This window comes from Eptesicus fuscus, chromosome 11 (genome assembly GCF_027574615.1).
Source record: "Eptesicus fuscus isolate TK198812 chromosome 11, DD_ASM_mEF_20220401, whole genome shotgun sequence".
NCBI lineage: Eukaryota > Metazoa > Chordata > Mammalia > Chiroptera > Vespertilionidae > Eptesicus > Eptesicus fuscus.
Genome location: NC_072483.1, coordinates 43,250,636 through 43,394,814, shown reverse-complemented (window position 1 = coordinate 43,394,814; position 144,179 = coordinate 43,250,636). Strand labels below are relative to the sequence as shown.

At 38.8% G+C, this 144,179-nt stretch overlaps 1 protein-coding gene and 1 pseudogene across 4 annotated transcripts; both read left to right on the top strand.

Annotated features, from left to right (window-relative positions):
* Positions 1 to 34,709: 34,709 nt before the first annotated feature.
* LOC103283358 (sodium channel protein type 3 subunit alpha) lies at positions 34,710 to 115,220 on the top strand. Of its 4 annotated transcripts, none has more exons than XM_028141081.2 (26): positions 34,710 to 34,973; positions 39,477 to 39,595; positions 42,124 to 42,213; positions 46,890 to 47,018; positions 47,510 to 47,601; positions 48,600 to 48,872; positions 49,067 to 49,130; positions 51,198 to 51,339; positions 52,023 to 52,229; positions 59,157 to 59,447; positions 67,735 to 67,935; positions 69,099 to 69,231; positions 70,605 to 70,843; positions 78,049 to 78,222; positions 79,182 to 79,538; positions 81,533 to 82,000; positions 92,590 to 92,710; positions 94,085 to 94,239; positions 95,229 to 95,402; positions 104,645 to 104,767; positions 107,706 to 107,978; positions 108,832 to 108,885; positions 109,722 to 109,859; positions 110,856 to 110,960; positions 113,239 to 113,509; positions 114,025 to 115,220. In XM_028141081.2, exons 1-26 carry the CDS (start codon positions 34,710 to 34,712, stop codon positions 115,218 to 115,220), a joined length of 5,853 nt encoding a protein of 1,950 aa, XP_027996882.2. The 4 variants fall into 4 exon arrangements, with proteins under 4 accessions (XP_027996882.2, XP_027996881.2, XP_008136840.2 ...); XM_028141080.2 differs by having other exon boundaries at positions 67,735 to 68,031; XM_008138618.3 differs by having other exon boundaries at positions 67,735 to 68,079.
* Positions 61,744 to 62,670, top strand: LOC103283357 (60S ribosomal protein L6-like; annotated as a pseudogene).
* Positions 115,221 to 144,179: the final 28,959 nt, after the last annotated feature.

Here is a 144,179-nt window from a genome sequence, read left to right as displayed (position 1 = left end):
GCATGACAATGCCTCTGATGCAGGAATGTGTAAATAAAATAATGTCTGTTCAGTGCTTATTTTATATGCTGAGACATGATTAAGTACCCACTCTCTTGACATCCAACCCCCACCAAACAGAACAGGTTTTCTTGTTATTATTGGTGATGATGGTATAATATCTTCCACCACAACAGGAAGGCTAGAGTGAAACTGCCAAGGAATTTTGCCGTTGAAAAGTGAATAATTCTCATCTTGGAAGAGTGCCCTTGCTAAAACAACAGCAAAATATGTTCCCTGTAATAATGTCAATTAGTGCTAACAATGTGGACATTTCCTGGAGAGTTTATAGAACTCTCATGATACCTTCTAGAAGAATGTTCTTGCCCAATGGTATACATAGATTCCACTTAAAAGGTTTTTTTTTTTTTCCTTTTTAACAAAATGGGGGCAAGGGACTTAATTTCACTTGTGCTTTAATAGTCCAGTGGTCGGCAAACTCATTAGTCAACAGAGCCAAATATCAACAGTACAATGATTGAAATTTCTTTTGAGAGCCAAAGTTTTTAAACTTAAACTTCTTCTAACGCCACTTCTTCAAAATAAACTCACCCAGGCCATGGTATTTTGTGGAAGAGCCATACTCAAGGGGCCAAAGAGCCGCATGTGGCTCGCGAGCCGCAGTTTGCTGACCACGGGTATAGACCAATTAGTCAAAAGTCTTCTGTGAGGATTCACAAAGAAAATCTAGGTTTCACCAAGAATCACATTTATATGCCAAATAATTTCTACTATGATCATCAAATTACAGAGCCTAAATCCCCCAAATAACTGCATGTGTTGGCTGTGTGATCAACTCACAAGCTCTCTACTGCTTAAATCCTAATAACGGTAAAATAAAAGGTGGAAGGGCCCACTGTGCCTGATGAAATTGTTGACATACTGCAAATCCCTATTTCCCTCCCAAGGTTTTCTCTGTGTGCAGCTTTGTGCTCTTGACAGCTGTGTGCTCCTGGGATCTTCGGGAGCTAGAGCTGGGATGTTCTCTTAGCACCCCAGGCCTCCCAATTCTTCCCTTCAACCACCCTGGGCCTCTTTAAACTGACTCAAGTAACGGCGCTGTCAGTTTCATCTTCATGGCAGCCACGATGACTTAATGGGCTCATGATTAGACAGATCTGAGATGGCGGAGAATGAGGGTAAGGTTTCCCAATTAGACAATGCTTTGCTTGGAATTTGTTGCTAGTTCATTTTCCTGATACTAGGTCACTCCTAGCCCTTGTGATTCCTTATTTTTAGGGTTGAAGTTAACTGAAAGCACTCATAACTATAAGCATATTAAGACAAATGTGTTTTCTCCCCACCAAAGAATGAACATGTGACTAGATGGTGAAATTTCTTTCATGGGTAACTGGGCAGGTTACTTTTTTCTCACTACCATTCGTGTATAGAAACACTGTGAACTAACTCAAGGTTGGAAATTAATGTTTCATTTGTCATCTAAAAATATATTATTCAATCTACCTAATATTGATGGATGTTTCACCAGTTTTTCCAAATGATGAGAATAAATTACCCACCTACTCCTGAAATATAATTCAGGATATTAACAGTATATTTCTGTACTTTAAGGACCTAGTTTTAAAATTTAGATTAATTTTAATTGTAAATCATCTTTATTTCCACTTGAACTTTGCCCATTAACCATTTTAATGGCAATCCTTATAGAACCTTGTATCTGAACTACTACTTTGTGAGTTAGATTGTTCTTTGGAATAGTTATAAAATTTGGGAAGGATAAAAGCCAATTCTATTGGTGCTTTGGGTTGCAAGTTCACACATTTATCTTCGATTGGGAAACTGCTTTTTAGTTCAGCTTTACCTAACATTTTTCACTCTGGGATAAAGCTAACCCATTTTTTGGATACATTTTAATTGAATATATCAAGTGTAGATACATATTTCAGAGCAGAATATTGCTAATTGTAGTTTACTTGATAAAACAGTAATAAAAGCTTGCTCTCTTGCTGAGCAAAGACATGCATTGTCCTCTGAACTGCCTGAGAGGCACCAGCTCTTTAGGATCTGAAATCTGAATCTACACCTAGACACATAATTCTTTACAATTTATATAAATACCTACTCAACTGGCTACCACAAGTTTTAATATGCCAAGTGATTGATTTTTTTTATAGTCTAACCTCTTTTCTTCAAAATGTCAAGTGATAAAAGATCGATGGAAAGTATTTTAAAGAAGTTTCTGCCCAAGATAATATGAATAGAGAACAACTGCAAAGTCACTTATAAGAAGTGCACATAAACATATGCTAGGAGGTGGTTGTATAAAGGAATTCTCAGGGGTTGTTTTAGTTCAGAGGAATCTTTTGAAAGTCTGGAGTTATTTCTGTAATAAGTGAATTAGGTTTTCATCCTTTGGAGACTGCATGTAGGGAGCCCTGCATGTGATTAAGCTCTGTGCTGGAGCAAAGTGAAGGAAGTGACGGGCCTTGAATTATTAAGCAGCGGTTTAATATTGTTTTATTCAATGGGTGAATTTAAAGATGGGAAGTCACTCTTTAAATAACTCTGGCCATTTTCTGCCAAGAAGCTCACTTTTGGGAATTTTAATATCCTGATATTCAGAATATACTTTATTCTTACTTGAGTTGTACAGAACACTTTGTCCTTTTCCTTTCCCAAGAGTTCAGATGGGAATAATTCACTGACTCTCAGTTCTCATTGCTAAATGACATTGTGCTTCTGCACCAGAACCCCAAATATTCTTGCATAGGGCTAATGAGACACATTATGGGTTTAAGCCTGTATTTGAGAACCTGTCACCTGTTTGTTAGTTTCTCTGTCTCTTTGGTGTTTTTGCTTGTGACATTTATTTTTGTTCTCTTTGTAAGTTGTTTTTGTTCTACCTAAACAAAGTATTCTAGGTATTTTCTTTTCAAGGAACTTACATTGTGATTGGAAATGACCCTAAGAATAAATTCTCCAGGAAAAAAAACTCAAATTTCTACATGAGCAAAGCAGATAGGAAAAATAAGTGAAGCCAGTCTAGGTGGGACTAAGGAACTCAATAGCCCTTGCTAAAGAGGAGGAGCTCTTTAAGGCCAGAGAGATGTTAAATCAAACCCTTTCTCCGAAGAAGCTAAAACTTCAGATTTTCATTTAGGAATCTCCCTCTTGTTAAATGTTGTCATCTATTTCAAATTACTTACAACACTGGATAAGTCCAACAAAACATACCTACAGGCAGGATGTGGCCAAGGGATTTGGGGCCCGTTTTTGGTTTTGTTTTGTTTTTGTTTTTCCCTTTTCCAATCCAACCAGTACTTTTACCAATGAGGGAAAATAAACCTCATGAAGAGGAAATGGCTTAACTGTTTTTAGAGGCATAGCCACTGGGACTCAAGATTTTTTTTCTACTACTCCGAGCTCACCCAGCTGCCCACCATTTGTCCATCTCTTTCATGTCAAATCCTTGAATATTCTATGTACTTCTTTTCCCCCCTCACTGATATTTACATCTCCAAACTTTAGGGGATGTGCCCTAAAGGAATAGTTCCCCATGCCTTTGGTTGCTTTTAATGCTTCCCTTCTGTGGGTATCTTGCTACTGATATGTTAGTTGGTGCAGTATATAATATTCTCACTTCTGCCCTATTCTGAAACCATTGAAATTTGTCTTTCAAGCTTAAAATTTAGAGCAAACATATGTCATTTAGCTGTGAAATGGTATAACTTTTACTAATAGGGTATTTACATGTCCTTGAGTCCCACAGGGTCTCAAAGTCCTAAAATATCTTTAATCATAGCCAATAATGATTACAACTCAAGTAAATCCATTATTAATATTAGTTTTCAACAGCTGTATTAGGCTTTACTATCAATCTTTATATATTTATGGCAGTAATTGAATTATATTATTACATTAGCATTGGAAGAACAGACAAAAGTATAATTCACAATCATATTGCATTCTGTTTCTTTTTTAAATTTTTATCTTTAATATTGAAAGTATTACAGATGTCCCCTTTTACCCCCTATTAACCCCCCCCCCGACCCGTCCCCGCCTCGCAGCCCCCGCGTGCCTGGTCCCGCGGGCCGCGCGCCCCGCACACCGGACGGAGGCCCGGGCGCCCTCTCCGTGCACCTCCCGGCGGCGCTAGACTTCAGTAGAGTTGACTGAATTCAAGGGATTAAAAAGTATAAATTGGGGGGACGCCGCGGCGGCGACGTCCGGAACACGGTGATGGCGGTGCCTGGAGCTCGGCGGCCGCCCAGCGCCCGTCCCAGCCGCGCAGCCCTCGCGCGCCTGGCTCCGCGGGACGCACGCACCGCGCACTGGACGGAGGCCCGGGCGCCCTCTCCGTGCACCTCCCGGCGGCGCTAGACTTCAGTAGAGTTGACTGAATTCAAGGGATTAAAAAGTATAAATTGGGGGGACGCCGCGGCGGCGACGTCCGGAACACGGTGATGGCGGTGCCTGGAGCTCGGCGGCCGCCCAGCGCCCGTCCCAGCCGCGCAGCCCTCGCGCGCCTGGTTCCGCGGGACGCGCGCACCGCGCACCGGACGGAGGCCCGGGCGCCCTTTCCCTGCACCTCCCGGCGGCGCTAGACTTCAGTAGAGTTGACTGAAATGAAGGGATTAAGAAGTACAAATTGAGAAGTTTGAAAAAGATGGCGGCGGAGGTTAAAGGCTGTTCTGTTGCCTCGCACCCAGCGAAATCAGAGGGGATGAGGTGTGGAGGTGCGTGGGTCTGGCTGGTGGCGGGGGAAAGGGGCTTTTGTTCCAAACCTAAGGGAGATTAGCTCTCCATCACCCTGAAACCCATCTTCTGGCGAACCCCGGGAGACCCAGATGCCTGCGGGGAGAGGCGGGACTCTTGCAGAGGTGCGCCCAGCAATCAGTGTTTGCTGCGCTGGAGTTGGGAACGAGGGGACTTAGATACATGGAAGGCAGAAGGACCAGACTCACAGCCATCGAGGCTCGCCGCACCATGGCCTGTTGGCGCCCTGAGACCCCGCCCCGCCCTGGGACCCGCCCCGCATGTTTTGAAGACCTGCCCCGCAAGTCTTGCAGGCACACCTGCGCCCCAAGCAATGGCTTATGCATGTGGGTGGCCTGCCCTCTGGCAGCGGACCAGATGATCTGCTGTTCTAGTCGGACTGCTCCAGGGCCACTCAGACAGGAGGAAGAAACTACAGTTTTTGCTGTAATCCTTGCTGAGTGCCTAAGGCAGTAGCTGATCTACACCCCATTGGAGACCCAGAAACGAGGGCATCTAGTGGTCTGTGGGAGATGACACCAGATTTCAACCACGTGCATAAGGGACACATTCAACGGGAATATTCAGTGAGCGCCAAAGCTTTGCTGCACCAAGACCCGGCCCATAAACGTGTCTCCTGCACAGCAACTCTTCCTTTATAGACAAAGAGAGCCCCCCCAGTGACACCAACAACAATCAAGACTTAACTATACAAAGGAGGACCAAGATGGAGGCATAGGGCGGAAGCCTGATTGTTGCCTACCACAACAACTTTGAGACTACGACAAGAGAGCAGAGCAGACACCATCCAAGACCACCATAGGGCTGGCTGAGTAGATGCTCTACAACTAGAATAAAAGAGGGGTATGTGGGATGATGCTGATGCCGGTGACCCAAAGACCACACTTTAAGAACTACAGCTCAGGCGACACAAAAGAACTATGGCTCAGGCGATACAACAGCGGCCTGGAACGTGCTCGGCGCAGTTCCCCCGGCGGTCTCCGGCTGAGGGGACGGCTCCACTGGCAGCCAAGCACGGACAGACGAGCCCCTATGAGACATGGGGTGGGAGACTCCGCGCTTGCTGACCTCTGAGTTCGTCAAGAATCTCAACGCCCCGGAAGCGGCCAGGTGCGCATGCTTGGCGACCGGCCACCTATGCAGACCCAAGGGCCGACGCAGCGACGCCAGACTGGCCCACCGCCATGCACCGGGTGCACCGGAACTTCGCCGAGCCGCCGCCCAACGAGTTCTGCAGCAGCCATACTGGAGCTCTGGAAGGATGGCCAGGGGAATTGCTGAGGGGGGATTGACCGGCAGGAATTGGGATCGGGAAGACGGGACCCCGCTGAGACCCGGGTGCGGGCGGGGTTGCGCGCCTCTGGACTCGGGTGTGGTCACACGCCTCTGGGTATAAGTGAGGCCTCACGTCCCTGGGTCTAGGTGAGGCCACATGCCCCTGGGTCCAGGTGAGGCCGGACTCCGGGTCCGGGTAACGCCAAGTGCCCCTGGACCCGGATGACGCTGGACCCCATGCCCGGGCGAGGCCAAGCGCCCCTGGGTCTGGGAGAGCCCACACACCCCTGGGTCCAGGCGAGACCATGTGTCCCTGGATCCGGGTGAGGCTGCGTGCACCTAGGCCCGGGTGAGCCCAAGTGGCCCTGGGTCTGGGAGAGGCCAAGCGTCCCTGGGTCCGGGTGAGACCATGTGTCCCTGGATCCGGGTGAGGCCTCGTGCACCTAGGCCCGGGTGAGCCCAAGTGGCCCTGGGTCTGGGAGAGGCCAAGCGTCCCTGGGTCCGGGTGAGACCATGTGTCCCTGGATCCGGATGAGGCCTCGTGCACCTAGGCCCGGGTGAGCCCAAGTGGCCCTGGGTCTGGGAGAGGCCAAGCGTCCCTGGGTCCGGGTGAGACCATGTGTCCCTGGATCCGGGTGAGGCCTCGTGCACCTAGGCCCGGGTGAGCCCAAGTGGCCCTGGGTCTGGGAGAGGCCAAGCGTCCCTGGGTCCGGGTGAGACCATGTGTCCCTGGATCCGGGTGAGGCCTCGTGCACCTAGGCCCGGGTGAGCCCAAGTGGCCCTGGGTCTGGGAGAGGCCAAGCGTCCATGGGTCCGGGTGAGACCATGTGTCCCTGGATCCGGGTGAGGCCTCGTGCACCTAGGCCCGGGTGAGCCCAAGTGGCCCTGGGTCTGGGAGAGGCCAAGCGTCCCTGGGTCCGGGTGAGACCATGTGTCCCTGGATCCGGGTGAGGCCTCGTGCACCTAGGCCCGGGTGAGCCCAAGTGGCCCTGGGTCTGGGAGAGGCCAAGCGTCCCTGGGTCCGGGTGAGACCATGTGTCCCTGGATCCGGGTGAGGCCTCGTGCACCTAGGCCCGGGTGAGCCCAAGTGGCCCTGGGTCTGGGAGAGGCCAAGCGTCCCTGGGTCCGGGTGAGACCATGTGTCCCTGGATCCGGGTGAGGCCTCGTGCACCTAGGCCCGGGTGAGCCCAAGTGGCCCTGGGTCTGGGAGAGGCCAAGCGTCCCTGGGTCCGGGTGAGACCATGTGTCCCTGGATCCGGGTGAGGCCTCGTGCACCTAGGCCCGGGTGAGCCCAAGTGGCCCTGGGTCTGGGAGAGGCCAAGCGTCCCTGGGTCCGGGTGAGACCATGTGTCCCTGGATCCGGATGAGGCCTCGTGCACCTAGGCCCGGGTGAGCCCAAGTGGCCCTGGGTCTGGGAGAGGCCAAGCGTCCCTGGGTCCGGGTGAGACCATGTGTCCCCGGATCCGGGAGAGGCCTCGTGCACCTAGGCCCGGGTGAGCCCAAGTGGCCCTGGGTCTGGGAGAGGCCAAGCGTCCCTGGGTCCGGGTGAGACCATGTGTCCCCGGATCCGGGTGAGGCCTCGTGCACCTAGGCCCGGGTGAGCCCAAGTGGCCCTGGGTCTGGGAGAGGCCAAGCGTCCCTGGGTCCGGGTGAGACCATGTGTCCCTGGATCCGGATGAGGCCTCGTGCACCTAGGCCCGGGTGAGCCCAAGTGGCCCTGGGTCTGGGAGAGGCCAAGCGTCCCTGGGTCCGGGTGAGACCATGTGTCCCTGGATCCGGGTGAGGCCTCGTGCACCTAGGCCCGGGTGAGCCCAAGTGGCCCTGGGTCTGGGAGAGGCCAAGCGTCCCTGGGTCCGGGTGAGACCATGTGTCCCTGGATCCGGGTGAGGCCTCGTGCACCTAGGCCCGGGTGAGCCCAAGTGGCCCTGGGTCTGGGAGAGGCCAAGCGTCCCTGGGTCTGGGTGAGACCATGTGTCCCTGGATCCGGGTGAGGCCTCGTGCACCTAGGCCCGGGTGAGCCCAAGTGGCCCTGGGTCTGGGAGAGGCCAAGCGTCCCTGGGTCCGGGTGAGACCATGTGTCCCTGGATCCGGGTGAGGCCTCGTGCACCTAGGCCCGGGTGAGCCCAAGTGGCCCTGGGTCTGGGAGAGGCCAAGCGTCCGTGGGTCCGGGTGAGACCATGTGTCCCCGGATCCGGGTGAGGCCTCGTGCACCTAGGCCCGGGTGAGCCCAAGTGGCCCTGGGTCTGGGAGAGGCCAAGCGTCCCTGGGTCTGGGTGAGACCATGTGTCCCTGGATCCGGGTGAGGCCTCGTGCACCTAGGCCCGGGTGAGCCCAAGTGGCCCTGGGTCTGGGAGAGGCCAAGCGTCCCTGGGTCCGGGTGAGACCATGTGTCCCTGGATCCGGGTGAGGCTGCGTGCACCTAGGCCCGGGTGAGCCCAAGTGGCCCTGGGTCTGGGAGAGGCCAAGCGTCCCTGGGTCCGGGTGAGACCATGTGTCCCTGGATCCGGGTGAGGCCTCGTGCACCTAGGCCCGGGTGAGCCCAAGTGGCCCTGGGTCTGGGAGAGGCCAAGCGTCCCTGGGTCCGGGTGAGACCATGTGTCCCTGGATCCGGGTGAGGCCTCGTGCACCTAGGCCCGGGTGAGCCCAAGTGGCCCTGGGTCTGGGAGAGGCCAAGCGTCCCTGGGTCCGGGTGAGACCATGTGTCCCTGGATCCGGGTGAGGCCTCGTGCACCTAGGCCCGGGTGAGCCCAAGTGGCCCTGGGTCTGGGAGAGGCCAAGCGTCCCTGGGTCCGGGTGAGACCATGTGTCCCTGGATCCGGGTGAGGCCTCGTGCACCTAGGCCCGGGTGAGCCCAAGTGGCCCTGGGTCTGGGAGAGGCCAAGCGTCCCTGGGTCCGGGTGAGACCATGTGTCCCTGGATCCGGGTGAGGCCTCGTGCACCTAGGCCCGGGTGAGCCCAAGTGGCCCTGGGTCTGGGAGAGGCCAAGCGTCCCTGGGTCCGGGTGAGACCATGTGTCCCTGGATCCGGGTGAGGCCTCGTGCACCTAGGCCCGGGTGAGCCCAAGTGGCCCTGGGTCTGGGAGAGGCCAAGCGTCCCTTGTCCGGGTGAGACCATGTGTCCCTGGATCCGGGTGAGGCCTCGTGCACCTAGGCCCGGGTGAGCCCAAGAGGCCCTGGGTCTGGGAGAGGCCAAGCGTCCCTGGGTCCGGGTAAGACCATGTGTCCCTGGATCCGGATGAGGCCTCATGCACCTAGGCCCGGGTGAGCCCAAGTGGCCCTGGGTCTGGGAATGGCCAAACGTTCCTGGGTCTGGGTGTGACCATGTGTCCCTGGATCCGAGTGAGGCCTCGTGAACCTAGGCCCCGGTGAGGCCACGTGCCCCTGGGTCTGGGAGAGGCCAAGCGTCCCTGGGTCCGGGTGAGACCATGCGTCCCTGGATCCGGATGAGGCCTCGTGCACCTAGGCCCGGGTGAGCCCAAGTGGCCCTGGGTCTGGGAGAGGCCAAGCGTCCCTGGGTCCGGGAGAGACCATGTGTCCCTGGATCCAGGTGAGGCCTTGTGCAACTAAGCCCGGGTGAGGCCACGTGCCCCTGGGTCTGGGAGAGGCCAAGTGTCCTTGGGTACGGGTGAAGCCAGATCCTGGGTCCGGGTGAGGCCGTGCGCCCCTGGATCCATCCGGGTGAGGCTGGGTCCCAGGCCCGGGTGAGACCACGCGCCCCTTGGATATGGGTGAGGCCACGTGCCCCTTAGTCCAGGTGACGCCGTGCCCCTGGGATCGGCCGAGACCAAACCAGAGGGAGTCAGACCTCCATTACCACCATTTGTCCACCATCCAGAGCTGAGGGGTCAGTGCTGACATGTACACATAAGGAACTACTGGACATCGAAATTGGGTCTCAAAAGAACTGTTGGTCCAGGGGGAAGCTCGCTACAGATTGATTCATTTGCCTGTCAGCATAAATATTATTGCTCGTCTCACATTCAGTTCTTATTAGTATATATCTAGTGACATTTGATCTCGTTCATCTAGAGGAAATGATGAACAACATAGACTGAGGAACAAGAACAGAACCAGAAGCAAGGAGGCATCGATCGGACTATCGGGCCTCAGAGGGAGGATACGGGAGGGTAGGGGGAGGGTTGGGGGAGGGGGAGAGTTCAACCAAAGGACCTGTATGCATGCATATAAGCCTATCCAACGGTTAAGTTCAACAGGGGATTGGGGCATGCGTGGGGAGAGGGGTGGGATGGGAATGGGGGGATGAGGACAAATATGTGACACCTTAATCAATAAAGAAATTAAAAAAAAAAAAAAAAAAAAAAAAAAACCCCACTTCGCCCATGTCCCCCGCCCCAGGCCTTCATTGCACTATTGTCTGTGCCCATGGGTTATGTGTATATGCATATAAGTTATTTGGTTAATCTGTCCCCCTCCACCTTTTTTCTGAGATTCCTCAATCTGTTCCACGCTTTTATGCCTCTGCATTTTCTTTCATTGTATACAAAATTGGTAGTATTAGATAAAAATATATATCCAATACATATGTCTGGAATGAGAAATTCTTGGACAGTAAATGGAAAAACAATAAAAAGCAAAATGAGAATTGAAAAAAATTCTATTTTTAAAACCTCACTAATAAAAATGACAGGAGGAACAAACAGACATGCAAACATTCTGAGAGAAGACAGAAAGAGGCAAAACATGGTAAGTTTATTCAGTGAGCGGCCCACAGCTCTGGCTGCACGTTGCTATTGCCTGCAAAGCTAAAAAAGAGCAATGCTTGGCTCCACCTTTCACCAATTGAATTAGATCCTCTGGGCTGGCCTGTGTATCAGTGTTTGTTTAAAAGCTCTGCAAGTATAGTTCAAATATGCAGCCAGGTTTGAGAACCAATTGACTAGAGGAGGGCAGAGAAAAATAAGAGAACCTAATGGGAGTTTATCTAGAGAAGTGAAAATTAGCTGAGAAATTACTTCCAAAGTAATTTCTTTAAATTACTAATGAGTGAGCCCATGTTAACTAAAGAGACTATGCAAATACTTAAGAAAATAAAAAATACATTCATGCCCATTTCTTTCTTGTTTAAACAAGCTGGTATTTATTCTATATGTGTGAGCAGTTTTATATTTCAAATTGTTAATTTCCTACCCTTAACTGTATTTGAAAGTTGGTTCAGCTGCTTATGATATATTTTGTAAACTAACAATACAAACCATTGTGCACACTTGGAAATAAGCATCCACAAACTTCAATTTGTAAAATCAGAAATACGCCCTTTTTTCATTCTGTGCCTTATGAATTGCTTCTTTGAAACTTGTTTTCAATAATTAAATAAGAGTGTCTATTGAAAAATAATATTTGACTGTCCAGGTCAGCCAGCTGGAAACAAAACATTGATTTCTAATTTTTGAAACTGCAATTGTGGAATATTCAGAGAAAAGGCAGATCTGTAAACCAACACATTTTAAAAAGCCAAAATGTATTTAAAATGTATTTTCAGAAAGTGGTATTTCTCAAAAAAAAAAAAAAAAAGAGAGAGAAATGAATTAATCTAATAGGTAAGTGTAATTAATAATGAATTTCATTTCTTAAAAGGAATTTCTTTACTAAGGTGACTCAGCTTTTTCAACTCTTTAAGGAGACATTCACTGGGTTAACACCCCGGTTGTTTCCATCTTGGTTTCCCCACAGTCCTTCCCACAGCTGGGGATGACACAGTGGTAGCCTTTAATAAAATAATCTTCTTTGTCCTTCAGGGCAGATTATATCCTAAAGTCTTTCCTCTAGAGGGTGGTCGGCAAACTGCGGCTCGGGAGCCACATGCTGCTCTTTGGCCCCTTGAGTGGGGCTCTTCCACAAAATACCACGGCCTGGGCAAGTCTATTTTGAAGAAGTGGTGTTAGAAGAAGTTTAAGTTTAAAAAATTTGGCTCTCAAAAGAAATTTCAATCGTTGTACTGTTGATATTTGGCTCTGTTGACTAATGAATTTGCCGAACACTGCTCTAGAGAAACATCCTTTCATATTTCTACTTAACTATGCTTTCTTCACGACCTCTACCATTCTGTCCACCCGGTCAGGAAAACGATCACTGTGTAAAAAGATCTATTAAATCTCAGGAGGAGAAAATCCACATTCGGAAGCTGAAGGGTCAGTACATGTGTGGTAAACACTAGGAATGCAATGGTATGTTTGAGGCTAGATTCATGATGGATGTCTGTGAAGCAGTGATTGGGTTCTCAAAGTGGGATTGCATTATTTACTTACATCTTACCATTTTAAGCAAAGCACTTAGGTAGTCTGCAATGAAAATATAAATAAGAAACCAGTAAAATATTAATAAGAACGCTTTTTGACATTCTTTTGACAGAGAAGGTATGCTTTTTTGAAGAAGGGTCACCTTAAATTATTCAGTCAATGTAGAGAGCAAAAAATGTATTGCTGATATAACCATTCCCTCCACCAACATGGTGACAACTGTGAGAACTGACTTGATTCTTTGGGAAAAAGCATTCCAACTTGTTATTTAAAGCATTTAGTCCATTTTGAAAAGGAAAAGAGTGATGCTTAGGAGTAAATAAAAAGTGGCAGAGCACATCTGAATCATGATGCAGATCTCTATGCAAATTAAGATAAGAGTTAAGATGCACCACCAAAGCCACAATAATGACCTCTCTCTCAGACATTTGTTAGACATGTTGTTTACTTGGTGCCTTAAAATTACCCTGAGTCACTGTAAGACACATTTCTTTAAAATACCCATTAAATACAGTCTAGTGGTGCCATGTGCCAGACAACAGTCTGTGAGATCAAACTAATCACAAAATAATACATATTTTTTCCCACCAATCCATATCCCTCAGAAAAGCTACATTTGAGGAATTTTATGCATGACAAAATGCTTATTTACTTAATTTCTTCCTGAGTAAAAAATTTGAAGACTAAGTATTAAAGACAAAAAAGGGAACTTGATGTGGGAACTATTTGTACTTTCCAATTTATTTCTATTTTTTGTAAACCTACAACTGCTCTAAAAATAAAGTCTATTAATTGTATTTAAAGGTGGAACACTTAGTCATAAAAACTTAAGACACTTGTCAAATGGTACCAGGAATGTGAACAGAGCCGGCTTGTCCCGAGGAGACCCAACAGGGACAAGTCCAATACCTCTTCATCAGTCCAGGCCTCGGCTTGAAGACCACCATTTGCAGGGCTCAACTCTGCATGAGGGTACGCTCCCTAATGCCAAATGAATGCAAGGCAGCCACTCCTGAGGGATCAGAGATTATTTTCAATTTTGGGATCTGCCCCAAAGCCTCACACCCATTTTTTTTTTTTTTTTAGAGCACACCTAAAAAAGAGATCTCGTTGAGTGCATAAAATTGCATGCCAGAACCCTATCCATATGGATAAGAACATTTCTAGTAGAAAAAGGATAAACCAAAGCAACCAAAAGAAATACATAAATAAATAAATGTGGGACACTTAAAGAATGAGTGGATCGAATGCCCTATTGTTTGACAGGCAATTTTACCAAGATCCTGAATTATCCATGTCCCTGAGGAGGTAGTTTAGGTGGCACACCTGGAACATTGCAGGAACGTCAGAAGTTCCAGTTCCGTCTTTTCTAGCATCTCCTCCCTTCAGCTCTTCTTATGCTTCTCCTCATGACTGCGTCCACTCCAGCAGGGTCTTGCTTGCTAGTCCTCAGTCCTCAAAGCACAGGAAAGACAAGCGCCGGTCTTGGCTCTCATTAGCTGTTTGGTTGCTGCAATCCCTGTCTGGGGGGGAAATTACATCATTAATTTCCTTTTACCCGTAGCATCCGGCCCTCCTTTAGCCTTAAAAGAATTGATCTCTGAACAGGGTCCCTCCCACCTTTACATGCGGAGACCTCCCACCTTGCCTTCCTGCTGCAGTGAGTGGCATGATGGGCGCCTAGATCAGGGCAATGCACACAGGCCCTTGCTCCGATTTTGGTGCTAATGATGCGCTCAGCTGCTGAAGGAAAACACAGACCCTCTGGGTACTAAATTCCAATCCTAGAAATATATATTTTCATCTAGTCTTTCCTTCAAAAGGCTCTATTTTGGGGGGAATTAACCAAGTGACTTGTCATATTTCACTAAAAACTAGACAAAGTTTTGTCAGTGTTTTGTGTTTTTTTTAAACTGCTATTTGGATAGAATTTCCCAGGTGAGAAGATTTCTGATACTATAATTTCATGCAGAAATCATGTATCAGAATTGAATACCTAGAGTTAGAAAGAATTCGAGGAATAGTTCTTTTCAGTAACCAACCTTCCAGCTATGCTCTATTCGAGGCATTCCTATTGACTCATCATAAACACCATTTACATTTAAAACTAGCAAGTCCCTAGTGCACTAGAGGATTCTGCATAGGAAGACAGCCTCTGGTAGGTATAGCACAGCCTAGCTCAGTCACATCATTAGTCAGTATTCAAGTACCCTTGTTCAGAGCATAAGGTTATTGCCCTGCCTCAGGTAATTCCCATAAGGGATAAATGTTGGAGTCTACCTCATTCAGAGAGCTAGAGCCTGGGCACTGGACTAGAGTTTTAGAGATAGAGGACACACTACAAAAGAACTAGTCAGTTTCCCTCCTCACTGTCTCTTTTACAAATGTGGACACTGAACATCAGAGGTGCTGAGTGTTTAATATGTCACAGCAAGTGTTGGCAAAGACAAGTCTAACATTCATTTTACCTGAAGTGCAAGTTTCATTCCTTTTCTTCTGTTTTCCTTCCCTTCTTCCTTATATTTTCATTAAAACTTGTTTCTAAAATGCTGGGGCTGGGGACATTACACTGTCACCGCCTCACAGTGATCCGATTCCCCAGCACTATAACCATGTATTGTGGGGCGTGCTTGGTAGAGAAGGCCCCTCAGGTGCTGGGTTCTGGCTGGTGAAGAAGCATGTGCGGGCTGAACATCTGCCCCACCTGAAACCACCTGTGTTCTAGTTGCCTTTACCACTAGCACTGATGTGAAGGCAGTGATTACAGCCACTCAGCTCCGGGCTGGATAATACTTCATCCTTTGTATTTTAAACCCCAAAGGAGTGCAGGAAACTTGTCAAGTAAGCACCACCATCTTGAAGTAGCAAGTTGTACCTCAAGATCCCTGTTCTCAAGTTCCCTCAGGTTGCCAAGTGAAAAAGGCCATCAACTCCACACTCGGTTGTGAAAACAGTGCGCTGTCATTTTGATTACAGTCAGTAAACAGTCTGTGGTTGCCTGGAAAGAAATTGCCTAAAGCACTAGCACCAGCAAGCAGTAGGAGAAACACGGTCCAGGGCAACTCATAAGGCTACTATGGCTGAAGCAAAACTGATGTGAGGGTAGGAATTCGGATCAAGGATTGATTATTGGGCTGAGAATGCTGTTTGCTTTCTATTTGTCATGATGCCAACTTATTTCAAAATAGAAAGCTTCCTATAAGTCTGTTGTATTCTGATTTAAATGTCCTTTCTGCTCCACATGCTCATGCATGCATGCACACAGATGTTTGCTTATGGACAAAGGAGCATTTTCACTGTAGTGTTTCTTCGTCCAAAATCCTATTACTTAAGGACAAGAACAACAATCTGACCAAATAATAGTGAGAATTAATCAATCTAGAGAGAGCTGCAGTGCTTTCTAGAGCATCTCAGACTAGGTGATCACCTCCTTCCTTAATTCATGAATTTGTTTATGGGTTTGATCCCTTAGAGAAGGGTGAAGGAGTAAGAGAAAGGTATATAGTAGACCCGCACTCTTCAATAGAAATATGAGGCCAACATAGGTACTTAAAATTTCTAGATGCTAACTTGAAAAAAATCCAAAAGAAATGACATGCCCAAAACATTATAATTGCAAAATTTGGCACTAGCAACATTTCAAGCCTTCAGCTACTGCACATGGCCAATGGCTGCCAGGTTGTGCTGGGCTGTTGTAGAATTCATTTTAAGTAGTTGTATTCAACAGATATTTAATAATGCCTGCTTACTTCAAGGCTTATAGTCTACCCAGGAGAGATAGAAAATGAATAATCAGCATAAATAAACAAATTATCCTATATAATAAAGAGCTAATATGCAAATAGTCATCACACCCTCATGCCATCATGCCATAATGGCTCAGACACTCAACACTGGGTAGAGAGGAATGGGGACCAGCCAGGCTGTGGCCTGGGAGAGGGACAAGCTGCCTGCCCCACGGTCCCTTGTGCTTGCGGCTGCGGCCAGCCCAGGTGAAGCTGGCCTGGGTCCTGGGTGCCTGCAGCTGGCCAGAGAAGGGAGTCCTGGGTCCTGGGTGCGGGGCGAGGCAGAGGTGGTTAGGGGTAATCAGGCCAATAGGGGAGCAGTTAGGGGCAATCAGGCAGGCAGGCAGAGGTGGTTAGGGGCGATCAGGCAGGCAGGCAGAGGGGTTAGGGGTGATCAGGCAGGCAGGCAGGCAGTGAGCAGTTAGGAGCCAGCAGTCCCGGATTGAGAGAGGCAGTTGGACATCCCCCGAGGGGTTCCAGATTGGAGATCGTGCAGGCCAGGCTGAGAGACCCCCCCCCCTCCATCACCCCCCGTGCACGAATTTCATGCATTGGGCCTCCAGTATACTACATAATAAGGTGATAAGTGCTTTGGAAACAATAGAGTGGGATAAGAAGCTGAAAGAAAAGCACAGCAGGTGTCTTTGAGAAGGTAAACTTTGCCAAGACTTGAAGGAGGTCAGGGAGTTAGGCATTCAGCTGTCTAGAGGAAGAGTGTTCCTGAGAGCTGGAACAGTGTATGTGTGCTTGGCTGGTGCAGAGGACAGCCAGAAGCCAATTGGATTAGAGAGGAGTGAGAGGGGTGGGGAGCAGGAAGAGATGAATTTAGCTAGGGAACTGGAAGGCTGTATCATAAAGCCTTATAGGCAACTGGAAGGAGTTTAGCCTTTTCACTGGGTAGCCTCTGGGCTTCTGAGCAGCACAAGAACATGATTTGATTTCTGTTTTCCCCAAATCACTCTGACTGCTGGGTGAAATGAGGCTGTAGGGGAGTCAGCTGGAAGGGAGACAGTGAAGAAGCTATCACACGCTTCTGTGAAATACTGCCATAAATCATTCCAAAGTTCCAGGTTTGGAGGAATTATACCACAGGACATTAAATGAATGAACAAATGAGGCAGGAGAAGCTGTGATTGTCACCTTTGAGAAATCATAAAAATGAGAGCAATATACCCAGCTGGTGTGGCTGGGTGGTTGAGCATCAATCTCTGACCAAGAAACTGAGGTTCAATTCCCAGTTGGGGCACATGACAAGGTTGAGGGCTTGATCCTGAGTGGGGGTCATGCAGGAGGCAACTGATCGATGATTCTCTCTCACTGATGTTTCTATCTCCCTCTCCCTCCTCTCTGAAATCAATAAAATTTTATATATATATATATAATCTAATAATAGACAAATATGCAAATTGACCGCACATTCGCTACACCTAAGCCACGCCCACCAACCAATCAGGACGAGTATGCAAATTACCCCAACAAAGATGACAGCTAATTTGCATATCAAGACAGCATCCAAAGAAGCCAAGAGCTGCAAAAGGGAGTAAAGCTTCCAAGAAGCAAGCAAGCCGGGGTGGGGGGGGGGGAGAAGGGTGGGGCGGAGGTGGAGCTGGGGGAGAAGGGAAACTCGGGCGGGCTGGAGGAGAAGGTGAGCCTGGTGACAAGGGTGGGGCGGAGGCGGGGCCGGGGGCGAAGGGAAACGTGGATGGGCTGGAGGAGAAGGTGAGCCTGGTGACAAGGGCGGGGAGGAGGCGGGGTAGAGTGCAGCAGGAAATCCTATTGCAGGATTTTTCCTGCAACGGGAAAGCTAGTATATATATATATACATATTGAGAGCAATATGACTAGCACATATGTTTCTAACTTCAGAAAACCTTTAATTCTGAATTCTATAAGCCAGTCATTGTCAAAGTGTGGTCCTGGGCCAGTGGCAACAGCAGCATCTGTGTGCTTGTAGAAATGCAGAATTTGGGACCTCTCCCATATCTGCAGAATCAGCAACTCTGGGGTGAGACCTGACAAGCAGTGTCTCAACAAAAAGTCCTCCAGGTGATTCTGATGTTCAGTTTTAGGGACCACTGCTTACAAACACGAATGGTGAGACCAGATGACCTCCTGGGTGTAACATTTTTAGAGTGAAGGCAGAATGAATTTTATACAATGCAAAGGAAGGAAGCCCAGATTTTCGGTTAGCATGACCACCATGAAGCCTTTGGATGGTCAAAGTGATTCAGGAGAATGTCTGGAGCACCCGGAGCAGTGGACGGACGGTTTGCTTCCTAGACAAACTTCCAGTATTTCACTGCATAACATCTTGGTGGTTTAGCCATTTGAAGTTATCTCCTTGATAAGGGCCTCAACCCAGATGAGCAGCTGGTAAGGTAAGACTATTTCAGACCCTGAAGCACCAACCGGCGTTCCCACCCAGATGGAAGGCTGCCCCTTCCCCAGGGGAGACGCTGCGGGGACCTGCTGGGGAAGTCTGGGAGTTCCTGGGCCACAGCTGTGGATCTGCTGCAGCCCTTGCACAGAGCCAAGTCCCCGGGGTTTCACAGCCGAGTGCATGACAGAAATGGTTTTGAACTGGAAAATTCTGAAGCAGGTACATCATGCTGTCAGCATAAAAGAAGATAAAATGGAGTGAAAGGAAAAGGAAATAGCGTAAATGGCCCCAAATAGTTAAAGGATAAACTAGAAAGACAAAAGGATGGTTAAAAACAATGGAGCTGGAGTAAGACAAAAATTTAAAACGCTTTAGGGGCTAGAACATTTGAAAGGATAAATAAACTGTCAGGATAAAATAAAGTAACACAAACTATAAACAGTTAAATTCATCTCTTAAAATGCAATTGTTGATATCAGTATTACAGTTAGCAGCATCAATAGTAAAAATAAAAATGGGTGAAGAAAAATAAAGTTAAACAATTTTGTCCAAGGTTCTCTAGTGACACCCACTCTTTTCAGAGCAGCCTCTGTCATGCTCTTTGAGCTGTCACTTCCTCGCTTGTGGCGTGAACTTCCCCTGAATTTCCAAATGCTGAATTCTATGAAAGAAATTTCAGAGGCACACTCTCCATTTGGGGGGAATTCTCTAGTTCCAACACTTGTATTAGGTAATCTAAAAGTAAAATTTCTGAACCATTTTATCCCACCACTTTTTAAATAGGGTTGATTGAGTTTGATTTTAGCCATCAGGAGAAGGTTTATTAGATTAAACCTTGTATTTTTTTTTTTTTTGTAAAATTAAATTTAAGACATCTGTTAAGCAATGTTATGTAGTGTCCCTAATGCTATGGCCTTAAGCAACATTTCTTTCTTCAGTTTAGTTCTCAGAGGAAGTTTTTCTTTTTATATACAGTCTTTAGGAATTGTTTGTTTTAATTGTGATGTGTTTTTTTTTTAATATTTTTTTATTGATTTTTAGAGAGAGGAAGGAACAGGAATAGAAAGATAGAAACATCAATGAGAGAATATGATCATTGAATGGCTGCCTCCTCCACGCCCCCTACTGGGGATTGAGCCCCCAACCTAGGCATGTGCCCTGACCAGGAATGGAACCTGTTACTTCTTGGTTCCTGGGTCGCTGCTCAACCACTGAGCCACATAGGCAAGGCAGGAATTGTTTTTGTTTTGTTTTTCTAAAATAGAAAGGAAAATATAATAAAAATAAAAGCCTTGTGATCTGGCGCGCTTCCACTTGTTCTTACTTACTGGGAACATTAGAGCTGAATCCCAGCCTTGATTGTATAAAGCACCCATCTCCTATTTCCAGGAACCTCTACTCTTCTCCTTCAGAGCAGTCTTCTCAAATTGTAACCCACGTGCCACCTGCACCAGATTCATTTAGGAAGTTTGTTTAAAATGTAAATTCTTGGGTCTTGCCCCACTCTAACTTTTTCGGAGTCTCCAGAGATTGAACCCAGAAATCTGATTCTTTAACAGATAGCCCAAGTGAAGTTCAGAACTGCTTTTAAGAATCCCGATTGTCTGTTAACTCAAGACATGCAATTTTATATTATGGTTAATCTGTAAGCTATGGTCTGCTTTTAAAGAGCTACAAATCTTACTGAGACATATGCAACTTGAAATGTGAGGCCTAAATGTTAGTTCTCTCTTCTTGACAGCCACAGGTTAATAAATGTTACTTCCCTTCTCCTCATAGCACACAAGTAACTGGGTTTTAAATAGCTTGGTCTCCAGCCTGACATATGTAATGAGCATAATGTTAAAGAACCAAAATATGGGGACATGAAGGGGGATAAGGTAAGGAAGGCTGAACATCAAAGAGGGACTAAGAAGAAAAGGAGGAACAGGAGAGTGGAGTTGGAGAAAGCATCCCCGAAGGTTCTCATCTGCCTGTGTTCTCACTCTTATTCCGATGATTGAAAACACTTGGAAGTCCAGGGTTTTAACATTGAAATGAGTCTTTCAGGTCATCTAGCTTCACCATCCGCATTTTAAAGCAGTGGTCCCTAAAACTGAGCATCAGTGAGCTCATTGAAAATCACCGATTCGCAGATCAGAAAAATGTAACTTATGGCCTGGGCTCCAAATGGGAGAGATTTTATTTTTTTCCAATTCCAAGAATCCATGGGAAATAGCTGTGAGTTCTGTGTCTTCAGAAAGAGTGCCTGAATCAGTGCCAGGGGAGGAAGGAGAGCCCACCCGACCCAGGACCCTGGCGCTGGTTCCTGGCCCCATCCTTCCTGGAGCACACCAGGGTGCACTGCTGACAAGGGTCAAACAACCTGCTTGGCATCAGGCCTATGTTCTCGATCTAGGGCTGTGAGTAAACAAAGTATGAAAACCCAGAGCCAGAGCCAGAGCCAGAGCCCCCAATTCAGTCCAAATGCCCAAGACGCTGGACTAACTTCATCTGTGCTCCCTTTCTACACAGACCCTGGAACAAGAACGCTGACAACAAGCCTCATCAGAGTTCCTCGGAGACGAGATATCTGTCAAGGAGTATTGGCTTACTGGGGCAAAAACACAGAATCTCTTCTAGGGATAGTATACGACAAATGAGATAATTCCCAGAAGTGGCCTGGAGCTCTTCCGGAAAAAGGTACTGTGAAGGTGCTTAAACTACTAGTGGGTATAAATTTGTGTTTGTGGAAAGTAAACTAAAATCTCTATTAGCTAACAGGACAGTTAGAGCAGAACAAAAAGGCAAGCGTAGATAGGGACATGGCAGAGATGATCTCAGGGAATGGAACGATGCCAAGGGCTCCTGATGGGAGAAAAAGATGAACCCAACTTTTTATTTTGTTTCCTTTTTAAGAAATATATCATCCTGTATATTTAGTAAATAACCCAGGATTGTACTTACTTGCATTTTATTATATTTATTTGGCAACTGGATCCATAGCTCACCATTTTGCGTGGAGTGAAAGACATCCAAATATGTGGTTAGTATTTGGTTGTATGCTGGCTTCTGGACTGGCCAAGTTTTTGAACCAACAAGGAGTATTTATTTGTTTGGTGTATCAGCTGCTGCTCACTAGTAAAGCTGTCTAAAATGGTCTTAGTCAAGAAGAATGTTTATTGAATGTAACAAGCAGTGCAGAGGTGGTGTGGGTCCAAGAGCTGAGTGATCCATCCAGAGCCCATGGGGTAGAGCTGTCTCTGTGATCCGTCGCCCCCAGTGTGTCAGCTTTGCCCTCGGGATGTCATCCCTTCTGATTGTAAGTTGGAGTAATGCCACGTATCATATCCCAGTGCAATGAGGTCCAGAGGACAGAGAATTCCGTCTCCGTGGTCTCCTTCTTAGCCGTGAAGAAGCCTTTCACAGACACCCACATGGTGGACTGCTCACCTTTTGTTGGCCAGATTTGGACCACATGCCTATTCCTTAACCAATGATTAGCACAGAGCTCTGAAGTGGAATGAATATTGGGAAGTTGAACAGACAATTTCATTTTGCAAACATACAAGAGAAAAAATCAGGAGCTAATAAAACCAGTAGTTCTGACTTGTTTATAATTATGTTGGCTTAATTGTTGTTATTAGTTAGCAGTTGTTTCTCTGAGCTTATAGCTGTCTGGTAAGAACAGTCACAGGGAACTTCATCTCCTGGAAGCTAATTATTTCTGAGGTAAAAATTGTTCTGAAGATGTGGATGAGCTCATGCTTTCATATAACTATTTCTTTCCAGGGGCATGACACTGAGTCCAGGTAGAGAAAAGCAGATGTAGATTCTTTTATTAAGCACTGCTGCCACAGCTGCTCCCACGCACTGCCGGCGCCAGCCCCGCTAGCACCCGCTGCCGACCCGGAGCGATTGGGGGCAGCGTAGTGAGAGGGTGCAAGCAGCGGCTGCTGCCCCAATCGCCCCTCAGGAGCAGGGGGAGGTGGAGAAGCCCTCAGGGGCAATCGGAGGCAGCAGCTGCTGCTCGCAACTGCTGATGGCGACCAGTGACTGGGGCAGCACCTGGTGCCGGCAGCGGGTGTGAGCGGCAGCTCGGGCTCCCTCGGGCTCCGGCAGCAGGTGCAAGTGGGGCTGGAGCCAGCAGTAGGTGCGACTGCCGGGTGGGATCGTAGTCTGTGGGAGCAAAGAATTTTCAGTAACTACCAGAGGCTTGCCCTGATGACAGCGCCTGGTGCCCCGCCTTGGTCTGGCCCACCTGCTCACCTGCTCCACTATCCCATCGGAGCCAATGCCTGCCATGTTCCGCGCATGCCCCCGGTGGTCAGCGCACATCATAGTGACTGGTTGTTCTGTTGTTCTGCTGTTCAGTCTATTTGCATATTAGAGTTTTATATATATAGATTAGCAAGTCAATAAATAATATTTATGTCTGTACAGTCATATGTTTAATAGGAAAGAACAATGGTAGTGAAAGTCTAGATTTAATTTGTATTTGGCCATGGAATAGTGCTTTCTTTGCTATACTTACTTTCTCAATAGGTTTATTCCGACTAGAAGGAATGCTGAATTCTTTGACACCACACTGACAACAAGAGGTACATGATATAGGAGAAAGTGGCCTTGGCTTTTAATTTACCTCTAGATAACTCCAAAGTGCTGAAGATACATATGAACATGAATATATTAGAAGTGGATTTTATTTTTGTTATTCATTCATTCATGTTTGTTTTATCTTCTATATGAAAACAAAGGTGAGGACTATATTGCTATATTTCTTAGGTTGCACCACCCCATTCATAACATGGGGCTCTATACATAGCAACCACCCAATAAAGTAGCTAACTTATCCTAATTCAATTTCAGAAAAGATAAACTAAACATAGCATTTTGTAGGCTATTTCCTGAACTAACTGAGTTTAAATCCTGGCTCCTTGACTTATTACTTTTGTAACATTGATAAGTTATCTAACCTACCTGCATCTCGATTTTTTGATCTGTAAAATGAGAATAATAATAATACCAACCTCATAAGTTTATAAGGGTGATTAAGTAAGTTAATATTCATAAATTACATAACAGAATGTCTAAGACATAGTAATCATTCAATGGTTTTATCTATTATTATTTAATCTTCAAAGCCACCTAGTTAGCTAGGTACACCAACCAGGCATTATTTCAAAACTTTTGAAATATTGAAAATAATATTTAATTCTGCTTTGGAAGTGTGTTCAATGGTCATCATAATGTGCTGAGTGCTCTCTGTTTGCCCACAGTAATATATGATGCTCTTGGTCACATGCTGCCTGAGAACATATGCTAAATACTAATACCTGGCAATCATGAACCCAAAATGAAAATTCCTTTTGAAAAAATTAATAACTTTTTTCTATAAGAGGATGATTAATTGGTTCATCCTGTCTTTTAGATTATGTCCTCCCTATAATAGTCACTTTTGTAGATACCAAGAAAACACAGCATCCTTGCCCCAGTAATTGACCCAGACTTTTCCTGACAACTCACCCTCTCTCCATCAAGAACACTGTAAATATTTTCCCCTAATCTTTCAAGTTGTATGACACAGGGCAACTTTCCATCCTTGAAGATGGCAAATTTACAGCCTCTGACATAAATCTGTTTCCATGGTAATAGACCATAACTAATTGATTTTGTCTGTAACATAATCATCAAAACCTACAAAGAGAGAGAGAGAGAGAGAGAGACAGAGAGAGAGAGAGAGAGAGAGACTGACTGTTGATACTATCAGGTTATAGGCCAATACAACTCGCCAAACTGACATGGAAAATTCAACAAGATGAGAACTCATGGTCTATATAACCAATAATAATAAAATAAAAAACAAAAAATAAACTTTCATTTTTGCCCCAGTAATGCCACAGCATATCCCAAATGTTTACTGTGCCATTTTTTTTTTCAGATTCTGATTCATTAACAAATATGGCTTCATATAGTTTCAGAAGTGTATGTTAGCATCATAGCATACAGATATGTGAGCCTAGAAAACAGAATTTAACTATATATAACTATTTTTCTGTAGTTATTTATATACAGCTTAGATCTTTCCAATCAAATCACACAATTGTAAGATTCAAGATAAAAATGTCAAGTATAATAGGAAGTCAGTCAAGAATAGAATGTGTGGAAAATGCTTTGCCTCAGAGAAATAATTTTTATTTGTCAGTAGACATTTGAGTGAAGATTACTTAGCTTCTCTGTGCCTGCACCTCATTTACTTTAAAGTCAGGGAGTTGGACTAGCTGTCAAATCCAATGTATGCCTCTTAATTAGCATCTTGGAAATTCCTCCTTTGGCAACCATATAACTGCTCTGACTTCTCTGTCTAATATCCTCTGTGTTCCCTCTCCTTAAAAATTGGTAGTCACAGGAGTCCTGACTCTTCATCTTTCTAGTTTTTATCCTAGACAATGTAATGCATATTCTTAGCTTCAATTTCAACCATTGATTTCTAAATATTTCCCAGCCCAGATGGGTTTCCTGAGTCTCAGACCCCTATTCTAATTAGACACCCAGTTGTCTCACAGGCATCTCAAATTAAATAAATCCCAAACAGAATTTATTATCATGCCCTACAAACCTCCACTTCTCTGTTGGGTTAATGACAATATGGGAATGAGCTTATAGTTCTTCCTTTTCCCTCCCTCAGATCAAGTCATCACAAAATCTCAATGATTTTCTCTCTCCTTCTAGTGTCTTGAAGACAGTTCCCTGGCCATGATTTGTTTTCTCTCTGACTGATTGACCTACTATCTTCTAGGCACTGTGCTCACCCTCTAGGTGCATTTTGTCATTTACTAGTATATGCATTAACTCTAAAGTATGAGCTATTAATATCTCCAGATAATGCAGATAGTGTGCAGATAGGTAACCTAAAGAGTATAAAGGATAAAAACAATTGTCCAAGATCACACTGCTAAAGCATAGCAGAACCGGGGCTTGAATACCGTTCTGATCGCCGAGGCACTGTCCTTAGAGATTTGGTCAAAATGTCTTGCCCTATTCTTTAGACTACTGGTGTCCATCGGCTTCCTGGGCAGCTGTTCTCAAAAGGTGGTTTGCAGGCAACTGGGGTGGGGGTGAGAGATGGTTCCTGAATCCTTTTTGGGGGGACTATGAGGTCCAGATTATTTTCTTAATAATACCAAGATGGCATGTGCCTTTCCCACTGTTTTGGTATTTGCACTGATACTGCCAAAGTCCTGGGGGAGGGTGGGGGGGTTTAAAACTGCTAAAGGCTTAGCAAGAATCAAGGCAGCAGCATTGAACTGAAGCAGTCCATGTGCCAGTTCACGTAAGAACATCAGTGATGAAGCAGCAACTATTACTAATTTTATTAACAATATCGAGTCTAAAGAACACATAGTTTTAATATTCTGTATGATGAAATGGGAAGAATACAGAAAGCATTTCTGCTGCATACAGAAGCACATGATTGCCTCAAGGAAAAGCACTTGTCTGATTGTGAGTCAGGAGCTGAATGAGCCACTCCTATCTTCATGGAACACCATTTTCACTGAAAGCAGAACTGACAAACTATGGTTATTCAGACTCAGGTATGAGGCAGATATTTTCTCAGAAAAAGAACAAAAGATAAGCCTTTCACTTCAGGAAAAGCAAATGACAGCATTTGTTGACAGTGAAAACTGGAGCTTTCAAGTGGAAATTGGAATTTTGGAAAACTTTTACCTGCCCCTGGGAGCTTGACAGCCTCCCGAGGCATTATCACTTTTCTCATGAGTTCAGTGATGATATTAACAAATGTGAGTTTTTGAATGTTATATAATGAAATTTGTCAAAATTTGGAGAATATGCATAATAATGTGCCAATATTTTCTAAATTATTCATGCATGATGGAATAAAATCCATGCAAAGGGCAAGATCAATTAAAGTTCATTAATATAGTTTCAGGTTCCATTTTCTATTAATTTTATTTTTTGTATTTTTTTCTTTATTAAAGTACTAGAGGCCTGGTGCACGAAATTTGTGCACAGAGTGGGGGGGTTCCTCAGCCTGGCCTGCACCCTCTCCAGTCTGGGACCCCTCGGGAGATGTACGACTGCTGGTTTAGGCCCAATCCCTGTACTGACAGTCAGAAATCCCTCTCGCAATCCAGGATGACTGGCTCCTAACCACTCACCTGCCTGCCTGCCTGATCACCCCTAACCCCTCTGCCTGCCGGCCTGATTGTCCCTACCTTGCCCCCCTGCCTTCCTGATTTCCTCTAACCTCTCTGCCTTCCTGCCTGATCGCCCCTAACTGCCTCTGCCTGCCTGCCTGATTGCACCTAATTGCCCTCCCCTGCTGGCCTAATATTGCCCCTAACTGCTCTCCCCTGCCAGCATGATCACCCCTAACTGCCTCTGCCTGCCTGATTACCCCTAACTACCCACCCCTGCCTGCCTGATTGCACCTAACTGCCCTCCCCTGTCAGCCTAATCTCGCCCCTAACTGCTCTCCCCTGCCAGCATGATTGCCTTTAACTGCCTCTGCCTGCCTGATCACCCCCAACTGCCCTCCTATGCCAGCCTGATCTCACCCCCAACTGCCCTCCTATGCCGGCCTGATCTCACCCCCAACTGCCCTCACCTGCTGGCCTGATCGCCCCTAACTGCCTCTACCTTGGCTCTCCCACCACCGTGGCTTTGTTTGGAAGAAGTCGGATGTCTGAAGGATGGCTGGTCGACCCAGTCTAATTAGCATATTTCCCTTATATTAGTATAGATAGATTATATAAAATAGGATTGCTTAAATGGGGGGGGGGGGCGCTTTTTCATCAGGATGAGATGGTCTTGGCAGAAAAAAACACATAATCCCTATATCTGGACTGATAGCCAGCCATATGCACTACACTACCAAACTGGTCATTAAAAAATTGAATCACTTTCTTACACCTTACACCAAACAGCTATTGCCCTTAAAACACCTCCTCAGCCCCCACCTTAGGTTCTGCCTTCACAGTTCACCCAGAGTAGGTTCTAATTGGTTGATTTCTATGCCAATCAGCATCAAAAGCTCCACCTCTTAGGCAGCTATTGGCTCCTCACAGTTCATCCAGGTTTGGTTCGACTGGTCAGTTTCTATGCCAGTCAGTGTCAAAAGCTCCATCTCCTAGGCAGCCATTGGCTCCTCGCAATTCACCCAGATTTGGTTCTAATTGGTCAGTTTTTATGCCAGTCAGCGTCAAAAGCTCCGCCTCCTAGGCAGCCATTGGCTCCTCTCAATTCACCCAGATTTGGTTCTGATTTGTTGGTTTCTATGCCAGTCAGCATCTCCAGGCCTATCTCCGGCCTGATCATAGAGGCGGGGCTGATCAGCAGCCCACCAGCAGTACACGAGGGTTCCTTTTTCTTCGCATCCTCGCCAGCACTTATCATTTGTTGATTTGTTGATGATAGCTATTCTGATAGGTGTGAGATGGTACCTCATTGTCATTTGAATTTGCATCTTTCGGATGATTAGTGACTTTGAGCATGTTTTCATATGTCTCTCGGCCTTCTGTATGACCCCTTTCGAGAAGTATCTATTTAGGTCCATTGCCCATTTTTTGATTGGGTTGTTTATCTTCCTTTTGTTAAGTTGTATGAGTTCCCTGTAAATGTTGGAGATTAAACCCTTATCAGAGATAACATTGGCAAATATGCTCTCCCATGCAGTAGGCTTTCTTGTGGTTTTATTGATGGTTTCTTTTGCTGTGCAGAAGTTTTTTATTTTGATGTAGTCTCATTTGTTTATCTTCTCTTTAGTTTCCATTGCCCTAACAGCTGTATTGGTGAAGAAATTGCTTTGGCATATGTCTGAGATTTTGCTGCCTGTGGAATCCTCTAAGATTTTTATGGTTTCCTATCTTACGTTTAAGTCCTTTATCCATTTTGAGTTTATTTTTGTGTATGGTATAAATTGGTGGTCTAGTTTCATTTTTTTGCATGTATCTGTCCAGGTTCCATTTTGAAACTAATTAAAAACAACAACTGCCATTTGTAGTTTTAGTGTTTATCCAAGAAGAATATCACAATTGCCTGAAAAGGCAACTTAAAATTCTCCTCTTCCAGCTATATATATATATATATATATATATGATAATTTATATGTGAGAATTTTCTTAATTTGCTTTGATAAAAACAGCATATCTCAACAGATTGAACTCAGAAACAGATATAAGAACCTAGCTGGTTTGGCTCAGTGGATAGAGCGTTGGCCTGTGGACTGAAGGGTCCCAGGTTCGATTCCGGTAAAGGGCACATGCCTGGGTTGTAGGCTCAATCCCTAGTGCAGGGCCTGCAGGACGCAGTCGATCAATTATTCTGTCTCATCACTGATTTTTCCATCTCTCTCTCTCCTTTCCTCTCTGAAATAAATAAGAATATATATTCTTTAAAAGAATCTAGCTATATTTCATTAAGCCAGACAATGAGGAGATCTACCTAAATGTAAATTAAATTCATTCTCACTCAATTGTTTTCATTTGGGTTAATATAGTTATTGTCACTAAACATTTGTTTTACTAGTATATGTAAACATACAATAGTTTACTATTAAGTTAATAAAAGTTTTTAATTTTTTCTTTTAATTTTGAATATGGTAAACATGGGTAGATAAGTCCCCCCATAAACAAAAGCTCTTTGAGGTAACCAATGATTTTAAGAATATAAAGGGATCCTGAAATCAAACTTTTGAAAACCGATGTTCTAAGGTTAGTTCCTACTTGTCTACACTTCAAACTGCCACCATCTTTCTAATCTTCAAATTGATCATGTCACTCCCCATCCCTGGCTTACCTTAGTGTTCTGTACAAGACCTTTAGTAATCTATATCCTGCCTAACTTTTTAGTCCTTCCTCTTTCCACTCCCATTTGGGCAGGTTAGTCTCCATGCATAATAAACTCCTTATAATACCTCCCAAACTCTCTGTGTTCTTTGTTATTTCTAGATCCATGAACATGCTGTCTTCCGCTTAGATGTCTCTACAGATAGGTCTTTCTACTAACCCTCCCCCAACTACCACCACCACATCTAATTGGTCAAATCCCAAATAGTCTACAAAACCTACCTCACTATCCCTTCCTCAGGGAAACTTGCATGAACCACACCCCTCCTTCCTTTCCTTCCCTTGGCAGAAGAGATTGTTCCCTTTTATGGAGCGCAGACAATAGCCAGCTACATATAATTGCATTATAATCATTTGCATAAATACCTGTCTCTCCCAAGAGATGGCCAGCTCCCTAAAGGCAGGGACCACAGGTGTGTACTCCAAGCACAGTACTGATGCATAATAGTCTCTCAATAAATATTTCCTGAATTATCCTAATTCCCTTCCAGGTTTGAAATTCTGTGGTCCATCCCCATAATAGGATAATTTGAACCACAATCCTTTTATTGATTAACAGAGGGATGCTTTTGCTTGACTCACACACATTCACACATAGAGACACTAGAGTTAATCTAAGAGATCATCTCAGATCTTTTTTGTCCTTGCAAGGACAGTTCTGGAGAAAATTTGGCATATTAAATTTGATGTATTTTAATAAATTATAATGCACATATATTCATTAATAATATATATTCCACACCAAGACATCGGCAGGAATTAATTTTTAAAAGTCTGCTCTATTAGGAATATAAAATTATGTAAGAGTTTTGTATAATAAGATCACAAGGAACAAAAGAGAAGAAAAATTTTAAACTAGAATTAAAATTAAAATAGAACTTCCAAAGAACTAAGAGAGGTTTCTAAACAGCAAAGCTGCAGGTGGGGCCACCGGAAACTCTGCTCCCTGTAATCTTTAGTGTCTCCGCCTATCCAAATAGTTCCCCTTACAGAGGAAAAGCTGAGTTGGGGACTGGCCTGGCTTCTTAGGATGTAAGAGAAAGAGTATAGGAATTTCAAAGAGACTTCTTTACTTCCTTTTGACCAAGACTCAGATTCTTTGTTCTAGCCTTGATAAGTGAACATGAAGGAACAGAACTATTTATTTTTTAAATAAATATTCATGATTTTGTGATGGTCCTTGTTCTATGACATTTCAGAGAAATCAGAGTCATCTCCAAAGATTATTGAAAGATTTCCACATTAAATGCTTTTAGCCTAATTTCATTTTAAAACTTAGCAACCAGGAGAGTCCAATTAAATGAGTATAATTAGTTATTTCTTTGTGGCAAAGTGCTACCACATATATGATAAAGCACTTCAATAGCACTGAGGTTGAGGAAGGTTAAATGACACAGGCAAACTATTAGTGACAGACTCAGTGCTAACCCAGATCTCTCATTCTGATTACTACATGTTTTTCATTCCATTGTCGATAAAGAAACCACAATCATTGCAAGCTCAAATACAAAAGCAACCTTTCTTTTCCCCTAAGAAAACAACCATGTTTCATAGAAACTTCTTAAGACAGGTTTGCCATGCTGTTCCATTTTCATTGAGCACTTGAGAGGAACTTATCCATTCAGTTCATGACAGGCGATGAGAGAATCATGCATCTCTGGGTATCTAAGACTTGCAGTTAAGGGCAAACTCCTTCCATACTCGAAAGTATAAAAGCTGTGATTATTTCACACAGCCTCGAGCTGGATCAATTATGTGCCCATCAAAACTGACATGATATAGAAGAAAACATCAATTCTGCTGTATATTAATAGTTGACTGTTTTTAAGTAAAACAGAATAACTGTTCTCAAACCTTCTGATTTGCATTCACATACCACTTAATGAAGTACCAAAAAAAAAAAAAAAAAAAAAAGCCTTACCCCCCCCTCAAATCAGAAGGTCTTTTTCAGAACTAGAGGGGAAAATGACACAATTTTTGACAAACCTAATATTTTATAACTTATTTAGTATGCCTTCATAGTAGCAGGGAATATAATAATGTCATACTATAAATACAAATTCCATGAAAATAAAACAGCTATTAAAATCATTTTTTTTTTTTGTCATTAGAACAGACTAGGGAACCAGTAATCCAGATTTAAACTCAAAAAATGATATAAACCTATACAATTTTACTTATGTTACTATAAGATCCAGAGTTTCTCACTGTCTATAAGTTCAGTATATGCAACAAACTGCTAAGAATTAGAAAGCCACTGAGGGATAAACGACTATGGAGACTAGACTAGTGCAGACTAGGCAAGGGCTGGGTGGGCGGATGGGGACGGGGAAAATGTGACAGACGACTTTGATGACTACTTTGATGCCGTGGTTTTAGATCATTCTACAAGACGACTGATGAACTCATATTTTGTTGTTATTGTTTCTCTTTTCTATCTTGACTTTTAAAATGTGATTTTTTGGCACAATGCAAAGTAACTATTAACTTATGTTTCAAAATTTATGTAGCTGATTTCCTGTATTTTGGACAGTACTGTCACATTTCCAGCAGATACAATTTTTCCTCCTTCCCCGGGAAACTGAGCAAGGCGACTCCACATGTCTGCCTTCTCTCCTTTCCTCTCCCAGCCAGGTGGTAGGCATGTGTGAATGCCCCCCTTCGACCCCGTGCTCTTCACTTTCCAGCCCATTCCTGGAGCTCTGTGGTCAGCTGTGGTTCCAGCAAATCAAGACCTTACTTAAACGAGTGACTCGAATTGTAAAAATGCTTGAAGCCACAACAGGAGTAATGGGAGGACTGAGGATAATTAGATTATGATCACTGACACTAAAATAGTGTTTACTAATTCCAGAAACTATTCTAAACACTTACTGTAAATTCATTCATTTATTCCTTACAATAACCTGGGAGGTCAGTTCTCTTATCCCTTTTTATGGATGAAGGCTGAAGCACTGAGGGGTTACATTTTACAAAGTCACGTAGCTCACAAGTGACAGAGCCTGGGTTTAGAACAAAGGGTTCTAGCTCCATATTCCATGCTTTTTAATTTTTTAAATTGATTTCAGAGAGGAAGATGGAGAGAGAGATGGAAACATCAATTATGAGAGAGAATCATTGATCGACTGCCTCCTGCATACCCCACACTGGGGATCAAGCCTGCAACCAGGCATGTGCCCTGACAGGGAATCAAACCATGACCTCCTGTTTCATAGGTTGATGCTCAACCACTGAGCCATGCCAGCCAGGCCATATTCCATACTTTTCACCACTACACCAAATGAAAGATTCAGGAAGCATCTGAAAATTGTCTTAGAATAGTTAAAGAGCGGCAGATTAGAAAATGAAATAAATATACAAGGTTGGATAAAAGTAGGATCACAGTTCTGAGTATGCAAAACGCAGTGTTATTATTTATTAACTAGAGGCCCGTGCACAAAAATTCGTGCACTCAGGGTGGGGGAGGGGGCTGTCCCTCTGCCCAGCCTGTGCCCTCTTGCAGCCTTGGAGCCCTCAGGGGATGTCCACCTGCCAGCTTAGTGCTGCCGAGGAGGCAGGAGAGGCTCCCACCACACCACTGTGCTTGCAGCCCTTAGCCCGGCTTGTGGCTGAGCAGAGCTCCCGCTGTGGGAGCACACTGACCACAGGGGGCAGCTCCTGCATTGAGCAAGTGCCCCCTGGTGGTCGTTCCCAGTCATTCTGCCATTAGGGTCAATTTGCATATTACCCTTTTATTATATAGGACTAGAGGCCCAGTGCATGATTAAATCATGCACGTGTAGGCTGTCTGTCTGCTGGTCGGGACCCGGTGTGGCCGGCAGCTCCAAAGTCCCTGGGCCCCTAGGGTGAGGCGGGGCGGGGGCATGGTCCTCCGGTGGCCGGAGCCCAGGCGGAGGTCTTGCCTTTGCCTCCCGCCCAGGAAGGCTGGGGCCGCCGCTGCCTCCTCTGCCTTCCGGCTCCCTCATGAGCCCTTCCTCGGCCGGCTAGGGCTGCGCGGAAACCCGCGTCCTCTGTGGACACCGCCGCGCACTCCTGTGGCCCAACTGCCGCCAGACTCCTCCCCTGGGAGCCTTGCCACCTGCCTGCCCGCGCTGCCTCATCAGCCGGGGCCTCCAAACGCCCGGCTTGCTGCCCCAGAGGCCTCTTCTGTGCTGCAGCACAGACATGGTGCAGACGCTGAGCTTGCGCCACCGCTGGCGACGTGAGCTCAGCGTCCTGCCAGCCCAATCACCACCCCGGCCACCCCAAGTCCCGCCCCCCTGCACCTCCCGCTGGCCCAATTGTGGGTGTAGCGGAGTGATGGTAATTTACATATTACCTTTTTATTATGTAGGATTACTAGAGCCCTGATGCATGAAATTCATGCACTCAGGGGGGTCCCTCAGCCTGGCCTGCACCCTCTCTCAGTCTGCGACTCCTCGGGGGATGTCTGCCTGCCTGCTTAGGCCCAATTCCCCTAAGCCGGCAGTCAGACATCCCTCTCGCAGTCTGGTGCTCTCGCAGCCCAGGACCCCTCACTCCTTACTGCCCACCTGCAGCGGAGGCAAGAGAGGCTCCAGCCACCACCACTGTGCTTGCCAGCCGTGAGCCTGGCTTCTGGCTGAGCGGCACTCCCCCGGTGGGAGCTCACTGACCAGCAAGGGGCAGCTCCTGTGTTGAGCATCTGCTCCCTGGTGGTCAGTGTGTGTCATAGTGACCGGTCATTCCGCCGTTTGGTCTATTTGCATATTAGGGTTTTATTATGTAGGATTGTATTATTTTCCATATGAACAACTGTAAACCTACCCCCCCCCCCCATTCTCCTGCTGTATTCTGCATTGCCTCAGAAGATGCCCCAGAAGGATCCAAAAGGCAAAGCTAAAAGGAAACAAAGTCTTGACTTCCCTGTACCTGCTGCTGGTCAGACCTTCCCTGGAGAACCATGATCAATGATGCTGATGACTAGCACAAGGGCTGGGTTATGCAAAACTTCTTCCCTATCCTGAGATTCTATGAGTCAGTCTATAATACTGTCTTTTCTTCAATATGTCTTTATCTGGAGAGTAAGATGTGATAAAAGGAGAGGTGAGAGAAATATGAGTCCTTAAGTATTTTATTGACAAGCATTACTCTTTTTACCAAAAGTATAGTATATTTTGGCTCAGAATAGAGTTTCGATAGACTTCTAAAGTTGGCTTATTGAAAATTTTAGATTAATTATGATGTTCCCAAGTTAAAATTTGTAGTGTGGTACTTTTAAAAAATTACTATAAGGAACATTAAATAACATCTTGGATGAATTTCTTAATCCCTCTCATTCATTTGCTTTCCTAACTCTCATTCATTTTTGTTTGTTTACAGGCAATTCTTATGCAAGAAGCTAAACGTGATTAAATGTGCAGGATGAAAAGATGGCACAGGCACTGCTGGTACCCCCGGGACCTGAGAGCTTCCGCCTCTTCACTAGAGAATCCCTTGCTGCTATCGAAAAACGTGCTGCAGAAGAGAAAGCCAAGAACCCCAAGAGAGAACAAGACAACGATGATGAGAACAAACCAAAGCCAAATGGTGACTTGGAAGCTGGAAAAAACCTTCCGTTTATTTATGGAGACATCCCTCCTGAGATGGTGTCAGAGCCCCTGGAGGACCTGGACCCATACTACATCAGTAAGAAAGTGAGTGTTGATTTTATACTTCTGAACGTTCAGTTATGCTTCCCAAGTTAAGTCTTTTACTAAACACTTAGCATTAATAGACTTTTCTCAAGCTCATATACATCCCGCACCACATACTGTTCAAATTTGATTCTATAAGAAGCAGAAATGCTTATAAGAAATGAAGTCAAGATCGGGCTCCAGTGGAGAGAAGTGAAGAGATGGACCATTTCTACGATGTCACAGCCATTGAGATAGAATTAAACTGGCATTAGCAAAGCAAAGTATCTGTTATTATCGACATACTTAAGCAGATGGTATACTAGTACTTATCACCCGAGGATCTTGTTAAATACAGATTCTGATGTCATAGACCTGGGGTGGGGCCGGAGATCCCGCATTTCTAAGGTGCCACCGAGTGAGGCTCATGCTGCTCGTACATGGGACACATTTTGAACAGCAAGTTTTAGAATGCTTTATTTAAAGCCACCACACAAAATTAAATACTTAAACTTTCTTCTTCCTTTTAAACTAGTTTCATAGAAGGTGGCATGGAGAACATAGTCATATATTCCTAAAAGTAATTTAGTCCAGCACGTTTCTATAGAAATTTTGAAATTTAGTTGCTGGATTATTACACACGATGATGAGAGTGAGACATCCCCCAAGGAACAAGAAGACAGTTCTCCTATGAAAAGGATATATTTGCAAAGATACCTTCAAGAGATGGGGTATGACTTACTTTGACATGATTCAATGCATTTGCAACTTAAAGACAGGAAGTATCTTTAAGCAAGGGAAATGGTAAGATAAATGGGGGAGGGGGGAGAGAATACTAGGGATTAACATTAGCATTTTCTAAGGGAGACAGATATTTAGTAGTATCCTGAAAGCATTTTTCTCCTCAAATAAAGGCCACGTCATTGTAGGGGAGGTACAGTGGGCTACCTAACAGAGATGTTAAGCATTCAGAATCCTTTGATTAAGTAGGTTTTTTAAGGCTCCAACCTCAGCAAAAAACCTTCCTATAATTTGTCTTCCCATAGATCTGCTTAAAAGGAAAGATTGTGCTAGTTATGTTATTGCAATTATTTCAGTCCATGTGAAAGTAATATATCTCATCGTAAATAAATGGGTTGGCATTATGATTTCGTATGCTAGACTTTAAAACTTGGTTAATGTGAGTCTGCCGCTTGGAAACTGAATTGTTCTCTGTGTGCTAACAAAGTCAGCTTTTATTGCCTCCTGTCTGAGAACCAGATTTGGACCTTGATTTGTCCAAAGTGGCCATGACCCATCTTGAGAGACATCGAGACTGTTTTCTCATTACTGTTGGCTGCACTGCTTTCCTTTCGAAATATCTATAAAGATGAAGTTTGAGGTGCTATTGAAGAAAACGTAGTTTATGATCTCTTAAGGTGCAAGTAATGTAAGAAATTAATGGAGAAGTTCTGGAATTTTAAGATATGGCATGAAACTTATGTTAATTATGAAATAATGCAGGTGAAAGGCTTTTTAAAGTTGTAAAGCATTATGTAACTTTTTGCTGCCATTAAAGATACATTTACACAGCTAATCTAAACAGATGAGCAACATCATAATGTCTTTTAATGGCATTTAAGTTGACCAGGGAATAGCTTAAGAACAGTGACAGTGATAATAATAACAGCTAACATTTGCTGTGCACATACTTTGTCAGGCACTGTGAGTAGAACTCAGACGTACCTCATTTGATATGAAAAGAGCCAGGGGGGTAGGTCCCACGTTAGTGTCATTTTACAGATGAGAAGAGAAGTGCAGAGCGGTTAAGTAACTTATCCACAATCTCACATTATAAGTGGTGAATTCAGGATTTGAACCCAGGCAATGAGGCTCCAGGCCTGGAGCTCTTAACCATGAAGCAAAACTCCACATTGTATTTATTAATGTAATACAAGAAAATGTTTAAAAATTGGTTGTATAATTTTTTTTTTAATTCTCTGATTGATGTGGACCTTCCTACTCATAGATGTAAAGCTTATTCTTGCACCAAGTAGTCAAAATGTTAGTAAAACTACTTAACGTGTATTTACTTGGAAAAAAAGAAGCAAGCAGCACTCCAGAGTGGACAAGGACCAGTTTAACATACTTCTACTTATAACGATCATCACCTGAGTAGGAATATACTGTTATTATATTTTTAAAGTCACCTCATTACTTATCATTACTTGAAGACCAGCTTTTGGAATTGACACTATTTACTCCTCCTCCACTTATCTGTCATCTTCTCAAGTCTTTTCAGTTTTTACATCTCTCAATAACATCAGAGCCCACATTTCAAATGTCTTTCTTGTCTCCTGTTCAGGATATTAGTATCTCATTCCTCACTTCTCAGAAATCAAGGTTTGTTTTGTGTTAGATGTTGTTTTGCATAAATAAACTGGCCTTTTTTACACTTACTTTTTGTCCTAAAGGCCTTCTCTGTTCTAGAACCTGCAAATTCAATGAAGATGCCCTTGGCATGTCTGTTTTAATCCCATTAGTGCCACACAAATTAATCTCGCAGGAGGAGTGTAGGAGTCCATGTGTAAATGAACAGTTTGCTTTCATTCGCTTTGCTTTTGGATATCTTTTTTCAAAATAAAATCTCCTAATGTTACAAGTGGCAATTGCTTTTCAGGGAAATAGTTTCAAAAAAGCATAATCAAATGCATCTTGAATTATGGTGAACTTTACATGTTATTGCTGTCATCGACTGCCTAAATGGATCCAGATTGTTTGACTATAATATTAGATGATCTAATCCTGTGAATTCAAGAAAATCTTTTAATGCATTTGTGCTTCAAGGGCAGTCTTCCCATGTCCACTGTCCCTTCTGGATAATCTCAATGTTAATAAAGAACAACTTACTTGCTCTCTTCATAGAATTGTTCACATTTATAGAATGCCATTCAGGAAAAAAAAAATGTTGGTTAGGTAACGGTTGGCTCCATGGTCTTAAATACAAAAGGGCAATGTATAGAGAAATGGTGTTCTCTGACTTTTACACTCACAATATGTTTCTGACTATCTATTCAAACAGGGCATGTTGTCAGTGAACATGACTATATAAGATATAGACATTGGTTAAAGGGTAAAAACATATTATTAAGTAAATGAATATATAGAATAGATGTCTTACGGGTAAATGGCATCTTAAAGGTAAACCCACATTTAATTAAACAAGTATTTATTTACAAATAGCACTATTAAATACTGTGAAAAGTGTGGAGGAAAAGAAGATTGCATACTCTTTATGCTCAGCAGTTTATAACTTCTAACCTAGCCCTCAGTGGAATGAACCCTACATGTAAATTGCTACTTAACTATAATTACAAGCAACATGCCAAAGTGTGCAAATTAACATACCAAAACTTAACTGGTGAGGAAAACAATTAGGGAGTGATCAGAAGACATCTCAATTTATTTGGAAAGACATGATGGAAGAGGTGACTTTGATAACTGAGGACATTCCCAGAGAGTAGGGATTTTCAACCCTGGCTGAAGATTAGAATCATCTGAGGAAATTTTTAAACATACCATGTCTGTGCCCATCCTTCTGAATATTGGCAATTTTAAAGTCACCCCAGGAGATTCTAATATGAGACAAGACTAAGAACCTTGGATATAGTAGTGGGGCATTGTAGGTGGGATCTTACTGTCAAGTCTGTTATGGACCTGAAATGGGAGGGAGTTTGCAGAGATGGCGACTCAGGGTCCTCTTTCCTCTAAGATCCTGTGACACCCTTTTTCAGAGTCAAAGGGAGAAGCTGACAGGTTGTGAGTGGGATTGACAAGTGGGTTGAATTGGCTGAAGCAGAGTTGCCTTGAAGGAAAAAAAATAAAAGATGATTCTAGAGAGACATGGTAGGTAATCACTGGTAGCGTAGCTTCAATGCTAAATTGATAATGAGAGGTTTCAGATTATAGGCTTTTAGCTATAGAGTTCCCTTCAAAATGATGTACTTCACCCTAATTTTCAATGTAGTTGTCCCTTCTGTTACCAGCAGATCTATAGAATCATCAAAACCAGGTTTTGATATTTTAAAGTAGGACAACTACCATAGGGAAAATAAAGAGTCATCATAAACATTGGAGGTAAGAGACTTGATGTAATTAAAATATTTATAAAAGATTATTTTAATAGCAACATGTACAGAATAAACTGAAAAGTTCTCAAAGCTGTGACAGATGGTAAGCTTTAAATAGAATTGGAGTCTGCTAAGTTACATTATAACTTGGTAAACATTTTGTGTTGGATATTAATTTGTATCATAAAGTTGGAACCTTAGAGACAGATTAGATAATGTTAAGTCATATTTTTATTTGTAGCTGTAAGTTTTTTTAGGGGACAGACATTTACCATGTTTTTTTGTTATGCTATACCAACTGGTTTAAACAAACAAGTTTGAACAAAAAAATCAGGTAAAAAGTTCTCATGTGTGTAAGCTCTTCAAATAAGCTGCATGTCTAATCTATTAATTTTTCTCATATTTTCTTTTTCAGACTTTTATAGTATTGAATAAAGGGAAGGCAATTTTCCGATTCAGTGCCACCTCTGCCTTGTATATTTTAACTCCACTAAACCCTGTTAGAAAAATTGCTATAAAGATTTTGGTACATTCATATCCTTTTTATGTGAATTGTCTAAATGATACTTCTAGTGGTTGCTTTTTTACATTGTTCTTTAATCTGTTGTTCTCATTAATTTTCTGCTACTTAAAAAAGTATAAAATGACTATTCTATTTATAGAATATTATATTATAAAATGACTACTGTATTATATAATGATTACTGTATTATAGAATGACTATTCTATTTATAGATTTTATAGAATGACTAATGGATTATAGAATGTTGATAGAAGTAAAATTGCAACTATGATAGCGACTATGTAAATGAATTACATTGTGCAGTAGAAACAACAGCAAATCTTCACTTTTATTAACCTCAATTAGACCATATATAAGCATTGCTAAAGAAACATAGTCTATCCTATATAATAAAGAGGTAATATGCAAATTGACTATCACGCCCTTGCACAAGATGGCTGCCCCCATGTGTTCACATGATGGCCACCACAAGATGGCCAGCAGGGGAGGGAAGTTGTGGGCGATCAGGCCAGCAGGAGAGGGCAGTTGGGGGTGACCAGGCCAGCAGGGGAGGGCAGTTAGGGATGACCAGGCCAGCAGGGGAGGGCAGTTGGGGGGGACCAAGCCCACAGGGGATGGCAGTTGGGGGCAACCAGGCCTGCAGGGGAGGGCAGTTGGGGGTGACCAGGTCAGCAGGGGGGACAGTTAGGGACAACCGGGCCGGCAAGGGAGGGCAGTTGGGGGCAATCGGGCCGGCAGGGGAGCAGTTAGGTGTTGATCAGGCCGACAGGGGAGTGGTTAGGGGGTGATCAGGCTGGCAGTCAGAAGCGGTTAGGGGCAATCAAGCAGGCAGGCAGGCGAGCAGTTGGGAGTCAGCAGTCCCGGATTGTGAGAGGGATCGGGCCTAAACTGGCAGTCGGACATCTCCCGAGGGGTCCCAGATTGAAGACGGTGCAGGCTGGGCTGAGGAACACCCCCCCCCCCCCACCACCACCACCACCAGTGCACGAATTTCGTGCACTGGGCCTTTAGTTGTATTATAACCTATATTACTACATGGTCAAACTTCTTTTGCCTTAATTGGCTCTGTATCTTTACCATCTGGGTCTGGCTGTCCCTTCCTCCTTCCTTTTTTTTTTTTTAAATATGTTTTTTTGGATTTTAGAGAGAGAGGAAGGAAGAGGGACAAAGAGAGAGGAAACATCAATGAGAGAGAAACATCTATCAGCTACCTCCTGCAAGCCCCCTACTAGGGATTGAACCTGAAACCTGTCATGTGCCCTGACCAGGAATTGAACCAGGGGACAACGCTGGTGGAGCCATACCGACCAGACCCTCCCTTCTTTCTTTTCCTCCCTCCCTTCCTCCCTCTCTCCCTCCCTCCCTTCCTTCCTCTTTCCTTCCGTAAATATTTCTTAAACTTCTATGTGTCTGTGTATTTAATTGATATATATATTTAAATCACTGAACTTCGTTACAATGATAGTCAAAAAGTATGTGTAGCCCTAGCTGGCTTGGCTCAGGGGATAGAGCATCGGCCTGTGGACTAAAGGGTCGCAGGTTTGATTCCAGTCAAGGGCACATGCTAGGTTGTGGGCTCGATCCCCAGTAGGGGGCGTACAGGAGGCAGCCAATCAATGATTCTCTCTCATCATTGATGTTTTTTATCTCCCTCTCCCTTCTTCTCTGAAAATAATTAAAATATATTTTTTAAAAAGTATGTGTAAAATAACAGAAAAGTGTGGATTTCAATAAGATTTTCAAACAAGTAATAATAAAATAGAAATATGCTCTTCTGAGGAAGTTTCAAGAATAGGCATTTTATACAGGCAGATTCAAAGTAGATTTATATAAAATCAAAGAGACAAAACACTGGTTACCCTAGAAATAGGGCAAATAGAACTGATAACCTTTTGAGGTACATTTAAATTCTCTTATTCCATGATATAATATTGGAAAGTATTTATATTAAAAAATAAAAGATTCACTTAAAAATAATCATAAGCTTCCTTAGAGTGAAATCTAAACTGAGGTCTTAAGAGAAATTATCACACTAATTGCCAGGAAGCTCTCAAAATAGTGTTTATCTGTTTAGTCACTATACTACTAGAGTACCTCATTACAGTAGAATTCTTGGTCAGTGTAATCCTTGACTGTACTGGCCTATCCATTCTTGGGTGTTTATATTGTGTTTATTAACATTTTGTCTATTGGATATTTTGAATTATATCTGAACTACAACTTTTACAGCTGTGTTATACTGTAAACTCACTAAATAACAGTCATTTCCTCTTACAGTGCAATTTCATATAACTAATTGGAATGCAGAATTCCCACTTATTTCAAATGGAGATTTCTTTCTATTAAATTCAGTTTTATGAGGAAATGATATAAAATTTACAAAAGAGTGGACCAAGAATATATGACAGGTTTTGAAGTTTCTTATTTTTTTTCATTGTTTTAAAACTATTAAGTTTAATTTCACAGGTAATTTGTGTGATTTGGATCATGTATAAAGGATCATGATAATATACTAGCATTTATTCCTTAACTAATCTACTTTATTCAGCATGCTTATCATGTGCACTATTTTGACCAACTGTGTATTTATGACCTTGAGTAACCCTCCAGACTGGACAAAGAATGTAGAGTAAGTAGGAATGACTTCTTGCAATTAGAAATGCACACTCAAATTCTCTAGCAATCTCCTTATGGTTATGGTCTGATTTATGGTTTCTACTTTTTGAAGTCAGGCTAAACACTCTAAGAAAAAAAAATTATTTCTGTAATATAAAAGAAGATAAGGGAAGTTTTGGGGGGAGTTTTTTCCCCAACAAACTAAAGGTAGTATCTAAGAAAGATTATAAATAGCATATAATAGCTAGTAAACATAACCAATCATTTCTTATAAGTTAATAATCATATTTATGTATTTTAGATAAAATACAATGACCATTTGAAAGATTTGAGGGATAAAATAATTACATTCTAGTCTATCACTATAGGTGTTTAGCTCTACATTATTATATTGGGCATTTTGATTATATGTTATACTTAGGAAAATACATTTAGATAACTAAGTTACTTAGATATTCAGATATATAGTTTACTTTAGCATGTGTGCTAAAACATCAGAAATGTGTTTCATAAAAGAAATAAAATGCCTCCACAAAAGTATGCTCCAAAAATAAAAGGGCTTAAGGGGAAAAGATGATAAAGGAACGGTCACTCGAAACTTATGAAACTGTAATTATTACACTAATGAAAACAATAACAATCGCATTGAAAAGAACTTTCCATGGACATCTGTACCTAAAATCACAGCCAGCAACTACTTTGCAGACTCAGACCCTGGGTCCTGTCCTTTCTCCCTTGAGATGGGGGCCCTGGGGACATTTGAAAGATATTATCAAAATAAAACATTTGATTCAATAATGTCAGAGGCACAGTAGCTCTTGGGCATGTTAAATGAGACCCTGCTTGCACTAAATAAGGCACTTCTGACAATTTTCCACTTTAGTATTAAGTTTTCTTTTATTGCTCAGGATGTTCTATTAAGTGTGGGGAAAAGATGCCCCTGATTGTTTCAAAACATCAATAGGCTAGGGAACATTTTGCATTAAATAACACAATTTCTGCACTAGATCAACATTATTCTCACATATGAGGTTATAAATCACATATGAAGTTATTCATGATAAAGAAACATGTTTTGTTTTGTTTTTCAGTGAAGCATAAGGTATTTAGGTTATGTAAGCTACTTATGTATGTTATAAACCTAAAATTAGTATAATATTTTATTGTTATTATTTTTAAAATAATTTCTAATAGGATATGGATTATTATAAAAACTGTAGTTTTATTTCCAACTATTTTTATAGATTTACATGAAGATTTATTGTACCATTCTAAGCCATAATTTACCAGTGGTTTAACACATTAAAGATTTTTATAGTAGCTTGGGAAAGCTCCCCAGAAATTATTTTAGTAAGTAGAAAATCCAGTTTTTATATTTTAAACAAGCCATTTAACAACATTCTCAGTTACCACTTAGGATCTGGAGATTAACAAATGAACATATATCTATACAACTATTTTATATGTACTTTTCCCACCAGAAGTTATTGAAGCATTCAAACATGTTTACATGACACCTGAATATTATCACCTGAATATGCAGGCTCTCTTTTAAAGTCATTTTTAGAGTTGACTATATCCATTATGAAAATAAACTTAGTCTTACAATTGTTTTTTAATTATATCTTTCATTTGGAAAAGTTTACACAGGTTTCCTGATCAATTATCTATAGCAAAAAATAAAGCAAGCAAAATATTAGAGGTTACAGAAAAAAACCACCTCCAAATCCCAGAATCCAATGAAAAGAGAAGACAACTCAGTTCTGACATGAAAACAGAAGTCATCAGAGCAGAAACAGTCCCTGTACAAAGAGGACAAAGAGGTAGCATGCACAGCTATGGCCTGAGGACCACACTGCATAGTGAGGGTCATATTATGTTAGACAAGGCACTTTTATTAGACATAGTAGAGGCCCGGGGCATGAATTCATGCACCAGTGGGGTCCCTTGGCCTGGCCTGCAGGATCGGGCCGAAACCAGCTCTCCAACATCCCCTGAGGAGTCCTGGATTGCGAGAGGGTGAAGGCCAAGCCAAGGGACCCCACTGGTGCATGACTGGGGCCAGGAAGGGACACAGGAGGTTGGCCAGCTGGGGAGGGACCGCAGATGGGCTCCAGGGCATGTCCGGCCCATCTCATTCAGTCCTGATCAGCTGGACGCCAGCAGCAAGCTAACGTACCGGTTGGAGCATTTGCCCCCTGGTGGTCAGTGCACGTCATAGCGAGCTGTTGAGTGTCCTTAGCATATCATTAGCATAGTAGGCTTTGGTTGGTTGAATGGAGGACTGGTCGACCAGACACTTAGCATATGAGGCTTTTATTATATAGGATAGACATAGTTACGGGGGGTGGAGGGGGGGTAGCGGGGAGCGACCTGGACAGAATCAACAGGATGAGTAGGAGCCTTGTGGGCACAGAGCTAAGAAAGATCAAGGTTTCCGTGATTCTTACTTACCTGTTCAATCTAGTTTGGTAATAGGTACTTCTCAACACCTGTTCTGTGCAATTTTGTCTCCTATGGTAAGCTCTAGGACTCTTCCTTCCATAGCTATCAACACTCACCATATACTACAAGTATCCCAACAAAATTTTTACTTAATTTTTCTTTTTTTAAAATATATTTTTATTGATTTCAGAGAGGAGAGGAGAGGGAGAGAAATATCAATGATGAGAGAGAATCATTGATTGGCTGCCTCCTGAATGCCCCACACTGGGGATGTGCCCTGACTGGGAATTAAACTGTGACCTCCTGGTTCATAGGTCGATACTCAACCACTAAGCCATGCCAGTTGGGCAAAATTTTTACTTTAAAAAAAAAAAAAAGGAATAGAAGTAGGGAATTTCATCTTACTCCTAGTAACTGTAGATTACTCAGAATTGTGTAAGTATAGACCATATGGCACTAACCATTAGTATGATAAATAGAACATACACGTGAATGGTCTCTTATGGCCTTTTATAAGGCCAGCTTTCTCTCCAAACAGTAATATCTTGATGATTATGTGTAATACACAAATAATCAAACTAAAACACAAGTGAACATAATCTTGACATTGCAAATTATATCTTTTCCTAATGAAGTCATCTACTTCATAATAAGTAAAGATAGCAATTAAATATATTCCTTTTCAAATCAACTGAATTGATTAAAAAAGGAGGAAAAATTTTAGATGTGGAGATTTCTGCACACATTTTCTTCTAATTTATTTGTTCCTCATATAAGAAAATTTCAACAGGAAACAGTGCAAAATAACACTCTCTTTTTCAAATATGAAATTCTAGTAGGCTTGAAAATATAACAATTTTTAATAAGAGTAAATCAAATATTTGTGGCTTGGGTGAAATAATCTGAGGAATAAACTTAAATTGCACTTTGAAAAAGAACACAATGTTGACAAGCAAGCATTTCAATTATTTTTTGAAGAAACAGAAATAAGTCATATTGTCAACACTCAAAGAAGGAAGGGCTAGAAATGAATTATGTAAACAGGAAATGGAAAAGTCTTTCACCATTTTAGGAGCTGAAATTTGAATCTGAGCATGTTTATGTTATTTGGCCCAATTGCATAGAGATAGTAGCTGGTGCAAGGAATTTTATCTCTGAAATTTGGTAATTGTATACAAACACTTAAATACTAATGCATTAAAAAGTTTCTTATGATAATATTTCTATAAAATATATATGTGAAGAGAGAAGCAGTTATATAACTCTATGCCTGACTCTTAAGTCTATTTTCTAGATTCAAGATATAAAATAATCCTAAAAATAATTCTAATCATTATGAAATTTGAATGAAATATCTATATACATAAAAGCCTAAGTGACCATTACGACTGGTCGACTGAACGACTGGTCCACCATTCACTATGATGCGCACTGACCATCACGGGGCAAATGCTCAATGCAGAAGCTGCCCACTGGTAGTCAGTGTGCTCCCACAGCCAACCTCCCGCGGCTGGCCAACCTCCTGCGGTCCCTTCTTCTGGCTGGCCGGCCAACCTCCTGTAGTCCCTCCCCCTGGGGATTGGCCCCAATCGGGACTGGGCAAGAAGGCCCCGATTGGCCCCAATCACTGGCCAGGCTGAGGGACCCCACCCATGCACGATTTCGTGCACCAGGCCTCTAGTTTTATTATAAATATAACAACCCAAGAAATATTACCTCTAGAGCTGTCCAATGAGGGAGACACCAGCACCTGAGGCCATTGAAATTTGAAATTTGGCTAGTTTTAATTATTAAAATGATAATTAGGTATATTGGTTTAAATAAAATATAATATAAAAATTAGGCTCACTGGTTCCTTCTTTTTTATTTGGCTACAAGAAAATTGAAAACTACATATATAGCTTGTATTATATTTTAATCAGATAATGTTGCTCGAGTCAAGTTTGATTATTCAGAAGATATAGGAAACTTATTCTAAAACTTAAGTAGTAAATAAGATCATATTCTTTGGGGGAAATATTATCTCTTCAGTTTAACCCTTTACTCAAAGATTAATTAAGCTTGATTTTAATTAATTTTGTAAGATTAATTAAACTAGATTTTTTTTTTTTTTGGTAAGTGAAAATAGGAACAAAATTTTAGTCAATTGAAAATCCACAGAAGGAAAAGATTTGCTATATTGGAAAACATCTATTTTAACAGTTCAAACAAAATCATTAATTTTTATTTGGATGATTTTCCTAGGTACACATTCACTGGGATCTATACCTTTGAGTCTCTAATAAAAATCTTGGCAAGAGGATTTTGCTTAGAAAATTTTACATTCCTTCGTGATCCATGGAACTGGTTGGATTTCAGTGTCATTGTGATGGCGTGAGTATTTCTTAAAAATTGATAAACTCAAAGGAATGAAAATAGTTGCAGCATAAATCATGTTTTTGTGGTATATTTTAAATATAGAGTATGCTTATTAATCAAATTAACTATATGCTCCATATATTTTGAGAATACATATTAGAATACATATTACAAGATATAATCTGGTAAATGAGCTAAAAATTATATTACTTTCATGTCATATAGTCTTCCACTTCATCAAAATGAAGTTATTCATTGACTATAATTTAATATCACCAACTGTACTTTGATTCATTTTGCAAACGCATTTGTTTACATTAGTGAAAAATTATATTGAAATAAAGCAACACAATTTTATTAATTAGAAGCAGCTTTTACCACATGGCACCTTGAACTCTATAGCAATTCCACTTGTTTAACTCAAGGGACTTAATATGTCAAACCTAGCTTTCATTCTTTATTTAATATAAACTTTGCCAAACAATAACTCGGATTTTATTCTACAGGTATATAACAGAATTTGTAAACCTAGGCAATGTTTCAGCTCTTCGAACTTTCAGAGTCTTGAGAGCTTTGAAAACAATTTCTGTAATTCCAGGTAAGAAGAAACTGGTGTATGATGGTAGGACCCTTATATTTTCAACTGTTCTTGTGTGTTGCTGTGTTGTGTGTGAACTCCCTATTGCAGATATGTGACAGAGTTTGTGGACCTGGGTAATGTCTCAGCATTGAGAGCATTCAGAGTTCTCCAAGCATTAAAAACAATTTCAGTCATTCCAGGTGAGAGCTGGGTTAAACACTGAGGCTGTCTGAATATACGGTAATAATAGTGAGGTTGAAATCACACTTACAGCATTAGCCATGTTGCTTATTATTCTTGTTACCTCTGAGAATGCTAACTGGTTTTTCAATGCATCCCAGTTCCTAAAATTTTAGAAATCACATGCTTATTTATGAAGTTGGTCTTTGAGTTTCATAGAGAATTGTATGAGATGTCTATAAAAATACTAGTTTCGCTCTCTTCCTCTATTTTTTTCTTTGCATTTATAATGTAAAGTTTTCTCTTTTACAGTCTTAAAATAGCTTTACTACCATGGCTTTACTAACTGATTTGGATTTTACCATTCACTGCAGATCTATTTCAATAGGGTTCTTTTTTTTTTAAGAGAAAATATTATTATTAAACAGCATGCACGTGGCTGTTTATATCATTTTAAAATTATTTTCTTCTCTAAATCATTGCTACTTGGAAGCTAGTATAAAGAATGGCTTGGAGGGAAATAGCCTCATGAAACACAAAATGAGAAATGAAAAATAATTGGACCTGTGTTTTTTCATGTTTGTGGCAGCATGTAAAGCCACACACACACACACACACACACACACACACACACACACACAACTTCCTGCCTAGATATTTACACTTTCATTTTTAACCTCCAGAAAGCATGTTGTTCACAAGTGAAATCTGCTCATCATCCATTTCTCAAACCATCTGGCTGTCCACAAAGCTGGGATTGAGAATGTATGTGACTATTAAGGGGACTTGGGGGTATGGCCCTCCTCCTCAGTTGACCTAGCCTTCTCTCTTCTTAGGTTTAAAGACCATCGTGGGGGCCCTGATCCAGTCTGTAAAGAAGCTCTCTGACGTCATGATCCTGACTGTCTTCTGTCTGAGCGTGTTTGCTCTAATTGGTCTGCAGCTGTTCATGGGCAACCTGCGGAATAAATGCTTGCAATGGCCCCCAAGCGATTCTGCTTTTGAAAGCAACACCACTTCCTTCTTTAATGGCACAATGGACTCAAATGGGACATTTGTTAATGCAACAATGAGCACATTTGACTGGAAGGATTACATTGAAGATGACAGTAAGAAATTGCTAACTTTAACTCTTGCTGAACGAATTTTCAATAAATAGTTGAGGCTGTGGGTGTGAAGCTATCTTTGTAAATATACTTTATTGATGTCCATTTTGGAAATAACTGAGGTAGTCACACTCTCATTTTTCTTAATGTCAATAGGACTGATATGAAATAAACTAGTTTATTTTTTATATTAACAGGTCACTTTTATGTTTTGGATGGACAAAAAGACCCTTTACTCTGTGGGAATGGCTCAGATGCAGGGTAAGGAACACTTTTTTAAAAAGATATAGAGCACTTTGGAAAAAAGCAGGTAAGAAAAAACATATAAGGATAGCATCACATGTATACAATAAAGAGTGGTGCTGCCTACCTAGGAAGTACCTTCTCTGTCTTACTGGATTGCTATCAGTTCTAAACTCATAGGCATTAACACCATCCCTTTGGGTGAAGATCTCTGCAAAGTTTCACAATTAAGATGCACTTGTATTATTGCTCCGAAGTGCGAATGTCCATAGCCTGTCCTTTCTGTAAATGCTTCAGAGCCACTTAGGAAATACAGGGAAGGAAGCACAAGATGGGAGGCTTGTGTGAATATGTGTAGTTGGGATAAGTTTTGATGTGGCTGCAAAGGATCCAGAATATAGCATGGTCTTCAGGGTGCAAGCCCAGTTAGGGAACAGGTTTGAGAGACTTCATAATCTTGAAATAACATGAAACCCTGTGTGTAATGAAGCCAAGAGGCAGATGAATGTCAAGGGCATATTCAAGTCTGAGTTTGTATATTAACAGTTCTTTCTGGTCACATTCTACAGTAACGGATGTTGCAATATCTTAGCCAACCTGCTAGTCTCTCATACTCAACATATTTTTGAAAGAATATTATAAATTAATTTTAAATCAGGATCGAGAGTAAATTTTTTAGAATCCAAGGGATAGCAATAGTAAGTGACTCTTAGATCACAGAACTTACAGAATATATTTTGAGTCATCCTAGAAAATGGAAAACTGGTTTAGCCATAAAAGTCTAAGTGGGCTATTGAAAACATATACCAATCTTAGACATGGAGTTTAGGGGAGATTTTTTTTTCCTGATAGTTTTCCCAACCTTTGTTGTTAGAGTGTAACAAATAAGAGCATAACTTCTACAGTTCATATATACTAACTCCACCATTTATAAACTCTTTCGTTCAAATTCTAACTCCACCATTTATAAACTCTTTGACCTTGGAAAAGTGTCCTAAGTTCTTTGTAGCTGAGTTTACTTATTTCTAAAATGAGGAGAGTAGTATCACCTCTCTCTTATGGTTGTTATGGTGATTAATTACTAGCACCTGGTCCATCATAAGCATGTATTGCATGTTACTTATTATTTTATTATTATTATTGTTAATGTAAAAGACTAGATAAGATTTTGGATAAGGTTGGTTAATGCCTATTTTATTCTTATTAAATAATAACAATCACTTCCTTTTATTGAGTACATACTATGGGTTAGTTCATTTATTTGCTAAAATTGATAACTGCTCTATTGTTAAATGTCAAATAAAATTCTTAATGAAGTATGGACTTTGGTTAATAATAATGTATCAATATTTATTGAAATGTACCATAAGATGTTAATAATATGGAAAAACTGGGCATGGGACATATGGGAAGTCTATGTACACTCTGCAAATTTTCTACAAATTTAAAATTGTTCTAAAATATAAATGTTATCTTAGAAAATTCTACCAAAGTGGTTGACAAATAAGCTCATTAAGTTGAGCTTAATTAACCTTTGGTTGTTTTCTGACTTTTTATTGTTTTATTATTTATTTATTTTAAAATATTTTTATTTCTTTCAGAGAGGAAGTGAGAGGGAGAGAGAGAGATAAAAACATTAATGATGACAGAGAAGCATTGATCGGCTGCCTCCTGCACACCCCCTACTGGGGATTGAGCCCACAACTGGAGCATGTTCCTGACCTGGAATTGAACCATGATCTCCTGGTTCATAGGTCAACGCTCAACCACTGAGCCATGCCAGCCAGGCTTATTTTTAATTATTGACCCTTGCCACTTTGTAAAGAGGAGGATATTGATGGTGCCAGAGACAAAAGTGTGTGATTGCTGCCTCTCTGCCAATCTAACTGTCTATAAATCTGACTTTTTGAACCTAAATTTTCTATTGGTTTCCCTAATAAATTTCATCTGATAAGAGTTTCACTGTGAGAAATTATCTGAAATGTTCTAGAAATGAAAGGCAAGAAAATTAATCACAGACAGCAATGTTGACTGAAATAGCAGTAATTGCTATACTGACCTTAGCTCCATTTCCTTCCCTTACAGCCAGTGTCCAGAGGGATACATCTGCGTGAAGGCTGGTCGAAACCCCAACTATGGCTACACAAGTTTTGACACCTTTAGCTGGGCTTTCTTATCTCTATTTCGACTGATGACTCAAGACTACTGGGAAAACCTTTACCAGTTGGTAAGTGTTTTAGTCCATTTGGGCTGTCATAACAAAATACCACACCTGGCTAGCTTACAAATAATAGAAATGTATTGCTTATAGTTCTAGGGTCTAGGAAGTGCAAAATCAAGACACCAACATGGTCTCATCTTGGCCAGAGCCTTCTTTCTGGTTCAGATCTGACACCTTATCACTGTGTCATCACCTGGTGTAAGGAGCGAGGGATCTCTCTGGAAGCTCTTTTTATAAGGCACTAATTTCATTTATGAGGACTCCACTTCATGATCTAAGCACCTCCCAAATGCCCCACCTTCTAATACCATCACATTGGGCATTAGGATTTCAACATATGAATTCTGGGGGCATTTAGGCCATCACAGTGATGTCAAATTAACATGCCTGGAATTTAATTTTAAGAACATACATGAAATGACAAATATGGATACTTCTTTATAACACTCTGGAATACAGAGGAAGGTCCTATTTAAAGTCAGGGTGTTGAGGACCCCAATAGTTCATTCAGTTAGTACCTATATATTGAGAGTTTTTTGTATGAAAGGCATTGAGGGTGCCTTTCAATCTTGGTTAAAATACATTGGATGCTAAAAAGCATTCACCTTCTGGTTATCTAATTATGGTAATCAGGTATTTATTGAGATTATATGAAATACTCATGAAATGATTCCTTTTTCCCCCCCTAGACATTACGTGCTGCTGGAAAAACATACATGATATTTTTTGTCCTGGTGATTTTTTTGGGCTCTTTTTACTTGGTGAATTTGATCTTGGCTGTGGTGGCCATGGCCTATGAGGAACAGAACCAGGCCACCTTGGAAGAGGCAGAGCAGAAAGAGGCTGAATTTCAGCAGATGCTCGAACAACTTAAAAAGCAACAGGAAGAAGCTCAGGTACTGAGGGATAAACAAAGCTTTATTATTATTATTAAAATTTTAAGTAGGAATATTTCTGTCAAATTGGAACTGGATTTTCATTTAGTATACAGGCATTCATTCTCATTCGGAAAGAAATGTAAAATTGTTGCTGAAGTTGGGAGTCAAAGAAACTTTTTAGATATTATATATAAGAAAATTAGCTGGTGGTAGAAAATACATTTGGGATGAGGTTAACTATGAGGTGTACCAGTTAATAATGCAGATTTTTTTTCAATAGATGGAGTTACAAATATGTTGATATATATGTGACTTGATATGTATACTATTTTGTTGTATTGACAGCAAGCTTCAAAACTTCATGTCAAATTTTCTGAAGGTGTTAACATCATAGCTATTTTTACGCTTAAAAATGTCAAATTTTGTGCCAAAAAGGAGCATTTGTGGGGAGTTTTAATTCATTACTTTATTTTGAAGAAAAAGCTATCATCTACTTCAGGAAGCTTATGGTGAACATGCTCCATCACAAGATATTTGTGAACACTGGTTTAAGTGCTTTAAAAGTGATGATTTCAATGTGAAAGACAAAGAACGTCCAGGTCAACTGAAAAAGATTGAAGACCAACAATTACAAGCATTATTGGATGAAGATGCATGTCAAACTCAAAAACAACTTGCAGAAAGATAAACGTTGCTCAGCAAACAATTTCCGATCATTTACAAGCAATGGGAAAGATTTTCAAGGAAGGAAAATAGGTGCCACATCAACTGAATGAAAGACAAATGGAAAACCGAAAAGTCATCAGTAAAATGTTGCTTCAATGGCACGAAACAAAGTCTTTTTGGCATCGAATTGTGACTGGTGATGAAAAGTGGATTTATTTTGAGAATCCCAAATGCACAAAATCATGGGTTGATCCAGTTCAACCATCAACATAGACTGAAAGGCCAAATCGCTTTGGAAAGAAGACAATGCTCTGCGTTTGGTGGGATCAGGAAGGTGTGGTGTATTATGAGCTTCTAAAACCAGGTGAAACCGTTAATACTGATCGCTATCGCCAACAAATAATCTATTTGAACCACACTTTAATCGTGAAATGACCAGAATGTGCCAGAAGACACGGCAAAGTAATTTTGCTTCATAATAATGCACCATCACACACTTCAAAACCAATTAAAGACACGTTAAAAGATCTTGCCTGGGAAGTATTAACCCACCCGCTGTATTCACCAGACCTTGCTCCTTCAGATTACCACTTGTTCTGATTGATGGCACACGCACTTTCTGAGCAGCACTTCAAAACATACAAAGAAGTGAAAAATTGGGTCTCTGAATGGTTTGCCTCAAAACAAAACAAGAAAAGTTCTATTGGGAGAGTATCCACAAATTACCTGAAAGATGGGGAAATGTGTAGCTAGCAATGGACATTACTTGGAATAAAGCACTTTTGATGTTTCTCTTAAAATTATCATGTGTGGGTTTGTTTGTTTTTTAATTACAAAATCTGCCATTATTAACCGGTACACCTAGTATACAATTGTCTCAAGAAAGCTGATAGGGAATCTGATTTTCAGTTTAATGTGAAAAAGAGACATCACTGATATTTCCAACCATTGTATTTTACTACTTATAATATTTGAGATTTAATCTGAAGTTAAGTAGTCTAAAATGTTAAGAAGAAAACTTTAGGTATACCTAATCCTAACCATTCTTTTGGGTTTCTGTAGCACAAAAGGTGTTTCCTGCAGCTCCTCTAAGAATATCAGGAAGGCATCTTCTATTTATTAGATTCTAACTTTAAATTCTCATTAATGTATGGCCTATTTGGGCTAGGGGCATGTTAAATGGGCACTTATGTCTTGAGGAGAAGAGAAAGGATAACAGTGTTTTATTAAAAGGAAAATATAAGTTGAAAGTTAAATACCATGGAAAGTTATAGTGAGATCTAATTCATGTCAGAGTTACATTGCCTCAAATACATCTGCCAATATTGGGGATGGTAAGGCTTATTAACCATTATATTAATTATCTCATTGCTGTTTTGTTTTGAATTTTCTTAATGACTAATGATGTTGAGTGTCTTTTCATGTTCTTGCTTTCTATATGTATAGCTTCTATTGAGAAATGGATGTTCAGATCTTTTGCCATTATATTAGCTGAGTGGTTTGTTTTCTTACTAAGTTTTGAGTACTTTTTATATATTCTAGGGATAAGTCAGTCCTTTATAATATGTATGCTTTGCAAATATTTTTTCCCAGTCTGTAACTTGTCTTTTCATTCTCCTAATAGTATTTTTTAAAATAAAAGTTTTTAATTTTTATATATTAGTTTATCAAACTTTTTTGTTTGATTGTGCTTTTGGTGTTGTATCTATTTTTTTGCCAAACCAGCATTATGAAGATTTTCTCCTATTTTTTTCTTCTACAAGTTTTATAGTTTTGTGTTTTATATTTAGGTCAATGTAACTTTTTTGTGTAAAAATGTGTTTTATGGGTTGATATTGTTTTATATATAGACTAGAGGCCCGGTGCATGGATTCGTGCACTGGTGGGGTCCCTCAGCCTGGCCTGCACCCTCTCACAATCCGGGACCCCTCGGGGGATGTCGAACTGCAGGTTTCAGCTCGATCCCCGCAGGCCAGGGGATCGAAACCGGCCGTCCGACATCCCCCAAGGGATGTAGTAGTGAGCAAGGTGGCAGGCAGCCAGGGAGAGTGAAGCGGCATGCAGCCAGGCAGCCAGGGAGAAGCTCCTACTCATCCCGGCCCTGATACACCTGCTGCCGCCACTCGGTAACACTGCCACAGAGGCTTGAGCCGCTGCAGCTGTGCTTGCCAGGTAAGCCCTGCATCTGGCATCTGGCAGTCAGCTAAGCAGCGCTTCCACATTGAGCATCTACCCCCTGGTGGTCAGTGCAGGTTATAGCTACTGGCCAGTCCTCTGGTTGCTTAGGCTTTTATATATAGAGATATCTAATTATTCCAGATCTATTTACTGAACAAAATATTCTTCCTCCTCTAATTGCCTTTGAACCTTTGTCAAAAATCAGTTATCCATATGTGAGTGGGTCTATTTCTGAATTCTATTCTGTTAAATTGGTTTATTTGTCTGTCTTTGCACCAATACCACACTCTTAATTACTGTAGCTGGATAATAAGTCTTGCAATCAAATAGTGATAATTCTCCAACTTTATTTTTTATCTTTTTCAAAGCCATTTTGACTATTCTAGGTCCTTTGTAGCTTCATTTGAGCTTTAGAATCAGCTTGTTCATTTTGCCTTGGATAGTTTCTATTGCTATATCTTGATCATCTTTTCCCCTTCAGTGTCATGTCTTCTATTAATCCCATTCAGGGTATTTTCCATCTCAGACATTATAGTTTTCATCTCTAAAAGCTCAAGCTGCATCTCTTTTATATCTCCCTTGTTTCTAATATTTTGAACATATACAATATAGTTGTAATAACTGTTTAAAGTCCTTATCTGGAAATTATAACATCTATGATGTATATTGGTTTTAATTAATTATTTTCTTCATGAATGGTCATCTAGTCCTGTGTGGTGGTTTTGTGTGTTTTTTTTACATTGCTGAAAATCTTCAGTTGAATTACAGACACTGTTCATTTTACCTTTTTGTTGCTCAATATTTTTTATTTCTATAAAAATTATTGATCCTTTTCGGGAGACATAGTTACATTACTTATAAACAGTTTGATCCTTTTACATCTTCAAAACTTTGAGATTTGTTAGGTAGAACTAGGGCAGCATTTAGTTTAGGGTTAATTATTTCCTACTGTTAATTATTCCCTACTGTTTAGTGAAAATCCTTTTGAATACTCTAACCAATGTCTCATTCATTCAGTCTTCAAAACCATTATTACATGTATTCTGTCCATTTTATTGTTTATTTCAGGAAGGAGAGTAAATCTGATCCCTGTTACTATTTCTTGACCAGAAACAGAAGCACACAAAAACTTTTGTACATAGTGACTTTTTCATTTATAGGGATTCTTTATTTTTTTGAGATAGATGGCTCCAGATATTTGAAACTTCATTTGAGTGACGGTATATCCTTAGGATTTGTAGTTTTAAAATTTTCAATACTTAGTTACTTTGAAGATGCACAACATATAACATTAGGTCTTTATTTTGGGCTTTTTTTGTGTGTGTGTGTGAGATGGGGATTTAACAATGAATTGCTTAGCTGGTTACCCAGTTCAACCATATATTTAGAATTTGCTGATCATGGGGATCAAGCCACAACCTGGGCATGTGCCCTGACCAGGAATCGAACCAGCGACTTCTTGATGCATGGGACAGCGCTCAACCAACTGAGCACACTGGCCAGAACAATGTCTTGTAGTTTTGAGTAGGGTTTTAAAACTGGATTTTATGTTTAAAATGCAGTATAATCACTGGCAGTCATGTGGTTTTATATTTTAAAGACACAGATACAGAGTTATAGAGCCTATTTTGAATCACACAGAAATCTTATAAGAAGAAAATGTTATTCTCTTGTAATTACTAAGGACGTATTAATTATTTGCTATAAGAGGAATTCAGCAAGCCATTTGCGAATAAACAGGACACTGGCCATGTCACAGAGCTAGGTATAAACAGGTACGCAGACATGAGAGGTGACAGGAAACATCTGCCTTTGAGGGACCATCAAATCACTGGAAGTGGAACAAGTGACAGATTTGAGTTGGTGAGTGACACAGAAAATGTGTTGTGTCAGGAGGTTACCATTGTTGCCTTAGAAATCTGTTTTGGTTTTGTGTTATTTGCCAACTGTTACCCAGAATAGGTAGGGAAATCATGTCTTATGCAAAACAAATTCCGGAAGTGATTTAAATGAACATGAGTTTCAGGATTATGGCAAAGGAATATTACCACAACTTCCTTTGTTTCTAACAATAAGCTAGACAATAAATGATTAGCACTGTGTGTTGCATGTTTCTGTCTATTCAAAGTGGAAAGGTGCATTAAGGACTTTATTTGGATAAAGAGGAATACATGTATATTCCATTCTTTCAATGGTATATATTATGTATATCCTGTGTATCAGGCATAATCAACTATATTTAACTTGCTACAGAAATATGCTTCATTTTTTCATTTATTTTATAAATATTTATATTTAACGTATTCATATTTTAAAATAACTTGTAATATTTCTCATCATTCATCATTGATGATGTTAGAAGTAATACTGATAACCAAGAATTCAATGAAAGTCTGGCTATCTGACTATATTCAATTCTGTAAATACCCAAGCTCTGAATTAATGTTTCATCTGAATGCTAGGCATTGTCTTATACCAAGTTTTAGACTTGGGTTTCCATAACTAATATAGTATTCAATATTAACAAATATCTGTCTTACATTTTATCTGTTGCTTAGCTCAACACTTATTTAGTACTATACGTAGTACCATGAATTCCATCACTGAAATCATGTTAGTCCTAGAGAATTTGTGTCTCTCTCTACATATATTTTAAGTTGAGATGAGATTCAGAAATGGAAGCTACTTAGAGTTTCTTTCTCCCCAGGAAGGAAGAAACATAAAGCACAGCATGATGTCAAAGCATTATAAATTTTATCTTTATTCTTTCCTAAAATATATTTCTGTTATACAGAAATAATTATATAATAATTCTGACACTCTTCTATGAGATCGAGAAAAGTCAAATCTAAGTATGTCTTATTCTTCCCCCAACCCCACATCAGTGTCCAAAACAACTGACAAGATTATCCCTTTTTTCATCCTTATTTACTACATAGTAACTGAGCCCCCGTTTTTTTATGTCAGGTGACATACTAGGCACATCAAAACATGACAAAAGTCCTGTCTAACTTACAGTCCAGTGGAAAAGATAGAACAAAATGGTCGATAAGTTAACAACCATGAGAAGAAACTCAGGAATGACATATGTACAGAGTTGACCAGTATCCTCATAATTTAATCATTTCCACTTCCTTGATTATGTTTAAAAACATGAATATACTTAATGAGAACTCAGCTTTGATATGCACTATATTGCTATTTCATATCCTCTCTAGTCATGTTTACATAATTTCCAGTCTAAAAATACTATTCATATAAATAAAAATACAAAATGTTTGCCATACTTTATCTCAGAGCTGGCTGTGTTTCTTTAGCATGTACAGAAATTCGAAATGCTTAAATAAGGAAAAAATGCTAAAATAAGGAAAAACATGGAAAAATTATCATAAAACCTTGAATGATAATTTTAAGTACTTATTGACTGATACATTAGCATGTGTTATTATTCATTATAATAATTTATAACATTGAAGAATTTGAAATTAAAAGTGCTATGCAGTAAATTAATCATGTTGATCTCTGGGATTAACATGACCCTAAGGATGTGAACTATAGTAATAAATGTAATTCAAATGAAGTAAGAGGATAAACTAGCCAATACATTCCCACAACTTCTATCCAGAGATAAACAGTAAACACTTTAAATGATTTGAGTTCACACAAACACACAAATATTTTGTCCTAGATTTAGAAGGAAAAAAATACCACTCAGTTGTTCACAATCACATGTTTCAGAAGAAAGACGCCTATGGATGGAGTTGGAATAGTAACCTGACCAGCAACCATGAGAAGAAACATTTGCTTTTAAAATGTAGAAGATATTTTTTTTATCTCCTGAAATGAAGCTAATCTCAACAGAGTTGGCACATCTTTTCAGGAGATGTGCCAAACCAGACTTTTCTTGCCCTAATGCATATTGCTTTATGGTATGTAAAACTGTGTCATTATTAACGGAACTCTTGTAGTAAAAGCACAATGAAATGACCAGAAGACATCATGTTCACAATATAGTTAATAGCCATAAATGGCAACATTTGTACTATTGACCTGTTTTCAAAGTCATACGTTCTAACCAGTGCCTCACTCTGTTTTAAACAGGCAGTTGCAGCAGCATCAGCTGCTTCAAGAGATTTTAGTGGAATAGGTGGCCTGGGAGAGCTCTTGGAAAGTTCCTCAGAAGCCTCAAAGTTAAGCTCCAAAAGTGCAAAGGAGTGGAGGAACAGAAGGAAGAAGAGAAGACAGAGGGAGCATCTTGAAGGAAACAACAAAGGCGAGGGAGACAGGTTTCCCAAATCTGAATCTGAAGACAGTGTCAAGAGAAGAAGCTTCCTTTTTTCCATGGATGGAAACCGCCTGACTAGTGACAAGAAATTCTACTCCCCTCATCAGGTATGGCTTTCTACCAAGTGCTCCAATTTGCGTTGTCATTGCTATTGCTTGTTAATTGCTGTGTTTTGTTTGGTATATCTGATTTAAATGAAAGGCAGGTAACTAACATTTACTATAGTTATTTATATTTATATCATAAATTATTTTTAAACAAGACTTTTATTAAACCACTAGTGGCCCAGTGCATGAATTCATACACATTGAAAGGAAATTAATTAGAAGAAATATTTTAATATTGCTGTTTGCCCTTTCCCTATGATAGAAGTGTCAAATTCACGATAGTCAATGACAGATCAAAACACATGCGTGTGATTGGCGCCAGCGAGAGCTTTATATGTATCGCATATGCGTAAGTCAACTTAGCCTTTTACAGATATAGAATAAACTTGCTTAATTAGACCTGCTTTCTGATATAGCTAAACTTTTTCCAGCCCAGTGAAGCACCCTAACTTCTCTTTCAGTTAACTGTCAGCATCACAGCAGTAAATATCAACACAAAGCACATTATTATTATTATAGATCACGCAGGGAGAACAAAGGGTAAAATATTTAACTGCAGCAGTGTTTGACTATATTCTGCGCAGTGAGAAAAACTGAAGTCATTTTCAAGGTCCACCATTTCTTACTTCTTTTCAGTCGGGTCAATTTTCTAAACTTTCTAAATCTCTGTTTTCTGGCTAATGAAAAGAAAATAGGATTCTACCGAGTCTCCTATTTACCTGCTCCAGGACTTCTTTGAGGATCAAATGAGATGAGGCATGGGAAAACGCTTCAGACATTTGGTTACAGTGTGAAATGTTTCCACCTGGCTATGAAGCAAGTCATGTACCTGGGCTGAAGAAACATGCAAGGAGGCTAGTCGCTAGGGAGAGGAAGCTAGGCGTTGCTACATGACGTCATTACCTGCCGCCCACAGCCACCATTTCTGGGCTGGGCTGGGTTGTGGGCCGCATTTTGTGCTATGGGGTCTCGGCAGCATCAGCTGTGACTTGGTGGGCTGTCACTCCAGGGTGGTGGTGGGGCTTGTGTCCCACTTGGGGGAAGCCAAGTGTTGCCTTGTCGGTGCCAGGTCCGCAGTGCCATTTCTCTGTAAATGGCAAGTGCGTGTCACAGCAGCTCCTGCATTGAGCGTCTGCCACCTTGTGGTCAGTGTGCATCATAGCAACCAGTCGGACGGTAGGAGGGGCACTTTGCATATTAGGCTTTTATATATATATGTGTGTGTATATATATACACACACACTGAGTGGCCAGATTATGATGATCTCTGAATGCATAATAATCTGGCCATTCAGTGTGTGTGTGTGTGTGTATTAGAGGCCAGTGCATGAATTCATGCATGGGTGGGGTCCGGCCAGCCTGCTGGTCGAACTCCTGGTCAAGGGGACAATTCGCATATTAGCCTTTTATTATATAGGATATACACTGAGTGGCCAGATTATTATGCGTTCAGAGATCATAGTAATCTGGCCACTCAGTGTGTGTGTGTGTGTGTGTGTGTGTGTGTGTGTGTGTCTGTATAGTAGATTAACTTTTAATTTAAGGTAATCAGCTTTAAATGTTGCACTATTTTGAGACCATGTTTCTTCATCTGCTTTTTTTTTGGGGGGGGAAGGTGTGATGGGGAGGAAAACCTCTTTATCATACTTTTCAGGGAGATAGTTTTACAATCCTTTGCTTACCTTTTCCTTTCTGAGGCCAAAGATTGATTTATCTTCTTTACATCTGGGTTTCTGCCTTTATTATCTGTGGTTCTAATTGCAACATATGTATGAATCTTGAAAAGAAATGTCTCTGGACTTGGCCTTTATCTTCTGATAGGAGAATGTGCTGTTGTGAGTCTCCATTATCCTGATCTGGTGTCATACTATGATTCATTCGAATGAAATTATGACCAAAATGCTCTTGAAGAGAACTAAATTGAAGATGGTCTATTTTTGTTCTGATTTAACGCCAACTAATCAATTCTTTAGACTACATCAAGTCAAAGAGAAAAAATCATTTTAACTTTCTGTCTGTCATTAAGTTTTACTGTTACATAATGTAAAGAGTAAATAGTTATGAAATTGGTGATTAAGTACTTATGACTTTGAACACTGGTTCCATTAAATGTACAATGAATTATTAACTCTTCTAATCATATTAATCTGGGTCATAATTATACCCTAAAGGTAATATTTTGAGAAACACTCTACATAATTAAAATTATGTTAGAGCAAAATACTATACATCAACCAAGGGCTATCTGTCCTTATTATAAAGAACAAACTTCTAGTTCTCTTTCCCATCTTGCAATATGGTGGGTGAAAAGAAAACTGAGAAGCCAGATACTAAGGAGAAGAAGCCTGATACTAAGGAGAAGAAACCCGAAGCCAAGAAGAAGGCTGATGTTGGTGGCAAGGTAAGGCGCCTGAGAAGAGGAAGCCCCACTGCAGCCGAAACCCCGTCCTTGTCAGAGGAATTGGCAGATATTTCCGGTCAGCTATGTATTCGCAAAAGGCCATGTACAAGAGCAAGTATTTGGCAGCTAAATCCAGGATTGAAAAGAAAAAGGAGAAGGTTCTTGCTATTGTCACAAAACCAGTTGGTGGCGACAAGAATGGTGGTATCCAAGTGGTTAAACTCTGCAAAATGCCTAGATATTAACCTACTGAAGATGTGCCTCCAAAACTGTTGAGCCATGGCAAGAAACCCTTCAGCATGTGAGGAAATTGCGGGCCAGCATCACTCCTGAGACCATTCTGATCATCCTCACTGGGCTCCACAGAGACAAGAGGGTGGTTTTCCTGAAGCAGCTGAGCAGTGGCTTGCTACTTGTGACTGGACCTCTGTCCATCAATCGAGTACCTCGTGGTAGAACACATCAGAAATTTGTCATCGCCACCTCCACCAAAATTGATACCAGTGGTGTGAAAATCCCCAAACATCTCACTGATGCTGAAGAAGAAGAAGAAGAAGAAGAAGAAGAAGAAGAAGAAGAAGAAGAAGAAGAATAAGAAGAAGAAGAAGAAGAAGAAGAAGCTGTGCAAGCCCAGACACCAGGGGGTTGAGATCTTCAACATAGAGAAAGAAATATGAGATTACAAAACAGCGCAAGGTTGACCAGAAAGCTGTGGACTCACAAATTCTGCCAAAAATCAAAGCTGTTCCTCAGCTCCAGGGTTACCTCTGCTCTCTGTTCGCTCTCACCAATGCACTCTATCCTCACAAACTGGTGTTCTGAATTTCTTATAAGAACCCGATTAAATAACTGATATGTTTCCTGAAAGAAAAAAAAAAACTTCTTATAAAACTTTAAAAATTGGAGTAAGTACAAAATTCATTGTTTAGTTCTTGGTTGGGAGCAAAAGGCATATACAAGTTATCAATGGGTATTTAATTTATAATTTAATATGTAAATACAATAAAAATTAACTTTATGCTAATAATTTATAGCTTGAATTTTCTTATTAGGACAAAATAGTTATGTACACACAAAAACTTATAAGATGAATACCGTTTCCTACAGATAATGCTGGTATCAAGAGATCCAACAACTATCTGGCATAATACAAATATAACGTATGATAGTACATCAGTATAACACTTTTGGGTTTAACTTGAACTTCTATAGGACCAGATTCTTTTTTGGCTTAAACTGTTATCTCTGACATAGTTTAGCATTATTAAGTTTATTAGAAGTCGTTAGGATTAGTAGTATTTGACACCACAGCTTAATGATTGATGTCACAAAGCCTGTGTTCATATTTCAACTCCAAATTAGTTCTGTGACTATGGTCGAGTCACTTTTACTTTGTAAAATGGTGGGTAATAATGTCTACCTTAAACAGTTATGGGGGATTAAACAATATGGAATACCTATGTGACAAATAGTAAAGTTCTTATTAAGTTAAAATAGGTAAATGAATTCTAAATGAGAAACTATAAATTTGAGTAGTTTCATTTACTCACAAATGTATATGCAGAGTAGCAACATTTACATGAATATATCTATGTGTTTTTGAAAATCAATATTTGTCCACCATTGTTTCATCATGGTGCTCAAATAAAAACTTGTGGATTAGTTCATTTGGCCAATCAACAAATATTTATTGATAACCTACTGTGTGGCAGAAACACTTCTAGATGCTGAAAATATCTCAATGAACAAAAGCAGTACAATTCACTGACCTCAGGGAACTTTATATTAAAGGAGGAGACAGACAATAAGTTATAGACTGTGTTAGAAGGTGGTAAGTGCTATAGGAATAAGTAAAGTTGAAAAGGGGGAATCAGGATCACTAACTGGAGATAAACATTTTAAATAGGGTCTTCTGGAAAACCTCACTGTGAAAGAGACATTTCAGCAAACATTTAGAGATGGCAAGGGAAGAGGCGACCTCACGGAAGAGCATCGTGGGCTCTTCCAGCAAGTGTCAGTAGGTCCCTGGTGCGGTAGTGCGCCTGGGATGCCCCACAGGCAGCTGGGAGGCCTGTGCTGAGGAGCCATGGAGAGGCCACAGCAGAGGGAAATTAGCTGACAGCCAGAGTTAAATACTAAAATCAGAATCAGAATATACACATATTGCATGCAGTTCATTTTATATTTGTAGATACGGAGATAGTGATATAGGTAGATTGGTAGGTAGATAGTATAGATGATAGATGGATGCATAGATAGATAGATAGATAGATAGATAGATAGATAGATAGATAGATAGATAGATAGATGATAGATAGATATTTAAAAATTAAAGGGAAAAGCCTATTAGCATCAATATCTACTCTCCTCAGTAAAAAGACACAGAGAGCATTAACACAACTCACAAGCAAAAATATTCCAGAAGCAGATTACAATTTCTGGTTTTGTAAACAGAAAGGACTCTGATGGGGACAAGAATCAATGAAGGTAGTGGGGACAAGAAGCATAAGATGGACAGGGTATACTGTTCAAAATAAATATATTTTCTGAAAACTTCTAGGCAGAGAACCCATATGGTATTTTATTTTTAAATAGATAATAAATGTTTATAATACAAGATGAAAAAAGTGTTCAAAGTTGTACAATGGAAAGTAAATGCCCCCAAAGATTTCATCTATGTTGTTTGGACACACTGAGACAATTTATTTTAAACCACAAGTTTTGTAGCTAGAACAAAGTATAATTGTTGGATGATTGAAAACATTGATAAGAAACATACTTTTAACTTGAAATATTATTGAGTGGACATTTCTATCCAATAATGACTTTGTGTGCATTTACTAGAACATCTTCAAATTCCCTGCATCGTCCTCCACCTTGACTTTTCTAAAACCACTTGAGTTCAGCCCTGCATTGTGTTTTACAGACCTGATTTCTTCTATTCTCCCTTCTGTTACTGAAAACTAAGAAAAAGAGTTCAGATTTACCTTCTGGGCCCAAGGTAACATAAAACCCTGGGATGGACGTTTTGGCGTGCCTGAGGCAAAGAAAGATGATCTTTCGCTCCTCAGAGCACAAAAGCTTGTTTTCCCTGGAGAAAGGACTGCCGCAGCTGTGGGTATTCCCTGCACTCTGCTGCATCTTTCAGTGTGTTATTTTTGGTTTCTTTTCTCTGAATACTATTTTTGTCATCTTCTTTTTCAGTCTCCATTGCCTTGAAAGCTGTGCTCACACCCATTATTATATTTTCTAAAGAGTGAATAGAAGTTTCAAATAAACTCAAAGATCTGGACCGCCTTTGAAAACACCCTGACATAAAAACATGCAAATTAAAGGCATGTACAGGATACATTATGAATGTACCACATACTCCCAACCTTTGCATACAGAATTTCAATTGCCAAAGATAGCCTCTGAACATGAATATATTAAGATGATTATTCTGACCTGTCCTAGGGATTAATGTAAGAGTGTAGAGTGAGCACCACCTGCATAGAACCACCTGGTGAATATTCAGATTCCAGAGTCCTACCCTCTCTCACTGAATCCTAATTCTAGAAGGCAAGGACCTAAAAATGCACACTAAAGTTTCAAAAACAAGTCTGGACATCATCAAGGTACTGATCATTTAAATTGAATCTGAGGAGATTTAAAACATTAACATTCTTTATAATGGGGGCTGAATTAATTTCTCCATAATGCCTAATTTCTTGATCAGTTTGATGAGTGGAAATCCGCCTAACTGCTGTCGATAGTGAGTAGATAAACATGTTGTCATGCAGACACAGCCGCAGGTTGGACAATTGGCAGTCGGTATTTCCTGTGGCAATCCTAACCAAACCCAAAGCAACGGCACCTTTTCATTTTATTTATTTTATTTTCATATATTTTTATTGATTTCAGAGAGGAAGGGAGAGGGAGAAAGAAATAGAAACATCAATGATGAGAGAGAATCACTGATTGGATGCCTCCTGCACTCCCACACTGGGGATTGAGCCTGCAATCTGGGCACGTGCCCTGACCAGGAATTAAACTGTGACCTCTTCGTTCAACAATTGATGCTTGCCGAAACCAGTTTGGCTCAGTGAATAGAGCATAGGCCTTCGGACTCAAGGGTCCCAGGTTCTATTCCGGTCAAGGGCATGTACCTTGGTTGTGGGCACATCCCCAGTAGGGGGTGTGCAAGAGGCAGCTGATCAATGTTTCTAACTCTCTATCCCTCTCTCTTCATCTCTGTAAAAAATCAATAAAATATATTTTAAAAATAAATAAATAAATAAATAAAAAATAAAAGCTGTTACTTGTTCAAAAGAAATTAAAAAAAAAAACACAAAAAACAATTGATGCTCAATCACTGATCTATGCTGGCTCTACCAGTGGCACTTTTTTAAATGAATAGTATCTTCCCAGAGCATCCCTGATATAAAGAGCAACAAAGATTATTCTAGTGCTTTGTAGTCTGGGAAAAGTCATAAAAATAAAGCTACGAATGAGGCCTAAGAAAATCAACATTACCTAATTAGGCAGAGGGACCAAAATAAATTTGATGGAGTTTGCCTTTCCAATGTTTTTCCCCACTAAAATGATTTTATTTGGTTTTACACTGAAGCTTGGAGAAAGAAAGGGTAGATCCGTGCATATTTATGCTGACATATGACTATGTATGCACATGTATCTGTATGTACGAATACATTATTACCCTGGCTATGCAGAGAGTTAGGAGAGGTCAGGAGAGACGAACTGGGGGAGCAAGGGGGAGTGTCACAGTCAATGAGAAAGGCAGTAAACAAAGATTCTGCAGACTGAATAAAGATGTCTTTGAAAACTATCAGCAAGGCTAGAATAAAAGTAGAATTATTTGGTGCTGCGAGTTTAAAATCTATCCAAACAGTGAAAGAAGAGACTTCATGCTAAATCCTCATTTTCCTGTACCAGAAACTATTAACTTGATTTATTTGTGAACACATGTAATACAAAATGGTTTTGAATCATCCAGTTCCTTTTAATAAAATTAAAGTGAGATCAGAAGGATAAGCTGTGTTTTATATCACCCTCTTTAGCAAAGTCAAGTATATATATCTTGCCTTTTAAAGCACTTAGCGTTAAATGTTAAGTAAGAAAATAATTTATAAAGCAGTTTAGAAATACTCTCTGTTGTCATTACTCTGATATATGTTCTCTCAAATAACGTGAATCATGATTAGCCATTTGGGAAACTGCTAGCAAATTTGGCAGACAGCATCATAGATTAACTTTATGACTTTTACTCCCAGGTGGATAGAGACAAACAGGTCCAGAAAAAAGAATAATTTCCTGTCAGAATCCAAAAGAAGTGAATGAAGAGAAAATAGTTTTGTTTTTAAACCATTATCCAGAAGTAAAATATTTTCTACAAATATTTGAAATCTGAGCCAACATTCTCACTTGAGCCATAACTTATTTTCCAAGTTGTATGTCCTTTCAGATCATAGTATTTGGCAGAGAAAGCAACCTACTACTTGTTTAACTACCACTCCCACCAAAACAAAAAACAAACAAAAAAACCCACTTGTCCTCTTCAGCATGATGCTCCAGCCCTATAACAGTGTGATTAAAAAATACACCTCACAGTACTAGATGAAGATTAAATGAAATGGTCGTGGACTTAATAAATTGCAAATCAATAGTCTTAGTAAAAAAAAAATGAACACTTTATACATAAATTTGCATTGTGATCTATAATGAAAATATCAAAACCTATGTGTTCTCTATAAATTTGGTTACCTGTGTTTAAGAGCAAGACTATGCTAGACCCAAAAGAAAATAGATTCTGCAATATCAGGACTTTTATTAAATAATCGTGTGTGTGTGTGCCCCCCATTCCTTTCTTCCTTGCTCTCTCCTCAGTCTCTGCTAAGTATCCGTGGCTCTCTGTTTTCCCCACGACGCAACAGCAAAACAAGTATTTTCAGCTTCAGAGGTCGGGCCAAGGATGTCGGTTCTGAAAATGACTTTGCTGATGATGAGCACAGTACATTTGAAGACAGCGAGAGCAGGAGAGACTCACTGTTTGTGCCCCACAGACATGGAGAGCGACGCAACAGTAACGTTAGTCAGGCCAGTATGTCATCCAGGATGGTGCCAGGGCTTCCAGCCAATGGGAAGATGCACAGCACTGTGGATTGCAATGGTGTGGTTTCCTTGGTGGGTGGACCATCAGCTTTAACCTCACCTACTGGACAACTGCCAGAGGTGATAATAGATAATAAGTTAGCTCCTACTGACATTATATACCAATTTGAAATAATCAAGGCCTAATAATGAAATAATACATTATTTTTTTAAGGACTGTCATTTTGGAAGCAGTGCTTAAAAATTATGTATTGTTCATTGAATGCAAAACAACGAACTTTTTAGAATCAATTGAATTGTATGAGACCATTAGCTTTCAAATGCTTCAGGTTAAAAAAGCCCAGTTTTTAGAATCTGGGATGAAATAATATCTGCAAATTCAGTAGACCTACCAACACAAAATAATGAGCACTTTAACAATCAAATCATTATTATAGATATATGATCACCCAGAATTGTATAATTTTTCACATTCTGGAAATTTCATATACATAAAATTAAATATTATAGTGAGCAATATAGATAATGGGCAGTTTTTACACAACTGTCAATATTACAGTGACTCAAATATTTTGATATCTATAAAAATGGCTCTAAAATGTTATTTCTTATAAAATGGCATATAGAAATAATTAAGAAAATCTCAGGAAAGCACACACATTTCATTGTACATCTGTGTTTGTGCATGAAAAAAATTGGCCCATATATGTCATTATTGTCAATATAGCCTCAAGTAAAATAACTTACCCTTGGGACTATATAATCCTGTTATTTATTTGGGGGGGAGATTGATCTGATTATAAGTTATTGAAATAAGCAGAAAAACAATTTGAATGTGAACAAGATGAAACAATATATGACATTAGCATGCTTATGAAAATTTCCCTGAAAAATCCAGCAGGTTCTGCAATATAATTTCCCTATACAATTGCATTCTAAATGGTGAATTCTTGGTAAAGGCTATCACCTATGATAATTTTTTAAAAACTGTTTATAACTTAAGGACAAATTCAATATTTTATTACTTGAAAATTGTGACTTGGAAAAATTGCATGTAGCATGGTTTTTCAAAAAATGCTATGTGGTGTTGTATTAGTCATTGAAAAGGGTGGTTTGAACCATCAGTATTTGGTTTGCAGGGCACCACCACTGAAACAGAAGTCAGAAAGAGAAGGCTAAGTTCTTACCAGATTTCGATGGAAATGCTAGAGGATTCCTCTGGAAGGCAGAGAGCCATGAGCATAGCCAGCATCCTGACCAACACAATGGAGGGTAAGAAACAGGCCATGGGGCAGGCAGCTTTCTATGATCATATGCTTGTGGAACCTAGGTCTTCTCTTTATATTACCACAGTTAATTACCCAGGATCAGAACTATATACTAGAACTAAGTAGATGATACATGGAACATATTATGTTCCCACTGGTTATAAAAACTAATATTGTTCTTATTTCTTTTTTACTTCGGTCCTTATCATCTCTGCAGAGTGACATTTCCCCACTTGATATTATATCAGTGATTATTTACCCTTATATTACATTATCCTTAAGCAATTAGAGTAAACACTTCACTTTTAAAGTGTTGGTATAAAGAAGCACAAAGAAACTCAATCTCTAACCTGTTTTCCAGGCAAGGAGGTGGTAATAGGGTTCACAGAAGCATATGAGTGAGTTAGACAAATCAAAACATGTGCTCCACTTCAACAAGGACCCTAAAAAATCTCTCCCTCATCTTCCACATTCACAGAAACCATTACATCTCCTCAAAGGAGAGCTGACACAATGCTTGCTAATTTTGACACAGGGGAATGGGCAGTAATTACTAATCTCTTATTCATTCATTAAATAAGTCATCACTTCTTGAAGTTTAGAAGGATAATTAGTACTGCAATGTATGTTAATTATATAAGTCATACCTAACATATGTTCTTTAGAAAGCATCAGTTACATTTTGTATCTTGTTCTATTGATGTATTGGATATCTGAGCAGTCACATCATTATTTTTTAACAGGCTTCACCCATTAAAATTACTAGTAATTTTTTATATATTAGGCTAAACTTCTGAAACATATAAAGAAATATGAATAACAGAAGTAGATTTGGGTTTCAATCTATACTAAATATATTTAGATAGATAGATAGATAGATAGATTATATTCTCATTGTGTGCCAGATCAGTGCTGTTGTGGAAACAATCAGAGGAAAGAATAAGTCACATGTATTGATAAAGATCACATCTTTAAACAGTGTTTTTAAAAAGGTACTTTCAAATTAAACAATAATTATTTGATACACTTAATATTCCTATAAAGCTGATACAAAATCTTGTTTTGATGAGAGAATATATCAATTTAATCAACTATTATCTAAGTTATTAGGTAATGAAGTTAGTTTGAAGCAAAATAATAAATTCAAAGTGTTAATTTTTTGTATTTAATTAAAGAAGAAATAACGTCTATTTCATGACATTTTTAATGAACATTTTATGAAAATATTTAATGGGATTGTCTTCTCAAGGTTGTTAAGCTGTTTTATCAACTTCTATTCCCCAAGTAGAAATGTCCATTTTACAAAAATAATGTATAATCTAGAGCAACAATTCATTTTCAATGTTTTTTACTAACTCTTCTTTATTCTTCTTCTAGAACTTGAAGAATCTAGGCAGAAATGTCCACCCTGCTGGTATAGATTTGCCAATGTGTTCTTGATCTGGGACTGCTGTGATGCATGGTTAAAAGTGAAGCATCTTGTGAATTTAATTGTGATGGACCCGTTTGTTGATCTTGCCATCACTATTTGCATTGTCTTAAACACCCTCTTTATGGCCATGGAGCACTATCCAATGACTGGTCAATTCAGTAGTGTGTTGACTGTAGGAAACCTGGTAAGTTTATTTGAAATTTACTTAATTCCTTGGGCAGGGGTGGGGGATATAGACCAAAAAAGAAACCCATCTGTGCTGCATTGAAACAAAAAATATAGTCTTTTTATTTTCCCACAGGAAAAAAAAAATCTAAAGAAACATTATAGAGAATCTCAGTGATAAGGTCTAAAATTCAACTATTTCGAATGCTGATTGTTTAGATCAACGTCAGTCTGATGGATAATGGTCTCACCAGTTGTAAACTTGTTAAAATTTTTACTGTCATTCTTGCTGGAAATAATCGGTCTAGCGAAACCATCAGATCTAAATCTAGCTCCATAAGCATGAATTTTAGAACACATAGCCTCTTAAGAAATCATGTCCAATGAAAGGAACACACAGTTTAATTTCTGTACAATAGAGGGCATAGTTATTTCAAATTGAATTACCTAAAACAGCAATTTTCAACCGTTTTCATCTCATGGCACACAAACTAATTACAAAAATCCTGTGGCACACCAAAAAAAAATTGTTTTGATGATCTGACAAAAAAAAAAAGTATAATTTTGATTCATTCACACCGATGGCTATTGTTGTGTTGGCTCTTGACATTTTTTGATTTGACAATCTAAGGAAAAAGAGGTAGTACCCTGACTAAGTAGTCAGGTATTACATGTTTAGAAAATTCTTGCCACACACCAGTGTGCCTCTTGCAGCACACCAGTTGAAAATTGCTGATCTAATAAAATGTTTCAGTAGTATTCACACAAAGAAGAAATAGTTGGTAAAATGCATTTGTAATTTAGCCATAGTTTTGGTTCAAATTTCTAGAGCAGGCATCTATGTATGTGTGTGTTGACATGTACGTTTCCTCCTAAATTATATAAAGAAATTGGAATGAATGAACAAGTAAGAAAAGTATTTATTTAGATTATTAATTAAAAGATTCCTTTTGGCACAAAAGAGAAAAAAACTCAAACTAGCTTAAAGTGGGGAGGGGATGACTTGTGGAATGGAAAGGCAAGATAGACTCCCAAACCACATAAAGGGTAATTTTGTAGTTGGGCTCCAAGAAATTGCTTTAACCAGGGCTTTGATGTAGCCCAAATAACCATTGCGTCTTTGTCTCCGTCAGGAAACATGCTTGTCCATAGATCACTGGTTTTACCTCTTGTAACCTCTGCACTGAAAAAGGACTGGCTCTCCTTTTCAGTTCCAGTTCAAATTCTCTCATGACATGATTTTGGCATCTCTCTGCCATTCTTTGGCAGAGCGTGGGTTAGATGCTCACTTCTGGTTTAATCAGTCTGGCAGAGGGTGGAGTCATATGAAAACATGGCAGACTAATATAATCATACACGTGGAGGAGCAATCTCTAACAAAAGGTAGAAAATACTGGGCAGACAGTTGCATAAAACTGCATATACATCTATCCCCAAAAGTGGTTTCAATTTCACTGCCTTATTTGTTTCAATAGACCCCTACCCACCAGATTCTTGAGCAATTCTCCATCTTTGGCACCTGTAATATTGATTTTTTTTCTGATTGTTCTTTGATTTTTGTAATCAGTCCAACTCTACTTCTTTGCTTATGCTTATTACAGCTATGACTTTCACTCAACATTTTTATGTACTCAATAACTCTAGTAATTATTTACTCTTGTGATATAAGCTGTGTTCAAGTAAGTGCTATATTTCCAACTGCTACAGACCATTGATCAAAGACAACTTTAAATATAATAGATGACAGCTGAAAAATAATCTTTCTCTCAGTTTATTGAGAGTCCTAAAAAATATCACTTCACTTTTGTGTTACCTCTAGTAGTGGTCAGCTTCAAAGATAGGAATCTTATAGCCATTCTAACTTCCTTTCCCCTATTTCTTGTATACAAATTGAAATTAAGACCCATTACTTCTTCATTCAAGGTATGTCTTTTTTATTCCTATAACTATTATTAAAATAACATTCTTAGTACTCTGTACTCAAGTGCTATTACCTTGCTAAAGTATCTATTGTCTATATTTGTGGGCCAACACTCTTTTCTGTTTTTTAAGACTCCCCCAATCCCATCTGACCCCATCCTTCCTATACCATCTTGCTGTGCATTGTTTCTTGATCAATCACCATCAGTCCCATCAGTATAGCCTTACCACTCTACCACACAAACACCACACACATTTTTATATAGTGACATACAGGAAAATATCTCACTGTTGTCTACATTCACATTTAGAGTATTCTGACTCAAATTACCTCATCTTAATTCTGCATATTTTTTAATGTTCAATTCTAGTCTTATCTCCTCTAATGATATTCAGTCCAATTAAACACTCATTTCTTAACTCCAAATGCATTTGCAAATAAAACATGGTTCAATATTAAACACTTTCTTGTATCATAATTATTGATTTTCAAATCTATTATAAATTAGCTCAATGGCTAAAGACATGCTTCCTTTTTCTTTTGTATCTCCAACAGTGTTTACATGATTGTTGCTCAATAAATAACCAACTCATTGTTTCCTATCCAAAAGGGTTGATTCAGGTAGCAAGTTTTTGTGGAATAATGTGGGCTTTAGAGTCTGGTGGAACTGGGTTTGACCTCATTGCCAGTGCTTACTAATAATGTAGCATCTGGACACGCATGATAAAACATCTGAGTCTTTGTTTTCTATTATTGAAACGGATATAATACCCATCTTCCAGAGCTGTTGTGAAGGTCAAGTGAGGTAATGTGAAAACATTTAGCACTATGCCTGGCATCTAGCATGTGCTCAATAAACAATTTCCTTCCTCTAATATCTGCTATTAACCTTTCTTTGAAATACTGATGGAAATTAGCTCTTGTATTTTCCCCAGGATATTGGGATGTTAGGGAAGTTGAACAAATAAGGGAAGAAATTTGTCAGAGTGAGGCAGGAAGTTGAGATTTTATAGAATTCCAATGTTGAAGCAATTGAATATGGAAGCACATGATAAGAGAGGCTGTATTACAGTATTATCAAATGGAAAAGCACTAGACTAAAGCACCAAATCTGAGTCCAAGTCCAAGGGGTCATGCTAAATATCTGGGAGATCCTGAAAAAGCTGCTTAGATTTTTGGGCCTGTTTTTCTCATGAGTACAATGTTTTGACCAGATAACTGTTCATGCCCCACTTAGTTCTAAAATTCTATAACTTTAGGAGTAGCAATGAGGATAATGAGGCAGGGAAGTGAGGTGGAAGACTGATAACTGGTAAAACTATTGATAAATAGATGTTAATGATGGGGAAACAAGGCTCATCAAGATGGAGAGTGTGGATGACAGGAAATAGACTTGAATTAACTATTTCTAACCCTAAGAACAGGAGAATGTGTAAACTGACTGTTTCTATTGGTTGATAGTTCCTTAATATTATTAATAACATATAATATTCATAAAGAATTTTATAGTTTAATTCCTCATATATCTTATTTTATTCCAAGAACTTTATACTAAATGTTTACATATGAAAAACTATGTATTTCACACATATATAATATATATATTTAATATGTAAGTAGGTAAATAAAATATTCCTTATATCATTGGTACTTAGCTGGCTTTTGACCACATTATATACCTTGGATGGTTGCATTTCATATTTTGTGGGGTTTATAGTTTGCTCATTAAAATAAATTTATAATTTCAAATGACTACACACTCCTTTTAAATAACAGCATAGAGGTTTGGGTTGAATTGGTTAACACAAGAATGTCTCATAAAACAATTGCACAACTTTCAGTCTTTACTTAGATCAATATGTCCCTTTTTCATCCTATTTCTGGGGCATATAAAAATTATATCACTTCTCTGCTGGTTGGGCTGATTAAATTTGAGTATCAAGAGACCTCAAATTGCTATTGAGTTTCTCCAAGATGCTCTATTTTGGTTTTGGTTTTTATTGTGTTTTGATCATTACTCCAAGAAATCTTCCTGTCAATCATAGTAGGTTTGACAACCTTTTCATCACACAAACATTTCCAACTAACTTGTAACTATTTTTCCAGGGAATATAGACAAAGATTTGTAGTTCTTATTTGTAGTTCCTAAAGAGTTGTGGTTACTTTATTACTATAACTCTCATTGTAACCAGTGATTAAGGTTCCATGATATATCCTTAATATACTAAACCTAGAAGGGAACTCAGATAATGGTACCTGCTCTAAGGATCTTACAGGTTGTTTGAAAATATAAAAGCCTAAAGAAACACAATTAGCTAAATTATTTTAGTTAAATGATATGTTATAGAATGGTAATTTAAAATTTCAGGACAGGAATATGATAACTCTTTAAAGCAAAAATAATGACTCTCATTTATTGAAAGATAAAATCCTTGCAAGCCAAATCTTATAATTCACCTGGGATGCCTCTTGCATGGAGTGCTATTTTGCTATCTAACTCCTTCCCTGGTATGGTATAATATAATAAAATAAACCCTTGTCATCTCCAACTTTTAGTAGGGCTCTTATCCTATATAATAAAGAGGTAATATGCAAATTGACTGTCATGGCCCTCACAAGATGGCTGCCTAGGACCAGGCCAGCAGGGGTGTTAGTGAGGGATGACCAAACGACTGAACAAGCAGGCTGCGTGGTGTGACCAGGTTGGCAGGGGGGTTAGTGAGGGATGACCAAATGACTGAACAGCAGGCTGCGTGGAGTGACGAGGCTGGCGGGGGGGCTGTGAGGGGCAACCAGTCCAGCAGGGGGGGGAGTTGGGGGTGACCAGGCCAGCAGGGGGGCAGTTGGGGGCAATTAGGCTGGCAGGGGGAGCAGTGAGGGGCGACTAGGCCAGCAGAGGGGGGGGTTTGGGGTGACCAGGCCAGCGGGGGGCAGTTAGAGTCAACCAGGCCAGCAGAGGGGGCCAGTTGGGGGCGACCAGGCTGGCAGGGGGCGCAGTAAAGGGTGACCAGGCCAGCAGGGGGGGGGGGACACTTAGGGGTGATCAGGCCAGCACGCAGAGGCAGTAAGGGGCAATCAGGCAGGTGGGGGGGGGGCAGTTAGGGGCAACAAGGCAGGCAGGAGGAGAGCGGTTAGGAGCCAGTGGTCCAGGATTGTGAGAGGGATGTCTGAGGGGTCCCAGACTGGAGAGGGTACAGGCTGGGCTGAGGGAACTCCCCCCCCCATGCATGAATTTCATGCACTGGGCCTCTAGTATAACAATAATCATGTGTATACCAATTTCTGAATAAAAGTTGCAAAGTCATACAATACTGATAGAAGTCTAAGAATTTTAGACACAGATCTGATAAATCATCTCAATAAATATCATCTGACAGATGAGGGAAATGAAAATCACAATGTCAAAATTTTTCACCATTTTAAAATATATTTCAACTTCTTCTAAAACAAACAAAAAACAACTACAACAAATATTTAAAGCCACAGCAGGTCATGGCCGTGGTACAGGCAGCAGAGGGCCCTGGCTGTGGCGGTGGTGGGCGGGGGCCGGGCCAAGGCCCTTGCATGAATTTCATACATCGGGCCTCTAGTGTGTGTGTGTGTGTGTGTGTGTGTGTGTGTGTGTGTGTGTGTGTGTGTGTGTATTGCCATAGCCTTGTACATATCCAGAGATTACCAGTTCTTTCTTTTGTTAGCATTTTTCGATAGAGTTTTAAAATTATGTAAACATAGGCATCATAATCAGTGTCCTTGGTTGACCTCAGCTAGAATAAGGAAGACTTTATAAAAATTATTATTCACTGACAATGCTAAACCTAGACTAAAATGTACCAAAAACAATCTTATTGGCTTTTAGAGCCTAAATTGAAAACATTTAAAGCTATAAACGATGTGATTTTAAATTTCAAATTGTAATTAAAATGTTACTATTAAAGAGAAGTGTAATGTTGAGATTAAATTTTAGATGAAAGAATGTAAGTTTAAGATATAGGTTTTTATAATGCATGATATCTTCTAGTTTCTTCAGAAGAACTAAAAAGATCACCTTATGATTTTCTATAGGAAGAGATATTTGTAGTTCATTTACCTAGATAGCTTCTAACTCTTTCCCGGGTAGTTCAATATATTTCTATTATTAAGCTGCCTATTTCAAATAGTAGCTGCTTCTGAAGCTTTACATAAGAAATGCTATATGTATAAATCAGAACTTATTTTAGATTCAACAGGGGAAAAATAACCATGGTGAGTCATTCCATAAAATGAAAAAATAATCATATTTCAATGTACACTCCACAATATGTCTGGATTTTCATGTACCAAGCTTGCTTGAAATACATTTGAGTGAATAAATGATGAAATGGAGATTTTTTTTTTCTGGATGGGTTCTTTCTTTAGGTCTTACTGTGACTGGGAAGATGAGATGTAAGCTCCACTTATATATTAGTAAGAGTAGATAAAGATTTTTAATTAATATGATGTTTTAGGAAATAATTTTGATACTGTTATTTTGACAGAGTTTCTCCAAGGTAAAGTCTAACTTACCTTGGTAAATAGTAAGTTTTACTTCACAGTCCTAAAATACAGCTTTTACTTATAGTTATTTAAGAGAATTGCCTTAAAAGATTTCTAATTTTGCAAGAGTAATTTCATAACTCTTTGTGTCCTTGGGCCTCTTTGCCTATGGTTTTGAGTTAAGAGACAAATTTTGAGTTTGTTTTATTGTTTTTCTTTCTATTGTCAAATAGACATTCATGCAACCACTCAGATAATTTATTAATCTTAATTATGGATATATGCTTACTGAGGATGTTCTCCTACTGCTTTAATGAAATCTGCAGTTCCTTGTTCTGTTAATCATTAACCTCAATTCTGAGGCATGCACCCAGAGATCATTACTATAAAACATTTGTGGCACACTCTTTCAGGAAGTTTTTAGGACTTTTTATAAAATCATAGAAATAAGACATTTATTAAAAAAACAAAAATCATGAACAAATTATGGTTTTTACTAAATTTAAAATATTTTTGTGTAACCTCCAATAACACAGATTTTTTTCTTAAAGTACAAATACTAAAAAAAAAATGTGATTATAGAAGCATAGTGTACCAAAAATAGCAACAATTTCATAACTGTTATTTAGTATCAAATTTAAAATGTGAACGATGAAATGTTTTAAAATCAGCATTTTCCTGAAAATCTATCAGATTTGTTAAAAAAACAAAAACAAAACACACCTACTTAAAATAGTCCTCTGAAATAAAATGCTAAGCTTGTATCAAGTTGTCACATTTCTTTACTGTAGGTCTTCACTGGGATCTTCACAGCAGAAATGGTTCTCAAGCTCATTGCCATGGATCCCTATTATTATTTCCAAGAGGGCTGGAATATCTTTGATGGCATTATTGTCAGTCTCAGTTTGATGGAGCTTGGCCTGTCCAATGTGGAGGGATTGTCTGTACTGAGATCATTCAGACTGGTATCTGCACACAGACTGTTTATATTTTCTTTTTCATTAACGAAACATTTATTCTGAAAGTGAATCAAAATGTATTTATAAAATATTTACTTTGAATTTTAAATTTATCCCAATATGTGTGGCAGTCTATGAAAATATATAAATGTTCTCTTTAAAATAAAGTGTGACTGTTTTCTAAGAATGATAAAAATGGTTGAAACACTTCATAATGATTAACTCTGTAGGGCACATTTAACAACACTTACGTGTTTCTAAAATTATGTTTTAAATTCCTTAACTTCTTTTTGCTTTAAAGTCTATAAATAAATGCAAATAAAAACTTTAGGTCCCAATTAATCTTAGCTTTTTATCAACCTTATATTAGTGGGAGCTACATTAAAGGTACATGTAGAAAATATTTGATAGCATCAGCATTTTAAACAATAGTAAAGCAAACTTTTTGAGGTCAGCTAAAAATCTTTTGAAAAATATGTAAAATTTTGTTGAAAATTAAGTAAAATGTGTATTTTTCAAGTGGAAAGAGAGCTTTCTATAAGTATTTTTTATCAAAGTAGTTTATTTTTTATTTTGCAAATGTGCACTAAGATCTGTATTTTTTACTCTCAAAAATATAGTATGAGGATGATATTAGTTTGCTAAATTTATAATGTCTTTAATCAAAATATTAATGTTTTCATAGTATCTATTGATGAATCAGAAATGTTTTACTTATCACATCTGAAATATTGTATTTTTTTAACTTTTGCATTTAAATAATATCATGATTTGATTTGCAATTCCAATATTATTAACACCCTTTTCTGGATTCGAATTTGTTTTGTATGTTTTGAAATTTTTATATCCAAATTTGTATCCCACAGAGTTGGTCTACAATATAGTACACTAATTAAATGATGTTTAACTACCTTCAAAAATTATATTGTGATTACTGCTAAGAGTAGCTTTTCACTTGATTGCAGCTTCGAGTTTTCAAGTTGGCAAAATCCTGGCCCACCCTGAACATGCTAATTAAGATCATTGGCAATTCAGTGGGGGCTCTGGGTAACCTCACCTTGGTGTTGGCCATCATCGTCTTCATTTTTGCTGTAGTCGGCATGCAGCTCTTTGGCAAGAGCTACAAAGAATGTGTCTGCAAGATCTCCAGTGACTGTCAACTTCCACGCTGGCACATGAATGATTTCTTCCACTCCTTCCTGATTGTGTTCCGCGTGCTGTGTGGAGAGTGGATAGAGACCATGTGGGACTGCATGGAGGTCGCTGGCCAAACCATGTGCCTTATTGTCTTCATGTTGGTCATGGTCATTGGAAACCTCGTGGTACGTATGCATTGCAAATATTCATAATAAGAACAGACCAGCCAGCGTGGCTCAGTGGTTGAGCATCAACCTATGAACCAGGAGATCATGGTTCGATTCCCAGTCAGGGCGCATACCTGGGTTGCAGGCTCAACCTCCAGTGTGGAGCATGCAGGAGGCAGCCAATCAATGATTCTTTTCATTGATGTTTCTATCTCTCTCTCCCTCATCCTCCTCTCTGAAATAAATAAAAATATATTATTAAAAAAAAAAAAAAAAACAAGATCAGACAGTAGCTAGGAAGGTAGGCTGACACTGTAGACATATCTTTGGTTTTTCATCAATGACTTAGACTCAGATCCCAGTGCTGGCACTCTAAGCATGGGCCAGTTACTTAACTTCTCAAGTTTCCAAACTATGAAACTGGAATGACAAAACTGAAATATTGTGATTGCTATGGTGATGATATCTGTCTGATGTTTGTTTGTTTTGGGGGAAAAACATTAGTTTTTTCTTCAAATAAATGTTTTTATAATCAAGATTAAATTTTTCATAATATTTTATAGCCTGGATTATTTTTATCCTAATATTATTTTGATAAAATAATAATCTCCAATATATCTTAAAATACAACTATCTACTCTATATTGAAATTGCTCTTTATAAGTTCAGAGTTCATATTGTTCGCTTACTCAAAGGCATAAGTTACACAGTACCAAATTTTTAAGACAAATTTCAATGAAATAGAGCATTATACTAGTATTTTTAACTATGTATTGTAATTATCCAAATGGCTTGGATAGGACTAAATGTATTCTTCTCTGTATGTGCTTCCTAAAAGGAAAATAAATTATTATAGTTTAAGTTACTCATACGAATGGACATTGATTAGATATGAAAGACCTACTTTCAGCTCTGGTTTAAAAGCACACATGTAAAAACACAATTTGTATATTTAGTTTTAATGTTTAAATTTCTCAATCATGTGTAGACAAAGCATTTCTTTATATTATCATACTGGACTGTTCCATTGAGAGGTACATTTCAAATGAGAATGCTTAAAATAATGTTGTGGAATACCTTTGAACAAGCAATATTTTCAGAATAATAAATTAAGAAACTCGATATTCTGAACAAAATCTGATACAGAAATAAGGAAACAAACTGGTATATTTTTTATTTTCATGTGTTTTCCTACCATGTAACAATTTTTTAACTCAGTAACTACATTTCAGGCTAAAAATATTCCTATAAATAAATTTCCTTTTGCATCAGCTATAATTAATTATTCTGTATTAGTCATATTTTATCTGTTAATTAGATAATTTTCCCCATGTATCCCAGAGATACTCTCAGAGATAAGATTTCCTCATATTTTCTGTATAAAAAGAGGAAAAAGAAAAGTAATTTATGGGTCTAGCCTATGCCTTGGGATAATTTTAATTTTTTCTCCATCTGTTGAACTATTTGGACACAAATTTTAAAGCATATTTATGGGCAATGTATTACATAATTTGCATTTAGAAATTTCTGCTGTTATAAAAGTTTGTGGCCATTGGACAAAGGATGTACATTTCAAGTATATTGTTTTAACATATTACTAGGCTATTAAATAAATAAATTCATTACTTAAACACAAAACTAGACATTCCCTATACAAACTGGTAAAATGATTAAAATGAAAATATCTATTATTTTCTCATTGAGCTAAAACATAAAAATGAGATTTATCTTTCATTGGCAACCCTGAGTAGACACAATTTAAATCTTAGAAGCTCTGGTTTCCCATTGTCCTCAGTAGGAAATAGATGGAGCTTGTTTTTCCATTTTGCCCTTATAGCAGATAGATGTCAGGTCCTTTTAAGTAGTGTGTAAGTAAGACATGGTGTCTGAAATATAGTAAGCAATGTAGAAGCATTCGATGAATTAATTTTAGCAAAGATCTATGAGTGCCCTATTTAAGCTATTATATTTATGCATATTTCATTATTAATGTAACAATTTTTTCCTTTTAGGTTCTGAACCTCTTTCTGGCCTTATTGTTGAGTTCATTTAGCTCTGACAACCTTGCTGCTACTGATGACGATAACGAAATGAACAATCTCCAGATTGCAGTAGGAAGGATGCAAAAGGGAATTGATTATGTGAAAAGTAAGATACAGGACTGTTTCCGAAAAACCTTTTTTAGAAAGCCAAAAGTTGTAGAAATCCAGGAAGGCAACAAAATAGACAGCTGCATGTCCAATAATACTGGAATTGAAATAAGCAAAGAGCTTAATTATCTAAAAGATGGGAATGGAACCACCAGTGGTGTAGGTACTGGAAGCAGTGTTGAAAAATATGTAATCGATGAAAATGATATGTCCTTCATAAACAACCCCAGCCTCACTGTGACAGTGCCAATTGCTGTTGGAGAGTCTGACTTTGAAAACTTAAATACTGAAGAGTTCAGCAGTGAGTCTGAACTAGAAGAAAGCAAAGAGGTAAGAATGCTTTTAAACTTTGTGTTGTATTTCTTTTAATAACCCGGCAATATGATTACTGAGTATTCTTATTGTGTTTGTTATTTAAAAGTATATTGGAAGTTATATATGGCAATATTTTAAAAGTATAAAATATTCTTTATTGGAAAGTTCAACCATAGAAATTCCAACTTTCCATTGAAAATGTTCATTTTGAATAATTAGTATTCATTTTTCTGATAGTTTGAAAGTCTGATTTTAAAATATGGCCTTCCAAAAAAGAGATGTTATCTAATACGTTCTATTCTGTACTAATTATGTTCTGTAGAAAAATCAAGGAACCATATTTTATTGATCATTGTGAAAGTGTCATCTCCTTACTTTCTATAATATATTAGGGTTTGCTACAATTTGTTTTAATGTGAAAGTTCATGTAGCTTTTGTTCACCTCTGAAAGTTTTATTGCCTATGATACTGTGTTATTCATTTATGAAAGAGTTGTACATATTAGAAAACTACAAATAGCACTGATAATGTTTTGCTCAGTTAGCGATGAGCAAATCTACAAGGTCTTCCAGATGAACTTGAAAATACTAAAAACTACTTAGAAAAGCTCTACTTGAAGATTATAGTTAAATTATAGATTGAAAAGCTGCTTTTATTGTCATATTACTAGTTTTTTAAAAGAAAAGAAAGAAGGGAATTTTCCCCACTTTATGATAAGAATTCATAGGATTAGCTTATTGGTATTAATTCTGCAATACTGTGTTGTGGAGAACAGTATTAAAATTTTTACTATTACTTATCTGTGAACTTCTAATATACCAATAAGAAATAAGTCTAGCATAGAGTTATAAAAGAAAGTTTTAGTTTGAGGGCATAATATTGACACCCTAGGAATCAGACCAGTGTTGTCTGATTTTGTGAGCATATTTTATAACCTTCTTTCTTAAATACAGTAACACTGAATTTATATAAGTAATAAGTAGTTGACAATATCACAACTGATAGCTTTCTGATCTTTTCTTAGGCATTTCATAACTGCTGATATATAATAGTAAGTTTGAAAATATTTTAGAAAAGGTAAAAATACACATTAAATTATGCATAAGATTTTTTCTCTGAATTCCACTCAAAGTCAACTTAGTGAGTTAAATTCTAATCTATATGTTGCTCATTCTAGTAAAATAAAAAGTTAATTCTAATTTTTCATCTGATATTGTTTTATTTAAGAGGAGATACCAATTAATTAATAAACATTTATTGAATACTTTTATTAACTTAGCATTCTGCTGGATACTAAGAGTAAGAAAGAATTAAAGGAGAGCTCCATAACATAACCCCCTTCAGGGAAACCTCAACATCTTTGGGGAAGCTAACACTAACTCACAAAATAATTAAAGGCATTAGAAAGATTAATCCTATAGCTTTGGATATAAGGGTGTGGGTATTGAGAACAGCAAGAGTATAGTAAGTTGCTAAATGGAAGAGATAAAACAGACCTCAAAGTCTGGGTCAAATATACAAAGAGAAAGCAAAAAGCAAAAACCTACTAAACAAAAGATAGAATTGAGAATGAACTTAATATTAAGGTGAGACAGTGAAACAATCACCATGAATAAAGTGTTGGTTGAGAAGATAGTGGAAAATATTTTTGAATGAGTTAGTTTCAGATTGCTCAATCTTTGAAGTAAGTCGATGAGTTTGGAATTGGCTGCATAGGCAACAAGAAGCTGTCTATATTGAAGCAGGGGAAAACCAATAGAAAAATTATGTTTTAGGAAATTTTATTTGATATCAATGACTTAAATAGTTTAGAGTGAGGAATAAGTGGGGGTTATGGTGGGGAATGTAGTAACAATCATTTCATAGCAATGAGGTGAGGAGATTCCGGAGTAGGGGAGTAAGTGTGGGAATTTGATAAACCCAATAAAAAATCTGGAAAATTGGAAAAATGGTAATTGCAATGTCTAAAAATCTTTGTAGAAAAGATCACCATGTTTATATGGGAAGAGAAGGAATTTCATTATGATATGCTGAAGTAGAAGTGACAGTGTTTGGAACCAAAGCCTGGGTGAGAGGTCAGGGTTTAAAAATAGCTTTAAAAATACAGATTCATAATTATCTGATCCCTTGAAATTAGAGGAGCTCATGAAAGAAGTAAGTACAAAGAAAAAATGAGGGAAGACAAGGGACAAGACTAGCTTGAGGTCAAGAAGCGCTAGAAAAGCCCAAGAGCTGGAGAAACTTTGACTACATTAATATAGGTTCATCACCTGGCACCGTGAAAACTAAATATCTTGAAACAGCTGGTTTCCATGATACTTCAAAAAACTCTGTAATGTCTGACGATATCTCAAATGATTGCTTGGAAGAATACTACCTCACTGTCATGTCTTTTTAGTGGCTAAAAAATCATAAATTTGGAATAAATGGGATACAATATCTTCATTATCAAGTCCTAGAAAACATTTTGTTATCAGAACAAAAATTTCTTCATTGGGTGACTTTTTTAATAAGCATTCTTTCTTCGTTCAAGCTAATTTTGGGTACATGTAATCTAATTACAGAATGTAATGAAATTGTTTAAAATGTACAGATAATAAGGTGGGAAAATGAATCAAAGTAAATATAAAATTAAATACTTTTACAAAGTTACGATAAAATGGCAAAGTATTTTGTGCAGTAAAATTAAATTCAACAATAAATTTTATGTCAGTGGTTTTTAAAACTAGTACCAAAAAAAAAAATCCCTGAAAAGGTAACAGGGCAATCAATTTTCACATATGCTCACACAAAAATTAAAAGTACACTTTTTTTAAAGCAAAAATCAGCATGTTCTAACATTATAGAGAAGATTTAAATAAATTTCAGCAAAGTTCAGTTTTGATTTGAAACTTCTGAAAACTGCTAACATTGAGCACATTTCAGGAGCACATTAATGTTAGCTGTGTTCTTTTTTCAGTAATTATTGTGCACATGCATACAAGCATGTGTGCGTGCGCACACGCACACACACACACACACACATAACATATTCTTAAAGTGACATTTTGGTTTATGCTTCTTAGTTGTTTTTTACCACGAGTAGAAAAAGAACATTGAGCTGTGCTTTGGAGAGCACAGTATCTTATCTCTTTGCTGACTAAGTGAGAAAACATACAAGCTAAACCAAGCAGAGTGATACATTTATCACAGAAAAAAAGAAAAAAAAAAGAAAAAAAATTTTCAATTCATTTCTCCTTTAGGAAGAGGCAGTAAATTAATCATTAATGTAGATGGTGTATGAAGCCTATCTAATCAACTCCTATTGATTTTCATAATAAACTCTATCCAGCTGGGGAGAAATTTTTAGAGATAAAAAATAAATTGCTGTTATTATATATTACATGATACATTATGTGTATATATATACCTATTGTATCCATCTATATGGACCACTAACATAAATAGTCTGGTATGAAAGTAAATATAGCTTTGCATGAAAAAATGTAAGAGAATTTAAGGTATAGATTTCAAAATAGTGATCTTTTTCTTTTTGAATAATTTGGAATTATACAAATATTGTGACAAGATATAACATTTAATTTTATTCATTTTTATCTTTTTTAAAGTTTCCATAATCATGATTTCTTTGAATTTTTATATAATTATAAATTTTGACAACTTAGTCCTCAAAAGGTTTCATTGTCTTCCTAGATAAAGGATATAGAATAAATGCTCTTAAGAATCATATTTAAAGTTGAATTCCAAAGCACAATCTAGCATTATCCTGCTGTGACCTTCACTGCTTACCATTCTTACTTCTCACAGGGGTAAAATCGAGCGGGAGCCATCAAGAATGCAGCTCTGGGGTTTTTTAACCAGCCAGAAACTCGTGCCACCACTTTTACCCAGGTTACCCAAGCAAGTGTACAAGTACAATTAATTTCTAAATGAATCTTGACTGGCCTGCATGCTACTCAGCTATGTTCCTTCCCCTGCCATGGCAAGGAACTGCTAGACATGCTCAGCTGCTCTCTGCTGAATCGTGTGACACATCGCAGCATGGTCAGCTACATGGGCAGTCCCAACATCATATCTGGTTCTGCTAATGAGTTTTCCAGTTAGCCTTTTTACACTTTTAAAGGCAATAATTGCATGATCATAGGATTTATATCTATATTAAAACATGATAGGAATGTTTAAAGTTCAAGATAGTCAAGAACTTGAGGGCATGCATTTTTTTATTTATCTGCTTTTATTTCATTAAAATAAGACCACAACTTTTTGTTGTTGATTCAGCCCTTATAAGTAAATTGTATTACCAAAATGAGACTCACATAGATGTTTAAATAGTGCTTCCATTTTCAGATTTATAATATAATTTTCAATCCATCCAACCCATGTGCTCCAAATGGAAATGTTTGTTTTCATGTGTTTTGGGGTAAGGTCTTTTAAAAGAAGAGTAGGGCGATCATAAGTTTTTGGATATGAAGGGCCATAGTCTGTATGCATTTGGGCACTACATATCTTGGATTTTATGTAGTTTAGAAAAGTTATTAAATCATATGTCTGCAAAACCCTAAGTGATCACTGTAAAGTAATTAAAAGAAGGAAAGCATCATTATATGGGGTAGAAAAAGTTCCTTGTGACTTGATCATTAAGTAATTGGTCCAGTGTACCCATTTTTAAAAATTTCCCTGATCTACATTAATTTCTCCCTAAAATGTTTTACCCAAAACTGAGCAGGCAAAAAAGAGAGTTGGAAAATTTCCTACTTTTGAATATTAATTATAGTTTTATGAAGAGTAAAGGGCATCTCCCAAAATTACTGTAAGTTTCTGGATTAACTAAATGTCCAGTTTATTCTCTTGACTCAACATTTTCCTGTTGATATCATTGCTTATTGGAGCCTGAGTGAGGAATCTGGGAGGGAAATTATAAAGCAAAAGTGAAAAGTTCATGAATATTGGCAATTTTCAAGGCTCTTAGTGAAAAATGATACCTAAGTAGAGTTTAGGGTTCTTTCTAGGTTTAATTTATAAATACTTTCTTATTTTTTAGGGATAACTGATAATTAGCTGTAGAATGTAACAAATTCAGAAATAAGATTATTAGTGAAAAAATAAAAAAAAATATCGTCCCTGGTGATTTATGTTATTTTTTTATTTAAAAATGACTTTTTAGTCATGCTTTTTGTGAATCTGAATGTGAGGTGTCTCTTACAGAGGCACAGATGGGTGTGTGAATAGCCATTTTAAACCCCTCTCGACCTCAGAGAACTGTTTGGTGCTTTAGTATATTTCTGCTGAAATTACTCAATGATGGCTAGTTTAGATGGCAATTTTTGTATATCTTCTCAAGATAAACCAGCCTTTTCTTCTGCCCTCTGGATGCCCCTTTACCTTACTCTTCAATTACCACATAATCATTTTCAGTTTCATATATTATGTCCTTAATAAGGCTACTTTAAGATAAAAGGAGTACAGGGGGAATTGCACATCTTAAATATGTCGAGGCCAAACCAAATACATGTGATTTCTATTTTTAACCATTCAATAAATGGTCCATCAGAGAGAAGTATTGGTTTTAGTTGTGTACTTCCTGCCTTGGATAAGCAACCCAATGGTCTCAACTATGTGGCTACCTGTTCTTCAAGTGAAATGTCCTCAGTCAAGATATGAATATGCATATCCAAAAGATCAGACTAAGGCCCTGAGAGTATGTCTGACCAAAAAATTTTCCTCTTCTACCTGCAAGACAAAAATCCAGAAGCTTTGAGATCAATGGCTAGATTTTAAAGGCAATCTGTAATGGCTGAATCTTTTATTTTTGCCTCTTGAATCATACAGCAGTTTGTGAGATGAGAGTCAAACATTTGATAGCTGATTGAAAACAAATGAAATGTGAGCGCATTTCAGTGGAAGTAGGCCAGTTGCTAACATTCTCTTCTATCTCTGAAAGTTAAATTTCATTATTTAATTGGATAAAAAATCAAGAGGAATATTCATCATAAGGGGAGGATTTCTATATAAGTTCATGCTCTCAGGGGGAAAACATGGTCTCATGGCTTTCCTGGGTGCTGATTCTGGTATTTCTGATGAGTGGTATTTGTAATTAATCTTCTTGAGAACTTCATGTTCAGGTACCATGTCTTTGAGCGCATGGTTCTTGGATCAGCGTGCAGCTTCCACAGCATTGCGCCAGGCTTCTGCTACAGCCAGGCATGTGTTCTGCGGCTGAATTAGGCCTGGAGAATGTTGCATCTTAAAACCTGCTTTCCAGTGTGCATTTGTACAGCATAAGCCATCATCCCTCTGTAGACTCAGTAATTTCTACAAGGGATGGAAGAGTCTAATCTTAAGTGCCATACAGTATTGGAGGAGCAGGAAGAAAATAGTACAAGAAAACAAGTCTGAGCTTGTACTATGTGGCTTTATATGAAAGCATAAGCATTGTATCATTATGCCTATAGAGCTAATCATGTTTTTCAAACTACTTCAGAACAAGTATTAATTTTAGTTATTTAGTACAGTCACCAAGTTCCTTAATATGAAAAAATGCATTTCAGGTTTTCTTTGCTTTTTTTTTTATATCGTTGTAGTATCACAGCTATGGCAATATAAAGAAAGTAAGTTCTTTGTATTTATCACCATTCACTTGCTTTTAAATCAGTTACATGTGTTTAAATAGCCATCCGGGAAGTCATTTGGGTTTGGCCAAGATAAAATGTATTACAAACTACCCTCTGCCAGAGATATGAATGTCAAAGTGTTGAACTTAGAAAATGTTTAGATTATGTAGATAGTATTTTCTCAATGTATAGAATTTTAAATGCTTAACTAGTTTTCTGGCGTATAAAACAATGATTTAAAAACTCAGCAATAAAATTCTTTATGGATCCAGTGAATAGAGCATATAAGGAAGAATATCATAATCGGTAAGTTGTTATAACCTAATGACAGTCTAAGCTTTAATTTATACATGCAGGTAAATTTACAACTTTTATAATTTTATGTAGTTGATATAGTTTTATAACTTTCCTATGGCAAAATTGTGGCCTATGAAGATTGTAATATGAATAAGCCTGATTCTTCAATTTAAGAAGAATTAAACTTACATCAACCTCGATAGGGGAAGGAGCTTCCCACAGAACACTTTTTAGTGAAACGAACACTAACCTACCAACTATGTTTGAAGCTTTGGTGCATGCGGGTCTACAGATCTCTGAACATTCCTTAAGGAGCTTTACAGATTGTAAATTTAAAGAACTTATCCTTAGAATCAGAAAACTCCTGGATTACAGTGAAGCAATTCTTGTTGTAAAATAGGTTTGAGAAGAGAAGGCATGAAATTTTTTTTCCTTTTCTGTTTTCAAAAAACATGTTATGTCTCATAATACCAAGCAGATGGAGGTGAACTAACTCACTACTGAACCTCTTTATATTATGATTTTGAATGCATAGTCTCTAGAGCCATTTAGAAAATTAAAATTATTTGTATCCAAACATGTTAATCACATTACCAATGTTTATAATCCAAAGACAGTACCATAACAAAAATATGTATAGAGGTCAAAACTTACTAAACAGTAGATTCAGTTGTCATTCAGATTAGCAGCTACTATTACTGGTGCTGTGAAGAGTTTGCTTTAAACAAGTATTTGTATTTAAATATAAGACATAATATATATCAGACAAATATGAAAAACAGTAAACATCTTAGAATCATATTAACAGTGTTAAAATGAGAAGTGAAGGGTGAGTATATTTTCTTAAGTTTTTAAATAGGAAGGTACATGTGTATTAATGTGGGTATATACTAGTACATCTATACTATTAATTTCTTCTATCAGATTTCTTTGAGTGTCTGCCAATATTTTAGAGAAACATTTTTGAAATATGTTTTTATCACTAAAATATTATTAATTAAACTAGAGGCCCAATGCATGAAGATTCGTGCAAGAATGGGCCTTCCTTGCCCTGGCTGCTGGCACCACCTTAGCTCCAGCCCAGAGCCACCTTTCCGCCTTCCCATGTTGCCCAGAGGCCCAGAGCAGCTGGGGCGGTGCAGAATGCCTGCGTCATCACCATGGCAACGAAGCAGGCATCCCGTCCCACCCCAGGCCGCTCTGTGCCTGCATATGCAAATTAACCCACCATCTTTGTTGGGTTAATTTGCATACTCCCTCCTGATTGGCTTATGGACGTTGTGAAGGTATGGTCAATTTGCATCTTTCTCTTTTATTAGTGTAGACAATTCCTATTTATGCAGAAAAATGTGTTTCCTAATACAATTAAATAAGCTCTGTTAAGATAATAATTATCAACATGGAGAGATTAAATTATCTAAATACTCTAATTCTGTCTATAAGAGTTACACAGCCCAGCTGGTGCAGCTCAGTGGTTGAGTGTTGACCTGTGATCCAGGAGGTCACAGTTCGGTTCCTGATCAGGTCACATGCCCAATTATGGGCTTGATCCCTAGTAGAGAGTATGCAGGGGGAAGCCAATTGATGGTTCTCTCTCATCATTGATGTTTCTATCTCTCTCTCTCTCTCCCTCTCCCTTCCTCTCTGAAATCAATAAAAATATATTTTTAAAAAAGAGTAACAGAGAAATATAATTATTCATCTATTCACTCTTCATAAACTCAACAATGGTATTGTCTATTTTGTGCTTGGATTGTCTGGTATATATATGTGTGTGTGTGCGTGTATATATTTTGGTATATATGTTTATGTATATGTACATAAGTTATAATTTTATCTATGGTAATATATATATATATATGAACATATTTGGTGAAAACAAACAAGTAAAATGAACCAACGATTCTTTAAAATTTAGTGTGGATAAATCATGTAAGAAATAAAGGCTTCATGGGAGGTGGACCATGAGCAGGCTCAAAAGAAATCATTGAGCTTGGACTGGCCAAGAGGAAAAGCATGAAACTTTTTATAAGTAATCTCAAAAAATATTTCTTTCCTTACTGGTTTTTGTATGCAGTTGTGATGTTATCATATTATGAAATTATGATATTCTTGCTACCACTCATTAAACATTATAGTGTCCAACCCATAAAACAAGTGAAATTAGAAAGGGAAAGCTGTTGCCAAGTCTGAATAATTATCCAGCATTTTCTTTATAATACCAGAATCTGCTGCAATTCTATCCAGCAATAGCTTTCCTGGGATTTTCTTAAAAGAATAATGATATTAAAAGCAAAGGAAAGTCCTGGGAGAAGAAAATATGTCCACCTCTCCAAAAAATAGAAAAATTTAATGGTAAAATTCTTGTACTAAAATAATCCTATGAACCATCAGCCCAAAATGATGGCCTCGCTTCTCTCTGTACCATACTCCAGGATAGGAGGTATTTTATTATAGAATTATATTTTGACTTAATTTTCATAATCTATTTAGTTGCACCTGGTTAACTTCACCCTCAAAGTGACATCACAAAAAGAATCATCTGGATATTACTCTTCAATTAGGTCACATTATAACATATCAAACTATATTTACATTATGATTTCAGTAAATCAAGAATTTTGAATCAATTTTTCTCCTGTGCTTAGGAAGACAGTTATGCCTATTTTAGTGACACATGAACTCTTTCAGAAGGCTAGGGCAGAGTGACCCTCCACTTAGCTACTAAAGCTAATGGAGGCTTTGAAACCATTAACATATCCATGCAGCGTTCTTTCATACTGAAAGCTTTACATTGCCTAGGTTGTGCTGTATGTCATGTCTTTGCATCAGTTTTCATAAAATGTTGCACATCCATAATGTCTTCCTAAGTGACCTAGAGTACTTATTAGATATTTATTATTGTAACATTAAAGTGGTTCTTCCTAGCCATGTAGCATGTCACAGTGATTTATTTAATGGAAAGATCCACAGCCTGATCACATGTTGAATTAAGAATGTGCTCCTAATAAATCAAAATAAATTCTAAACATTGTCATTTATGAAGAAATTTCCATTTAGAAATCTTTAGCAAATATTAAACAGGAGAGAGAAAGATCATTTTTTCTGCTAGTAAAGAAGTAAAATAAGAAGAAAATTATGTAAGTCAGAGAAAAATATAGCTCAAAATTGAAGTATAATGACTTTGACTAATGTTAATGAGCCATTCTTCCTTTCTAAAATTACAGAAACATGGACAGCAGTACAGACAACTGGTAATGTTCTTTGCCCTCTGAAAATTTCCATTGGAAGAGGTGGAAATTACAATTTGACTTGATACATTTTAATTAATATAATCAATAGTGGATGCCAGCGTACAAAACTTTTATCAAACTATTCTTGAGTTGGCCTGAGCATTGTGAATTAAATGCTTTTCATGTGGCATTCATATATAGAGATCATAAAACTCGTTAATCGGTATAATCCATCTTTCCCAGTCACCCACATTGAATGCTGTCTAAACTTTATTTTGTCTGAATTAAGTCAGTAGTTACATTGTTTTGAATATGACTTGAATTATGTTAAATTATTAGTACTTAATTATCACTAATGTTAATAGAGTCAAATATCATTTTTTTCACACTATGACAGAGCTTTCCAAATTAACTAATAAAAGGGGAGGGAAATTACATCTTTGCGATGGGGTTTTGTTTCCAGAAATTAAATGGAACCAGCTCATCGGAAGGAAGCACCGTTGATGTTGCTCCGCCCCGAGAAGGTGAACAAGCTGAAGTTGAACCAGAGGAAGACCTTAAACCAGAAGCTTGTTTTACTGAAGGTAAACAAGCTCTAATGCGATTAAATGCAATCTTCCTTCTTTCCTTACAGAGACTGGATATACCTCATTTAACAGAAATATTTCAAAGAAATGGTGAAGGCATGATTATCCTTGTTTTCCTCTTTTCTTCCAAAAAGTTAATTTATCTGTATTTCTGGATTGTATTATAGCAGTGGCCATGCCTGCACAATTAAGATGATTTGACGTCTTTTTTTTTTTTTTCCTCCAGAATGTGGAAAAGTTAACCTTATGAGATAAATGGCATTCTGGAATGTCATCTCATTGATACAGCAATGCCTTCAGACTCCACTGTTAGTGTGGTGATTTGATTTGTAGCTGCTGCTGTAATTACACCCCATCCCGCACTGGCCGGTTTAGCTCAGTGGATACAGCAATCCGGGTTCGATTCCAGTCAAGGGCATGTATCTTGGTTGCAGGCTCCTCTCCGGCCTGGGCCCTTGTAGGGGCTCATGCAAGAGGCAACCAATTGATGTGTTTCTCTCACATCGATGTTTCTATCTTTCCCTCTCTCTTCCACTATCCCTAAAAAATCAATGAAAAAATATCCTTGGGTGAGGATTAACAAAAGAAATAAATAAACTTAATCACACCCCATCCCTTACAGTTTCAAATGTGCTTAATTTGTGCTGTGACCAGAACGAGCTGTTTGGGGCTGTAGCTGTGCTGTAGAGCTTTGTCAGGGAGAACAGTAGTTGTTCTCACAGCAACCACTACAGCATCTTGCTTAAAATCAATGGAGATTTGCTGATTCAATGTGATTGAATTAAATCTGATGAGTAGAAACTCCGAGAGTTAGAGCAGAAGAGTAGATGGAAGTTAGAAATACAGTAACATGAACACAAAGAGGGGGGAGACAAAGGAATAGAGATACTGACTGACAAGATGAGTCATAAGTGTGACTAAGAAAAGCACTGAGCTGAAAATAAATTAGCTCGGGAAAACTGACAGTGGCCGATACTGGGGAACACAGAGGGATTTTCTGTGCATGAAAAGAGGGAAATGAAAATCCAGGATCACATCAAAAAAGGAATAAGCAATTTGAACATGCAGTTTTTCCCTAATCCTGAGAAGTGCTATTTGCATCAGTGGCCTTGAGGCAAAGAGAGATCCTAACCAGTGTTAAGGAACAAAACCATTTATACGTAAGCAACTTTTGGTAAAGTAATTCCTTGAATTCTAGGAGTTGATGATTCATTATACTGGAGGGGTGCTGAAGATAACTAGGTAATGAAGTAACCAGTTACCCTATAAAATGATGATTTAAGACTGAGATGGGAGTAACAAAATTTATTTTTTCCTAATTAAGAGTAAAATATATTTTTCTAACTTGTTTCATTTACTCTTATCTTTTAGGATGTATTAAAAAGTTTCCATTCTGTCAAGTAAGTACAGAAGAAGGCAGAGGAAAGGTCTGGTGGAATCTTCGGAAAACCTGCTATAGCATTGTGGAACACAACTGGTTTGAGACTTTCATTGTCTTCATGATCCTCCTTAGTAGTGGTGCTTTGGTAAGTCAAATGCATGTTGGCAAGAATCAGGTCTTAGTAAAATAGCTTATTCTCCGAAAATACCAAAAGCATACACTGAGTTTAAAAAATAAATGAGGCCTAGCCAGAGTGGCTCAGTGATTGAGCCTCTACCTATGAACCAGGAAGTCACTGTTCAATTCCTTATCAGGGCACATGCCTGGGTTGCGCACTCAGTCACCCGATGGGGGGCGTGCAGGAGGTAGCCAATCTGCGATTCTCTCTCATCATTGATGTTTCTATCTCTCTCTCTCTCCCTCTCCCTTTCTCTCTGAAGTCAATAAAAATTTAAAAACTAAAAGAAAAAAAAAAAGCAAATGAGATATATCGGTGCCTTGCAGAGCTTGGCATCTAGGGTTTAACTATGCAAAATTCAGTACAGAATAAATCAGGACCATAAAGAGCCAGATGGACTTCCTCATCTGGTGTTTATCTAACAGATGTTCTCCTCACTGAGAAAACCATTTCCCGAGACATTCTGTAACTATGTTACCTTCCATATCAAATACCATCCACTTGTCCCTAATAATCATATTAACATTTAGGGAATAAAGAATGTATCTTGATTTCTTTATGTCTAACCAATTGATTCTTTCAAAATAAACCAGATTCTTCAGGGAAACATTCAAGGTCATGTTGGAATGTCAAGTCTTCCCTCATTAACAAAACTGCTAATTATTTTTTTCAGTTTATATTACTTCTCTAAAAGCATGTCTTTGTAGCAGTAATTGAAATAGAGATTTGGTATGAAAAGCAAGGAAGAAAGCACATACTAAATCAGTAAAGATAGTGACATTTATTTGACCACATTTTCCATTAGTTTTAGTTTTTAAATTTTGCCTGATGTCCGATGTTTGTCTGATATTAGATAATACTTGTCAAATTATTGCTGTGTGACCAGTATTATACTACGCGATTTTATCAAATATATGTGGAAGTCAAGCCATTCAAACAAAATTCTTCATTCACAGGCTTTTGAGGATATATACATTGAACAACGAAAGACTATCAAAACCATGCTAGAATATGCTGACAAGGTGTTCACTTATATATTCATCCTGGAGATGCTTCTCAAATGGGTAGCTTATGGATTTCAAACATATTTCACGAATGCCTGGTGCTGGCTAGATTTCTTGATCGTTGATGTAAGTATACTGATTAATTTTTAGGAAATTATTTCTTAAAGACGCAAGTTTGGCATTTCATATATGTCTATTAACTGAAACCTTGACTTTCGAGAACCTAGTTTCACTAATGCTGACACAATTATGCAGTTACCTTTTAAAATCTGTATAATAAATGCAAAAGTTAGAAAAGTCTCATGGAAAATCGAAGAGGTCCTAGAAATGTGGACAGTGGTAACAGAAAACACAGAAATATGTTCCATGCTACAAGAAGACAGCTCTTCTTTTTCTGAAAGTTTAGGACCTCAAATTCAGGAATAGCTAAAAAAAATTCTGCTAATTGACAGATCTAAGCATTTATCTTATTAACAGTTAAATTAAAAAAAAAAGTTCAAGGAAGTAAAATCAAGACAGATTTGGGGCCAGGTGTTATGAGAACTACCTCTTAATCACTTGCTAGGGAACATGTTATTAAATAATGTTAAAATAACCTGCACTGTATTCATTCAGTCACATACACATAGAGACAGTGAAATGCATTTCTAGTCTTAAACCAGTAGTTATATATAGCCCAGTAGTAATCAAATATTTAGCACACAAAGAGTTAGGTGTAGGAGCCCTGCTCTAAACTGACTGCCCTGGGGTGAGTAGTCATAAGAATGTTGGCAGTAGTGGAATCTGTTTAACTTGCAGTCTATTTTTTTTTTTTTATTCTAAGCAATGTAGTGGCACTGGGGCAAAATGATAGTTACCTGGTTCTTTGTAGTCTGTGATATTCCTTTGCACAAGGCTTCACAGCCTCCCAAAAAGCACCTCTAGCTGTTTCATAGCAATGAAAGCACTTTATTTTTAGCTCTAACACTTGCCACTATAAATCAATGATTGTCATATATGTGCGTTCATTCCTTTTTATCATTTTTGACAAGTATGGCTTATCTAAATTCTACTTTCCTTTCTCTCACACATACATACTCATAATTCTATAACCAAAATGTGTTTAACCCTTTGAGTTGAAAAAAAAATCTGCTGCTGAGTCACTTTTAATAGACCAAAAATAACTTCCAATTTCCATGGCTGGTCTTTAATGATTAATAGAGATGAATCTCAATATTGTCCTGAAAAGCTATCCATCAAAGTAAGTTTAATAGTCTCATATTCTGCAGCTGGAAAGGACCTTAAAGAATATCCAGCCTTTATTCTAGACAGTTTACTGAAGAGTTTATTCTAAACTGAAGCCTCGGTTTAAAGAATTTTCTTAAAATAACACAACTACTTAAAGCTGAGATTAGTGTCCAAATTTCCTAATTCTAAATTCAGTGTTCCTTACCCACCCCCACTCCCAGCTTTTGAATTTAACTGGTACAAATGTAATATTTTTTTTTTCAGACTGGCCTTGGGATTTAGCATTTATAATCTCTAGCTTCTCCCTGAAATGATTAAACACTAAATACATTTAAGAATCTTCTCTGGTTTGAAAAGATTTTGCCATGTATTAAGATAATCCATAAATGTGATAGAACTCTAGAAAACTCTGAAATTTACTGAATCTTTACATTAACTGAAAAAGTGTACATTCACTGAAGTACTTATTACATTGCACTTTTAGTATTTCCATGTATTTTCCTCATAGAGAAGACATGAATACCATGCAAAAACCTCTCAAGAGCAGGGGTATTGTATCATCTTTGTATCCTTAACCAGCTGATATAGGTGGTTATTTAGGTGTCTATTAAATAATGTTGAAAATGAATAAATTAATGACAAAGAATGGTCCCCCCTAAAATACTGGCCTTTTAGTTAGACTGAATTAGTAGATTAGAACTGGATACTTAAAGCCTTCTACCATTGGTAAGTTACATTATCTTAAATGGGTCTATTTTTTTCCTTCTCCTAAAGCAGGGACTGAAATATATAAATTACTGTAATCTGAGATAACAATTTTTTCTCAGACCACTAGACTAATGTAAATGTAGAGTTAAAACAGTTTTTGAAAGTATAAGTGGAATATATGTAAAAGGGGTTCACAGTCAATCAGATATTTTGCAGTAACAAAACTAAACAGCTACAGAAAATTTTAAAAAAAAATCTGAGGTATAAATGAAGTACATCATACCAGGAGAAATATAAACATTGAAAACTTACTTATGTAAAAAATGTACTCTATTTTATTCCCTACCTAAAAGTAAAAGTAAATTGTAGTGGGCTCTCTGTCCAATCTCAAAATATTCATTCAAATATTTTGAGCACTTTGTTGTTGTAGAGAAAGGAGAGATAAATAAGATAGATTAAGCCCTGTTTGAGATTATACTCCTCGGCAGCAATTTTCAACCTTTTCCATCTCATGGCACACATAAAAGAGTTAGTAAAATTATGCAGTACACCAAAAAATGTACACCAAAAAATATATTTTTTGCTGGTCTGACAAAAACAGGTAAATTTTGATTCATTCACAATGGATGGCTATTGTTGTGTTGGCTGTTGTCATTTTATTTTGACAACCTAAGGCAGTGGCCGGCAAACTCATTAGTCAACAGAGCGGCAAACCACGGCTCTTGAGCCGCACGTGGCTCGCGAGCCGCGGTTTGCCAACCACTGACCTAAGGGAAAAGAGGTCAGTGCCCATAAATAGCCAGGTATTGCTTTTTAAAAATTCTTGTGGCACACTGGTTGAAAGTCGCTGCTCGGGGGTATAGAACAGGTAGTAGAGATGCAAACAAATAAACTCTAAAAATAAGGTAACAGATGGTGATTACTGCTATTAAATAAAGCAGGATAATAGGATAGAGAATGACTACAGAGTGGGGAACAGGAGAAGAGTATTAGCTAGACTGTCTAGGGAAGGTGTCTTTGCAAAGGAAAATGATGAGGTAGGGTATCTTAGGCCACTTGCACTGCTATAACAGAATACAATAGACTAAGTGACTTATAAACAACATAAACTTCTCAGGCCCAGATCCAGGCACTGGCAGATTCAGTCACTGGGTGAGCCTGTTTCGTGGCTCGTAGAAAGCTGTCTTCTTGCTGTAACATCACATGGCAGAAGGAACAAAGGAGCTCTCCGAGGTCTTCTTTGTAAGGGCACTAATCCCATTCATGAGGGCTCTGCCCTTATGACTGATCGCCTTCCAAAGGTTCCCACCTCCAAATTCCATTACATTGGGGATTAGGTTTCAACATATCAATTTGGGGGTAGACATAAACATTCAGTCTATAACAATGGGCCAGTCATTCAAAGACCAATCTGAAGGTCCTGGAAAAGAACCATCTGAAGGTCCTGGAATGAGCATGAGCAGAGGACACTCAATAAACAGAAAGAAAACTATGTGCTTGTGTGTGAGGGAACATGGGTAAGAATGATAGGAATTGACTTAAGAAAGGTACCTACTAGTAAAGGCCATGCAAGAAGTTGTGTGTTTTTATTGTAATTTATTACATATTGTGTATATTAAGTAATTTTGTATATATTAATTATAGTTACAAATAGGAAGCTCAGGGAGGGGGGTGTGCAGGGATCTGATCTACAGTTTCAAAATGATCATATCTTGATGGGGAAAGAACGGCAAAGAGTCGAAGCAGGGAGACCAATTAGGGAATTGTATTGATAATCTAGGAAGAAGAAGATTGTGTCAGACTGTGGTGATGAGACTTAATGATGGACTGGATGTGTGGTGTGAAGAAAAGGGAGGTTTCTCCAAATAGATTTTCTTTCAACCCGGGCTTGAACAAACAGGTAGAGAATGAAGCCATTAACTGGAATGGGAAAGATCAAAACACATTTGACCAGGCAAGCCGATGGTAGGTGGAAGAGGAATGTACAAAGTTTGAGATGCCAATTAGACATTTAAGAATATATGTGGACTTTTATATAAGTCTTGGACTCTAGAGAGAAGCCAGGACCTGATTATGAATTTAGGAGTCATTAGGTTATAACTGGCATTTGAAGCCCTGAACTTGGATTAGACAGAGAATGCACTAATTTAGAGCCTTTCCTAATAGTAATTAAAATTAATAACCCTCATTTAATGCTTACTGTGCATAGTTGCTACTAAAAGCACTTTATATATGTACTCATTTAATCTTCAAAACTATATGAGTTAGAAACCATAATCACTCTCTTTTTGCAGATGGGGAAACTAAGACAAAGAAAAGTTGTTGTTACTTGCCTAAGTAAATAGAGCTAATAAGAGGCTATGATGAATTTTGTACTCAAGGAGTCTGATCGTATGACTGTACTCCTAACACCTACATTATAAAACTTATTATCAGTATCTCTTTTGAGTTAAAAAATTATTTGTTAATCCTCTTAATAATCATGTGATGTAAGCCTTATTATCACTATTTTGCTACTGAGAAAATGAGGTTTGGAGAGGTCATACATCCAGTAAGTGGCAGAGCGACCTCTCTCTAGCACTGTGCTCTGTGCCCCATATTTGCATTAGGGCACACACCTATTTGAAATGTTATGTTGCACTAGTCAAAGAGTCCCCACATTGTACTCCAAGGTGGAATGGAAACAATAAGATGCCTTGCTAATATAAACACACCGGCCTTGTTCAGCTGGAGCTTTTGTGAAGAGAATTAGGTTAAATTAAAAGAACTTCCAAAGGAACTGAATAACATAAGTTATTGTCATTTCATGTCAATTTCTGATCTCTCTCCAGACATACTTTCATGTAAACAGTTTAGTATGTGCTTTAGCTTTTTCTACAAATGTCTCCCAGTAGGAATGATTCGCTTTGTTCCTTTTTTGGGAAGGATGCAATTCTCTTTTAGCATCATCATTGTTAATAAGAAAACTTTCTCACTGCCCATGGTTAATAGATTATCCTATTAATTTAGTAGTATAAAATTCTATATTTCATTGTTTAAAATATCATGACTTTTAGCACAAAGAGATTTTAAGTCTTTAATTCTAGTCTTTCCTGAAACCACAACCCACCTTTCTAAATGCTTCCTAGATAATACCTACTTTTACTCCTCCTGTGTGAGTCCATTCATTATCTTTTCCCTCTATTCATGTATTTCTTCCTGAATTCCATGTTTAGTCCAATGGTGGTATAACTATAAAACTATACAAAATGTCATCTTCAACCTACCCTTCTCTATCACTCCTCACAACCAGTTGATCAGCAAATTTTTCATGTTACCAAATAAAAAATAAATTGGGGACCTGGATCCTCCCCTTTAACACTAACACCATTATGACTAACTGGACCAAGAAATGGCTTACTAAATGTCCTCTGAACCTCCAGTCATAACCTCATAAAGTCTCTCCCATAGAAAGGTCCCCAGGCTCTCTCTTTCTAAGGGATATGACATCAACTCATCATCTAGGATTCTAAATAGTGACACAAAAGGCAGATAAGGGCTCCCTTATATAATATCAATAACAGCTAACCTTTGCCATAATTCATTTAATCTTCACAACAATCACTGAGTCATCTACTGTTATGATCCCAATTTTGTATATGAGGAAAATCATTATGTAAAATGTCAAAAACAATTCCTATTTTCTCAGAAAAAAAAAGGGTTAAACCCAGGGATAGATACATAGTTACATACCCCATAAACAAAGTATTTTTCCAGCAGTGTACTGATTAAGGATGATGTATCTGTAAATAAAAATACTGTGATTTGTCTTTCAGCATGAATAAGATATAGTATTATTTTGTTTTAACCATCTTGAAATTATTGAATTATAGAATTTCAGACAAGGAAGTAAACTTATAAATGACCTGGTTCAAGGTACTTGTTTTCTTTGTGTGTTTTTTCAAAGGTGTTAGTAATCCTATCTAATAAAGAGGGAATATACTAATTGACCCTCATGCAGTCGCAAAGCTGGCAGAGCCCACAGCCGATAAGGCGGGATATGCTAATTGACTGTCATGCCCTCAAAGATTGCTGTGCCCACAGCCAATAAGGAGGGAATATGCTAATTGACCCTCATGCAGTCGCAAAGCTGGCAGAGCCCACAGCCGATAAGGAGGGAATATGCTAATTGACTGTCCCACACTCAAAGATGGTGGCGCCCACAGCCACAAGATGGCGGCACCCAGTCTCTTCAGCCCCACTGGGGCAGCAGGCACACAGCATGGCCGGGGCTCACTGGGGGCGGGCCCCAGCTGCTCCGCGCACCTGCCTCCAGAGTCCCCCAGTCCTCTCAGCTCCCCAGCCGCCCAGGGCCGATTCAAGGCACAGGCAAGCCTCGGATGGCGGAGGGCCACCTGAAGTTCAGGTAACCAGGGCCGGCTGAGGCTTGCACTGCCGGCAATGGCAGCAGCAGAGGTGTGATAGGGCATCACCTTCCCCTGATCGTCGGGTCGCCTCCCGCCCCTGAGGACTCCCAGACTGTGAGAGGGGGCAGGCTGGGCTGAGGGACACCCCCTCCAATGCATGAATTTTCATGCACCAGGCCTCTAGTATTTAAATGAAATCCCTGTGGAACCCATGTGTCTGTGTGCCATATAGCAGTCCACAGTAGGGCACCACCAGAATTTGCTCATATGTTCCCCAGGGATGAACACTAACATATAGATTATCTCCAGCTTCCCACTTCCAAAAAAAAATAAAAATAAGTGGTATAATGACCAAAATATTTGCTTTTATATACCTTGTGAGCATTGTGGATTTTCTAATCATGTACAAAGTTAAAGACAAATAAATAAACTGCAAAAGCCTAAGATAGAAATAGAGGGATATCAAAGGCAAAGAGGCAACCCCTGGCTTACAAACTCCCCTTACATAAAAATGAGCTCTCATTCCTGACTGATATTGCATAGGGACTGTTCTTTACTTCTCACGGACACTGGATATCCTTCACTCCATTCTTGCCGTAAACCTTACCCATCCCAGTTAATCAAATCCCACCAGCTTCAGCATCCCTCGCCTCCCTTCATCAACAACCCTTTGCCAGCAACTCCATGGCAGCATTCTGCCTGGCCCTCAGCAGTATCTAAGCCCCATTAAGGCAGCTGCCAAGCATAAAGGAAACAGGACTGTCCTGGGGTGGAAGAGAGTAGGTGTACACTAAGTGTCCTGAAGTTCCAGGTGCCCTTGCTCTAAGAAATATTGATTTAGTCCACATGCTATTTGAGCCCCAGGGCACTATTAATGAAAAAACCTCCATTTCATGATGTGTTGAAGAGGCTTGTTGTGGTCTCATGGCTCTCACAGTGTAGATTATTGTTTCTATGTTCTGACTTCTATTGCAGATACAGATTTTACTCTGTAAATTGTGAAGGTGCATTATTGCAGTCTGTTCTCCTGCAGAGCTGTAGAGAGGTGGATGAAGGGACTCAGCTTTCCTGTGGAGACTTTCAACCAGTTCTGTTTTCAGTGCCATCCATTACCTCCCTATTTTAGAGGAACTTGGTGCCTCCAGGTTCAGATCCTTTTGAGAGTTCATGGAAACAGCTTGACTTCTGCAGGCACTTGGGTTTCTGCTTGGCTGAGAAAGTAATCATTCTTGTGCTCTCCATAGTTCAGAATTTATTTGTATTGCATTAAATTTATTGTGGTGACATTGGTTAATAAGATTATATGGGTTTCAAGTATACAATCCTATGATACATAATCTGTATATTGCATTGTGTGCCCACCACCCAGAGTCAAATATTCTGTCACCATATATTTGGTCCCCTTTATTACTTCCCCAGTCTCCTTCCCTCTGGTAACCACCATTCTGTTGTCTATATCTATGTTTCAGTTTTATATCCCACATATGAGTGAAATCATATGGTTCTTAGCTTTTTCTGAATGACTTATTTTACTTAGCATGATATTCTCAAGGTCCATCAATGTTGCAAATGGCTGTACTTCACCTTTTCTTATCCAATCATCTGTTGATGGATATATATTAAAATTATATAGTTCAAGCCCGGCTGGTGTGGCTCAGTGGTTGAGTATTGACCTATGAACCAGGAGGTCACGGTTGAATTCCCAGTCAGGACACATGCCCAGGGTGTGGGCTTGATCCCCAGTGGGGAGCGTGCAGGGGGCAGCCGATTGGTGATTCTCTCACATCATTGATGTTTTTATCTCTCTCTCCCTTTCCCCAATAAAGTGAGTTTTTGCATTACACAAAATGACATGAGGCCCATTAAAATAAGGGCAATTCAATAATTCCCAGCCTCTCCAGCAACACACAGAGCCACTCAGTCCAGTGTCGGGTGGTTATGTGTCACTGGTACCTCCTAGCCTTTGAACCCACAACTTCCTAACCTGCCAGTACGTTTGGGTTCTGGCCATTACCATTTTCTTTTCCTTTCAAAGCATGTACCTCCTTACTTTAGGGTCTTGAAAAATTTGCAGCCATTTATCTTTAAACAAAAGACTAAGTTGGGAGAGTGGAGAAAGTCTTCAGTAAGAAGCTCCAGAAATAAAAAGAAGCTGTTAAAGCCTCCTGAGGCAAAGGAACCCAGAATATAGAAGGCTGTGTGTTCTCTAATAACTTTTCCATCTTTCCAGTCTTCTGTGGCAGCAAACACTAGACAGAAATGAATAGTTCAATAAATTATCCTGCCAGTAGTCAATTTTAATTTCAAGTCATTTATTTTTCTGTTCAATTTTGTGAGATGTATGCTAAATTAAACAATGAGGGGACAGTGGCTCCAATTGTATCTGCCCTCAAAAGATTGTTGGTAGGTTCACTTATATCCATTTCCAATAGCATCTTTCACAAGAAATTAAACCCTAACACCCTTAAGCCATCCAATGGATTCATTGACTTGATTACATGGCAAATGCCTCCACTATGCATAACCAAGATACTACATAAATTCAGGAGAAAAACATGTTTTCTAATCAATGATATTAAGCACAGATCTATGGAAGATATGGCTTTTATACCAAATCCTGAATTATTAATGGTATACAGGGTGTCCTAAAAATGTATAGCTCAATTTTTAAAATGAAATAATTTTAATAAACACTACCTTTATAAGTATTCAAAGTGTGTGTATACATTTTGGAAGAATACCCTATATATGCAGATGTAAAAAAAAGGGCTCCATGGGCGAAATATCTAACCAAAAGAGTTTCCAAATGTTTATAAAAATGAGCAAGGACTCCGGTTTCACTGGTAAGGAAAGCAACAGTATGAGATGAGGCTAGCCATGTAAGATGATCCCACTATGTGGAAGATGGAAGCTGCCAAGATATGGCTGAAGTTTTATATGGTTGCCATTGAAGATCAGGCTATATTCTATGCCTTCAGCCAGCAGTTTATTTCTTGGTGAACTGATGAATAATTTTTCCTTTTGTAGGTTTCTCTGGTTAGCTTGGTCGCCACTGCACTCGGCTACTCAGAACTTGGTGCCATCAAATCCCTCCGGACACTAAGAGCTTTAAGACCTCTAAGAGCTTTATCCCGGTTTGAAGGCATGAGGGTAAGAAGGCTAAGATCTCTCTGATGATTCATATCAGAATTAAATATAGGTTATGATTTAGATACAGAGTGGGGTCATACTGTCTTGAAATCCTACCTAATAAAATAGTAATATGCAAATTGACCACACCTTCACTATGCCCAAGCCACGCCCACCAGCCAATCAGGGTGGGTATGCAAATTACCCAACAAAGATGGCGGTTAATTTGCATACACTGAGGGAGGGAGGAGTGAAGACTGAAGACAACTTAGAAGGAAGAGGGAGGAAAAGCGGAAAGCAAGGTGGCTGCCAGAGGGAAAGCCCGGGCGGGGCGGAGCGGGGCGGAGCGGGGCGGAGCAGGGCGGGCGGCAGCGGAGCGGGGGTGCAGGCGCGGCGGCCGCAGCAGTGGCAGCAGCGGCAGCGGTAGTGCACGCGGCCACAGTGGCCGCTTGCAGGATTCTTCCTGCAAATGGGCTATTAGTTTATTTCATAGAATTACAAACTTTCAGAGCAGGAATTTTAGAGATCACTAAGCCTAGCCTCCTGAAATTGAAACAGGCCTTCAAAAAATTGTTTGTGGCAGAAGGAGGACTAGAATCCAGGTCTTCTGACAAAAGTTCAAGGATGTTTCCAAAAACTGCGTGCTACCATTGATTTCTTTGCTTTGCTTAAACACTTTGAAATGACTATTTACTACTGATATTCATCCTAGGAGGGTTATTTTTTTCTTCAATAGGTAGTTTGATTCCTCAAAAATTACGGGTGATGAATGAAAGGTAAAATGGTTTTTGTGTGCTTTTACTTTTTCAATTAACATCAGTAATAAAAATAGTTGTTAAGCAAGAAAGCAACACTAAATTGTAGCCTCTGACAAAATCTATATATCCTAAGAAAACAAAGTAGGGGGTTAGGATAATTAAAGATTGCAGGCAACCCCTGAGGTTTGCTTTATAGATCTCCCTTTTAAGTGAGCATTCTGAATGAGGTTCACTTTTTCTATAGCACTTGTATTTTCCTCTCCTGCTCTCCTCCTTAGTGTATATTTTTGCATCTAAACATACCGTACACACTTGTATACACACCCACTTGCAATAACCTCCAAATACTATTTAGCACAGAGGCCAGCTTTGTTTAATCCAGCTCACAAAAGCACATGGATATTGAATTTCTTCTAGGCCATAGGGCTTTTATGTTAGGAGGAAGTTTCGATACTAAAAGCACTTCAGCCTTGACTTTGAGATTTACTCTTGAGGGATAATTAAATCACTCTTTCAGATTATTGCAAGAAAGGGAATACTTGGTTTTACATTATAATTTTATTATGCTGATAGTTGATAATGGAAGTCACAAGATAAAATTAAAATTACACAATTTCAAATTCTTTTCACACCAATTTTTTACCATTACTGACATTATGTAAGCCCTCATCTGGTTGTATTGCCTCATATTAATAATTCATTTTTGAGGGGACATAGCAATTAAATGAAACAAAAAACTTATATATTTGCTTTAATCTGAAAAAAATATTCTGTCATTTTTAATTCAGTCATATGGCAAAATTAATATTCCAGCTACAAAATATGATAAAATATATAATGCATTTATTTGATGACAAGAGAACTTGTTGAGGTAATTTTACACAAATTTTAGTAATGTAAAACCTGATTTCAGTATAATATATTTGACTTAATTTCTAAAGGAAATCAAATTCAAGTAGCATATTACATTTTTACAGTTTTGGAATCCAGGTTTTGATGTCAATTTAAAATTCTTTGGTGTTGATTTCTAAAATAACATAATATCCTATATAATAAAAGGCTAATATGCAAATCAACCGAACCAGAATGACCGGTCACTATGATGTGCACTGACCACCAGGGGGCAGACACTCAATGCAGGAGCTGCCCCCTGGTGGTCTGTGCAATCCCACAGGGGGAGCGCTGCTCAGCCAGAAGCTGGGCTCACAGCTGGCCAGCACAGCGGTGATGGTGGGAGCCTCTCCCACCTCCGCAGCAGAGCTAAGGATGTCCAACTGACGGCTTAGGCCCTACATCCCCCAGGGGCTCCTGGACTGCAAGAGGGCACAGACTGGGTGAGGGGACCCCCTGTCCCCCGCCCCCAGTGCATGAATTTTGTGCACTGGGCCTCTAGTTTTTAAATAAAACAATACTTTCACTTAATATCAATGCTTAAAAAATAGTCCATTATAAATCAGATTATATTAGTTAAGAAAAGATACTGTTGATAGAGATTTCAAAATAGATCTTAATCTCTTCTGAATTTAGTTAGAGGAAAGGTGACTGAATTTCTCTTTAATGAAATAAATCAGCCTGGTGAAGTGACATGTACCACAAAGTGGACATTTAAGAGAGTTGGAATAATAATGATGGGGACAGATTCAGTACTTTTATGTCCAGAGATAAATTTCATCTCATTTCCTAATATATTTTTTAAAATGAATTTATCAATAGGAGAAAAAAAAAAGGCTTTGCAAATTCCTAATCCTATGTTCATATTCATGAAAAGTTAACTTATGCTGTGGACACAGATTTAATGCATCACTAATACTTTGCTTATTTGTAAAAGGTTTAATCACATTTTCAACACTCTTGAAAATTAAAATGTATTGCTGAATGATGACTATTTATTTTGTTGGTACATACTGTATCGTTCTTCTTCTCTTTTTCCCCAGCATGCAAACATTTTCTGATTCCATCTTACTATATCAGGTTTTATTTACTTATTTTCATGCTTTGATATATTTTGTTTTCCTTAAATCCTTTAGCTCTCTAGCTATGTGTTTTCCTTCATCAAATATGTCCTAGAAAATACTAGAAGAAACAACTTGTCCATCTAGATTTTTATTTTATTTTCACACCCATTTAGTATTAAATAAATGAAAGAAATGGTTTCCATTTTAATGATTCATAACCTGCCTTATCCTCATTTCTTCTTCTAGGTGGTTGTGAATGCTCTTATTGGAGCAATTCCCTCTATCATGAACGTGCTCTTGGTTTGTCTTATCTTCTGGTTGATCTTTAGCATCATGGGTGTGAATTTGTTTGCTGGCAAGTTCTACCATTGTGTTAACACAACAACGGGTAACATGTTTGAAGTTAGTGAAGTCAACAACTTTAGCGATTGCCAGGCTCTTGGCAAGCAAGCTAGGTGGAAAAACGTGAAAGTAAACTTTGACAATGTCGGTGCTGGATATCTCGCATTGCTGCAAGTGGTAAGTGGCTGCTGTGTGAGTTTTGAAACATTTTCATTTCTCTGATGCTCTTTGTTTGAATGATTAGCATCTGACAGTACAAAAGCAGTTGATGATAACACCTATACCACAAGCTTGACTTGACTTGACTGTAAAGAAGATGTTTTGCAATTATTTTATCATGTATTTTCCCCAGTGTTCAGCTTTTAGTGTGTTTTAATGTGATTTTATATTTCTGCTTCCTGTATTTCCTTATAATATTATCGAGCACTACCGTGCCATTAGCATTTCTAAGTTTTTGTAGCAATCATTGCCAAAGGAGCAATTTTATGTATTAAAATAACAATGTATACTAGTATATTGAGTAATGAATTAAATGGATGGATTATTAGCCATATAGTTAATTATTCCAACATCTAAAGAGTATGATTCTAATATATGTAAAAATGCAAACTTATGGAGTGAATTTAAAAATGAGTAATGTTTAATAATTTTGACTTGACAGTATATTAACTAATTGATAATTACTTAATGAAAATGACTGAACTGTGTTTAAACACGTCATAGGTTTGAAACACAGAGCTCACCTTTTGGTATGAAAAGGATTTGAGATGGAGATGGGGTTTTATGAATCAAGCATCTAGTTAAATTTTAGCTTAAAAAAAAAAAAAAAGAAAACCTTCCAAGAGAAACAAAGAAAACAAGTTCCAGACTCAAAATAAAATCTTGTTCTATTTCAGTTTCATTTCTTCATTCAACTCCATAACATTGTACAAAAAGTTATTTGTAATTACACTATCATGCTTTCATAAGGTAAAAATGCATATTCTTGGATTAGGCTTTTATGAAGAATTCAAATATATGTTGTTTACAGGCCACATTTAAAGGCTGGATGGACATTATGTATGCAGCTGTTGATTCACGAGATGTAAGTGTCGCTTAAAAACTACTTATAGCTACTAGATATTTCATAGTGAACATCTGTGATAATTTAACTGAAAGGCCCAGAATTTTATATTAGATGTTATCAGATCACTTACAATTTATGTAGAAATGACCTTTTTAAGACCATGCACTTCAATACAGGTAATTTTTGATTGATATATGTCTATTTTATGTATCTAAAATGAAAAGATATGTAACTTCCTAGGAAAAAAAAAAAGATATCTAACTTCTTGGATCAGAAGGTATAAAACTGATCCAGCAAATGAGACTGTTAAGATTAGGAAAGGTCTCCCCCTATCCCTGGTGAGTATGATAAACAACCAGGGTCTGGGAAACAACTTCCAAAAATACCATGATAAAAGCAAGCAAGTTTCAAGGAAATTCAATTTTAAAAATAGGAATAAAAATAATTCCTCAGAACATATCGCTTATGCTGAATTTTCCTCTGAGAAGTTGATGTTCTGTTATTAAAGCCGTACTTCCAAGAGCCAGCATTTCCAAACCCAAATTGAAAATACTGCAAAAATATATATGACTAATAATAGGCTCAAAATGTTTGCCCTGTTTTTACCACTGTTAACGTACTCTAAATAATATGTACGGATAAGCCACAATGGGAAAACAGATGCAAGAACACTCATAAAAATTACAAACTTCCCTTATACGTCATCACAACAATTTGAAAAAGAATTGTTTTCGCAAACTACTATTTCAGGGCAAGGCAAAAGTAGCTCTATATTAAGTAACAACACTCATCAAATTGTTATTTGGTTTAAGTATTTGTGTTTTTAAATATTTTATATTTTTAATATTATTTAGGTTAAACTTCAGCCTGTATATGAAGAAAATCTGTACATGTACTTATACTTTGTCATCTTTATCATCTTTGGGTCATTCTTCACTCTGAATCTGTTCATTGGTGTCATCATAGATAACTTCAACCAACAGAAAAAGAAGATAAGTATTCCTCAGCTCTCAGCTTTCTCCACTCTGAGCTTTTCTCTGTTATATATGAACACTCACAGTTATGATAGACTTAGGTCATTTTTATACTCTTTTCCATTCACTATATGGTCAGTTCAGCGGCAGGGGAGTCCAGCTGCAGTCAGTGGCTCCTCTCCAGGTGCATCCTCTGCAGATCTGCTAATAGAGTCTTTCTGACCCAAAAATATGGCCACTGGTTCAAAACATCCAGTGGGCCTCCAATGTCTTATCCTTGCTTACGAAGCATTTCAGGAATGATCTCCGCCCAGTTTTCCAGCCTCGTTTTCTCCATAACATATTTTCTATATCCACTTCCCTAGTCCTCAGTTACTACCCACCCACCATCAACACTACTATCATTTTCTACACTCACAGCTACATGGATTTTCTGCCCTTTTCTGAACAAGCCATATTCTTCTACCTTCATGTAGAATATGTTCTCTGCCTGGACTGCTTTGCTTAGCAAACCCTTAACCATCCTTTAAGGTCTAGCTTAAGCGTAATCTCCTATACAAAGCCCATTTCGGAGTCTTGGAATTTATTGTTATCTCTGCAGTGCCTGATATCTATATATCTGGTATCTATGAAAGTCTGATACCAGATACATTGTTTAGCACACAAGATGTGCTCAAAAATTGTTAAATAAGGAAGTAAAACTGTCAACAGTGAAATAGTTTAAGAAAACGTTTTTTCTTTCACCAAAATATATCAGACCTCTGATCCTCCTTCTAAACATATTATAATCAAATTAAGATCCTGTACTAATCAGAGTTTTATGTGATTACAGGGTTTGCATAATATTTAAGTACTCAGAATTTCACATAAATAGGAAAAGCAGAAAAAACTGTATGAAGCAGGATAATAATCCATTTAAAAACGGAGAGAGGATTAAAGACCCAGAAATATTTTTGTAAAAATGCTGTTGTAACACATGTTGGGATTGTAACCAATTTTATTCTGTGTCTTTACTTTGGAGGTCAGGACATCTTTATGACAGAGGAACAAAAAAAATATTACAATGCAATGAAGAAACTTGGGTCCAAGAAACCTCAGAAACCCATACCTCGGCCTGCAGTAAGAATGACTCATCTATATATATAAAAAGCCCTAACGACCAGAACGACCAAACGACCAGTCGCCATGAGGTGGCATTGACCACTTCTCGGTCCCTCCCCCCCCCCCCCCCCCCCCTGGCCTGAGAGCGGGGGCAGGGTGGGACAGGTGACTGGCAAGCAGGCTGAACTGCTGAACTCTTGGTCCCTCCCCCTGGCCTGCAGCTCTGATGGATCAGCGATGGTGAACGGGGGAATCGGGGTGGGTGGCGGAAGGACTGGACTGGCTGTCAGGCCATTGGGATCACGAGCTCATCCCCGGCTGCTCCGGGCTCAGGCCTGCGAGAAAGTGGGCGCAGGCAACTTCACCTCCATGCGCATGTGCCAGGCCAGCCGCATGATGGAACATGCTGCCCGCTCGGGGCCACTCACGACGGGGCAGGTAGGTCGCAGGCGCGCCCTGCAACCTCCATCAGCACCTCAAGCCCCAGCAGCAGTGGCGGTGGTGGCGGCGCCCACATGAGCAGCCTGAGCAGGCAGCGCATTCCATCAGCGGCCAGTCCAGCACATGCGCATGGAGGCGAAGTCTCCTGCGCCCGCTTTCCCACAGGCTTGAGCCCCGGAGCAGCTGGAGCTGAGCTGGTGATCCCAACGGCCTGACAGCCTGGTGGCAGAGGTGGCGTTCAGCCTGGGGACTGGCGAACGGGCAGAAGATGGCCCTGATCGCAGGCGGCTAGGCCTAGGGACCCTACCTGCATGATTTAATCGTGCACTGGGCCTCTAGTCTTCTTTAAAATTCCAAAGCCTGATTTCCATAGGATGAAACTGGGCAGTGCCCTGGATCAGAGCATACTGTGTGATATCACCAACACATAATATGCCCTGATTGTGAAGTCCATATTGTGTAACACAATTCACAACTGCTGCACTCGAAAAGACACTCAATAAGAATTACTAAGTTCTTTAAAAGGGGGAAATGTTCTTTACAGTCTTGTCAGTTGAAAGCCTCCAACTAAAGGGTTCCAGGTAACTGCTTCCCACGCAGGCTTAATGCCCCCACTGCTGCCAGCAATGCACTGGGATCCTGCTCCTCTGATCTTGTCATAGGGTACCCTCTTGGCCTTTTAAGTAGATGGAGTTTTTCAGATTTCCCATCCCACACCCATGGCCTCCCTCTATGCTGTTTGTTCTCTTTATTCTTATGACTAATAATATTCTTAACCTTTTTAGAAAGGAAAAGGATGTCATCAAAATAGTTTGTTTCACGAAATACACACACAAAAAAGACATATTTGGAATGCATACTCTGTAGAGCTCCCTAATAATAGGAAGGCACGATAATGAGGTATTATGCTCACAGAGCTGTATTCTAGCTCATCTATCCTCTCAGATGTGTAAGTAATAAGGAAACTGAGGCCCAAAGAAGGTAAATATCATACCTCGAGTCATAAAGCCTGTAATTGCTAAAACTGGGACTAGACAGGGTCTCATGAATCCTATAAAAGGCTTCACTTCACCATATGTTTAAGGGTAGTTAGAGCTGGGCAGGAGATGGGAGGAGGTTCAGGGTACACAAAAGGGCATGACCTGCTTTACTGAAGGTCATTTAAATATTTCAGTTAGAAGAGGTAGAATTAAATAGAAAATGACTGACATATTTTGTGGGAGAGAGAGATTGAAAAAAGATACTATCAGTCCTAAAGTATTGATAAATGAATTGGAGTATTGTACAAGTCTGTCTACATTAACCTACTTTGTAAATATTTATTACTAGTTGCCGTTATTTTTTGTAAAAATAATCAGTTATTAAAGTCAAGCAAAGCCCATACATCTTATCAGCCAATTGCCACCAATTTATGCCTTATTCAGCTTTATCTTTCCATAGAACCTAAATAAACCAATTACGTTTTGCTCTTGTCAAATGACTTTTTCTTTTTTAAAAAAATATATTTGATTGATTTCAGAGAGGAAGGGAGAGGGAGAGAGAGAGATAGAAAGATCAATGATGACAGAGAATCACTGATCATCGGCCTCCTGTATGCCCCCCACTGGGGATTGAGCCCACAACCTGGGCAGGTACCCTAACCAGGAATTGAACCACTGAGCCACATTGGCTGGACACAAATCACTTTTTCCACTTCTTCCTCTTTTTTAAAACATAAGAGAAATGAAGCATACATAATTGTCTGGGGTTATGTGAGAAGGGTGTACATCTCATGGCCACTGGTGGAACTTTGTAATTTTATTGGATCATTATTTATGAAATATGCCTATTTACTCTATCCTCTCTCTTTTTCTAGAACAAATTCCAAGGAATGGTCTTTGATTTTGTAACCAGACAAGTCTTTGATATCAGCATCATGATCCTCATCTGCCTGAACATGGTCACCATGATGGTGGAAACAGATGACCAGAGCAAATACATGACTCTAGTTTTATCCCGGATCAACCTTGTGTTCATTATCCTGTTCACTGGAGAATTTGTGCTAAAGCTCATCTCCCTCAGATACTACTACTTCACCATAGGCTGGAACATTTTTGACTTTGTGGTGGTGATTCTCTCCATTGTAGGTAAGGATGCTTTCATTACAGAGAGGTCTACTGTAGGAAGGTCCCTCAAGGCCTGACAGCTGTGTAACATGGAAATAAGATATGAGAATTATAATGTGTGTAGATCTGAAGTTTAACAGTCTTGCTCATTTTCCTCTAATTGAAAAATGTTGGTATTAAAAAATAAAAAATAATATATTTGTAAATTTCAGAAAAAAATCTTTGTAATTGGCACATTTCATATATGAGGATACCTGTTCATAGAAAATGGTGTGTATAAACTTAAATTGCTATATCACTATGAGATTATTTACTTTGTTGGATTTTGCAAAAATCCATATAGGTTTATGACATTACATAATAATTGTATAAAACTGTAATCTTTAATTGCTAAATTAGGAAGTGGATCTAAATATTTAGCAAAGGTTTATATTCATAATGAACTTGTTGTTTTCATAGAACTTGCAAAAAGATATAAAGTATTCATGTAAGCATAAGATATTCACTGTTGAGTGGTTTTCTGTATTTTTCCATAGGCATGTTTCTGGCTGAGATGATAGAAAAATATTTTGTGTCCCCTACCCTGTTCCGAGTGATCCGTCTTGCCAGGATTGGTCGGATCCTACGTCTGATCAAAGGGGCCAAGGGGATCCGCACGCTGCTCTTTGCTCTGATGATGTCCCTCCCTGCGTTGTTTAACATCGGCCTCCTGCTCTTCCTGGTCATGTTCATCTACGCCATCTTTGGAATGTCCAACTTTGCTTATGTTAAAAAGGAAGCTGGAATTGATGACATGTTCAACTTTGAAACCTTTGGCAACAGCATGATCTGCCTGTTCCAGATCACCACCTCTGCTGGCTGGGATGGTTTGTTAGCACCTATTCTCAACAGTGCACCACCTGACTGTGACCCTGATACAATTCACCCTGGAAGCTCAGTTAAGGGAGACTGTGGGAACCCATCTGTTGGGATTTTCTTTTTTGTCAGTTACATCATCATATCATTTCTGGTTGTGGTGAACATGTACATCGCTGTCATCCTGGAGAACTTCAGTGTCGCTACTGAAGAAAGTGCAGAGCCCCTGAGTGAGGATGACTTTGAGATGTTCTACGAGGTCTGGGAGAAGTTTGATCCCGATGCCACCCAGTTTATAGAGTTCTCCAAGCTCTCTGATTTTGCAGCTGCCCTGGATCCTCCTCTTCTGGTAGCAAAACCAAACAAAGTCCAGCTCATTGCCATGGACCTGCCCATGGTCAGTGGGGACCGGATCCACTGCCTCGACATTTTATTTGCCTTTACAAAGCGTGTTTTGGGTGAGAGCGGAGAGATGGATGCCCTTCGGGTACAGATGGAAGACCGGTTCATGGCATCGAACCCATCCAAAGTCTCCTATGAACCCATCACCACCACTTTGAAACGCAAACAAGAGGAGGTGTCTGCTGCTATTATTCAGCGTAATTTCAGATGTTATCTTTTAAAGCAAAGGTTAAAAAAGGTATCAAGTAAATATAATAAAGAGGCAATCAAAGGGAGGGTTGACTTACCTATAAAAGAAGACATGATTATTGACAAATTAAATGGGAACTCCACCCCAGAAAAAACAGATGGAAGTTCCTCTACCACCTCTCCTCCTTCCTATGATAGTGTAACAAAGCCAGACAAAGAAAAGTTTGAGAAAGACAAACCAGAAAAAGAAAGCAAAGGGAAAGAGGTCAGGGAAAATCAGAAGTAAAAACAAAGAATTATCTTTGTAATCAATTGTTTACAGCCTATGAAGGTAAAGTCTATGTGTCAACAGGACTCCCAGAGGAGGTCTATGCCAAACTGACTGTTTTAACAAATACTCATGGTCAGTGCCTATAACAAGACAGTGGCCTCTCCGTCACTACAACTCTGTGAGTCAGGGTATCAACATTGACAAAAGGTTGCTGTTCTCATTACCAGCTGACACTGCTGAGGAGAAACTCAACAGCTACCTAGACTGTAGGGATAGTTGTGCAGTGATCATTGTAACTACACCAAACACCTTTAGTACAGTACTAGCATCCACTCTATTTTTAACTTCCATATCTGCCATATTTTTACAAAATTTGTTCTAGTGGATTCCCTCATCCCTAATTCATAGTTTATTCATAATACTATGTCACTATTTTTGTAAATGAGGTTTAAGTTGAGAAAAAAGTATATGATCCCTGTGTTCCTACTCCAAAAGTTTCTCAAATAATCAGACAAAAGTGTTTTGTCTGAGAGATGAAATTCTAGCTCAAAACCAGAAACACAATTGTAATATCAACAATTTCAGGTACTTCCATTTTCTAGATGATTTTAATTTTGAAAGTGTTTGTCTATGTTTGTTTATATCTGAACAGTTATGTGCCTGTAAAGTCTCCTCTAATTTTAAAGGATTATTTTTATGCAAAGTGTTCTGTTTCAGCAAGTGCAAATTTTATTCCAAGTTCCAGAGTTCTATATTTAATTTTGGTTAAATGCTTTTAAAAAAAGTAATTTAATAATCTGTTCTAGAAAAGTATAGTCTATCTAAAGTATCACTTTAGAATAGTTGTTCCACTTTCTGCTGCAGTATTGTTTTGCCATCTTTTGCTCTTAGCAAAGCTGACATTTTATTAAACACCCTGTTATGTAAATAGTTATTTTTTCCTGTGGTGCATGTTTGGGCAAATATATATATATATATATAAGTATATATACAGCCAGATAAACAAGTTCTATTAAATCAAATATGTACCACAGTGTATGTGTCTTTTGCGAGCTTCCAACAGGGATATATCCTGTACCATTCATTAAACATAAATAGTTTGAAGACTATCATTAATGCATGTTAATATTGCCTATGCTGCTCTATTTTACTCAATCCATTCTTCATAAGTCTTGGTTAGAAGAAGTGGTATGTTGGTGGTAGACTGAATTCAACCAGCTCTCCGTCTAGTATGTCAAGCAGAATAGCTTGCAGTTATTTAAAAGCACTTTGACTTTTGCATTTATAATTTAACTTGAGTGTTGTGTGGTGCCTCTCTAGATCTCAAAGAAACACACTGCATACTGCCTGTTGTCAAAACCTGTATACTTCATATTTTGCTATAAATATGTCCAACACTTGTTGAAATATAATGTAAAAATATGATCAATTTTATTTGTCACATTTGTACATAAGAAAATTATTTTCAGGTTGATGACATGGCAACTTATTTTGCTTTCTGCTTTTGCTTCTTATTTTTAATCACAACTCTAAACTTTTGAATTCATAAGACTTTTCAAAGGATAATTTCCTAAAATAAAAGTTAGACACTGGGTTTTGTGAATTTCTTTGTTATATTTTCTACCATACCAATAGTAGATACATTGGTCAAAAACTCAAACCTAGATCATTTTTACCAATTCTGGTTGCCTCAGTATAACCCTTTACTCATGGAAGTTCTTTTTTTTTAACTCAACTTTTGTAGTATTTGCTTATGCAGACTAGTCTTATTTTTTTAATTCCTGCTACACTAAAGCTATTAGAGATATAACTTGGGCTGTGACCTTTCCAGCCATGAACAAAGTGGCAAAGTTGTGCAATGATCTGAAATTATATAATTTTTTGCACAAACCAAAAATATAATGTTAATTCATTTTACAAAACTATTTACTTGTAGTGTATTGATGAACTGCATGCAGGGAATTGCTATTACTAAAAACGAATGGTGAGCTACGTCATTATTGAGCCAAAAGAATAAATATTTCATTTTTTTATTGTATTTAATTTCTTGGCCTCTTTTTTTTTATTGTTCTAAGTTTAAGTATATACCATTAGTAAAACCTGTACTTGATCTGAAATCTGTATACATAAAAGTTCACATGAATTATATAACAACCTAGGGCATGATCCACCAAGCAGTACTATAGAATAAAGCACTTTTGTGAACTTTTGTGTGTGCAAAGGATCCAACCCATATGTTCCAGTTTGTAGGTATCCTAACAATAACAGTAGCTCTCTAAAATGATCATTAACTCAAAATGGATTCCTTTGGCTATAATCATTTTAATCTCAACTCCTATCAGTGTAACTGTTACCATCTCCAAATTTTTTAGTAGTTAATAAATCTTATATACTTCATTATATAAATGGATTTTATGAACTCTTATTTACAGATAAAATATTAATAATGCAGTAATTGAGGATTTATATTAACTTTTTTCAGGTTTCCTTGGATTGATGTCATGTCAAAACCAAATATTTATTATCAGTGGTAAACTCCAGTTATAATACATGTGTTTTGAAGATGAATTGGATCTAAATATGCATTTCATATTTAACCCTAACCCCAACATAAATGATATAAGGTGACTTAATTGAAATTCATTGACTTCTTCCTGCTCAAATAAATTTTCATAACTTGCCAATACCACAGAGAAGTATTACTTTGCAAAATCCTTAGCCTTTTTATGTATCCTATTATGTAATTATTAGCCAAGCAATCTATTAATTGATATGAATTGTATCTAAATAACCATCTTCTAAAATAGTCAGAGAGTCAATACACCTTTTAAAACAGTGGTTCTCAACCTTTCTAATGCCGCGACCCTTTAATACAGTTCCTCATGTTGTGGTGACCCCCAACCATAAAATTATTTTTGTTGCTACTTCATAACTGTAATTTTGCTACTGTTATGGATTGTAATGTAAATATCTGTGTTTTCCGATGGACCTAGGCGACCCTGTTAGCGGTCGTGACCCAAAGGTTGAGAACCGCTGCTGTAGAGCCTAATACCATCGGAAAACACAGAACCACTGTTTTAAAACATTACTCAGATAACTTTAAATAGACAGAAATACATTTGGCCTTGACTTTAATCCCATTAAAAGTCTTCTTGACCTCAAAGATTTTGTACTACAAGGTTGAAGAATGTTTAAAATAATTGAAAATATAGCTATTATTTCTTCTTTGTGATATTACAGATTTCTAAAAGATAACATCTAATATATAACCAAAGAGACTAAAGCAAAGAAATCAGTCATTTGTGAAATTGTCTGAAATCAAAAAATTACTTATTTCTTGATCATTAATTAACATCTGCCACAAAACATGAAGAAGTTGGGCTTAATCTCGTATTCCCTAAAGTACTGGTTTTAATCACAAAAGAAAGAAGCTCATCATTCTCTTACCTTATAACATCAAAAATGTTTTATTCTTTTTACAGAGAAAAGAATTAATGATTTAATGCATCCAAATATTTGTTGTTACTCACTCTTAAAGATCCTTTTCTTGGCAGCATCTCCCCTCCCCTTCTTTCCTCTCCTCTCCTCTCCTCTTCAGAATCTCTCTGTCCTCTGGAATTCTGCCAGTTGACATACAGAAATACATATTGGAAACCTTCTAAACTAGACAGCACCCCATTACTGAGAGATCAGTTTTATCTTAGTATGGAGTAAAAAAATACTCTGGATAACCTGCCCTTCACATATCCCACTACTATCATCTGTCATGGCCACCACTCCACAACTCGCTCTCTCCTCCATGGAATCACATTACACAATGTTTTGATATCTCTCCTGTCTCTGCACATGCTATTCTCTTTACCTAAAGTGTCCTTCCCTCTCCTTCCCCCTTCCCGCTCCCCCCCCACCCACCCCCGGCCCACTCCTGGTAAAGCACTGCTCATCTTTTAAGAACTGGCTCAAATATCATCATATTTTAGGAACCTTCCTCAGATTTCCCCAAGTAAAATATATCATTTCTTCTTAGACTTCTTAAGTATATCAGTGACGGTGTGTATCATAATGTGCTGTATTATCTCCTTTTCATTTATCTCTTCTAATAGATTGTATATATCCAAGGTATGGGGCACATCTCATTATTTTTTTTTTTACCCTTCTTTCCTATCAGCAGTGACTACCAGAGCATCAGTGACTATCAGTATTCAGATATATTACGAGTACAATTGATTCTTGCAGGGACACACAAAAATATTTAAGTGCCAAATAATAATACGAGTACTGTACATTTTTTTCAGTCCCAACTGAGAATGACTCTCAAATTTATTAGCATCTAAATTCACCACCTTTATAATAAGTTAAAAATATACACATATCTTGTAAATACTGTATACCTTATACCTGTGGTTTTCAAGTAATATATATATTACCTAACAGAAACTACTAAAACAAAAACTTCATTTCATTAATTCTATCAGTGATAGAATAGTTTTAGTTAGTTGTCTTCAATCAGACATATATTGCATGGATAAAAACATAGGTTTTATTTTAGTACATTAATCATGTAAATATTCTTCACATTTGATAATTCATGAGTACACTTTAGTGTGATGTTAGGATTTTGCTTAACGAATATATATTTCTATCATATAATGAGACAGCTATCCTAAAATCTTCCTATCATAAAATACCTAAAAACAGAATACAGTATTTTTAAAGACCATTTTACTGTATGGTTGTGCTTACAAGAAAGCAAGAGAAATTCCATAGGGCTGATAGAGAAAGGTAAGCAAGCACTGAACTCAGAGGCTGCTTTGGGGTCTTCTGTGGATCCTTGTTACCTATAGCTTGGTTTTAATGACCTGGGTACAGGGAATAGAAGACAAATATTTTGATCCAATTCTAGTGAGAGATCCTGAATAAATTCAAGACCACAAAAAGCTACTCAGTTAATGAAAACATTTTTTAAAAACCAACCTTGCAAAGGCCGATAGAAAGGCAACTTGGTGAGCAAACTTGTATCTTGTCTTAGTTCTGGGTTTATTGGGGAAAAAATCTCTCTTGAAATTCATAACCCAGAATTCACCCATATTTGACCCCTATTTATACTACCAGCCTAGTACAAAATACTGCAAGGCAAAAATTCAATTTAAAGCAGACACAAGTTGCTAGTGGTTCCAGGCACCTAGTAGAAATGAACAGAAATCCTTTCTGAAAGACGACAGCTCAGCCCAGGCTTCAAAGATATCCCACAAATAAAGTTCAAGAAACATGAATTCGTAATTAGAGAAATAACAAAGTAAAAAATGAGAAAACAAAACTGAAGAGTGGGAGCTGGAGAACATACCCACTGTCTTCAGATATAGGATATAAGTATGCTTAATAGTATTAAAAAATAAAAAAGGATTTAAAATATGAATAGTGAGGGAGAGATAAAAAATTATGAGGCACACTTGAAGAATATTATGCCATTTCTAGAAACAAAGAATACAATAAGTGAAATTAAAACAAAATGGAAGACTTATATAGCAACTTACATGAAAGAGAGAGCCCTAACTGGTTTCGCTCAGTAGATAGAGCATCAGCCTTTGGACTGAAAGGTCCCAGGTTTGATTCAGGTCAAGGGCATGTACCTTGGTTGCAGGCACATCCCCAATAGGGGGTGTGGCAGGAGGCAGCTGGTCAATGTTTCTCTCTCATTGATGTTTCTAACTCTCTATCACTCTCCCTTCCCCTCTGTTAAAAAATAATAAAATATATTTAAAATAAAAAAAAGTAAAGAGAGAAATAGTGAATTAAAATCTTTTAAAATGTGCAAACAAAACAGCAAAGGCAAAGATAGAAAATATATGAAAAACCTTAGGAGAAATTAAGGGAGTTGTATGAAGGTTTAACATAATTGGAATTCCAAAAGATAATAACCAATAATTTTTCAGTATTGATGATGAACAAAAATTCTAACATTCAGGAATCACAAAAATCCTAATCAAGATAAACAAAAGAGAGCCATAATCAGGCACATCATAATAAGTTTCACAACAAAGCAAATGACAAAATCTTACAAGTAAAAAGAAAGACAAAGTAAACAGAACAATTTGAATATAACAGCAAGAAATGTTACAAGAAAATGTCTGTTAAACAGGTATTTTATACACAGGAAAACTATCATTAAGAATAGAGAGGAAATTCAAACATTTTCAGATAAACAAAAATGGAGATATTTTATTACCAATATATTCTCACAAAGAAATGTCTAAAAGATATACTTCAAGTAGAAGAAAAATTATTTCATCAGAAAGTTCTAAGATGCAGAAAGGAATGTTGAGACAAAAACAAAACAAAACTGTAAATGTATGATTAACAGATAAAATTTAAAAAGTGATGGCAAAAAGCAATAATAATTTTTACTTTTGTTGTTAAAACAAAAAAAATAGAGCTAAAAGAGTAAAATATTTTCATGCAAGCTGGGAGAGACATAGGAGTTCAAAAATTCTATATCTGTATTATTCAGGAGGGTGATAAAAATATTAACTTTATTATTTTTTACTAAATTTATTGGGGTGACAATTGGTCAACATGATCACCTGGTTTCATGTGTGGGCTTCTATGTTACAAGACCTGTATATTGCACTGTGTGCCCACCACCCAAGTCAAATCTTCTCCTGTCACCATATGTTAGGACCATGAACTTTAAACTTTGCTTAAAATGCTTAAAATATCAAAGATATACAAAGAAAAACGAATGTTAAGATTAATATAGGAGTAAGATGAAATAACTTGATATTCAATAAATTTAAAAGCACAAGAAGAAAAAGAAAAATAGAAATATAAGATAAATAAAAAGTAAAAAATAATCTGGTGGAAATTAACAATAGTCAAAATGTAATGAGTGGATAAAAAAACCTAAAAGCACATGTATTCTTTGATTATAAATAAAAGCTTCACCTACTAGACACACAAAGAACTCTTCAGTAGCATTTGAAAAAGTATCATAGTTTTTTCAGATGCACAAGTCACATTTATTAAAACACATTAAATGACAAACCAAAAAGCAAGTGTCAAAAATTTTCAAAGAACTGTTATAATATGGACCACACCATGTTTAAATGTAATTAAATTAGAAATCTAACTTTGGGGACTATATTTGGAGTCTTAGCTCTAATTGTGGTTAAGGACAAAGAGCTGTGGAACAGTTCCTGAAGGGACTGACTTTATTTGAAATAGAGAGTGAAGAACTCCATGTCTAAGGGTATTATCTAAAATAACAAGATCTTGCCGAAACCGGTTTGGCTCAGTGGATAGAGCGTCGGCCTGCGGACTCAAAGGTCCCGGGTTCGATTCCGGTCAAGGGCATGTACCTTGGTTGCGGGCACATCCCCAGTAGGGGGTGTGCAAGAGGCAGCTGATCGATGTTTCTCTCTCATCGATGTTTCTAACTCTCTATCCTCTCTCTTCCTCTCTGTAAAAAATCAATAAAATATATTTAAAAATAAATAAATAAATAAAAATAAAATAAAATAAAATAACAAGATCTTGGTGGACATTATGAGGCTAGTAGCTCCATGATACAAGCAAAACAATGGAGCAGCCAGAAGTTCAATGGAGTGAACCAAGGAAAGAGAAAGCCAAAAAGAACCCTGTTAAGGTCACAGCCAATTATGTGGGTCAAAAAGACTGTACACAGACTAGGCTTCATTCACTTAGGAGAAATCAGAACAAGATATGGGCATACATGAAAGCACTCCCCAAAATGCACACAAAGCCATCATATAAGATGGCATGAGGCTCACTTGTATAAGAGGCTTAAATACAACCTCTGCCAAACACTGATTGAACAACACACTATTCTAATCCAGGGGTGACTCTTAGGAGACAGGATTAAAAATAAATTCAGGCTCTTCCCCCTGGCCATGTGAAAGATTGTGTGCATGTCCAAGGTTGTACCCATTAAGGAGCAGAGAGAAGAATTCAAAGCTACTAGTCCCTGAATTACATAGGGCCCCAAACCCAAACACCCTGAACCATGATATCAACCTCTAAGCCACACATACATCCAATGACAAAAAGTAAAAATCTAACTGGATAAGGGGGCTTAAGCACAACCTTTGACTAATAAATGGCTAATGCTAACCCAAGGGCAACACTAACGTATCCAGCCTAAGATAAAAAAACTGAAAAGAAAGAAAGAAAGGCTATCTGAGCAGGGAAATTAGTGGTTACACACTTTAGAGTAACTAGACTTTACAAAATTAGTTCAGTCAAATCACTAAACAAAAAATTAAAAAATAAAAAGAAGCAAGCAAACAATCACAACAGTCTTAGAGGGTAGGTGGAATCAGAAACTGTAGGGTTGAAAAACACAATAATTTCACTAGAGGGATTCAACAGTGGATTTGAGCTGGTAGAACAAAAAAATCAGTAAAATTGAGAAGAGACTAATAGTACATAATCTGAAGAAGAGAGAGAGAGAGAAGAAAAAAAAAGACAAACAGCCTTAGAAAAAAATATGAGACATCATTAAGCATTCCAACATACATATAATGGCAATGCCAAAATAAGAGAACAGAAAGAAAAAGGAAGAACATTTGAAGAAATAATAGTTGAAAACTTCCTGAATTTAATGAAAAACATTAATCTGCATATCCAAGAAGACAAGTGTTGGCGAGCATATGGAGACAACTGAAATTCTTGCACATGGTTGGTGTGAGTGCAAAATAATGTAGCTGCTATAGAAAACTGTATGAAGATTACTCAAAAAATTTTTTTTTAAATAACTAAAATAAGATCCATCAAATCTCACTTCTGGTTATTTATGCAAAAGACTGAAATCAGGATCTGAAAGAGATATTATCACTTCCATTTTTATCACAGCATTATTCAAAATAATCAAGATGTAGAAACAACCTAAATGTCCATCTAAGATGAATAGGTAAAAAAAAAAAAAAAAAGTAGCATATACATACTAAGGAATACTATTTAGGAAAGAAGTTCTGCAATTTGAGACAACATGAATGAACCCCAAGGACATTATGCTACGTGGAATCAGCCAATCACAGGAAGACGTATAATTCCATTTATAGCAGATATCTAAAATAGTCAAAATCATAGATTCAAAGATTGAAATGGTGGTTGTCAGGGGCTGGGGGAAGAAGAAGAGGGCAGTTATTAATCAAGCATAAAGTTTCCTTAAGCAAGATAAATAAGCTCTAAAGAGCTGCTGTGCAGCATTATATCCACGGGCAACAATATCGAATTATACACTTAAAATTTTGTTAAGAGGGTAAATCTCATGTTAAGTGTTCTTACTACAATAAAATAAAAATTTTAAAATAAATACAATAAAACCTTGTTGGGATGTACTTCATAGATGACATGTTTTTGTTTTTTTCTTTTTGTTTTTTTAGTAAATGTTCTGTATTTCAAAATGTCTATTCTGCAATTGTGAGATACAGTGATCTACATATTTAATGTTTCATCATCTCTGTACATACTGAGTTTTTGTCTGCTTATTCTATTAGTCACTGAGAAAAGAATGTTAAAATCTCCTATATAATTGTGAATTTGTCTATGTCTCCTTTAAATTTAGTCAGGTTTCGACTACAAACGCACCTGGCCCAGGATTCAGAGAAACCAAAAGAGAAGATCAAGAGGGTGGGTGACCTGCCTTAGAAGCTGTTCCCGTGCAATGCGGAGCTGCACACCGACTGGTCCAGGACCCAGAGAAGGTGAAGGAGATGAACTATGGTGCCAGAGGAGTTACAGGCCCAATGATGCCCGGGATGCTCCCACAAGATGAAAAGCAGCAGGCACAATTTAGCATATTGCTGGGGCCAGGTGCATCCTCAGAGCATAAATAACATGGCGGCTGCTTCGCTGTGCCTATTGGCAACGCTAAACCAAAGCCATAGGGAAAGGGAATTCTGGGAAATGTAGTCCAGCTTATCTAAATTCATTCCACCTGGGCCACCATCCCAGGTTGAGGAAGGGTCCAGGGCCCAAGACAACCTTGACACAAATTGTAATTCATTTGGTTCAGGACGCTAGTTGAAACTGCAAGTCTGGAAGAAATGGCCTTGAGAAAAAAGAATAATGGGAAAATTACTGTACCAACCCACTATCATTACCAGGTATAGCCACAAGGCAAAAATATACCTATTTTCTAATAAAGTTTACTTACTTAAAGGGATAAGTATATATGTAAAATATTTCTAAGTATTTGTGACAAAGGTTAAGTCAGATGCTCATCCCAAAATAAATTAACTTGGGAAATTTAGGTTTGTATAAAGTATATGGCACACATCTGCGGAGCCTAATGATAAAACAGTGTTTTGTTTGTTTGTTTCTTTCTTTGTTTAGTTTTTGGTAGGGGGGTACAACTTTAAATTATAATAATAATGATACCATTGTAACTAACCTAATTATTAATAACAGGAAAGGAGCAAAAGGAAGGCCAAATAGTATAGGCATGTCTTTTGAACTGCTTCACCAGGAAGCTAAAGCTTACACTCCCTAGGGAGCCACATGTCTATTCCCTGAAGATTGCTGGGGGGAGGGACTGGACAAAGAGAAGGTTAAACTGGGGGGACCACCAAAGGTACTTGCATGTTAGTCACACCTGGGAACAGGTCATTGACCAGAATGGGTGTGGTCACTGCAAAGGCTCGACAATTGGGGTATTTAATCCCCTAAACAAAGGAGTGTGCCCTCTTGTGCTCTTGGTTTCTCGTGTGCTCTTGGCTCTTGGTTCTTGGAGTGTTGCTCTTGACTCCTGGCTTGTGGGGCTTCTTGCTCCTGCTTCCTGTATTTGCCCACATTGGCCCACAGCCATGTGGATTTCCACACACAATGGACTAATGGACTGCAACTAGCCTGATGCTGAACTGGACCCAGCTGCAACATGAAACAGGAAGTCTGGACACTGCCTTTGCTTTTAGCTCTACTGAAACCCCAACTATGCTTCTCCTATAACTGGACTAAGGGAAATGGGACTTTGGAAACCCAGGGATGTAATTCCACACAAATAAAAATCACTCATCCTCCTGTGCGAGTCTCAGAAAATTATTTTTCTTGAGATATCATAAGGACTCCACTCCCAGTACTCAGTGGGGAAAGGGGTACCTCAATTTCCCCAATAACAGTAAGTCTGAATAAACAAAAAGCAAAGAAAATAATTTTTATTCCTTTCAAATATTCATAATGTATAGCACAATATTCCCAAGCTAAGGCAGGGTTTAGCTTTCCAGTGAGCATTAATATTTAAATCATTTCATGAATTGGAGAACTAGAGACAAAGTTAAAATTAACATAAAAGGAAAGTGAATGAGAAACTGTACCAGCTGCTGGGAAAATCCTTGTGATGTGGATTTTTTGTATACAAAATAAGGTTGTGAGCGAGCGGATTTTGGGTAACACCATCATATACAAACAATAAGAGATAGATATAATTAAGCAAATGTCTCTGGAAAGGGGAAATGAGGTGAGATTTTCCTCAGAAACGGCCCCTCCCCCTGCTCTCAGAAGGTCTTTAGCTACAAGCAGGTTCCCAGAGGACACAAGGTTGTCATGGAGACGGAAGAGGCCTCCTCCTCTGCCCTGAGCTGAAGCAGCAGGGCTGGTTGGAGCCAGCATGAGAACACAGTGGTGAAGCCTTTTGCTGTGACATCAAGCAATGACCTAGGATGTTGAAAGAAAGAAAAGGAAAAGAATACAATCTCCCCTCATTCTCTCCTCACACACAACACAATATTAAGGACAATAACGGATACTCTGATCATCTAATTAGCTAAAATTTAAACAAATCAAACAGCTGTTTTTTTTTAATATATTTTTATTGATTTCAGAGAGGAAAGGAAAGGGAGAGATAGAAAAATCAATGGTGAGAGAGAATCATTGATCAGCTGCCTCCTGAAGGCCCCCATTGAAGATCAAGCCCCCAACCCAGGCATGTGCCCTGACAGGTAATCCAACCATGACCTCCTCGTTCATAGGTTGCCGTTCAACCACTGAGCAACACAGGCTGGGCTCAAAGAGCTGTTTTTAGGAAAGCCATTTATTTCTTCTAAGGTTCAATAAAGACAAAGTTCTTACTGTTTCAATATAATTGTCTTCCTATGTAATAACAATAGTTACTAGTAAAAAGAATAAATAATATTATAACAAGAATATTTCCTTAAGAAAGTTATAGATCAGTTTAGTAATTGTCATCTTTAATTAAAGGCCAGTAATATGTACAAAAAGATAAGTACAAACTATCAAATTTCCTCAAATTAAAAGTGGCTAAAACAAGCATAAATAGAAATATGGAATCTATTACCACTTATAAAGAACCTCTCCTCCTAGTTTATAAAAATGCCTTATTTATATTATAAAACAGAGCAAATTAATTCAACTGGAATTTAAAATAGAAAAAGTGAGTCAGTGATATTTAATAGTATTCTTTATATTTCAATTGTATGGACAAACATAAATAGAATTTCTTCCTTTATTCTGTAGTCTTATTAAATTCAAAGCACAGCTAGTTTGTCCAGAAAATCTATGGTCACATCTTTAATTTATGTTGACATCCTGTATCCTTTAGGAGAACATGCAAACAGGAAAAAGCAATATGTAAATGAAAAAAAGTTATAAATTAAATAATAAATTTACATGCAAACTATTTTTATTATTTAATTACTGCAAGCTACTTCCTTTGAAAATAAAATTCCAAAAGAAAATTATCACAAGTACATTCTTGGACTTTTTTATGACCTTATGTAAAAATGCTGTGAAGGTCTGGGTTTATACATTATTCATGAACTATATATCAACACTAAAGTTCCCAATGTGTGTGGTGTGTTATTTTTAATTTAGATGATGGATAATATGGATGGAATTTTTGACCTTCAAATAAGGAAGCATATTTATTCATGAAGACTTTGTCCTTCTGGATTCTGAGAGCACAATCAAACAAATGAATACAGGAATTTGTAACATAATGCCACTCCAATCCTTTTGGGATAAAACTTGGAAAAAAAACCATAAAAGAAGAAATGTTACATAAAAATGGATCTTAAGCTATAATGAAAAGGCCAAATGCACTTCTTAAGGGATATCCACACTTGCTTAACATTCTAAAAAGTGATGTCATGATCAATATTTAAGTTCTTAATGACTTTGGGGACATAACATATTATGACAGTAATGTTAATTATAATAATAAAAGATCAAAGATTAGAAATGGTGATGGCAGTTTATCTTCAGTAAATTAGATGGTGTTCCTGGACTTTTATAACTACTCTGACTTTTCACTTTCAAACAAAACAATTGAAAAATTTCCTTCTACTTCCTGGTTATTCTCTTTCTCCCCCTTTTTCTCTCTCTCATAAGGAGTGGGAGGGGGGTTGTATAATACATATACATATACTACATTTATACAAACATTAAAGATAAAATACATGTATATATGTACACACCACACATACACACACAGAGACACATATGCATCTTATGTTTTCATAGAGGAAATTTCCAACCCATTCTCCCAGAGGGAAAAGTGTGGAAAGAAAATTTCTAGACTTGGCTCACCTTAATCCTCCCAGGGAGTTTAGTAGAAGAAACCAGGAAAACTTAGCTTTCACCTTCTGAGTTCTATTTTAGGGTCTTCCTGCCTGCAGAAAGACATAATAACCCTTGTAGGCTAGCTTTACTCCAGCAAAGAAAACACAATTGTTTAGATTGGTTTGAGATTGAGGGGAGTATATTTGGCCTCCCCCAGATCTCAAATATATACATACTAGAGGCCTGATGCACAAAATTTGTGCACTGGGGGGGGGGGGGAGGGTACCCTCAGCCCAACCTGCCCCTTCTCACAGTCCAGGAGCCCTCAGGAGATGTCCTCTGCGGGAGGCGACTGGCTGATCAGGGGAAGGCACCGCCCCCATTACCCCCTCATTGCTGCTGCCTCTGGGCTCCCTCTGTGGGAGGTGGCCCTGCAATCAGGGGAAGGCGATGCCCCCATCACACCTCTGCTGCCACTGCCAGCCGCGAGGCTGCCTGAGCCTCGGACAATGGGCATCGCAGCCACTGTGGCTTGCCTGAGCCTCTCCCGGTCCTCATTGCCTGAGGCTTGGGAACTTGCAGCGTCAGCGGCCATCGGTGGCTTGCCTGAACCCAGGGCTGGCCCTGGGCAAACAGCAGCTGCCATCATGTCCCCAACGCTGCAAGACTCCGCCCACCAGTGCCTGCTGCACACGCAGCCTGCTGATCGGTTGTTACTGTGATGGCATCCTGACCAATTTGCATATTACCCTATTATTAGATAGATGTGTATGTGTAGTTTTCCTTCTCTTAATTTTCAAATTTTACTTCAAGAAGTTAATCCAGCTTCAATTATTTAATTTCTCAATTTGTATTTATCATACAGGGAATAAAACAGCAAAATTCGAACTTTAAAGTGAGTTCAAGGGCCAAATATTAAGGTAACTAATTTCTAAGGTAACTCATTTCTAAGTCTAGTCTCCAAACAACATGATTTCAATACTGCTTTTAAAAAATAAAGATAAATATTTTATAAGATTTAATTTTCCATTTTAATAATGTACTCTTAAAATCATATCATAGGAGCAATCATTTCCTTTAAAATAATAACACTAGAGGCCCAGTGCACAAATTTGTGCACAGGTGGGGTGCGGCCTGCCTGGACCCAATTGGGGCAGATCGAGTCCAGCCTGTCAGGAAAAGGAGACGGTGGGAGGTTGGGGTAGAAGGGCCGATTGGGGGCAGGGCCAGCCATGGAGAGGGGATGCAGGGGTGGGCTGGCCAGTCCTGCCCCCGGATGGGGTGGGGGACCAATCGGGGGTCAGCAGCCAGGGGAGGGGCTACAGGAGGTTGGCCGGCTGGCCCTGCCCCCTATTGGGGTAGGGGGCAATCAGGGGCATGGCCAGCCTGGGCGGAAGGGCCAAAGGGTGGTTGGCCGGCTGCCCCACTTCCCAATCAGGGTGGGAGAGGCCAATCAGGGGCGGGGCCTGTTGGGGGGAGGGGCCGTGGGAGGTTGGCAGGCCCCACCCCCCGATCTGGCCTGTTTACTGGCTGAAGTGGGTGTCAAAGCGACCAGTCGTTCCTGTCGTCCCGGCATTCCAGTCACTGGCTTTTTATATATATAGACTAGAGGCCCGGTGCATGAAATTTGTGCACAGGGGGGGTCCCCTCAGCCCAGCCTGCACCCGCTACAATCCGAGACCCCTCGGGGGATGTCCGACTGCTGGTTTAGGCCCGATTCCGGGGATCGGGCCTAAACCAACAGTCGGACATCCCTCTCACAATCTGGGACAGCTGCTTCCTAACTGCTCACCTGCTTGCCTGCTTGATCGCCCCTAACTGCCCCCCCCACCAGCCGGGTCACCCCCAACTGCCCCTCCTGCCAGCCTGGTTGCCCCTAACTGACCCTCCCACTGGCCTGGTCAGCCCTTACTGCCCCCATTGCTGGCCTGGTCACCCCTAACTGCCCCCCCTGCCAGCCTGCTCACCCCTCACTGCCCCCCTGCTGGCCTGGTCACCCCCAACTGACCCCCTGCCAGTCTGGTTACCTCCAACTCCCCCCCGCTGCTGGCCTGGTCACCCCATGCAGCCTGCTGTTCAGTCATTTGGTCATCCCTCACTAACCCCCTGCCGACCTGGTCTCTCCACGCAGCCTGCTGTTCAGTTGTTTGGTCATCCCTCACTAACCCCCCTGCCGACCTGGTCTCTCCATGCAGCCTGCTATTCAGTTGTCTGGTCATCCCTCACTAACCCTCCTGCCGTCCTGGTTGCCCCACACAGCCTGCTGTTCAGTTGTTTGGTTGTCCCTCACTAACCCTCCTGCCAGCCTTGTCGCCCCATACAGCCTGCTGTTCAGTCGTCTGTTCGGTTGTTTCAGTTGTGACGGCCCCTGGCTTTTTATTAGGATGCCCTGCATTCCATTTTACAGTGGCCGACTCTTCTTAACCTGAGTAGTACTTTCTACATCTCATTATAGAATTGGAACTTCTTAGTGGCCAGCTTATTGAAAGCCGATTATATGAGGAGTTGTACTCTCCTGACACTCCGGTGTATGTGTGATATGTGTATATATTTATGCAAACATTAAAGAGAAAAAAATCATCTGTATTCTAGAGATTTCTCCATCTCTAGGAGCTGCAACACAACATTCTTTTGTTTACTGCATGCATTCATATGTGCCCAGAATTATAAAGACCCAGAGGTTTTTAAATTTATTTTAAAAGATCTCTTTTTTTTTTTTAGAAGAAAATAAGCCAATAAATATGTATTTATAAATAAATGTAAATTCATTATATATAAATGTAAAGAATCTCCTATTGGTCAGAACGAAAATAGCAAAATGGCAATTATAGACCACTGTACTATGTATCCAGTGTTTATAAAATTTTATCCTATTTATACTTCATAATACCCTAATGAGATAAGTTTTACTAATTTTATTTTAAAGATAAGGAAACTGAGGCTCCAGGACCACTAAGTCAGTGGCAGAGCCAACATTATAACCTGGATCTGGCTGGTACCAAACCTGCTGAAATTCAATCCCTATGTAGCATACTGACTCTCTAAATAATAGCTATTTCACTGTTGTCTTTAGTCAATATTTTCCCTGAAACCACATTTGATATTACTTTATACTTATTGATTATCACTTTACGTGGAGAATCAGAAGGTGTGAGAGAATAGGAAAGAAAACTGTAGTTCCTGCCCTTGAGCTTAAAATAATTTAATTTCAGAACAAGTTGTTCAGAGTTTAAAGCCTTGATCAGATGAACTATTTTGCTCTGGATTGGAAAAAAATTGGTTAAATAGATAGTGTCTCACCCAATTAGGGTCAGGCAGCACTGACATATACACACAGAAGAAATAATTAAACACAGGCACTAAGAAATGAAGCAAGGAATATAAACAGAGATAGTGGAGAGGTCAAAGCAAACTTCAGGCAAGATGATCATTGATTCAGTTAACATATTAATTGAGCACCTACTGTGCCTGGCACTGTACTAAATGCTGAGGAAACAACGTTGGCCAAGAATATACAGTACACTCCCTGCTCTCATGGAATTTACCAACTAATAAGGGGCACTGAGAAGCTGTGGATAAGGCTAAAAATGGGGGCACATACAGGCTGATATGGGGACAGAAAAGTGGGTACTTAATCCAGTCCTTACTAATTCCTTCTACAAAGGGATGTCTAAGTGAACCTGAGGGGTCAAAAGGAGTTAACTAGCTGGCAAGGCTATAATCCACTTGAGGGAACAGAGCATATAATACCATGAGGCCTGGCATGAATTCCTGGCAAAGAGTGCACAATAAATATTTTGTGACTCACCAAACTGTCCAAATAAATGGATTAAGAGGAAGATAAGCTTGAATCCAACCAAGGGAAGAATGATATGCCTGTGTAAAAGCTTATTTTGAGGAGAGGTTGCTATAAGATTTTTTTTTAATTTTTATTGAATTTATTGGGGTGACATTGGTTAATAAAATTATATAGTTTCAGGTGTACAATTCTATAATACATCATCTGTATATTGTATTGTGTATTTTTAACTCTACTTTTGATATTGCCAGTTGGCAAGAATTCAAACATCTTAGCCTTGGGAGTAAGTATTTAATGAGATCTGAAGGGGATGGTGCATGTTAAGCCACAGTAGTCTCTATCATTTAGACAAAGGTTAGTGGAGCTACAATGAAGCATCTTTTTAAAAGGGTAACAATATACTTCTATTCTACATGGTTCTTAAGTGCTTATGAATTATAAATTTCATTTTAAACATTTTGTCAGCATTTGCATCCACCTCTATCTTTTCATGAAAGAAAATGTAAGTTTACTATACTTAGAAAAATAAGTATTCAAATCTAGCAGCTAAAGTTATAAAAATGACTTCTCTAGTGAGGAAAAGTAAATGGGTTGTTTCCAATGTTTGTCAGATTTGGAAAGAAGTTTTATCAATCTGACTGTCACTGACATATGGTGCAAGACTTTTTTCACATTTGATTTGGAGCTCTGTAGTAAATTTAAAGAGCAGAAAGGGGCTGCTGAAGGTCATATGTTAACAAAATATTGTGAAATGACATACTAATAAGTGAAGTAAAAATAAGGATTAAAAATATATATGATAAGGGCCTTCTTGGGAAAGTTATCCCAGGAGAGAACAGGGCATCACACATAAGCTCTAGCCATCTAGTCTACCAACATACACAGAGTTTGTTATTTGAGACCTGATGCAGGCATCACATCCAGATCTATGAGCAGTTTCTGGATTGAAACCCACTTGCTACTAAATATTAACACAAGGTCACCAACGATGAAGTGCAGCCTGGAGAGAAGCCTGCTCTCTAGCATTGCATCACTTCTCTGTATCTCGACGGAGTAACTGGTGTAGAAAATGGATGCAAGTATAACAGCTACACAAAGTTTAATTCCAAGAAACTCAAACTGCTAACATTCTTTATTTTTTAATTTTATTGTTGAAAGTATTACATATGTAACTGCTGACATTCTAAAAGGATAAGCTGAATTGAAACCATAGTGACCATTGGCTAATTTTTGCCTATTTTTAAATAATAGTGATTAATAAAATCATAGTGAGAACCAAGATGGCAGCATAGGCAAATGCCTGTATTCGCTGCCTCCAACAACCACATCAAAATTACAACTAAAATATAGAACAACCATCATCCAGAACCACTGGAAATCTGGCTGAATGAAAGTACTACAACTAGAGAAGTAAAGAAGAAAGTGCACTGGTATGCGGTGCAGAGACAAGGAACAGGCTGGGCCAGCACCCACGTGGGCCTTTTTTGAATCGGGAAGGAGGTCATCTCTGTGGAGGCTGCCTGGAAGAGTAAGGGGTCCAAGTTCTACACCAGACGCCCAACCCAGGGTCCCAGACCTGGGAAAAGAATTCCCTACGGGCGATAAGAACTACGGGCTGTAAAAACCAGTGCAGATTGGGGCTGAGTGACACACAGGCTGCTGGAGACCTAGCTGCTCCTCTTAAAAGGCCAGCACCACAAACTGAACTTACAAGCTCCCACTTCCTCTGAGCTCCAGTGCTGGGCGAGGCTTTGCGGGGGACCCAGAAACATACAAGGAGAAACTGGACTGTCTGGCATCAGGGCAGGAACTTGGGGGCAGCTTTCTTCCATATGGAGGTGCTAGCAGTGGTCATTGTTCCCATGCTGGGACCTCCCTGGTTGCAGGGATGACTGGTAGCCATTTCTGTTTGCTCTGCCCTGGTGATTCTCTAACACCATGCCCCACCCAATTTACAACCCTACCCAAGCTGTGCGCAGCAGCTTTTGCATATGAATGGCCTGTCCTTCTAGGCCAGTGGTCCGCAAACTGCAGCTCTCGAGCCACATGCAGCTCACGAGCCGCGGTTTGCCACTCTGTTGACTAATGAGTTTTCCGACCACTGTTCTAGGCTAAAATCCTGTCAAAAAGCTGCAGCTGGGTCAGGGAGCTCCAAACCTATCAACAAAAGGCCCAAGATGCAGCACCTACACCAGCCTGCCTTGCTTCACAGCTAGGCCTCATCAGGGCACTTCCAAACCTGATATAAAGAGGAGGAATCTGCAGAGCTCTCTGTAGCTTCTGCTGGGTGGCCCCAGGCAATGGCTGACTTTGCACCTCCCTGAAGACCTAAGAGCCAGTGTACCCAGTAGTCAGTGTGGGACCATACCAGATTACAACTCTTCACATCCATAAGCGACACACTCAAGGAGCAGACTCAGTGAGCACCAAAACCCCACTGAAGCAAGTCATGCCCCATAAGGGTGTCTCCTGCACACTGTAGTCACAGCTGGTCCCCACAGCCAATTGGCCTGGAGGTCAATTCCTTCAAGTGACACCAATAGCAATCAAGGCTAAACTACACTAAGACTGTGCACACAGCCCACAAAGGGGTGCACCTAAAGTGTCCACCTTAGGTGGCTGGGGAGGCTGAGCCCAATAGGACCCCTACCTACTACACAAGGCCACTCTATCAACTCAAGGAGACTTAGCATCTCTACCTAATATATAGAAACAAACACAGGGAAGCAGCCAAAATGATGATACAAAGAAACACATCACAAATGAAAGAAATGGAAGAAAGCAAACTACTGGATATAAAGTTCAAAACCACAGTTATAAGGTTACTCAAGGATCTTCTAGAAACCTCCAAGGGACTTAGTGAGACTATCAAGGATCTCAGTGAGAATGCCAAAAAAATGGAAAAGGACCAGTCATAAATACACTGACTGAAATAAAGAATAATAAACAGGGATTCAACAGTAGAGTAGAGGATCCTGAGAATCAAGTCAATTATTTGAAATATGAGGAAGCAAAAAACACCCAACCAGAAGAGCAAAAAGAAAAAAGAATCCAAAAAGTTGAAGATAGTGTAAGGAGCCTCTGGGACAACTTCAAGTGTAGCAACATCTGAATTATGGGGGTGCTAGAAGGAGGGAGAGAGCAAGATATTGAAAACCTCTTTGAAGAAATAATGATAGAAAACTTCCCCCACCTGGTGAAAGAAATAGACTTACAAGTCCAGGAAGCACAGAGAACCCCAAACAAGAGGAACCCAAAGAGGACCACACCAAGACACATCATAATTAAACTGCCAAGGGCAAAAGACAAAGCGAGAATCTTAAAAGCAGCAAGAGAAAAGCAGTTAGTTACCTACAAGGAAATGCCCATATGACTATCAGCTGATTTCTCAACAGAAACTATGCATGCCAGAAGGGAGTAGCAAAAAATATTCAAAGTGATGAATAGCAAGAACCTACAACCAAGATTACTCTACCCAGCAAAGCTATCATTTAGAATTGAAGATCAGATAAAGAGCTTCACAGACAAGAAAAAGTTAAAGTTCATCACCACCAAACCAGTATTATATGAAACGCTGAAGGATATTCTTTAAGAAGAGGAAGAAGAAAAGGGTAAAGATAAAAAAATATGAACATCAAAGTGGCAACAAATACATATCTATCAACAATTGAATCTAAAAATAAAGTGAATAAAAAATCTGATAAACAGAATAAACTGGTGAATGGAATAAAATCAGGGGCATGGAAATGGAACAGACTGATGATTCTAAGAGGGAAGGGGCTGAGGGAGGGTGCGGGAAGAGTTTAGACAAAGATCTTATATGCATGTATGCATTACCTATGGACACAGACAATAGGGTGGTAAGGGCCTGAGGTGGGGTGGGAACTGGGTGGAGGGGAGCTATGGGGGATAAAAGAAGGACCTCTGTAATAATCTCAACAATAAATATTAATTTAAAATGATAAAATAAAATAATAACAGCAAATATGATTATAATATCTAACTTCTTGAACTCTATTATTTTGCAGCATCATGTTAAAGGTTTTGTAATTGGGTCATTTAATCCTCATGGAGACCCTGTAAGGAAGGATCTATTGTAAGTATTTAATGAGACCTGAAGGGGATGGTGCATATTAAGCCACACTAGTCTCTACCATTTAGACAAAGAATGTCTACCATTTTATAGACAAGAAAAATAAGATTCAGAGAAGTTTAAGAAAGTGACTTCTCCAAGATCACACTCTTTGTGCAGATTAAGGTAGTGACAATTTTTTTTCACTTCTCTGACTGAGAAGTGGGTCTATATTCTGTACCCTTGAATCTGGACGGGTTCTGTGACTGCCTTGACAAATAGATTCAGCAGAAGTAATATGCCAATTTTTGAACTGGTGAGAGGCGGGGGTCTCATTTCTGTCTCTTAGAAAACTCTGTGTGGAGAAAACCAGCTGCTTTGTAAGCAAACAAACTACCCTAAGACTATGATGCAGCCCCAAGCTAGCCAAGTGGAAAGGCCACAATGAGAGTGAGATGCTCAATCATCCTCTCAGCTCTTTCAGTCCTATCATCCCAGGCAGACATATGAGGCAGTGTGGTGGTTAATTTTATGTATCAGCTTGAGTGGGCTATGGGATGCCTAAATGGTTGGTAAAACATTATTTCTCAATGTCTCTGTGCTTTGAGTGTCTCTGGAAGAGATTAACATTTGAAGCAGTATATTGAGTACAGTAATGAAGATCCCCTCACCAATTTGAGTGGGCATCATCCAATCCATTCAGGGCTTGAACAGAGCAAAAGGTACAGAAAAGGTGTATTCTCTCTCTTTGCTTGAGCTGAGACATCCACCTACTTCTGCCCTCAGACACCAATGCTCTAGGTTCTCAGCCTATCAAACTCAAAACAGGACTTGTATCACCCCACCCCCACCCACCCACTCACCTCCTTTGATTTTCATGCACTCCATCTGAATTATGATACTAGTTTCCTGGTTTTCCAGTTTGCAGATGGCAGATCATGGGACTTCTCAGCCTCCATAACCATGGGAGCCAATTCCTACAATAAATATCCTATCTAATAATAGACAAATATGCAAATTGATCATACCTCTGACACACCCACAAGCCACGCCCACAAGCCACGCCCACCATCCAATCAGAGTGAGCATGCAAATTAACCCAAACCAAGATGGCTACAGCCACAGAGAGCAAGGTTTCCTAGGTAACAGAGGAAGCCAAGCTTTCTGCCAGCCGTTGCAGACCTAAGCCTCCACTCAAGCTACAAAGTTTCAATTATAGAAGGTAAACAAATTCAAACAAACGGCGGCAGAATGGAGCTTGAGAGAGCAGGCCAGGGTTGCCGCCTGCAACAGGGGAAGCAAAGCTTTCCGAACACCCTGTCCGGGCCCACCCTGCTTAAGGCAACAAAGTTTCAACTATAACCCCAACACAAATGGCTGCGGGCCTCAGAGGGAGCCCCAGGCTTGGCTCTGCTCCAGGCTACAAAGTTTCAATTGTAGAAGGAAAATAAATTCCAGATACCAGGGCCTCCGCTTGCATTGCCAGGGGGCGTGGCCCGCCTGCAAACCACCATAGGCCCCTCGCTCAGGCCGCCCCATGCCCCAAGGGAACCCCACCCTGATCAGGGACACCCTTCAGGGCAAACCAGCTGGCCCCCACCCCTGTACCAGGCCTCTATCCTATCTAATAAAAGAGTACTATGCAGATTGATCATCACTGCAACACACAATATAGCTGCCCCCATGTGGTCAAAGATCCTGCCCCCATGTGGACACAAGATGGCCAACACAAGATGGCCAGCAGGAGAGGGCAGTTGGGAGGCACCCGGCCTGCAAGGGAGGGAAGTTGGGAGGCACCCTGCCTGCAAGGGAGGGCAGTTGGAGGTGATCAACCCTGCAGGAGAGGGCAGTTAGGGGTGACCAGGTCGGCAGAGGAGGGAAGTTGGGGGCAAACAGGCTGGCAGGGGAGTGGTTAGGGGGTGATCAGGCTGGCAGGCAGAAGCGGTTAGGGGCAATCAGGAAGGCAGGCAGGCAAGCAGTTGGGAGCCAGCAGTCCTGGATTGTGAGAGGGATGTCCCAGGATCGGGCCTAAACGGGCAGTCGGACATCCCTTGAGGGGTCCCAGATTGGAGAGGGTACAGGCTGGGATGAGGGACAACCCCCCTCTGTGCACGAATTTCGTGCACCGGGCCTCTAGTATTATTTATATATATACATATGCCATTGGTTTCTCTGTAGAACCCTAATACAGTGAGGAAGCCTTTAGATGACTCTGTCTCAGTTGTTGACCTCAACTACATTAGAAACCTTGAGTAAAATTGCCCTTCTGAATGGAACCAATTCACAGAATTATGAGAGGAAATAATAAGTTGTTTAATTTTAGATCTGGTTTGTTACATGGCAGCAGATAACGAGAACAATGTTATGAAGTGGTAGAGTCAGGATTTAGACAGTAGCACACGATCTCTGCAGGAGGTCTCTATTTTCATAATAATAACAAGTCGCACCTAATGCAAGATGATATTTGCTGTCTTAACTATGATAACATTTGCACTGATTGGTAGATAAAATTAGGAATGTCTTAGACTGGTTCAAAGCAGTGATATGAATAGGCCCTATATTCTCACTGCCACACACACAATTAAAAAAAACCACACAGCAACATTTTACTTTAAAATGTGCTAGATGAAGTGGTAAAAAAAATAATGACTTTATAAAATTTTGACCATATGTTCACATATTTTGAGGATTGTGTAACAAAAAAGGAATACACAATAAACCTTTCTGTTTTATACCTGTCATTTTGAGGAAAAGCAATTGGTTGTTGGACTTGGAGGTATGCTAGCTGCATTTTTCATGGAACACCATTTTTACTTGAAAGAACAACTGACAGACAAGCTATAGTTATTCAGACTTGGGTATTTGACAGGCATTTTCTTGGAAATAAATGAAATGAGCCTGCTACTTCAAGGTAAAAAACACACTATTTTTGCCAGTCAGAAAAATCAAACTTCCAAGCAAAAATAAAAAATTTGGAAAACTTGTAACTGCCTCAGTGAACTTGACAGCTTCCCAATACATAAAAACTTTTCTGATGATATTAACAAATCAGAAAATAATTTTTGTATTGTATAATGAAATGTGTTAACATTGGTAAGATCTGTATAACTTAATGAAGCAATATTTTCCAATTGTCCAATCCATGATAGTAAAAAAAAAAAAAATCACATTGGAGTTAAGATCCATTCAAAGTTCAAGATAGGTCAATAGATTTTAAATGTCACAGAGTATCCAAAGTTTACTTATTTGATTTCAGATTCTACATTGCCACTAACTTTTAAGAAATACCCACTTGTTGAGTTTCAGTGTGGTATATAACGAACAATATAATTATCTGAAAAGCTATTAAAATGCTTCTTTTTTTCCCCAATTGCATATCTATGTGAGGCCATATCCTCTTCATACACTTCATCCAAAGCAACATAATGCTATTGTTTGAGTGCAGAAATAGGTACGGCAATCTACTTGTCTTCTATTAATCAGGCATTAAAGAGATTTGCAAAAACTTAAAACAGTACCATTCTTTTTGCTAAATTTTCTTCATTTTAGAAATTAGAGTTGTTTTTCATGTATAAATATATTATTTCACCATGTAATTATCTTATTACTGTTATTTTAAAATAAATCAATAAATACATATTTTAATTTTTTTCTTAGTTTTAATTTCAATACAGTAAATAGCAATCATATAACCCACATAAACAGAAAAACATTGGGGCTCTCAATAATTTTTAAAAGTATAAAGGTGTCCTGAGATCAGAAAGTGTGAGAGCCACTGTACTAAAATAAAATAACACTTCACGCGCCATACACATAAACAGTGATCTGATTATACATTTATTATCAGGTAAGAGATCATATGGCCCAGGCAGCAAAGAAGTAGGCCCAGACTCAGAAACAGGCCTATCAAGAATGATCTGCAGATGGCATCAGAAGACAAATTACAAGTATATTCAATGTTGAAGTTCAACAGTCACACATCAGAGGCACATCTGTAGTAGTGCTTTTTATTGTTGCATTTTAAAAATATATATTTTTATTGATTTCAGAGAGGAAGGGAGAGTGAGAGATAGAAACATCAATGATGAGAGAGAATCATTGATTGGCTGCCTCTGATATGCCCTGACTGGGGATCGAGCCGGCAACCTGGGCATGTGCCCTGACCAGAAATTGAACTGTGACCTCCTCGTTCATAAGTCGACGCTCAACCACTTAGCCACACTGGCTGGGCTATTGTGGCATTTAACAATACTATTTATGGATGACAGTCTCTTAATAATAATTATACACAAGAACTTCACAATTAAATTTATACACAGAAATACAGTGTTATGTCATGGATTTGTTATCAGATGTTAACATGCAAATTTTATCTGTTGTGTTGCCCTATTGTTACTAAGCAAGAAAGCTAGATAATCAAAATCCGTTTCACATTTACGGCGAAGTCATTCTTGGGTTGACAGCATGTCTCCTAAAAAAAAAAGTGTCAGTTAGTTCCTGGCTGGAGAGTGGATTTACTGTTCCCTGAGTTCAGACACTTAATGTTCCGTAACAACATCCTTGGGACATTTTTACAATCTTCTTATTAAAAGAGAGGCAAGAATAAGTCTATCAGTGTAGCCTGAATGGATTTAAAAACAAAAACAAAAAAACAACACAAGTAATTAGAGAAAGATATTAGAAAAGGTGCTCTTCTGTGTTATGCTTAGATTTTTCTTTAACAATTTTTCAAACACAAATTTTTCATCTGAAGCTTCTCTGGAGCAGGGCCCTTGGTGAGAATGTTGTTGCTAACTCTGCGATTTATTTTTAGTCTGAATTACAGATAACCCTTTTGTTCTGTTTACAACCCACACACTCATGAAACATTCCCTCTTCCTACCACAGAAATCAGTTGCTTCAGCTCTGGGAAGAGACTCATATTGTCACAACATGACTCATTTTGATAAGGAGCCTGAAGCATTTCATCAAGATAGTGCTGCCACGGCAAACAGATATAGTAGCTAGTTCTGTGTACATCAGGGGGAACAGAACTAACACTGCAAGTGTATGTGCAGTTATATTAATATGGATGCATACTTGCATGCTAATTCAAAGGCTACTACAGTTGTCTTCCTTCTCTAAGGAGTTTATAGGAAATGCTTTAAAATTATTTTTTTCCGGGTTAAATAAAGAGTATCAACTGGTTTCCAAAAAAAGATAAAATACAATATTTTAAATTTGTGTTTTCCTAACTCCTTCTGGCAGGTAAAGCATATTTCTCACTAATGGCACTTTCACAGATATGGGGACTAACATACCTTTAAATATTTCATGTTTCTTAAAATTCCCATGACTACATCATCAACTGGGTTTCAAATGTGTATGTGTATTTACATAAAGAACATAAGGCTTTAGGCAAAGAGCTATACTAGTTTAAAAAGTGTTTTCCATTTTTTTTCACAGAAGAATGTTGTTTATGAGTAAGTACTGAGTAGATTTGCGCTCAGCAAGAACTGGATAGTGATTTTTTTAATGTTACTGTAAATAACATTAATGTTTCTCTGAGTTCATTGTGTTAGCCTCTCCTTCCCTCACATCTACTCTCCCTACACATATATACATGGACACTAGAAATTAAATTTTTCTCCCTAAGCACTTTAAGTAACTCCAACAGTAACATGACTCAGATTATATAAGGAGGTAACACCTGAAATTATAAAGCCCCAAAGAGTACCTTTCCTTATTAAAAATGTTAATTTTAACGTAAGTAAAATCTATAATAATAAAAGGGTAATATGCTAATTAGACTGGACAGTCGAACAACCTTCTGGACGACCTTCCGGGCGAAGCCAGGGCTGCAAGGGCCAAGCCCCTTGCACGAATTTCGTGCATCGAGCCTCTAGTTTATATATATTTAACTTCATCAAAAACTAGAAAAGTAACATAACTTTTGATTCACTGGGTCAATGGATGTGAGAGAGAGGTTGGATAAGAAAATGTATATAAGAGCTAAAATTAAGATAGATTTGATGTAAATATATTTGGTTAAAATGACATATAACATTTAAGAATGCTTTTAAAGCTCTATAACCATAACACCAAAAAGTAAAAATGCCATAGTAGTTTAAGAACACTGAAAATTATGGAAGTTACTTCAAAAATGACATGGCTAAAAACTTAATAGCTATCAAAAATATTCTGTCACTGTGTGGCCGTTTTTATTTTTTCTTCATGAGTCCCACTTTAGTCCCAAGTAAATGATCTTTCACAAATTCTTTCTCCAGAGCCTAAACCCTCTGCCTGATTTTGCAGTGTTTAAATTCGCAATAGCACAAGCCCACCTGGCCTTGACCATGCAGTCAGTCCAAGGCCCTTTCAAAGAGAATCCTGGCGGAGGGCAGGAGTTACTGAGGTGCTACTCATTTGACCTGCCAGAAACTGACAAGTCTGTGTTGCAACAGACATAATATGGCATCTGTTGACAACTTATAATTTCAAGTAATAAATACATTTTAATCTGCTGATTGATTTTTGTTTTTATTTTAAATTGCATATATCTAGATGCCTGGAGTTGAGCCCAAAATAGTCCATTCCAGTTCATCTAGCATTTATTGAGGGCCTATTACATGCCAATCACTGGCTTCAGTAAATTCATAGGTGAATAAGGGACCCATAAAAGAAAATCAATTATTTTAGGTAGTGTAGTTTGTGTCATAATTAAGGGTTTTATTTTTGGTTGTGGAAAATGGCAATCAAATTCAGATCGGTTAAGCAAAAAAAAAAAAAAAAAAAAAAAAAAAGGATATTGATGCATGGTGAAGTACCTTATAAAATTCAAAAGTGTTGAACAAGCAAACTTCAGAAAGTAGAGAAATCAAGACATCCGAATAAACTCCTCAGCAGAAATTTGCAGATCTCCCTTTCAATTGGCTGCCTCTTAGTCAACATGCCATTTCCAAAAGAGAGAGGCTGATTATCTTATTTGAGTGGACAGGGTCAAGTTGTACAAGCACAGCTCTTGAAGGATCTTTTGGAGGACCTGGTTGTATCTGGGCACAATACCCAATGTAATGTAGCTTCTTTAATATCATAAGAACTAGTTCTAGGACAAAAAGTAAAATACAGAGAGGAAACACAAATAACTCATTCTGAGAGTAGGGGTTGGGGGGTCAAAGTGGTAAAACAACTAAGTTTAAATGTCACTGGTTGAGTCGTCGTTAGCTAGGTGGTTCATGGTATAGGAAAAGAACATTGAGAATATGGAAAATATAGCATGTCAGGGAAAACTTAGTTCATTCTGTTCACATGCAAGAGTAAATATTGAATAAGGAAATCATTAAAAGCAAGAATTTGGAGTGCTGGGAAGGGAGTCTAAATTTTATTTGCACATCCTGGTGCATTGCCTGGCATTTATTTGAGGCCCCTGACCCCATCCTTTTGGCGAACTCTATCTATTCTTTGAAGACCCAACTCAAAATCCACCCACAGTATAATGTCTTCAAACATAAGCAATATGCTACCTTGGTATATTATTCATACTGTTGATTGCACTTATCATATTACATTGTTATAATTTTGCTTATGTTTC

Bases quoted from the DNA above. Each gene is read 5' to 3' on its own strand.
- LOC103283358 (XM_054722797.1), top strand. From the start codon at position 34,710: ATGGCACAGGCACTGCTGGTACCCCCGGGACCTGAGAGCTTCCGCCTC. The intron at 47,019-47,509 runs GTGAGTATTTCT...TTTATTCTACAG, and splicing joins TTCAGTGTCATTGTGATGGC to GTATATAACAGAATTTGTAA. The intron at 70,844-78,048 runs GTAAGTTTATTT...TCTTTACTGTAG, and splicing joins TGTTGACTGTAGGAAACCTG to GTCTTCACTGGGATCTTCAC.